The 110616-nt window shown below is 45.4% G+C and overlaps 2 protein-coding genes across 4 annotated transcripts; one reads left to right on the plus strand and one right to left on the minus strand.

The window, feature by feature from the left end:
• Positions 1–27853: 27853 nt before the first annotated feature.
• B3gat1 (beta-1,3-glucuronyltransferase 1) lies at positions 27854–54488 on the plus strand. 2 transcript variants are annotated; one of them, XM_021661058.2, is made up of 7 exons: positions 27854–28173; positions 45147–45257; positions 45386–45532; positions 49330–49838; positions 50468–50764; positions 51332–51432; positions 52371–54488. In XM_021661058.2, the coding sequence occupies exons 3-6, from the start codon at positions 45421–45423 to the stop codon at positions 51416–51418; spliced, it is 1005 nt and encodes a 334-aa protein (XP_021516733.1). In that variant the 5' UTR covers positions 27854–28173; positions 45147–45257; positions 45386–45420; the 3' UTR covers positions 51419–51432; positions 52371–54488. The 2 variants fall into 2 exon arrangements, with proteins under 2 accessions (XP_021516733.1, XP_021516735.1); XM_021661060.2 differs by having other exon boundaries at positions 45147–45241.
• Positions 54489–56944: 2456 nt separating this feature from the next.
• Positions 56945–100764, minus strand: LOC110563849 (beta-galactosidase-1-like protein 2). Of its 2 annotated transcripts, XM_021661062.2 has the most exons (19): positions 100589–100764; positions 90241–90438; positions 88508–88576; positions 87804–87899; positions 85957–86065; positions 75403–75495; positions 72763–72844; positions 67807–67877; positions 64870–64954; positions 63602–63739; positions 62951–63031; positions 62356–62462; positions 61632–61772; positions 61280–61351; positions 60960–61038; positions 59208–59295; positions 58775–58886; positions 58294–58410; positions 56945–58030 (listed from the first exon to the last, which is right to left on the minus strand). In XM_021661062.2, the coding sequence occupies exons 1-19, from the start codon at positions 100672–100674 to the stop codon at positions 57944–57946; spliced, it is 1911 nt and encodes a 636-aa protein (XP_021516737.1). In that variant the 5' UTR covers positions 100675–100764; the 3' UTR covers positions 56945–57943. The 2 variants fall into 2 exon arrangements, with proteins under 2 accessions (XP_021516737.1, XP_021516738.1); XM_021661063.2 differs by lacking the exon at positions 61632–61772 and having other exon boundaries at positions 100589–100746.
• Positions 100765–110616: the final 9852 nt, after the last annotated feature.

Raw genomic sequence — 110616 nt, forward strand, 5'->3', positions numbered from 1 at the left:
GGTCCAGGACAGCTAGCAGTCAGTCCTGAGGACAGAGGATCCCCTTAGCCCAGCAGCTCTGTGATTCCCCCTGTGGCTTCTCAGGGTAGTGCAAGCCCAGCAGGGTGTGACTAGAACTATAGCCAAGGAGGGGCTCTACCAACTCACTATGCCCCAGGGGCCTCTACTTCTGGCCATCAGGGGAGGGTCTATGCCTTCCCCCTGAGGGAGCTCACAGGCTTCCTGCAGTCCAGGCCAGAACTTGCTAAAGTTGGGTATAGATTGAGATTGGGAGATCTGCCTGATGCACCTGAGATTGGCTATCTATCTCTGCCCAGGGGTCATGACATTTACCATCTAAGCTAGCCAATCTCTCTAGCAGCGCACATACCCTCCTCAGTCCTGCCAAATATCTGCTGTGAAAAAGCATAGGAAGAAATCCACTGATATTATTATAATGCATCCCAACATTACTTTTATTGGTGGAAGAAAAGGAAGAACTATTTGAGGCTTTAAATATAATTTCCACTGTTGTAAAATTCTGAATGGCTGTAAAAATGGTTTTAAAACTTTTAACACCTACTCATGTGAACAAGTTCCTAGTCACGAGTATCTACCTGGAATCTGAACAAATGATCACGATGTCTGAGGTGTGAATTACAGTACAGCTCCTTTGAACATAGACACTGACATATATATATATATATAAAAAGAAAGGCTATGCTGGAAAAAGCCAGCTCAGCTTTCTTGCTTAAAAGGGTTTATGGATATCTATACAAGTTTATTTTTTATACAAGTTTATTGTGTGCTACCCTTTATTGTTTGTCTGATATTAGTTCGTCTTTCTTAAAATTGTATATTTTGTAGTTTTTCATAGACGTTAGGCTATGTAAGAGATGCTGTGAACATTTCTGCCCAACCCCATGTTGACAGCCCAAGCCCATCCTTATAAATCATTTGAACGTTTTCATGATGACACGAAAAAGGCACATGAACAAGAACCCTGGAAAAAGACATCAGAGAAAAAGGAGGAAAAGATGCTGCAAGTGAGGGGAACAGTTCAGCAGTCCCCCTACAAAGCACCTTGCATAGGAGCAGCACTCCCACTGGGTACAGCACCATGAACCCCAAAGAAGGCTTGCCAGGCCCATACCCAAGATGTAGCGACAGTTAGATGCAACCCAGCTGGGCTAGCCTTGAGTTGGCATCCCCTGCCTGGGCCTGGGTTGGTGCTCAACTCTAATCCAGTGAACATCTATGTAGCTGAGTACATTTATCTGTCCCTTTTGCCCTGTGAATAACCTTCCCAGACTGCTTCACACACACACACACACACACACACACACACACACACACACACACACCATTGCCATGTTTCACAGGTGTGACAGTTTCCATTGGAGAAATACTCCCTTTTGTTACAGTTTCAGTCACCTGCAGTATTTCTGGCTCTCTTGCCTAAGAGCGGTCACACGTGTGGAGCTTTAAGTCCGTCTACTTGCAGACATTGAGCATAAAGCCAGAAGCCACAGGTAGCAACCACACAATGGGAAGCGCTCCGAATAGAAAGCCATTCTTGGTGGAAGAAGTCTGAATGCTGATACAGATGGTAGCACCCAGAACACCAGAGAAACGCCAGGGAGTCTCCAACTCAGCTCAGAATGGAAGGGAGCATACTAATGCCCTGTTGGAGGTTCACCTCCTGTGGAGAACCTCCAGCTGTTAATACCATTCCTGCCCTCTGGCCATCTTCTTATGGTCAATTTCCACTCAAAACAAATTCTTACATCTCTACTGGCAAGGTTTCTCACCCCATACCTCCAGGAGGCTCCATCTACAGGGTAGCTGATGTGCTCCGTGATCTGGTGGCAAAGTCTATGAATGCTGCACTCAGGGAAGGAAGTCTGAAGAGGAAGGATAGTCTCTATCTTTAAAGACCAGGATGTGGGAATAGGGGCATTGGGGGGGGTGCAGCAAATAACAGCTGTGGAAAAAGAAGCAGGTTCTGACACTGTGCCTCTCCTCACCCCTCATCATGCATTTAGTAACAATACAGGCAACTGTGAATGTCTGTGGCCCGGACGTGCCCTTGCATTAAACACCAAGTATCTTTGCAAGGCCCAGAAAGCAGGTGTGTAATGACTCAGAGCTTTTCCAACCACAGCATCAGAAAAAAAGCAGCCTGATGTTGCTGTCTCTTCTATTGCAGAACTAGGTCAGCCCATCAGAGGCAGCCAGTCACATGCCACCCATCAGCAAAAATCTGGATCCCCATGTCCCTGGCTCAAGCTCTTACAGAGCCTATGGAAAGTGACCAGAGCCCAGGACATGGATCAGCTACTACCCTACCCATGGCGCTGCCTATTTAAATAGACCCAACTCCCTGAAAAGAGGGGCATCTGTCATCTCTTGAGAAACTGTCTCTCGGCTTGCCTTCAAACCCACATTCTCTCCCTTTTCATCACCTCCTGGAAACACAATACACCGCTTAAGTGAAAGCAATTAATCTAGCCATTTACCCAAACCAATACGTGTTTTATTCTACGAAGTACCAGTTAATTATTTAATGGTATAGCAGTGCCAGCTCCCTGCACAGGCGAAGGCTGCAGTGCATAAGCCTCCCCTCAACTAATCTTCCAAGGCAGGAAGGCTCAAGCCTGCTCTGTCCTGCCCTTGTCTTAGATGCCCCAGGGCTAAGTGTACTTTTGGAGAGGTGTGCACTTCCTGCAGTCAGCACCTTGCCCCTGTGACAGCTGAAAAGAGCTACCATCTCTGCAAAAATTCACAGCTAGATTTGTTTCTCCTGTAACATGAATAAGGGAAGAAGCCTTCTTCTTCCTTTGAATTCCGAAGGTGAGAGGCAGAAGACTCCTCCCATTCACATCCTGCCACATATGGAAGGCTTTCATCAGGGAGAGAACAAAGACAGCACATTGTCATGTTGGTGGTCAGTGTCATGTGAATCGGTGTCAGCTTGGTCTGCCCTGTCCACCAGGCAGCACACACATAGGCCAGGGCAGCAAATTCACACTGATTAGACAGACTTCCTCCATCTACAATTGCCATATGCACCTTCGGGGCCAGAGGAAGTTTTGAGTTGAATCTGAATATTCAAAGCTTGCAGACCAGTTGACAAAGCACATCTTATACACATGAGCAGACAGGCATACCATGACGGGACTGCTCACTAACAAGGAGTCACATATAAAGCACTGAATTTACCATTACAAGGACAAAGACATGGAGGCCTAAGGACAATGAGGCCATGGTGTGCCTAGCACAGCAAGATCCAAGAAAAGGACAGCTATATATCCAGGCCGAGCATGGATGTGATATGGCAAGTGGGCGATGGCCACCACCTCCTGACTAGAAGTGACTTCATAGACACCATAAATGTAGACCTTCAGGGCTAGTGAGGATTTTGATGTGCTGCACTAAAAAATCTGTAAAGATGGTTAAGATTTAGCATGACTGACTGCCTAAATGCTTCTTTTTATGTGTCTATAAAAGGGATATCATCAAAGCAGAGCCTTGGGATGATTAATCTGGCTGCAGCCTTCAAGGGATCTAGGCTTATTGCTAAGGCTGGGTGGTACAGCCAGGTGCCTGAGTCACAGGCAGGGAACCAGAAAGGAGGTAAGAATGAGACCCCAGCCACACATAGACATCAAAAAGACCTGGGGGAAGAGAAAGGGACAAAGGAGCTGGAAGGAGATGATTCTTCCTTTGAACATGTTCGCTAGAGGCAGATGCCACGCTGGTTCTCAGGAGAGGCATAGTTTTCCAGCATCTATCTCTTAGCTTGAAAACAAGGGTCATATTTTTCCTTATTGTGAAGTATCATAGCATTTTATGGAAGTGAGGATTAGCTCTGTGGAGATATGTATGACGATATGATAAGAGGTCTTTGGGGCTGCCACCCCTAGAAACCAGGGAGGAAAAGACCAAGGGAAGCCTCACCAGGGAGTGAACCAAACAAAGTTTGCTTCTGCAGCAAGATGCAGCTGCATGAGTGCCTCAGGGGGAAACAAGTTAGTCCACTGTGTCACCTGCTTGGCAGATAACTCTTCTGTCATCAGATGGAAATGAATGAGTGCAATTGTCTTCTCTGGCCCTCCATACCCTGCCCATGTGGGGTAGGAGCTAGAGCCCATGTCCAGTGTTTATCCGCCTCTGGATCCAGCACATTAGACATGTAAAGGATATGGCTGGCCTGTGAAAGCTTATAGCATATGTTTCTTTTTCATCCTTCTTTTTAGCTCCTCTTCAGAGAACCAGAATCCTCTCCTTATTTAGAGAAGGAAGCCAGCATTGGTTCTGAGGGAAACTGGAGGCACAACAGCTCAAAAGGACACAAAAGGCTGCCCTTCCCAACCCTAATTGTAAGAGAAGCCCATAGACACTCACTGGAGAAGACAGATTTCTTCTCTATGCCTACCAAGTCAGTTCACAAGGTTCATCCAGGTTTTCAAGGGCTCCAAGAACAGGAGGGCCATGACCATAATGATCCATTCAGAAAGCTGCCTCCTTCTGCTGGCTCTTGTCCCTGATGGTGAGCTGTATAATAATTTGTCTGGAGTACTGAGATAGAGCAGACATGCAACCTCCCTTCCCCCAGGAATTTTCAAGAACCATTTGAGGTGTCACCTCCATTTTACATCCCCCAGTAAATGGCTCCTTCAATGATCAGACTTGTTTTTGCTGTTGTTTATTTTTATATGGGGATTTAATTTCAACATTTCTCACTCGCTTTCCTCCCTCCAAACACTCCCATATACCCTATCTGCTCTCTGAGCAGACTTCTGCAGGCCCTTGCCATTAGCCATTACTAGTGGGGTTTTAGGAGCACAGTGAAGAGTGGCAGAGCCTTTGCAAAAAAGCAGAGAAGATCTAGATTTTCCTAGATCTGGAGGCTCCAGGCCTTCTTATCCCTGGGTGAAGAAAGAAGATGACAGCTCACATATAGGCAGAACTGTGAACCAACACTGGGCCCACAGCCTAAGGAGAATGAATGTGATGGCTATGGTCATTCCAGACCCTCAATACCCATTCTTCCAACCCAGGGCCCACCCAACTCAGTCCTGACCAACACAGCAGGTCTTTGATTCATCCTCACAATCACAGGTAATACAGAAACTGTAGAATAAAAACATTGCTCCTATGTCTGTGGCTTCCCTGGGACCGGGTTTGTTTTGCCCACCAAGGAGACTGAGGGTTCAGGAACAAACTCATAAGCAAAGCAAGCACCAGCAGAAAAACACTGAAGGCTGCTGAGCCTACCAACATACTTCATTTCACTGGTGAGCAAACAGAAACTGAGAGAGGCTCAAGAGCTTCCAGGACATGAAGGACAAGCCCTGTTCTGTAGCAGGCCAGCATGGTGTTGACATCTACACAGGAAGAGCATAGCTCAGGCACAGGGGAGAGATTCTAAGCAAGGGGTCCTAGAAGAGTTGGTGCTGTCTCAGAGGGCAATGACGGCTGTACAGTTTTATGTACTTTTATGGTCCCTGGTAGGTCATGGAAGGTGAGCCTCCCTCACCATAAGACTTTCCTCCAGAACCAGCCTGTCCCATCTAAAAAAGAAGAGGATCCCTTCCTTATTTTTTGAATGCTTGGAATCTACCCTGACCCCAAATGGTCTTTGCCATGGGCTTTACTGTCCAGGGTGTATATTAAATGCAAGAAATAGAGATGTGGCCTCCTGCTCATCCCTAGACCCCCAGCCAATCCTCTCCTCTGAGTGGCCTTGGATTTATACCCAAATCCTTCACCAGCTGAGTCAAATCCATCATGTAGTGCCTCTGCCTAGAGCTGAAATAGGCTGTGAGGCAGAACCGATCTGGGTTGTGCCTACCTAACCTCTGCCTGTGACCAAGCAAGGCCCTTCTCCAGAAGGCTGGAAGCAGAGGCTTGAAAGATCCACTCTCAACAGACACTATTCTTTCTCTCTGAAAGGTGGGCATGTGCCATAGTCATGATGTTTCAGCAACTTTAAAAATTAATTTTCTCAGTGCTGTGCTCTCCTGCAGTTGTTGGGATCAAAAGACAGCTTTACTGGGGGAGAACAAGAGATAAAAATTATTATGGCAAATGCAGCCAATGGGGCAACAAGGATCTACTGAGCCAGGGTTGTAGGGGGGAGGGGTTTGTTTTGTTTTGTCTTTTTTTTCTTTCTCTTTCTAAGATACAGAGCAGAATTGCTGTGAGGCATGAGCATCTCTGCACAGAAGGGCGGAAGGAACCACATAAGCATCTGGCTGCACTGTGTCTGTGTTAATGGCTGATGCTGGACCTGGGCCCAGAACTCCAAACTCTGCCTCCATGGTGAGTCACAGAGACAAAGGCACTCACAAATGTTAGTGGATCCTAGCCTTCTGAAGAATGTTGGGGTATTCTGAGTGCAGTGTTCCCATTCCTGCCCCAGATGGAAGTGACATACAGGTGGCCAGCCTGGAAGAAGAGATGTGGACATCTGTTCCTGCCACCTGTCTTCACATGACACTAGGGCCTGGATAGATGTTATACTCCCAAGTACAAAAGCTAGTTCTAAGTCAGCAGCCAGACACATCAAGGAACCCTGCCCCAAAGGTGGGAATGGACAGCATTTAAATCTGGCTATTACTAACCACAAAGGAATCTCGAAGAGATAAGAATGCTCCAGAAGGAAGTGTTCTTATAAGCCAATGGATCAAACACCCGCAAATCTGTGACAGATTTTTGACTGGAGAGAGCAATGTTAAGTGATCACATTAATAACAAGTGTAGCAATAAGTATGCTGCAATTCATATTCGTTAAGCACTTGCTCTATGCTTTTTATATTTTAAAAAGTATAGAGGGAAAGCATAATACTGCTAACCTATAACCCATAACACATCCAAAAAGACCTCTAAAACCCCCACCCATTCTCCTGTTTCATTGGCTCCTCACTGAACTGCACCATCCTTTAAACCTTTCTGCTGAACTAGACATCACAAGAGAAGCTAAGAGAAATCAGACAGTTTCTTTTAGGGGATATCGTCTGGGTATAAAAAGAGTGGGCATCCAGAGCAGACTTTTTGAGCTGGGCCCCCTGGAAGTGGAAAGTGAATGGAAAAACTTTCTCAGTAAAGAGAACAGGGTTACAGTCACACATCAGGAGAGTTATAAACACTGCGAGAAACAACTAAAGGGCAAAATGATAAATGCCAGCCAAGCATTTCTGACAGCAAATGGCAGACAAGTGAGAAGAGGCGCCTGTTTGAATTGGGTTGATTGGAAAAAATGTGCAGAGAAGGGTTGTTTTATCAGGCTCTAGAAGACTTGGCAGGCTTCACCTGATCAGCCATAGTAAAGGAGATGGTCACCAAGAGCATCCTTCATCCAAAAATGGGAAGCTTTAAGATGGTTGGTCCATGGAACAAGTAGGAACCCGAAGATGGAGAGCTGGCTAATGCTGGGGGCTCAGGTCAACCACGCCTTGGAGAGGGGCAGGCCATGTGTGCTGGGACTCAGGCTTAGGGGGCACACCCATTGCTTCACTCAAAATGCCACCCTCCCTCCACCCCCTTCAACATCACACCATGTGGGGACACTTTTCATTCAAAGCACTTTTTCTATCAAAAACAAAACAGAAACCTCCAGGTCTCCGGAAAACAGCTTATCTTAAATGGCCATTTTCCACTTGTTCTCTGTGGGTGGCAAGGTCTCCCTTTCTATCCCTCATTGCTCTAGGCAATTTGCTAACACAGTACTGGAACCCAGATGAACTCATTGTGCTTTCTGAGTTTTCACACACCATTGACAGACGGACAGACAGAGCTGAGGGCTCATACTCAGGAACACAAAAGAAAGCAGCCAATCAAAACCCAGGCTTGACCTCACAAGAGGGAGTAAGGTAGGCAGTGAACACCACTAACAACTCCTAACGCCACTGTCTCCACTGATTCTGCTTTTACAGCTTTCGTCCCAACAGGTGGAGGGATTTTCCTGCCCATTGTATACACTGCCCAGGATCTAGACCCATCTCCCTCTTTCACTTTCTCCTCATCTTCCTCCTCTTCCTTCTCCTCTTTCCTTTCTTCTTTTATTTCTTTGTTTGTTTGTTTGTTTCTGTTGCTATTGGCAATGAGGTGACTGGAACCCAGGGCATATACTAGGCAAATGTTCTACCTCTGAACTACACCCCATCTCTCTTCCTTTCCCTTTTTACCTGGATCAAAGTTGGGTACCAACTTTGATAGTTCTAAAATTTGCTGTGTAGATTTTGGCCCCAAAGGTTCACATGTCAGAAGTGTGGTCCCAGAATAGCTATGTTGGGAGGCAGTGGAAAATTTGAAGGGGTCAGCCTAGTGGGAGGTGATTATAGTACTGAAAGTGCTTTCTCTTGTTCTTCCTCTCCTTCTTCCTTCTGTTCACTTTTTTCATTGTCGTTGTTCTTGTTTTTTTTTATGACAGGTTTTTCTCTATATAGTAGCTCTGGCTGTCCTAGACTTCTTTGTAAACTAGGTTGGTCTCAAACTCATAGAGATCTGCCTGCCTCTGCTCCGGAGTGCTGGGATTAAAGGCATGTACCACCATGCCCGGCTGTGGCTGTTGACCTTGTTTTTGTTGTTGTTGTTGTTTTTCTTTTTTTATGATAAGAATCTAACTCAGGGCCCTGTCAGTGTTAGCCAGATGTTCAACCTCTAAGGTCCACCACGAGCCTCAATAAATGCTGCTCCCTTAGAGGAAGTACTCCTGAAAGGGTTGTTATGAAAGCACAACCCTTCTCCCACTTCTCCCTCTGGCTTCCCTTCTCCATATGATCTCCTTTTCAAACATGCTCTCACCATGATTCTACCCAGAGATACTCCCCCACACTAGAGGCCAAACCAAAGAGTTTACTTTCTCTTGGATTTCCAGTCTCCATATGTATGAGGTAATAAACCCAGATCTGGCTGTGTTGTTGTAATAGAAAATGGCTTCACAGGTAAGACTCCTTCCGCCCATCCACCCACAATCCATTCCTTCCCTAAAGACTCCCTTGCTCTTGTATTTATCTTACATTCTCAATCAACAGTATAATGATTTCTTAGTTATGGGATTCCCGTGAGTGTTAAAACTATACCTTGCTTGATGATTGTATCCCCTATGCCTGCTCCCTGTGCCTACTAAATATTCAAAATATATCATTATTCTTTCTTAAATGTTTACTTTTCTTTGTCATACAATGCTTTATTTTAAGGATATACCACAATTTAGCATAATCAATAATACCAATATTCAACAGTAACCATTGAGTAGTCATTTATTGTCTGATTTATTTATTGCATGTCTTTGCCCCACTAAACTGGGGAAAGAAAACTGCTTTCCTACAATACATGAAGAACACAGACTATTGTGGTTTCCACTCACCAATGTGTCCCCAACAACTAATACAGTATTTATAATAACGGACAGAATTAATAGACCTTGACGGTTATTAAATTTTAAAATAAGAGAATTAATGGTCTTGTTAATTGTTTCCAATGTATTGTGATTATCGATAAATCATAAGAGGGTGGAGAAATAGCTCAATGATTGAGTACTTATCAATACAGATTTTGTTCTCAGCACCCACATTAGGTGGATCACAACCACCTTTAACTCCAGTTCCAAGAGATTTGATGCTTTCTGGTCTTTATGAATATCTAAACATGTGTACAAAAATGAAAGAATGCACAAAAATAAACAAATAAACCTTTCAAGTCATCATGATAAACATTCTCATATGACTGTCAAACGCAGCTTACTTGAACATATAGAAATGTTTCTGTTACTTATGTACACAGACCAATTTATCCTTCACCCATCTGTCATCTGAGAAGGCTATTTGTCATGTTCTCTATACACTGCAGCGCAGTAAGAGTGTACCTTCTAAATATTTACCAGTAAGGCAGATGAAAAAAGAGTTTTTGTTTTTGCTAGTTTACATATTTTTACATCAGGGAAGAATTAACAACTTTAACTTATTTGTCATTGATCCAATTGTCTACTTGCAATCTTTGTCCATTTCCCTACTAGAGTCTTCATGATTTTTGTTTCAGTACATATGAGTTATTCAGAACATCCATGCTTTGTCTTTGATAGCTGAGGCATTAGCCTTTTCATTATAGATTCTTTTGGATACATGAAGGTTTTTTTAATAGTCAAATCTGTGGTTATTCACTCCATTATTGTTCTGTCTAGAATATAATTTTTTATTTAGAGGCAAGCAAAAGCTCAAATGTGTTTCTAATCTTAATATCGCTTCATTTTCTTTCATTGATATATATATATACATATATGTATGTATATATATATAAATAATATATACATGTATATATTAAAAAGTGAGGTTTGAAACTTTACATTTTCCCAAACCTGATGCTATCTGCACAGTCACCCAGCCTTCCTGGCCATAAACAGTCCTTGTCAAGGTTACCCCATAAAATAGGGTCCTCTGCTCTTCCATCCTATGCAACAATGCCTGGTGATACATCTTAATGCACGATAAATGAGCCTTCCTACATTCAACATCTTTGTCATTACTCTAGGCTATTTCCAACTATTTGATTTTCAGATGAACTTTAAAATTATTTCCAAGTCTTCCCCTCACCCTGAAAAAAGGCAGACTTTGAGGGAAACAAGTGTGTATTCTATATGAATAGAATCAATTTCTTCCTCAACTAGCCTTTCCTTTGGCTCTTTCTGAAGATCCTGGGTCACTGGGTGGATGTGGTAGGAACCAGAAGGGCCCTGCCCCCATGCAGGCACCTTTCAACTGCAGGCCAAGTAATGCCCCGGCTGTCTCAGGCTCTCAAGATGTGGCATCACTGAGGGAGGTGCTCCTGTGAGATTCATACAGCAATTATTCAGCTAATTTAGAGCCCAAATGAACATTTTGATCTGAAGTTATTTGCTAAATTCAGCCAACATTAAGATGAGATATAAGATTTAGGAAATAGCAATAGCAAGATACAGTTACAGAGGGTGGGAAAGAAGGAGGAAGGGAGAAAGGAGAAGAAGAGGGGGGAAAGGAGGCAGGGGAGAACATGGAAAAGCAGGAGGAAGAGGAGAAAGGGAAGGAGGAGGAACTATGAAACATCGCTCTCTCAGCCTGGCAGGAATCAGACCTGTCTCTCCCTGTCACAGGACTTCAGTTTCTGCATCCGTGGCTAGGGGTGGACTAGTCCATTCTGACAGTCCTTTCCTCCCTGGGTTCTACCAGCCAGTTCACACACTGCCCATGCATGCCTGCTCGCTGATTAGCCAATTTTAAAAGCTCTCATTTACTGGCCCTGCTCCAATTACACAAAATGCAATTTTCCTTTGCATCATAAGCTGTGACTTCAAGGACAAGCCAATATGCCAGATGACTAAAGCAAGGCAGAGGAACAGGGGAGACTGAGAACCCTCCCTCTGCCTACTGGACTTTGAGATTAAGATAGGATATTAATGGCCCTGGCCTAGACTCTGAAGAGAGTGTCGCTGTCTTCCAGGGTATTCCTCCTACTCTGTGAAGTCTGCAGTCCTATCTGCAGTCACTTCAGGGCAAGCCGTTCCCCAGTGCCTCACCAACGCAGAGATGAATTCTGATTCAGAGACAGCCTCCAACCCCAGAGGATAAGGCTTTGCAGAGGACCCACCACATAGAATGCCAGCTAAATGGAGTCACTGTCTCCCTCTGCAAGGCTCAACTGTACAGATCCAGAGTTATATACTGTTTCAATGCACACGGGGAATGACTGAGACGAAAAGCTCAAGGGGACACCCTGGGAAGAGGAAAGACATAGTGAGACAGGTCTGGGGACAATTCTCAGCACTCAGCTCAGCAACTAAGCAACATTGTCCCAACTACTTAACATCTCTGAGCTGCAATTGCTTCACTTAAAAAAACCAGACAATTTTAGCTCGGTGGGTTAATACAAGGAATGTGCTTCCCACATAGAAATAACCGTGTGTTCTTTCTCTCCTCTTCCCACTCCAGACGGGGAGAGATGACCCAGAAAGAAATATATTTTAGAATAACAATAAGTCCCTGATCTCCAGCTATTAGTGAGGCAAGTTAGGTCATCTCACACCTTTCTCCAAATACCAGTTAAACAACAGTAAGAACATGCACAACAAGTATACTAGTGGTTGTGAGCATTCTTCATCAGGCAAAACGTGCCCTGAGGAGGTAAGATGCCAAATTTTACAGAATAGAGGAGAGAGAAGCTGCCTGGTGTGCCCACAGAGCCTGCTGCTGCTAGGTGGTAGTTCAGAGAGCAGGTCAGTGGTAAATAGCCCCTGATTCCCGTCATTATAACAGCTCCTGAAGGCTGCCTGGATCTGGAAAGGGGCCTTCTGTCTGCTGATACTAATGATGATGTTCCTGTGTTAACCTTCCCCTGGGGTGTTCTCCATCACTGGGCATCCAGAAGATGAGTGATTTCCTGGCTTGGCTTTGCCTCACACAGCTGGGCAGCTGCCTTTGGGCTGGAACCAGGGGACTCTTCTAGGGTGATTTCCTTTCACTGGAATGGTATTTTCGAGGAAAACAGGATCACAGGCTTCAGATACACTCCCTGACTCTCTAGAAAAGATCCAGTGCAGGCAGCATGATGTGGGGGCCTTCAGTCCTGGAGTCTGCCATTTCCTGCAAAGCGGGATGCTTTCCTCAGCCCTCTCACGTGGCTCCTTATCCTCTGGTGACCCCAGCACCAGGTGCCTGGCATCCTCTGTCCCCATCACCAGGTCATATGGATTCTGATTACTTTTGCTCCATTTTCTCCAAGCTCCTGGAAAGGCCCATCTCCTGCTTATGCCTTCAACAGAGCTCCTGGTTAAAACAGACTTACTGAGGCCCTGACTGGAGAGTGAGGAGAGCGTTGTGAGACAATGGAGATTGTCACCATGTCATGTGGGACCACCAGCCTTGTTAGAGTTAAGATTGCCTCGGTTTTGATTTCTTCTACCTAAAGTAACTTCCCCCTTTTTTGGATATCTAAAATTAGAAAATGGTGTTCCACTAAAAGAACCCATTTTGTCAGAATAATTACAAATGTGAGAATGCAATAGTATGCTGTAAGCCCAGGACCACCTATGAGCACGGGACTTAGAAAAGGCTTCTGTGGAGTTGTAGGGGATAGTCACCATAACTTCAGAGAGCTTCGGGTTATGGTGTAAAGTGGTGATCTTAAACAAAGCTGGTAAAACACTTTGCAGATTAATGTAATAAACAGTGAGCCCAACACCATTGGGTGGGTCCCTGAGCAGCCCCACACCCAAGAGTGAGGATCACAGAGCGTTATAGAGGTCTGCCAAGAGAAGGAATGTCTTCCCTGTCCCTCAGGTCCTGCCTTAGTGGTTAGACCTAGCATGATCACCTGAAGGACCTCCTTCGGTGACTTCACGAAGCAAGTGAGCTTGACACAGGCCAGGGTGCATAAACAAGACTCACTCAAGACTCTCTTCCCTCCTACCAGGAGAAAAATTAGACTTGCTACCTTCAGAGATGGTCTTCTCTGAGATTTGTTTCTTCATAGAGGATTGAAGAAAAGCATATCCTCAATCTTCTAGCGTTGTTATTAAAGCACCACTTAATCCCATTGTATACAGCTGTGGTTTACTTGGAAGGACGCCAGGAGGCAGGGATTGGGGACCCTGGTGCTAACGTAGACACCACTCAAGAAAATGACCACCAGAGAAGAAAATAGCCACTGGTCCCAGCAGACCCCATGCCTCACCCAGTTGAACTCTCATTTTTCTCAGGAAAGAGAAGGAATCCAGTCCTCCTTCAGAAAATTTGGTCTGCAGTGTACGTGAGGGTTCTCATAGGTGAGGTGCAACTTCACGGGAAGACTACCTGCAGACTGCAGACTCTATCCTCACAGTCGTGCTTGTCTCATCCTGCACAAACCCATGCTTCTTTTCCCAGCTCACCGCCTGCTCCCCTCTAGCTCTGGCACTACCCTGTATTCCCACTCATGTACAGTCCACATTTCAGGCACTGTTGCGCAGCTGTCTGGCCTCCCTGAGAAATGGCAACAAGCATGTGAATGCTCGCCTGCTAGCCTGGTGAGCTAGCCTTTGGTTCTGGCCTTTGGTCCTGTCCCTGTGTTGCTAACTCCAAATAGGACGGGACCAAGACTACTTCCACCATGTACTGTGCAAGCAGAGGGATGCTGCTTCCTTAAGGGACTGCTTGCAGTGTGGGCACCAGCAATTGCAACCACCTGCTGTATTTTGGATCTCCCCCCAACTTTTTGAGCTCTGTTACCCATCTAACTGGCTGCCCCCTGCTCACACCTCCTCTATGGTTGGCCTGTACAATGCGGCGTCCTGATCTCCCCACCCACCCCCGGGGTGCACTCACTGTCTAACTAAGTTCATGTTTGGGGGACAGTGCTCAGTTAGAGCCCACCTGGCTTTCTTTGGACTTTCTTAAACTCATCACCATGCCTGATTTACCTGAAAATCAAGTTCTTCCTCACAATGGAACCACACTGACAAGGCAGGATTGCTAAGAAGTATTGAAATTGAGAGACTGACATGAGTGTAAATTACATACATTTGGAGTTAGAGACTTGTATCTAGCAAGTTTCACCAGCTCATCTCAGTGTTTAAAAGTGTCAATATCAGAAAGTGGAAACAGTTCCTAGTGGTCATACAGCAAGCAATCTCCTAAGGAAGCGATATATATCCCTCTGCAACCTCACAGCATGGTGAAGGTAGCCTTGGTCCTACCTTATTGGGAGACAGAAACAGGACCAAAGGCCAGAGTTCAGCAACAGGAAGATGAAAAGCATTCTTGAGCAGCACAGCTTCTCTTGCCTTTTTGAGGTCTCTATCTAAACCTGAAGCCCTAAAGAGCAAAGGAAGATTCTGAGATATTTCATCTATGCTCCCTGAATCTCAACACTCTGGATTCTCTGTGGATGAGGTAGTTCCCACAAATTCCAGTTAACTGTAATGAGTCAGCTCAGTGTCATCAGCCAAACATAAACTAAGACAAACTGGATAGATCTGGGTGCTTGAATTCCCAAGCACCCTCTAACTGTGGGCCTGGGGACATGTTGGGCTGAGAGAATGTCTTCCTGTAGGCCCCACAACCCCAAGATGCCTGCCTGGCTCTTTGAGAGCTATATTCCCACCAACAGATGAAGGGAAACCAACAGCAGGGGCAGCTGAAGAATACCCTGTGTTTCTGTCCTTTTCCTTGTGGTCTCTGAATCTAGGTAGCTGATATCTGCTCTGTTCTAAATGAAATATGGGATGAGGAGGGCTCTGAAGCCCACGGCAGAAGGAGCCTGCTCAATCTGCAGCTTGTACTGAAGAGCTAAACCGCACGTAATTCAGTTAAAGAAGAAGGAAGCAAACCTCATCACAACAGTTGAAAACACAAGAACAACAAATAAACAGCTGCTTTGAGTCAGAACAAGGAGGCCAATTTGATCCTTACAGGCAGAACAGCAACGTTGCGCATGTGCGTGTGTGCGCGTGAGCGCACATGCAGGGAGGAACATCTCTTCCAGCAGCTGCAGCTGTGAGTACAGCATTAACCAAGTTCCTCGAACAATTTGCTAGATTAGTACGATGCCATTCACAGCATGCAGATTCGGCTATGTCTCAGTACTAACAGGCTGTCCCTGCCATACTTGCATTCCATGTGCTGTCACGGGGCTGCATGGGGGGAAGTATTTCTGCTCTGGGAAGCAAAAGTCCTGCATTTGTAAATGTAAGCCATGCCCACCAGTCACAGGTGAATGGGTAGCAAATTACAGAGCTTGGCCCATTCTCTGTGCAGTAAGCAAACAGGCTGTCCCAGAACTGTAAAGAATTAACTTCCTCTGAACTTAAGTAGACCAGAATCTCCTCAGGTTCTACAAATTGGTGTTTTAACAGGAACCTAGGGTGATTCTCTTGCACGTGAAAATTGAAGTGTAGGTTATATAAACTCCCCCAAAGCATCAGTTCATAACAACTCCACATAACAATAATAGCTCTCGAGATCTCAATGCTATGAAACAATAACCACTTGCTCCCAGAAATCAGTGGTCAACAGAGGCAGCTCACACCCAGCATAGGCCTAGGAGTGCTTATAAGGGTTGGGGTGGGATTCCATCCTCATGTATTTATCCAGGGCCCAGGCTGAGAGTCCACTAACTCTTCACCTAGCTACAAAAGTGGAAGAAGGCAATGCAGAAATCGATGCAGTCCCTTGAGGCCCAGAGTCAGATTCAGTTCTCTGATACTTTCACCCCAAAGGAAGTTACATCACAGGATAAAAAGATGGAAAACACTGCCTACAATGAAGCCACACAGGGATTCATACTGATAGAAGGGTAAAGAATTGTAGCCATCTGGGCCTTATGACTATTTCCTTTAATAAGAGCCTCAATTCTCCTGCCTGTAAAATGGGCAAAGTAATTCATACCCTAATCTGTCTCCTGAAAGTGTTGATAGCATGTAGTGAGAGATTGCATTTGACAGTAATTTCTAAAAAGTATAGGTGATTCAGTATAGGTGAATGTTCATTTGCTGACATTCCCTGTCACAGGATCCTTGCAGGTTGGAAGACCATGGTAGACCAGGTGACCTTATGTTCTATCATGCTCTACTAATTCATATTGTGAGAATAGATTTTACATATGTATGTATACACACACACACACACACACACACACACACACACAAACGCATGCACATTGGTGCTCATCCATGCACCCTCCCTATTCACATGTCTTCAGGGCAGTACAGAGGTCAGAAGAAGGCATCCTAAGGCAAGCACAGGGTTTCTACAGAAAAGAGCTTGAAAAGACTTCTTGGTATCCATCTCAGTTCAAAGAGTTTCTGATAAAGGCTTGTTATAGTCGATGAATTGTTGTGATTGCCATGCATTTTACTTTAAAGTGTTCTGCCTGATACCTTAAAATTAATATCAGGGCCATTAAAAACTGATTCTGTGGTATCTCCATACCAGGACTTTAATCATGACAGCTCAATGGTGTAGAATCATGCCCCAGTTTTTAACCATTACTTGCTCAGAGCTCTGTAATATCCTGGGACCATTGAGAGACACTAACATGTACACGCATGAAAGGGTGTGTGCAAAGGTAATCTCAGGTATCCGAACCATGCCTATTTGTACCAGTCCACCTGGCGTAGACTTGTAGACAGGTCCTAGCCCCAAGCCCTCCATTTTCACTAGTCTGCTCATGAGATTCAGTCCATATGTTCATGTGGACACCCCAGCATCCCTGCATTCCAAGGATGAGTCTTTCCACAAAGCCCAACTTTGCGCAGCTGCCAAGGGAAATGGCATGCTTAGATAAAGGAACCTGTCTCTTTGGGATAGGGAGAGCTGATGAAGATGACATATCTCTGAGCTTCTCCAAAGGCATGCCTGAGTAGGGCATTATCAGTCTCACTTATAAGTTCTGACTTGAGAGATCAAACCAAATGGATGGACTGATGGATGGATAGATAGATAGATAGATAGATAGATAGATAGATAGATAGATAGATAGATAGATAGATCGATCCTGAGCTCATTCTTTTATGGTGATATTTGTCTATCTGTTCACCTTTCCCAAACCTTACAAGCAGTCTCCAAAATCCATCTCCTAAATATCCTATTTCTCCTTTGTATTTTCAACTATTTTTTTATTCTATAATTGAGCTTCTTTCTCCCACAGATCTTTGAAGCTACTAATTTACTTCTCAATCATTGCCATCTCCTTTAATCATCAGCTACCAAATTCTCCAATCTGAAAACAAGAATTTTGGTGCCAGAAAGTATTCATTGTACAGTGGCTGCCTCTTCCCCCAGGCATTAGTTTTATAACTCCTGTAGCTCTGAGTTTTACCCTGTGGTACTAGGCAGGTTACTCAGGTTGCTCTTGCTATGTTTCTCTCACAGCGTTTGCCTTACATGTGTCTTCATTCTCCACAGCTTACCACAGCTGCTGAGTTTCCAAAAGAATGGTAAGCTATCAAGCCTCTACCCATGCTTGGGAGGAAATCACTCGGCTTCTGCCCCTCCCAGTACAAGGTTGAGGCTTCATGGGACTCAAGAAGACCAGCTGACAGCATCTCCCTTGAAATACCTAATATAAATCTCAAACTTAATACCCAGCACAAAACTCTTGGTTTTTCCTAAGAAACTTAGCACCCCACTGTCTACCTCCTTCCTTAATCCACGAACTATGTAAGAGTTACCCTCTATTACATAATTCCCTTCACTGTTTGCAACCAAAGCTATCAAGCCCAATTACCACATTCTCTTAGCAAAATCTGTAATTCTGTCTATAGTAATTGGGTTTTCTCCATTAGGATATATAGTCCTTCATTTTGACGTCTTACTTCTAAATATTTAGTCAGATGTTTATGCAGGCAACAAATACATATTAAGTATCTCCTATATGCAAGGCCTCAGATAAGTGCAGAGCTTGTTCTTTGCGCTGAGATGCTTATTGTATGGAAATGGGAAAGCACAGACAAAAAAAGCAGATGCTGAAGAGAGGCCTAAGTATCATGAAGATAAGGGCTAAGTCCAGTGGGCACAGGACTATGGATGTTTATTTTCTCTGAAATGTGTAAAGGCATCCAATTTCTTCCCTCCTCCACCTTCATTATCTCTTTCTCTTCAATATAAGTTTCTAATGGCTTGTTTTCATTATGTCTCCACTGCATATTTCCTCTGACAGTTGCCTCCTTTTTTGCACACCTCTGGCCGGCTCCAACCCCTATGCCCGGGCAGAAGCTACAATCCCCTGCTATTCATAACCTTCAGGAACATGGCTAGGAGCATCCCATCTCTGTGCCTCTACCCTCCACAGAAGCTAGACACCATATCCTAGTCATTCTTTTATCTTCTCCTCTTCTCAGTATGCAAGCAGTTTCAGAGAAGAGAAACTTAGCTCCCCACATGTAAGTTCTAGGTTCTGCCTGTTTTGTCTCCAGGATTATCAGTGGCTCTCTAGCTATTGTCCCTTTTGTAAAATGAATAAAATTAGACAAGAATCTAATTTCTGCTTTGTGGGAGAAGATTTCACCTAGACCTGATATTCTGTGAACTTCTAAAACCAGTTTACTCTGCACGTAACAGAATCTTATGTCTTTGGTTCTGATGAAGAGAAGTCTAGCTGTGATCATCATCCGATCTAAATGTGAGCACCATCTCATCTAAACATGAACACCATCCCACCTTCACAGAGATGGCCTGTGCTTGAGAGAGCTTGTGATTATTCCAAGGGAACTTCATGGGCAAGGTGCATCCTCATCACTTGAAAAGACAGTACCTTGGGACTCCTGAATCACAATCTACACTTTAATCAGATGCTAGTCAGGAAATTCCTTGGTATTTTAAGTCTGAGGGGCACTGCTTGAGATGACAAATCCCCTAAGGCCTAAGAAAGGCAGTTTTCAGTTTGCCTAGGAAGAGCTTTCTTTTGTAGGAAGCAGACAAGAAAGAGATGAAATGGGATGTGTGGAAGGCCATGGGACCTCTGCAATTGGATAGAAAGAGATGTAGGGCCAGCTTTTTTCAGAGATAAAAGATGGAGAATTCATAGGGATTTGGAAACAAGTCTTTCCCTTCTAATTCTGAGGCAGGAAGCTTCTTTCCATCTACTGCTCTCCATTGCTGTGGCTTCAATTGGGGTGGCAGGAGAGGCAGACTCCATGGCACTGTTGTTCTGATCAGGTTTTGAGATGGTGTTACCAAGTGTGGAGGAAGTGGGAGATGGGGGCAGAGTAAACAGACAGTGAAACAGGGCCTATCCTGACTGTGCAATTCTGGGGAGTCCATGGATTTACTGAGAATCCTGGGAACCTCTTCCCTTGCTGAATGGCACAAGGACCCTTTCTCCCCTCCTGGTCAAGGGCCTGGATTCTCAATTTAGAAGCTAATTCTCATTCAAATTAGTCCATCTCACAGATAGAATTAGAAGCTGGGTGATGATTTGGAAAATACAATCAATTTAGTCCAATTGTTCTTGCATGTCAGCTCTGTCCAATAATGAAAAATTTGTTCCTCAAGCTCTAATGCTGACAAGGAGCCATTATCCATGGGAGTGAGCTCATCTGCTGGGGCACAGGAGATAAGTAGGTGTGGGCATGGTTACAGGCCAGAGCTATGGGGAAGACTGAGGAAAGGAGTCTAGTGATCAGATGCCCATGGGGAAGGGAAACGTGACTCAAGTACAATACATCTCCATGAGGTCAGGCCACAAGACAACATCAATTTCAAGGCAATGTCCTATGTGTCTGTTTCTTTAGATTCATTGAGTATATGATAACACTGAGAAGCCCATCTTAGAGGGACACACTGAAGAGCAAACAACATATGTTAAAAGTCATTCATTCATTTATTTAAAAATATTCACAATATCAGACATTCATTAGACATGTGTCAAACATTTTACTGGGTGAAAGAGCAAGACACAGTCTGCACTTCTGTGGAACTCTTGTGAGCTTATATATCAACTGTAAAAAGAAATGGTGGAGATGATAATAGTGGCATGGTGATGACAATGACAGTGACAATGATAGGCATTTACCCCAGAAGACAGCGATGGCTGACAACTGATTTTAATGTGCAGTGAAGGATTGTTCCTCCATTGCTCTCCTGAGCTATGAGCTAAGAGAGATTAAAATGTTGTTGTAAGACGAAAACAATATACATATTTTATGAAATACATTTCTCTGCCTGTTTAATTGTGGGATCCTCAAAAGAGGAAGAGAGATTTGCTGCTTACCACTGTGATGAATGGTAGGGTTTCTGCTCAGCCCCTGAAGGCTCCTGAACTCTGGTAAGCCCTGTTTTTTCCAAGCCTTCTGGGATCAGTGCCTATTGACGGTCATGGCCATGGCATATGGCTTAGCAGTTTTCTCTCCTTTGGGGGCTTTGGTGAAGCCAATTATAAAATATCTACTTTCACTTATTTTTCACAAATAAATAACATGGAGATCTGCAAGAATGATAGCAGTGTACCAGAGAATAAAAAGAAGGTGCATTAGAAAGATTTGCTATGGCTCTTGCAGCTGCAACCTCACAGGAAAGAGTTGCTAAAAGACACCTGGAGGTAACCCAAAGTGAGTTTCTTGAATTTTGGCATTCTCACGTGCTCACATGTTAGGGTAGCCCCATTCTTATACCTCAGCCTCAGTCCAGAATATAGACATCCCAGACTCTCTTGCCACCCCTAAAATAACATTTACAAGTCCAATGGTGATTCCCAGCTAGGACTTGCTGGGCAGGCCTTTCTCTATGGCACCCAAGGTGTTCAGCTTTCCAAAACCAACGTAGACATTAAATGTGAACTTTGTTACCACACAGGCTGCAATAACAGGCAAAAGCCATTCACTGTTTTATCAGAATGCTTGTGCCCCACAGTGGAGGCCTCACTCTAGGTATCTGCACTTCACTCTTAGAAATCCTCATTCAGGATTTCCATGGGCTTCCCATTTGAAGAAATGATCATAATATGGTCTGAGCAATCCACTTGCCCAGAATGTCATTATAACTTCTCTACCTCAAGAACATGTCACAAAGCCTTGCAAGCACTGTTTTTATCCCACGGTTTTGTTTCCCTTCATGGTAGACTCTAAACAAAGACCTTGCAAGCACTCAGCAAGTGTTGATTAAATAGGTGGGAAAAAATGAAACACTGTTGAATGTGAAGGACCTGAAATCCTCAAAATTAAATGGATCTTAGACATTTAGATAATATCACTCAGTTACTAGAAATGGATACCTCTCTTTGCTCCCTCCCTCTTCCTCTTCCCCTCCTTCCTTCTCCCCCTCCCTCCCTCTGCCCTTCCCTCCCTCTTCCCCTCCTTACCTCTCCATTTCCATCTCCTCCTTCCTCTCCCTCTAACTTTCCCTTGGGCACATGCATATGCACACACAATCACCTAACATTCCAGTACTCAATCAAAGCAAACATCACTAAGCAGTCAAGGTGCTCTGTCCTGCTTAGTCCATGTGTACCTTCAGAACATTTCACAGCATTTCATACATTCACAACCAGTTTACACAATCGCCATGCTTAATAAAATTGATTTGTTATCCTTGACGGGCTGCTTAGATTTATCCTGGCATCCCCTGAATACCCTTTTTCTACTTATAAAGAAGAGCCTATTATTTTCCAAAGACAAAAAAAAAAAAAAAAAAAAAAAAAAAAAAAAAAAAAAAAAACTACCATACCTAGAAGAGGTGTTGTGTAATGTCAGTCTGGCTTCCACACTGTGATGTCCTCCTGCCAAACACAAGCTGAGCCCACAGAGCCTGGACAGTGCTTCAGTCCAGACGTGAGCACACAGGCTCCCTGTGAGTGGCGCTGGCCTTGGTGCTGAAACACAGATCAGTGTGTAAGACTGTGAAACCTACATTATTGAGGATTTAGGGTGTTTGCTTTTCTGAATGGGGGATTAGAGACCAGAAAGCCCAAAATGACCATCCATTTTCAGGAAAAAGAGCTTAAGAGTTAAAACTGTCAGATGTGTGCTCAAACCCAAGGGTCCTGATTAAAGCTCTCCCTAAGTCTGTGGACCCTTTATCCCTCACTGGGATCTGTAAGGATAGATCACCAGCTCCCCACAGAGATTTCAGTGTACTTTCAGGAAGGAAGAAACCAGAGGACAAAATACAGTTTTTCCAGTTCTCAGAATGAGTGAAGATCAGAGGCTTTAGGACAAATTGTCTGGACAGCCCACCCAGGACTGCAAGCTTAGGGATCTCTCAGTGAAGAACTGACTGCTGCATGATTTGTTGAAAATAGTTTCCAAAGATTTCCAAGCAACCTTGCCCGATCATGTCTCCCAGATGTCCATAGAAGAATAAGCTTTGTCCTGACTTCCAACACTTTTTCTGTGCATGCGTAAGTCCATATTTCCTCTTCTTATTCCCTGAAACTCCTGACAGACTTGGACTTGTTCCACAAAGTCATTAAGAGAATGTTCTTCAGTGATTTCAAGTTCCTATCACCTGTGGCTGCCAGAGAGAGGAGCAAATCCCCCACCCCCTACTAGCCATAGTACATACTTCAGGCCATTCAAGGCAGTGCAAAGGGCATCTATGCACTAATTTTTGATCATTCTCTCTACAGCTTCTGTACCCTCTTGGTTCCAGAAAAAGAAATAAGGAAAAATCATGGGCCTGAAGAAGCTGGAGATGTAGGGAAGAGACAGGCTTTCAATGTACAAAATTGCGTCTCAAGCCTTTCACAACAATGATCTTTTTCGAAAGCATACCTAATCAAAATTAATTCTTGAATGTATGAAATTTACTTGCATCTGTTTATAGTTTTCTTTTTCCTCCTTTGCCAGATACACAAAGCTCACTATATACCAAACCTCTAAATGATACAGAAAAAAAAATTGAACAGCTTCCCACTGTTTTCCTCTGTTCCTCTCCCATTTCTGCCTTCTGCAGAATCTACTTCCTGGATCTCCATCTGTCTGACAACCTGCCCTCTGCCTGCCTCTTCCTTCATGCAGAAGAATTCATGGCAGGGCACAAGAGGGAAGAATGGATGGGAAAACTGGGATTTAAAAATGTCAGGCTTGAAAGAACAACTGGCCTGGAAGCAGATGCTAATCTTTAAGTTCTGTGATTCCAGCTCCTATAAAATTCCATAGCTACAGAAGTCCTTGAAGTTAGGAAGGAAAAATGGTTGGATGGATGGATGGATAAACAGATGGAATATTGGAGTTAGAGCACCCATGAGAAATGTCTTCTAACTCTTTTCCTATATTTTCCAAGTCTCAAAAAGAAGTTGTACAGAGCTGTCCCTGCAGAAGCTCTACCTGAGGTCTAAGAGGTTTGTTCATCACCCAAATATGGAGGAGTGTTTAGGCAGGAAATTAAACAACTACATCTATCATATATATTGGACAGATTTTCTCTGCAAGACACTAGTGCAGGATATCAGTCATACTCAAACTCCAGAGAAAAAGAATGTTCTTCTCACTTCATTCTTCTCACTTCATATCTCTCTCTCTCTCTACCCTTCCTCACTACTTTACAGCCTTACTTGCCTTGCTCATTTTCTTTTTCCAGCACTAGTTTTGCTTTTCTAGTCTCTTGGCAGGCCCCAATCACTACTGTTACACTTTGCTGACCCTTCTCAGCTCAAGTGAGACTTTCTTTAAAAGCCTTTCCTTGGTCCCTGCATCCTCCTTGAACTCTGACTCTGTTATTTCCCTCCTATAGCTCATTCTATATCTGTATGTGCCCTGGTTTCTTGCCTTTGATACCTAACCACTCCCAAACTTTTGAGGTACTCTGATGAAGATGAGCTGAGTCTTGGAACTCAAAAACTTGATTCAAAGCCAACTTGGTCACTGCTGAGCAGATGACCTTGATTAAATTATTTAAACACTATGCCCTAGACTGCTGACCTATACAACAGAAATCATGATAGAGCTTTATCATGGTTACTCATAAATAACACCTTATGTCATGAAATCAGTTAATGCACATGAAGACTTAGACCCTTGCCTGGTTTAGAAAACAGCCTTATCAACATTGGCTGTTCTGGTGGCTGTCAATCCCTGTTCTAACTCTGTGAACTGAGGTATGACAGAATATCAATAGAAATTAGGGAAACAAATGAAAGTATGTGCATCTAAATAAAAGCCCCCGCAGGAACCCAAGTAAGTATAGCCGGGATCAGTGGAGAGGTAACTCACACCTGAGATTCTGCAGAGGCTGTGAGAAAGCAATAGCTCAACTGGAAGAGCAGGTAGGAAGGTCATAGGCAACATGGATTCTTCTCACTTTCCCAAGAACACACAGAAGAGTCCTCAACTTGTCACTGAGAGAGCCTCTCCCAGGGCACAGGACTCTGTGCCACTGTCTCTCATCTCCCTCAGCCTCCAAATACAAAGGGCAGTCAGTAAATTATAGAAGTATTCTAAAGCTGTTTGGCTGCAACATGGCCTGTCCATTCATAACAGCAAAATCACTACTGTAGAGTCCCAGTGCAAGAGAAGGAATAGCAGGTGAGTAAAAATAGAGGCCACAGCCATCAGATACCTAAGGGGCTGAGAGGGTGGGACAGGGACCTAGGGCAAGGGCATAGCTCAGTGGTCTTAGTTCCTTGAATAGTTAGCTGAAAAGGAAAGGCTGGACTGAGAAGAAACCACCAGGCCGGGAGCAGAGTAAAGCTCCTGATGAAATCAGGCCAAACAGAGAGGTGATAGGCAAACAATGAACCAGCAAGACTAAACTAATTGCTATTCATATTAAATTTGGGCACAGGTGATCTGTTTCCAGATGTTTTGGGGGGCATTTGCATTGCAGATGATACTTTTATGGGACCCTTCTGAGTTTCGGATTATGGGAACTGGGCCAAAATGAGAGGATGGGGCAGGGCTCCTATCCTGCTTAACTACACAGTAAACATAAAACAGCTTCTCCCAGAAGGCAGACTGAACCTTTTGAGTTTTGCATGCTAAACATTCTGATGCTAGGCTTCGGGAATCCTCTGAGAAGAGGGACTCTTTCCTGCAGAGAAGGGGGGAATAGGAAAGATGAGTCATTCTGGGAGATCTAGATGTTTGGAGCAAGGACCAAGTTGTGGGGATGCAGGAAATCCAGATCTGCCTATCCACAAAGAGCATAGAAAAGTCGTTCCTATGGTTCAGACTCCTGGTGAAGGACTGGTGGGGGTATGCAGGTGGGTGTAGGTAGGTATGTGCACACATTCACACATGCACATGAGGTATATAAGAAACCATTTGGATGCACTCATTTTTCTGTGCTTACTTATGTATCTGTGCCTTTATATATATATATATATTTATATATATATATATGTATATATACATATATATGTAAACACACGTGTATCTGTGGGTCCACACCAGTGGAATTCTGCCAAAATGAATGGCAGACTGTTGTCTCTTCACTGAGCCTTCTCATGTTAATTTTAATATCACATTATTGTTTCAAGTTGGCTTTATAAATTAGTACTAAAAATATACCATAAAAATAGCATAAACAGAGCCTAAGGCTAACTTGCAAGACAGGTTTCCACAATGGGGTTTTATTATTACCATTGTTCTCACAGGAACGGTGAGATAAAACTTGAAACCATTCCTGTTCCGTCTGGTTGAACTCCAAGCTAGAGGGAGAACCACCCCCACAGAACAACCAGAGGACATTCGCTGGCCACAGCCAGTGGGACCAGACAAGAGCCTGACAGCTTACTGAAAGCCTGTCTTATCACTGAAGATATGAGCCTAGAGGGTCATCTTTGGCTAGGTCCCTTGGCTAGTGCCTTCAACCTGTTCATTGCCCAACCCTTGTCCTGAACTCCCTACCTGGGGATTTGACACAGTCCTGAGGGAGAGATAAGGAGTGAGTGTGACCCGACAGATACATGGGTGGTCCTGTCTGTGGGCATCAACTTCCGTGTTGGCAAGAAGCAGCCTCCAATTCATCTCTGCCCTGCCACTTGGTAATTATGAATGGTGTGGTTAACTCGGGGAGATGCACAGGAGCAGCATGCAAGCTCCCTGGTGTGGAGTAGGGAGAAGAGTCTGGAGGAAGTCTCTCCCTAGAGACGGTAATTGTCTTTTGCTAGCATCGATGGAATTAGGTAGAGTGTGGCTCCTGCTTCACCTTAAGGTCTTGAACAAGAGAACTAGAACTGGAACTCCTACCACCACCCACCTTCGCCTAAGAGTAGCACCATGCTTCATCCTCACAGACAGAAGTGAAGGAGAAGACCTGTGGCCACAGCCTCAGCCCACAGCGTAAAGTACACTTTGAACAAGCAATGACTAGCTGTGGATCTTTGGGTTACGGAAGGAGGTGACAGAGCCTGGAGAAAGCACTGACATTGACAAGAAAAGGCCTTTTGGAGTTTTGAAGAGGACACAGTTGGAGGGCCTGACCATAGGTGTCAGTGAGGACTATCAGGAATGTAAATCTGAAGGTACATGGATGGTGTCTGAGGGTCTGACAAGTGGACAAAAGAATTTGGGAACCTCCCACTGCATGGCTGGGTGGCTTCTGCATGAACACACACACACACACACACACACACACACACACACACACAGTAACTTCCCTGCATCCTAGTTCCCCAATACGGAGAAATTCCTGGATGCCCTGCCCACCCACCTTGGCCATTTTTTCACTCCTTTGCACCAGGCAATGCCTCCTGCCTCCTTGTTAGAAGGGCCAGGGCATGGGGCGGGAGAGGAGAGAAGGACACTCAGCAGCTTGGCATGTCCTTAAAGAAAGAAGCAGTGCCCACAGGTGGGGCCGCCCCACTGGCAGGGTCTCCCACCTTCAACCCATACAAACAGCCTTATATCCACTTCGGATTGTCCGAAGCCAAACGGGGGGCCGCACCCTCTTTCGATTGATTCCAGCTCAGTGTCTTAGTCCCGCAGAACCATGCCCCGCCGCCCCCCACCCCCAACCCCCAGCATCCCAGCCCAGAAACAATCGCCCTTTGAGAAAGGCTGCCAAGCCAGGGGCCTAAGCAGCCAGGATGGAGGGATGGAAGCGGGTGAGCTGGGGGGTGCGGGCGGGGAGGGCGAGCTCTCACTCCTCCAGCCAAACTGGGGTGCCTTGGGCCCCGCCCGAGGCCACTCCAGCATCCGAAGCCCCATCCGCCCCAGCGGGATGGCCGCAGCGGGGGAGAGCGGGGAGGTGATACCAAGATAGGGGAGGGGTCCAGCGTCGGCCCCCGCCTCAGCCCGCGAGGTTGGTACGGACCGCGAGTGGCTCCGGTCCCGCCGGCAGCTCGCGCTCGCGGGGGCGGGGTGCGTGGGGGCGGGGCGGGAGGCGCTGTCACAGCCGCGGCCGCGCCGCGCATCCGCCGCCGCCGAGGGCACCACGCGCTGGCCCGCTCGGCTGGGCTCCGGCCGCGCGCCCAGCATCCCCGGCCCGGCCGGCTCGCGCGTCGCCTCTTGGGGCTCCCATCGCTGCCCCGCGCCTCGCCGCCCGCGCCCTCCCGCGCGCTCCGGGGCTCTGGCCGCCGCCTAACTGAGCCCAGAAGCAGCCGGGCCGTGGCAGCGGGCCGGCCGGGGCTGAGGACGAGCGGGCCCACGGCTATGAAGTGGCCCCCGAGGGCACGGAGCCGGAGAACGCCCCGAGAGAGAAGCGCGCACATAGCAGGGAAGCAGCCTCGGGGCACTGTGGCCAGGGCATAGGACTGCTACCCGCTATGGACCGCGCCTGGGACGATACGGACTCGCTGCAGCAGGTCAGTGTCCCGCGCCCTGAGCTCCCACCACCGCGATCGCACAGAGCCCCTTTATGCGTCCCCATCAGTACCCACGCCATGTCCGCCCGCGTGCGCGGGATGTGAGTGTGTGTGTGTGTGTGTGTGTGTGTGTGTGTGTGTGTGTGTGTGTTGCACAAAATGGGGACAGCGGGGGGAAAAGAGCCGGCTGGCAGGGCCTGCACTCGAGGGGCTAGGAAATAAAGCTAGAATGCTGCCTGCCCCGCTCCATCAGGATGAAGGCAAGAACTGGTTCTCGGAGTCTTGTAACAACTGGTCTTTCTCTTAGCTATTCTGTCCCTTGCCACCTCAGCAGGTGGTTTCCGGTAGCCCACAGGATCACAGGAGTAGGGGCCAGCTTTAGCCGCACAGCACCCCTGCTCACCAGCGGGCACCCCAACCGCTCCGCCTCTCCTGGGCATCTACAATTTAATTATTTTCAGGGGAGCCAAGCGCTGTGCATCTTTTCTGTGGGTGCTGAGGAGCTGAGAGATGTCAAAAGTGACAGCGATGAATCCTTGAGTCCTTCAGTGCAGCAAAGAGGAAGGAGGCGGGACCAGGTCCTTACCTTCCTCTGTGCTCTTGATCACACAAGTTCAGAAAAGGAAACTGAGATGGGAGGCAAGAGCGAAAGTAACAGATCCAGCACCTCAGGGAACAAGGGTGTCATTCTCCTACTAAGAAGCTCAGGTCAAGAGCCCACCACACCCACCCCACTCCACCTACCCATAGGGACTTGGTTTTAATGGGTTACCACTTTCTCCGTCAGAGCTAGTCCTGGTGCACTGGCTGGAAAGCATATAGAAGCTGCAGCTGCTACGGCGGCAGATTTCCACTGCACAGGACCCTGAGAAGGGCCTTTTGTTGACAGTGGCTTCTCCAGTACTTCTCTGTGGAGTGCTGTAGCTGGAGTGTCCAGAAGCATCTTGATCTTGGACTGTCTGGCATACAGTTTCCAGTGAATGAGGTGGATAACCATGTGCCTGGCACAGTAATAATGGTGTGTGTGTGTGTGTGTGTGTGTGTGTGTGTGTTATGACAAGTGCACGGCTTCATAAGTGACAGGTGTTGAGGTGGGTATTTAGCCGAGGAGGGCTGTTGCTCTATGTCTTCTGTCCTTACATCTCCCTTTTCCATGGAGAGTCACTACAGAGCATAGGCTCCTTTCAGAACCTGCTCAGTTGGTCACCACTATCGACCTCCCCGAAACCAAACATCAAGCCCTTTCTGTGTTCATGCAAGATAAAGGTGAAACCCTCCCAAAACCTCCCAGTGGGCTCAGTTCACTTCCAGGATTCCCAAAGGGTCCTGGGGGTTGCATTCCATCTCCTCTCTGCACCCTTTCAACAAGAGAAAAATGCTTTCTAGGGGTGATGGGACCAGGGAGATGCATTTGTGCCCCATTTGGCATTGAGGCCATTGTCTTCCTGCTCCCATTTGTGTAGCTGCTCCCTGAGTGTTAAGGGCTAATCCCGTGCCTGTGGGTGTGGTTGGATATGTGCATGTGTTTCAGAAGGAGGTGCTGCTGAATGCTCCACCTACCTGAAAATGGGGGGGGGACAGTTAAATCACTAGAAGGGATCCAACTACTACCTGTATCAGGAGAACAAGCTGCCGAAGGGAAGAAGCCCATTTCTTCTTCTCGAGCTTTTCAATACACTTGGATTTTTCCCATGGATTTTAGGGAGGACCAAGTGCATTCATGATATGGAGCCTGTAGTGGTGAGACTTTGCAAGAATAAGATATGGAAGAGGGTGAGCTGAGCAGGGGGCCAGACTCTGGGCTAGGGATTCTTGGGTGCTCCTCTCCCTGACAACTGTAGGAGAGGCCAGGCCTCAGCAAGAGGAGAAATCAGAGATTGAGAGAGGCAATGAGGAGGCAGAGTGAAGCCTTAGACAAGGTGCAAAGCCTTCTTCCGCAAGTCTACTGCATCCCAGCCTCATCAGTCATCCTCTCCCAGGGAGGCCCCTCACTGGAGCGTGTGGACTGTCTACCCAGAAAGATTCTGCTGGAGTCAGGGTGGCTCACAACAGGGAGAGGTCATGAAATCCAAAGCAAAGTGTTGCAGGACTATTAAGGCGAGCCTGCTGTGGCTTCACCCATTGTTGAGAACTGGTCACCTCCTGGCCTCGGCCAGTCTTACCTGGTCCTGGAATGTAGTGTAATGGGGAAAGAGGGAGAGCATGGGTGAGCCTGACATCTAGGAAAGAGGAAGAGAAGCCTCCTTTAGGCAGCATCTTCCTTGTCAGGGCTCCAGACAACAAGATCTTTGGAAAATCCCCGAAGACCAGCAAGGAGACATGGTCATGGTCCAGAGGTTACATGCCCCTAAATGGGCTTGCTGGGGTCCTACATGTCAGTACCCCTGTCCCTGGCTAAGTGTACTTTGAGGGGAAATGAGTCCTCTGAGGCATGTTTTCCTGACATTCTGTAATTCGGGGAATCTTTGTAGACTGTTAAGGAGAAGGGCCATGAATGTTAATTTCGTCTATCTGTTCAATACATTCTCCTTCCCTTCACTATTCTCCCAGTATCTGGGTCTCCCTCCCACCCTTAACCCATGTAGATATCTAACCTCTGACTTTGAACTGGAACCTACCCCTCCTGATCCAGAAACAAATTACCCCGAACATCTCTCCTCTGAAGAGCAGCAAGAATGGTATTTTCATATCTAGTGATTTTTCATTGTAATCATTCCGTATTACCAGAAAATGGTTGTCTAAATTTTTTTTGAAATTTATAAACACTCTAAATCTATGACCACTTCCTTTCCATGCTGAAAGGTGACTGTGGCCAGAAGTCACCCAGAATTCAGTCCACTTGCATTGACTCTAAGTATCTACTGTGTCCTGGACGCTGCACCTGGTGATGAGGACATATTGCATCAAACAGTCTAAGCCCCGTGTTTTCTGTTTAGCTTTGGGAAGGTTGTGTGGTTTGCCTGCATTTTTCCCCTGCAGCTACAGCAAATTTACTTTTCTAATGAGGTTTAGCTCCGGCCAATATTAAAATGAGTCTGCGCTCCCTGCACACACACCAGCTGACAGCAGCAGAGGAGGCAGGCTCTGCGCCAAGTTCCTGGCAGGGATTAAGGCTTTGCCATCACCAATAAGCCCCAAGGTAGAGAGTCTAAGTCTAGATCAAGAGCTGGATGGGTTGTAGGACTTACCATGCCCAAGGGGTCGGAGGTCTTCTGTTCAATGCGCAGGGCTGTGGGGCAATATTTCTTTCTCCCTACAGGCATCAACTGTGCAGTCCAGTCATGTGCTCCTGTGAAGGAAGTGGGACAGTGATGGAGGGCAGAAAGGTGTGTGTCAGGAGGGACACGGTGCCAGAGACCAGCTCCCCATTATCATAGTGTGGCCTGGATCCTAGCAGTGAGGCTCTGTCATCACTATCCTGCCCACCTTCTTTGTTTCTAGAACAGTGAAAGGATCTGACCACTGTGGCCAGGCTCTCTAGGCTCAGGATTGCTGCTAGATGTATGACTGTGGTTTAGAGTATGAGATAACCCATGTTGAGCGTAGGGTGAGTTGCTTCTGTTTGCACACCAAGCAGTCCCTCACCACTCCAGCCACAGTTCAAGGGTTCAAGAGCCACCTGTGGCCAGCTGCTACCATCCTGGAAAATACATTCAAAAAGCTGCCTCCAGCCCAGAAAGCTCTTAAACAGTTATTGTGACCATGCCTCTGCACAGACAGTTTGGCATAGTGTGTTCATGGGAGCTACAGTCGCTAGACTTGGATCCTACCTCTGCCTCCTCTTAGTTGAATGGCTTTTAGTTAAACACTGCTTACCCTGCTATGCCTCTGATTCTTCATCTCTAAAATGGGAGTAATATTAAGATAGTGAAGAGGAGATGAGTCATTGCAGTTCATCATGCTAATCGCTCAGAATGCACAGTAGCAAGTGCTTTTTGTTTTTTTATTTGAAAATAGAAAGCAATTTGTATTCTTCGTTTATTTGGCAATTCACAGAAGTGCTTGCCGAGCAGCCCACTCTGTGTCAGACTGTGTGCCATCAGCACGTGGCCCTGCCTGCAACACAAACCCCTCCAGGGCCTCTTTTTCCTGACCTGAGATAGAATACAGCCCTGGAGGTAAAATATGACTGGGAATGTGGCCTTACTTTAAATGACTGCTGCCAGATGAAAAGGGGCTGCTTTTGCTGTAACATTTAGTTTCAGCCACAAAGTCAGCCACTGTAGCACCTTGCTGAGTGGGATAAAGGGATATGAGGAGGTTCTTCCTAGGCCTATCACACCCCTGGTCTTATGGATATCAAAGCCAGAAGGTGGTGTCCATGAACTCTGTGGAGGCCAGAAACGAGAAGGCTTCCTGCCAAACAGGAATCAGCTGTCACCCACCCAGCAACTGTGTAAGTGAAAGAGCCAGCTTAGCCCTAAGTTTTGGCCCCAGCTGTGTCAGGAACTCACTTCAATGATGGAACCTGTGAGGTGCCTGTTTCCTCATCTAAAGTCTGAAAAGCATGAACCAAATTACATCTGCCCACTCAGTAAAAAGTCACGTCACATAGATCCTCTGAAGCACATGCCAGGAAACTGGTGTCCCAGAGATGGGAGGCAGCAGGTGAGGACAGAAGACAGGGAGCATGTGAGGGGCTGGTGCATGGATGCACAGCCACCAGGCTTCTCCCAGCAACTGGGCTCTGAGACTCCAGACTGCTTCCTGCACTTCTAGATGAGGGGACAGATGTCACAGTGGCTCCACCCTGGACTAAGTCCATGCATACTTCAGTGTCTTCTCCCACACTGCACTCTAACTTTCCTCACACCCCAATGGCCTGTCTTTGTTGAAAGAGAGGTAGATGAGGGGTTGAGATCCTCCGGCTTAAGACCTGGCTCTGGGGATTCTAACGCCTCATATCCCAGATCTGTAGCATTCCGATTGAGGATCACATTCTTGAGCCTCAGAGACTGGGGAATCATCCTCACCACCCATCATCATCATCATCATCATCATCATCATTGCCTTGGCACCCACTCAGAGCAGAGCTGCTTCCAGGAGCTGTTCCCAGGTGGTAACTTGGGAAGCACAGTGAATGGAGACGTCTGTATATCAAGGAAGATACTGTGCTTCAGAGACATTTCTGTGGCCATCCTAATAGACAATTATTCCTCCTTGGCAGATAGCTCTAGTAGATAGCTCTTCCCCCCTTTTCATCCATTCTACCTGCCCCATCAGTTCACTCCCTCTCTCCCCACCATCCTTTGCCTAAAGGCCTCACAGTAAAAATGGCACTGTTTTCAGAGGCTGAGGGAGTGACCAGCTGGCATTACACACTGCTCAGCCAGAGGCCAGGGACCCTCACTCTGCGGCCTGCTTAGGATGATGAACAGCCTGTAGGCATGTGATTTTCTTTCTCCGTCAGAGTTTCTGAACTTAAGCTGACGTATGACTCTCCTAACTCATCACTTGTCGATATTAACTTCTTCTCCCCCTCATAAATCTCCTTCTGTGTCTCGCTCGGAGCAAGCGGCCGCTGCTCCAGCCTCCTCCCCTGCCAGGCTGCAGACTGCCGCCTACAAATACCCATTATTCTATGGGATGTACCAATAGGTGCGCCCCAAACTGATTTCTTCATAGTGATATTCCTAAGAGACCAACCAGAAAGATACTGAAAAGCTCACCTGTGACCACATAGGACACTAAGCTTCAGGAGAAGCTTTCTGGGCCTACCTCTTGAGAGCTGGGCCTATGGAGATGTCCTTGTTGGCCAGGTCTAAATGAACCATGTGTACAACAAGCTCCTTTTAATTTATTGTGTCAAAAGGAATGGAACATAAAACTTGCCATCTTAGCCATCTTAATTGTACAGCTCAAGGAGTCAAATATAATCACTGTTTCATAAAACCAAACTCCATCTTGCAAATTGGAACCTCTACGTCTGTTAGATACCACCACCCCTGCCCTGTGCTTCCATCCTTCCCTGTGTACATCATATGAGTAATACTCTCATCATTTGTCCTTTTTTGACCCATTTGTTTCTCTTATTATGTCCTCAAAGTTCATCTATGTGGCACATGTCAGAATTTCCTCCTTTTGTAAGGATGAGTGATATCCCACCGTAGGCACATACAACAAACATTTCATTTGAACATTCATTCAGTGAAATGATTCTGTTCTGCCAAACCATGGAGAACAAAATGCTAGATCAATGGTAGTTGGCCCCAATTGCCCTTTCTGATACAGGAAAGTCCCAACAGATACACTGTTACTTGGTGTGAAGTTATATGTCAAATGCCATACCTGTTTGGGCTTCTGTTTGCTCCCTCCAGCCATCCTGCATTTCCTGAGCATCCTCAGGTGCCCAGTTCCCTACATGATCATAGCCTGTCCAGAACTGGGAGCTAAACAACTTAGCAAGTATTGGGACAAACAAAGGAAAGAGTCTTCTACACAAATAAACTGGTCACAGAAGGATGCCAAATGTCTTGTGCCAATACCAATCCTGTTATCTTTCTGGTGCCCTGAAGGTGAAATCTATGTGCCCCTTTAGGATCCTTGTCTGGTCTCAGAGCCCATGGGGCCCTAGAGAGCCCTCTGGGGACATAGCAGGCAAATTGGCCTTACACATGTGCCTTTGCAATATTCAGGCTTCTTTGCAGAGAGGCAATCAGTGATGCATAGCCACCCTGCTGCTTGCCATGTAATATATAGGCCAAGACAAACATAGATAGTGTCAGCATAATCTCCACATGTGGGACTTAGATTTAAGAGGCCCTCAATTCATCACATCCACACCTGCTATGTTTTCAAGGAACAGCACACACAAGCTGGCCGCTCTGGCTAATAATACAGCTATAAGCATGTTCCCCCATCAGCCTTCAGCACATCATATTAACTGTTTCTTATCCTGTCAGTAGGAATAGCTGATGCCGCACAGCATGGACCTTAGGGATAGAACAGGCATCTCTAGAAGGGAGAGCCTAGGGTTGGGAGGTTTGCAAGAATGAAGACCCCAGGAACCTACAAGCCGAGGTAAAAGGACAGGGAAATTATTGCATCCAAGAGTACCTGGTCCTACATCCCCATTGATGTACCTTAGTACCCTGACAGCTTTGGCCATAAAACCCACAGAAATCCATAGTCCCTCTTTAGGTGGGATCTTGGAGGCTGGATGGGGATTCAGGGTTACCCTGTGAAAGAAGAAGGGAAGGGAAGGGAGAAATACTCTCTAACAGGGGTCAGAGCACCAGGGCAGCCACAGTGTCTGACTTTCATCTCCTCTGGCTTTTAGTCCCAAGCCTCTGTTATTCAGCCTCAAAAAGCAGAACCATAGGGAGAGTGCATAGAATGGGGTTTGGGGCATTGTTGAGGAAGCCTGCTGTGAACAAAAGCAGGGTGAACCAGGGCCAGAGTGCCAGCTTCCAGACAACACAACCTTTCCCCACATAGAAAGCCTGCCTGCCCTGGGCCACCTCCACTCATCATGCTATTGCATACCAACCACCTATATTCCCAGGAGCCGAAGTCTCTGCACAGCCCAGCTGTACAGAATATGCCAGAAAAACTGCCCAGCAAGCAGTTGGTACTGACCCCTGGGAAATAACTGAAGTGCTCCCTTCTCTTCGTCTTTTCCAGGTGGTGGCTTCCAACTGAATTTTTGAAAGTTTTTATTACCATATATTAATTGTATGTAGTAATGTGTTTCTGTGATTTTCCTGCACATATAGAATGTTCTTTGATATTGCTGTTACCCTCTCATGTCCCCCTCCCACTCCTACAGCTCTGTTTTTGCAACAAGGTGCTAGTGCTGACTGCCAGTGCTATTATATTTTTCATGATCTAAGTAATTTTAGTGCTAATTGTGAACCAGATGCTTCCAATGGATTCCCTCAACCGACTACAAATAGCCTTGTGAGGGTTACAGTTAAGGCACCTGAGCTGCGGAGACAATGGTGACATTTCTGCTTTGTGTTGGGCTCTGGGCCCCAGGTGGGAATGCACAGGTTTGACCTGGAGGACAAGCATCAGATCCAGCATGTGTGTGGCGGTTTACAAAGCCCCGTATCTGATGACTGGGTTTGGGGAGGGTGAGGCTAGGGAAGGCACAGAGCTCAGGAGCATCTCGCTTTGCCAGCACCGGGGGATGTGAGGCAGAGAATGGCCTGAAACAGCATCAGAGTAAAAAAGGCAGCTCCAGGGAGCAAACTGGTGCCAGCTGAGCCACCCTTCCCTTAGGACAAAAAGCCCTACTATTACCCAAAAGAATCTGCATGCTATTCTAACATACTAAAGGTTCAGACACTTGGCTCCAGGGTGAGCCTCACTCTGGGTGTTCCTTGGCCTGCTTCGTCCCAGTGCACAGGTATAGCAAGGGCAGAGTAGTTATCTGTACCAGGCTCCACCCTGTATATGGACAACGTCACCTCCACTTCATTCAGGCAGCCTAGCCATGGGCTGTCCAGTCTTGAGGGTCTCAGAGAAGATATGCAGTATTTTTCCCAGCCTCAGAGCCAAGGATTCTAGGGGATTGCAGTGCCTCTCAGGTTAAGACCATTCACTGCCAACTGTTGGTGCATGGCAGCCTGGCACAGGGAGAGATGTGGCCTCCTGGCCAGCTGCCCACATGGCTTCTGCTACTGCTGTTTTGGAGCAGCTATAGCTCTACGAGTCCCTGCTGCCTGCCCGGTAGCAAAATAGGCTGAGTCCCTCCTCTGCAAAGCAGGAATCTATTGGTGGTGCTGGCCCAGCGGGTATTCAGTAACTGTGGGGCCATGCCCACAGACGTCCTGAGCAGCCCTCAGGCCTCTCACGGGGCACTAAGCATCGCAGCAGGCTGGGTGGAGAGATTCTTTAAAACCAGCATGGGTAAACACATAATGAAAGAGAATGTTGTCATACCGTGTATAGTCCAAAGGCAAGACAAAGTCCTCCTGGGGTCTCTCTGTGGCATTGTGTGAAGTACACTGCCAGTCCTGTGCCTATCTCCGGGGAGTAAGATGAGGTGGGGAGGGCGAGGATGTGAGAATGCTCCTTTTTGAGGCAAGTCAGACTCACTAGCTCCCAGAGCTCATAACTCAGGAGGGAGAGCCAGCATTTGGATCTGCTCGCATCTGAAGGTTGACATGAAGCCTGAGAGAAGGCCCATGACTTGCTCAGGGAAGCAGAAGAATGAAAAGTGTCCGTCTGTGCTCATCACTCACTCCCACACTCAGCACCTGCACAAAGACATGGTGGACCTGGACCACTGGTGGGACCCAGGTGTTCCACACTCTACCTGTGGCTGACCTGTCGACTCCTGTGAGTGATCACCTCATCACACCTTCAAGCCAGTCCTAGTTTGGATTGAATAACAACAACAAAAGTGTAAGGTCACACCAACCCTACAGAGCCAGAGGCAAGAGAATTTCCCTTTCTCAGTTGCCATTTGAGCATACAGCTACAGTACCCAGCAGGGAACGGCCCTCTGTCACAGGGCTGAGAGGGAAAAATTGCCACTCTCAGGCAGAAGACTATCCCAACAGGAAGCTAACAACATACCTTAGCCAAAAGAGATGTGGTAGATGTGTCCCTGCAACCTGGGACATTTGGGAAAATATAACCCCTTCCTCCCAACCTCTTCTTCTATTAAGAAAAAGAAAGAAAAGCTTTGGGATTATAAGGGTGTAATGACCAAATGAGATATATGGCACAAGAGAACTTGGAAAACACCTCATGAAATTTTTAGAGGTCTGCCTCCTACTCTAGCACTGCAGACAGAGAAAACTGGCATGTTGGCATCATCCCTTTCATAATAATCCCAGGCCAGAGGGTGGCACATGAGATACCCTTTCACCAACAGGAACACAGTCACAACAGTGTCCAAAAGGCCTTAGAAGCAATAACCAAAACTGAGCTGTAAACCCGTGTTCTCCCACAGCTGGCATACTAGACCTCTGCACACATGCTCCAAAACATATGTGTGTCAAGAAGGGAACCCCTGCCATCTGAAGTCCTTCAGGAGGTACACTGTGCTTTGCCATCAGCCTTAATGTGTTGTCAGGGTGGAAAATTTAGAGCCAACCGTTTCCTGATTTAAGTTGTAAGTATCACACCTAGGAAGATGAAGGGCAGGGACCTGAGTCGCTTACTTTGATCAGATGAACCCTTTCTACACCGTCAGCATCTGAGGGCAGTGGGAAGGAGTACTGTGGCTGATCTGATAACAGACTCCCACCTCCCAGGGTCCGTGCAACCACTGGACACTGATGCTCACCCCAGGCACATCAAACAATGACGGAAGCCTGGAAAAAAGAAGCAGGAGTGTGGAGGCCACAGCAGGGAGGCAGATTTACAGCTGAAGAGCCATGGGGTGGAAGAGTCCCTGCTGAGCTTCCTCCCAAAGTATCTGTAGTTCCCTGTCCCTGGGGCTGGCCTTGACACTGACTCTGGACCCTGGCTGCATGTCATGTGGTAAAGCCAAGGTTAGGCCCTGAGAAGAAACTGTCTCTGACTATCCCAGCCCCTCTCTTTCTCCACCTCATTTTTAAAGGAGCCTTAGAAGAGCAGTGGTTTTCTCTGGAAGCAGTCAAACAGAAGCAAGCTGTTTATTGGTACCAGATACACTCTAGATTGTTTATACTAACTAATAACCTACCTGGGGAAACAACACCCTATTCCCATGAGAAAATGGAGGCTCAAAGGAGAAGAGGTCACAAGATGCCTAGGACCCCAGCTCTATGCTACTGAACCATTCTCATGGGCCACTCCTTTCAGGAAGAGGAAAGCAAGGGGGGGGCAGAGAAGTGATAGACAATGACAGTTAGAACATATGACTTGGTTTGTCCTTGTTGTTAGAGTTGGGATCTATGATGGCTGGGCAAGAACTAAGGGGCTCAAAGAAGGAGAGGGTGGCCTGGTGGTTTGTATTAGGCACAGAACCTCTAAGATGGCCCCTGGCCCCTGTGATCTGTTACTCCATGTGTTCACATATCAATATCCTCCTGTTTCTCACTACCATCTGACCAACAGAATGTGTGGGGGGGGGGTTGGATCTGTCACTGCCATAGCTATAGCCCATCCTGTAGGACTTGAAGTAGCTCTGATTCTCTCCTTGCTGACTTTGTACAGTAAGAGGTCAACAGAGGGGAGCTCTATGACAAGGTGTCATGACATAGACAGGCTATAGGAGGTCAGCACCTGTGGACCCTGTGAGTTTTGCCAACAACCTGAGATATCATGGAAGTGGATCCTTCCCCAGCCCAGCCATTCTTTTGGTGAGACTTCAGCACCCAGGCCTAGAGTCCTGATCTCAGACACTGCAGACAGCAAATACATGCTATTTGAAGTGCCTCAGCACATGGTAATTCTTTAGACAGCAACAGCTTATGAACTTGATTCCCTTGTGGATGGTGACATTCCCTCCCTAAAGTTGGCATGTCTTTCAGATCAAGTCCATGGCAAGGAAGAAGACATAACAGGAAGAAAGGTCAAGGAGGTGAGAGAAACTGAAACTCTCCCCCAGATTAGGATGTAGGGTTCTTTGCAGGCAGGGGCTGAAAGGCCCTATGCTATGTAGCCACTGTCCTGTAACTGGCAATTACACACCTTCCCCCATCTAACCAATGAGCACTGACTCCTCCACCTAAGGAGTCATCCGTCACATTTCTGCTGCATGGTGGCTCCTAACTGGTGCTCCTCCATGGCCTGGCTGGCCATTTCCAGCTGTCCTCAGTTCTTCAACAGATCTCCAGTTGTTGTCACCTGTTTGGCTCTGCAGTCCTCAAGAGGCAAGCAGTGAATTGCCTAATAATGTCCTGCCTGTCCATCCCATAGACATGTGATGGCTCCACAGGACAAAACACGGGTGTTTGATCCAGGTCCTCCTATGCATTAGCTCTGTGGAAAACAGGCGTGTCGTGTGTTTTGGTCTACAGACTGCCAGCGTGACCCAGGTAGCTTCAGGAAACCCAGCTGGAACCATTATTTATTCTGTTTAAATTTCTGCCATGGACTAGAAAGGACTTGGACTTCCAGATAACCATGCTAAGCTAAAACCCAGTTTTCATTTTAAACCTAATCGTAATCTAAATCCAATTCAAGGCTGTTTCTAGAAAAGAAAAAAGAATTATCTTGATTTTTTTTTCAACAAACCATGTGGCTTTTGACAGTGTTGGGCTGGAAGAAAAGAAAACCATTCTTTACACCAAATCTGGGGTGATATAATGGCCCCTTCTCCCTGAGTCCTCAGCTTGGAGACAAAGATGACAGGAGATCAGAGTCTCGTGCTGCCTTTCCTATCAACAAGTGCCAGGCAGCAGGGGACAGGCCACAAGGGAAGACATTGACATTTCCTGGGTCTATTCCTTCCTCTCTTCAGGCAGCATAGAAATAGGATGCAGAATACAAGTAGCCTTAGGAACCCTATAGCTTCTTCCTGAGGCAGAAATCTCCAGTGAATGGATCCAAGGGTAGACCAGGAGAGCCAGAAAGCAAGACTCAGAAGAATCCATATAAAGGGGATGGAGTGGACATTGAAGGAAGCAGGAGGCAAGGTTCACAGCCTCCCCTACATTTAACACTGAGACTCTGAGCCTAAGCTCCTATGTCTTCCAATGCAAGGTGGGGACAAGGCCTCCTGCCTACCATGCAGAGCTTTGTGACTATCAAAGAGCTTGGCTTTGCAAAAATGCCATGTATCAAGGCAGGGTTCTGAATGGAACTTCTAGGCGACCCCTTCCTTCTTTTTTTAATATATAATTTATTTAAAGTTATTTTATGTTCATTGGTGTGAGGGTGTCAGACCACCTGGAATTGGAAGTAGACAGTTGTGAGCTGCCATGTGGGTGCTGGGAGTTGAACCTGGGTCCTTTGGAAGAACCAACAATGCTCTTAACCCCTGAGCCATCTCTCTAGCCCTGACCCCTTCCTTTCTTTACCTTCCCTTACTCCCCTATGAATGAAGAACAGGAGGCTCTACAGGCCCCCTATGTGTTCTAGGGGTTGTCATACAGGGAACAGCCAATGTCTGTGTCCTGCACCACAGGAGAGACTGTCGTGAGCTCAAGACAGCAACGCTGTGGCTGAAGGGCTGGGGCTGGGTTAATGAAGTATGGATTGACTAGGCTGCAAGCTGATTAGGTCTGGCATCAGGCTTTTCCTGAGCAATGCCTGCAGAATCAATACTAATCCCTTGATCCCATTAGGGGCTCCTGTAGATCCCTGGGACAAAGTCCTCGCCTCTGTTTCTGTGGAGAGGCCCTGTGTAGGAAAGAGAGATGCTGGGGTCAGGGCCAACACCTTTATATTCTTTAAAATTTCCCCTCATCCTTCTGTTTGCATCCCCCCATGGAGGGCCAAGAACCTCCCCAGTCACCAGGGTCCCCAGTTCAAGCCCCTCCTGAGAAGCTGACTGTGATCCTATAGAAAGATTTAGTCACCTCTGTCAGTTCCCAGGCTCCACAGAAAGGTTCCACATTCCTCTGTATGTCGATGAAAAGTGTTCTATTGGGTGCTTTGTTTGTTTGTTTGTTTGTTTGTTTGTTTGATGATGCTAGAGATTGAGCCTAGGAACTCAGACATACTAGGCAAGAATTATCTCACCGATAACACTGAACCCCACAGTCTAGAAGACTCATCTTTTCTTCATGGGTTTTCTAATTTTAGAAGTTAACTGAGAGAAGTCAAATGTACAGAATTACTGGGCATAAAGGCTTGATGCACAATTAATATTTTTCAAGTGGAGATCAATACGCCCATCTTCAGGTACCAAGGGCATTGTTTAAACATTGTGGGCTCAGGAGAAAGCCTTTCTGTCTCTGTAGACTTGGCCAGCCTTGAGCCCTCCTTACACACCACTCTGGCCCTCTTGGGCTAACAGATCCTGGTCTGTCCACCCTGTTCTTCCAGCCTTGGATGATATAGCTCCTTATTTTGTTCCCCAGACACCGCTAGCCTTCATCTATACCCCACAATACGTTGAAGCCTGCAGAAAAACATCCTGTGGCTAGCTCTCCCCAACTATGCCTATCTCCAAAGGTCTATGGGTTTTCATCATGACTCAGTTTCATAGGGAACTATAAATGGTGGCCCTCTGAAACTGAATCTGGACTGATACACTTGCCTGATGTCTTCATACTCATAGACACCAGTCATCATAGCTTCATGCTGTTAAAACAGCAGAGCTGAAAACTCATTAGAATTATTCCAGTCAACTTCCATGCTTGAAAGTAGAGATCAGGAAGGTGAATAGTGTGAACACAGTCACCCCTGGGGTGGCATGGCCTGTCACTGTCCTAGCTCTTGCTCCTCATCCAATAGGTATTTCTCACTGAGCCTTACCCATCGCACCCACAATATCGCCTTTGTCCCTGTTCACCGGGAACACCAGGGGATTGGAGGCTTCTCATATCCATATGTGCTGGGAAGAGAGGCCAGAAGTCACTGAGGTCAACCAGAAGCATGTGTGTGAGCAATGGCATGAGAAATCATGAACGCAGCAGACCACCAGCACCCACACTTCTCCATACAAACACGTCCTTTCTTGCCACAAAACCCCTTTCAGAAGCTGCTTATTATTTCTCAAACACCCTGTTCTCTCCACCCTGATTCTGCCTTCTCACAGCTTTCTGTTGGTTCTTTTGGCTGCCCCAGCCAAGGCCTCAGAAACCATTATGGTCTGTGCTGTTACCACAAGCAATCACCACATTTCTCCTAATCTTGGCTGAAACCATATTCTGTGTGGGACAAGCCACCTTGGTCTCACAGTCCAGTATAGGGACAGCCTATACCCCTGGCCTCCTGCCCAAAGCCAACCACCATTGCCATTGGACCCATCCCCTGCTGGCCAGATGGTGTTCTCCAAGTCTGGGGGCTCTCTCTGCTCTACTTAATAACCGCCTGGTAATTAGCTCCACGATTTTGCCACTATGCTTATAATAGCCTCCATTAAAGTTATGGGGTTTTCAAGCTGTAATGGCTTCCAGAGTAATTAATGCACAACTGGGTTTATTGCTAAATTTATTTTTAGAGCTTGTTTCTCTGCCTCCCCTCCCTTTTCTTTTATAGATTTTTTTAACCAAAAAAAAAAAAAAAGTAATGGAATCAGACACTCCTAATGGCCCCCTACCTCATGCCCATATCCTTCATATTGTCCCTTCCTGTTCCTTCTTCCTGTTCCAGCATCCAGCAGATATTGGGGTCCACAGTTCAGGTAGCTATGATGGAGGAAGGTGGCTCTTAAGCAAGTGTTATCCAGGCAACAACTTAGAGCCACATGGCCTGGATGTAATTCTGGCTCCATCATTTCCTGTCTCTGACCAGGGGCAAATTGCTTACCCATATTGCTTCAGTGAATCCAGCTGCAAATAGAAATAGAGTGTCTGCCTCTCAGGGTAGCTCTGAGGACAGCACAGAGTAGATGCATAAACACTGTCAGCCATCTTTGTCATCGGTCACCATGAATGCTGTAGGAAAGCCAGTTATGATGAGCAGTGCAACAGTCAGACACAAGGAAGGCTGAGTGCGCCACAGGTCTGAGCAGCTGCCCAGAAGGAGAGGAGTGGCAGCAGGAAAGCACCACACAGGCTGAGGCCAGTGGGTGCTCACCTCCTTTTTTCTGCTTCACTTCACCCAAACCAGGTTCATTTGAGAACTAGACATTTCTGAGGCCCCCGCTAGATCTAACATCCCTGTGCTGGCCCATTCTCTGTCAGCATGTGCTCCCTCCTGGGTGCCCCACTGTTGGCCTATCACGTGGCACTTAACCCACTGCTCTCATTCCCTAAGGAATGAGATGGGGCCAGCTGACACTGATTCTAGAAGCTTCGAGCCGTTCATGAGAAGGGCTGGGCATGGGATGCTGGCTTCCCCAGGGTGATGCTCTTGAGTAGAAAGCATAACTTGGTCTCCCAGCAGACACTAGGACTAGTAGAAAGAAGACCTGAGGAGAAGAAAATTACACACCATTTCCAAAACTGGGTCACAAAATGCCCTAGTTGGCCATAACTCTCACCATTGGCAGAAACCAAGAGCACATGTGGGCTGGATGGGACACAGTATGGCCTGTGGGGTGACCGTCTAACATGTAGTGATGGGCTCTGGCATGATGAGCATATTGAGGGCCAGCCAGAGTGCTAAGTGTTCCTATGAGCCATGGACCCGGCAGCATCTGCACAGGAAGAAGGGGAGGAAGAGAAAGAATGGATGTGATCATCCACAGCAGGGCTATGAGCTGGTTACACTTTCTCTCCTATCATAGGGGAGAGAAAGTTCCCCTAGAAGGGTCTACCAGCAGACCCTCTGCAGGGCCAGGAGTGAATTCCATCAAGTTGTTCTACAGCATGGGGTCTTGCTTGGGGCTCTTCCCACTGCTGTTTTTTGAGAAGTGTCTCCCTACTACCTGGCAGCTCCTTAGACAACAGCTCCTCTCCCCGCAGATGCTCAGCTCTGATCTGAGGCTCATCCTTCGAGAAGGTGGTGCCCTGCAAGCATCCCCTGCAGACACAAACAGAGGAGAGCACTTAGAGCCTCTCCTTGTGGTGTCCAACCCTATCCACCTCTGCTTATCCTTGTGGGGGCCTCCTGAGGATGACGCTGGGCCAGAGCTATGAAGAAACTGCCTGTACTAGTATGAACAACATAGCAGCCAGAGTTTCCAGTACATGTCTGAGTGCTGAGACTTTAACTCACTTAATTCCGAGAACAGCTTTGGAAGGCAGGTGACTGATCAATACTTGAGAAACTAGTGCAAAGTTGATGGAACTGGCCAAAAGCTGCAGCAGATGTCTCTCAAGTCTGTGTCCTTAGGCACTGCATTCTACTGCTCCTGTCTTGTACATGTCTGCATGCCAAGGGAAGGACACAGGATCATTCATCCAGACAGTTATACAGAAAAGGCCCTGGGGAGGTAGAGACTCTTTGAGAACTCCTGGATGCTGCGGCCAGGAGTAGGCCAGTCTCTGCAATCTATCCACATCTCTGGTCCACCCATCAACTGCTCTCTCTTACAGGTATCAACCTCTGAAGGTTCCTGACCCTGCCACGGACTACTGCCCCTTCGCAGACTCCCATCAGGCTGGATTCTGCAAACTTGCTTCCGAAATGGGTGGGTGTGAGCGCTGGTGAGAGTTAGTGGCCAGTGTTCAGCTTCTGCCTCCCTGTGCCTGGCCGGCCGGCCCATGCCTATTCTTTTCTCCCTTGTGCTGCCGGCGCTCCGTGGCCACCCTCCCCTGACCTTGCCACCGCTCAGGTAATGAGGAGCTGTGGGTGCAGCCAGCCTTGGAGATGCCGAAGAGACGGGACATCCTTGCGATCGTCCTCATCGTGCTTCCCTGGACACTGCTCATCACCGTCTGGCACCAGAGCAGCCTCGCGCCTCTGCTTGCTGTGCACAAGGGTGAGCCCACCCCCATCCCTGCCCTGGCCTGGTTCTGGTAATAAAAGCTACCCTGCTATCATTCTTTTTATATCTGGGCCCCGGCCTTACCTTGGGGGGAATTTGGGGCCCTCTAAGACTCCACTGAAAGCCTCCTCCTCTTCCCCTTCCTCTTCCTCTTCCTGACCCCCATCTCCCCTTGCACACATTGTTTTAAGTACCTGGGATTTATTATAATCAAGTGCGACACAATCCAGACAGACACTAAGTCAAGTGGCTTGAAAAAGCAACTTGTTACTCTCAGTTCTCAAGACGATTGGGTTTGTAATGATACAGGAGTCAGCACGGGAGAGCACTGGTCAGGAGGCAGAGGGGGTGAAGCAAGTTAGGACAGAGCCTATAATGTAGTCATTTCAGATAGAGAAAAGCCATAAAAGCAATTAATCAGGCTTAGTAGGAGGTGGTTTGTTTTGGTCCGATTTTCCTTTTTTGAGACAGCTATATTACTATATTACTATATATCTCTAATTGGTATAGTACTCATTATGTAGGCCAGACAGGCTTCAAACTCATGGCCATCCTCCAGCCTCAACCTCTCTGGTGTTATTACCAGCATGCACTACCATGTCTCAAAGGTGGATAGCATGGATAATTTCTATGAGCCTTTGGATTTTGGGATGGTTTCACTTGCCCTGTATTTGGGTCTTGGGTGGTTTAGGCCAGAGGAAGATTGGCTTGGGGAAGGTCTGATGAAGATGCAGGAATGCAGTTGTTCGCTGTTCCTAGGAAACAGGTCCCAGAGAGCAGTCCCTTCTGAAGTCCACAAAGCTCTGAATTGTCAAAGCAGTACCAATGTTTAAAGAATTAAAACAAACAGGATCAGTGTGTACACATGCATACCCAATTCCATAGTGGGCAAGGATGGGCCACTCAGCAGGGGTGGAAAGGAAGGTGCAGAGTCCTGGACTATACTGTGGTTTGAGGGAGTGTTTTTTGGTTTTGCCTTCATTTTGAACTGTTGAGGGGCAACCCAAGGCTTACTGCGTGGTAGGTGAGTGCTATACCTGTAGAACTACACCCTAGCTTGTATTGTGCTGAAAAACCTCTCAAGGACAGTGTGCCCTTTGCCATCAAATTTCCTGCTTAGGAGACTAACTGGGGAAGAGTCTTCCCAAGAGCAAGTGGAAGAGCCGGGATTAGTGTCCTTTTTTTTTTTTTTTCAATGCAGTTTATTCAGGAACCTTGAACAATCATCTGACCCTGGGTAAAGCCAGCCCACTTTAAATAGCCTCTGGGTACCCAACCTCAGCATGCCACGTGGGCAATGCAGATAGGTCCACATACATGGAAGCAAGCCAGATCCTCAGCCTTAGCCAAATGTGGAGTTGTTTGTGACAGAGAGCACTCACCATCGGGAAGGTGGAAGGCGGAAACCAGCTCCATCTTTCAGGCGCGGCATTACGCAGCTCTCTACAGTTCCCCCTTTTTGTTTTGGACGCATCAGGCAAGAGTAGAGGTCTGATCTCTGATATTAGAAATAAATTGGGACTTTGTACTGATGTTCATTTAGGTGTCATCACCCAAAGAGCATCAGACCCGTCTGATACCTTTTTCTCAGAGGCGGGACTGGGGCATCAAATTAGTGTCCTTCTAACTATGGGTCTTGAGGTATCTTTTCTACTCACACCCAAATCTCCACCCTCAGACCTTCCTTGCCTTCCACATCTAGCTACCTCTCATTCAGTCTTCCTAAAGCTACCTTCTGCCCAACCTAGCTGCGACACTCTCAGGCAGGCAGCAGTTCTGCCATCGAAAGGTGCACCATCTTTCCTAGGAACGGGAAAGAGGAAGGTACCCAAGCCATTTCTGTAACAAATCGGTGTCTGGGGAACCGCTATGGTCAGAGACCTCAACTGATTTGGTTACAACAGTATGGAGCTCACAGCCCATGCTGTGCTGTCCACCAAGGAAAGCAGTCAGTCCTTCAACCTCCCTACAGCTCCCCAGTCTTCTTGCTGAAGTCCCCTTGCCCTTGCTGGGTGCTCTGGTACTCTGCATGATGTCACCTCCTGCTCACAACACCAGTGCCTCTCTTTGGGGCTTGTCAGTTTAGAATCATGGTTTTCCTGTGAATACATCATTCCAGAGGAGTTAAAACTACCATCTATAAAATGACATAATGTCTGTTGTCCTCTTGGCAGAGTGAGGGTCAGAGACATCACACCAAGAGCCTTTTAGGATTCAGAGTTGAAAAATCCCTGAGGCCAGGGTGAAGGATAGAGTGCAGGTTGCAGCCAGGCCCTGACCCATGGAGAACTTCCCCAGGAAACAGGCTCCCACCTGTTTCAGATGATCTGGATAGTAGAGGGCTGTGCAAAATGGCTCTAAATCTCCACCCTCAACCCCAGTTTCCAAAATATTATCAGCTACCAGATAAATTAATTCTTACCTGCTGGTCAGAATATCCCTTTTTCCTCAACATCGTTTTTTTTTTTTTTTCACTTTAACCCAAAACTCTCCTCTGATGGCTACATATCTGCCAATCTCCCTGATTCCCCCCCAACACAACACACACACACACACACACACACACACACTCAGAATTTAATCCATGTCCTTGTGACATTACTTTGTAAGCGCTCCCTAGGAGAGAAAAGTGGATCATTTGGGCTCATCTGCATTGGACTTCACACCTTGTGCAACCACCTGTTGTTAATGGTGATGACAGGATAGTAGGTGGAGAGAGAGCAGGGGAGCCATGGCCCAGCATCTTGTGACTGAGTTCCAGCCCTTTAAGGTGGCTTGCTCATATCATCCTCATCATAATAGCTGGAGCCACAAGGAAGCAGGTTAGCTAGTGTCCTACACAGGAGTTGATAGTACTTGTGTGTGCCTAGCTGTGATCCAAGCCCTTGATGTGTGCTATTACCTATACAATAACTTCATCAAACAGATGCTATAAGCTAATATTACTAGCTCCACTTTATGGCCACTGAAACCAAGGCACCCAGAAACTAAGAAACTTATTCTAGATCATGCAGTTAACAGCAGACAGCAGAGTGTGAGCGTAGGTTTCCAAGTCTGCTACTGGCCATTAACACCCCTCCTGAGATATGTGTGAGCTGTGACCACTACACTCTATTTGACTCATGAATCCTTCAAACCCAGAAGCATAACTTGGAAATGAGGGACCTGATGAAAACAAGAATGCCAGTAGCCCTGATTGCTCCTCCCAGTGGGCCTGCCAGCTTCCCCAACCAGGCTAATGTTCCAGATGTGAGAAGTCTTCTGAGCTGTCCAAGTTGGAACTGCTCGCCTAGGCAAGGAGACTAGAGGGCTTCTGGGAAATCTTAAGTTCCTTTTGAGATCCAAATTGTGCTATAGCCACCCACTCCCACCACTTTCCGGCTCCATGGAACCCACACCACAGAACATGGCTGTTCCTCTGTGCTGTGTGAGGTGAGAGTCCGGACACTCTTCATTTAAAACCTGATGTACTGAGCGACTGGAGATAGGTGACTGGAAGGTGGTCAGCTGCATTCAAATAGCTACACGCATGTCAAATATGATGAAGGGGTCATTTCTACGTCATCCCGGAATTCCAAACTGGGAAAATTCTCATGAGAGTTCCAGGACCACAGGTTGGAACCTCTGGTCTAAAGATGGAAGCAAGGAGACAGGCCCTGACATTGGTTCTTCAGGGGGGCAGGAGACAAGACTGTCTTGGAAGGGGGTGGGGTGACTTTGAGCCCTATATCAGAGCCAGGCCAGCGCCCTCGTCCCCTCCCTCCCCGCACCGCCTTCTCCCACCCCTGCAGATGAGGGCAGTGACCCCCGGCATGAGGCACCACCGGGTGCGGACCCTAGGGAGTACTGCATGTCTGACCGCGACATCGTGGAGGTGGTGCGCACAGAGTACGTGTACACGAGGCCGCCACCGTGGTCCGACACGCTGCCCACCATCCATGTGGTGACACCCACCTACAGTAGACCCGTGCAGAAGGCAGAGCTGACGCGTATGGCCAACACACTACTGCATGTGCCCAACCTGCACTGGCTGGTGGTGGAGGATGCTCCACGCAGGACACCGCTGACATCGCGCCTACTGCGTGACACCGGCCTCAACTACACACACCTGCACGTGGAGACGCCACGCAACTACAAGCTGCGAGGCGATGCCCGAGACCCTCGCATCCCGAGAGGAACCATGCAGCGTAACCTGGCCCTGCGCTGGCTGCGGGAGACCTTCCCCCGGAACTCTACTCAGCCAGGTGTAGTGTACTTCGCAGATGATGACAACACATACAGTCTGGAGCTCTTTGAAGAGGTGCGCTGGGGACCAGAGGAGGGAGAGTAGCAGGTGGGGCTCCAGGAGACTGAAGGATGTGGGGGCCCTACCAAGACAGGAGCAGAGAGTAGTCCCCACGTGGGGACGATATGGCCTGTGCAGACACACGCAGGGAGCCTCAGGCTGCGCTCACTTCACTGTACACTGCAGAGAACCAGGAAAGATGTGGGAAAGCCTTTTAAAGGAGCCCCGCCTGTTAAAAGGAAGACTGAGACGTGTAGCTCCCAAGCCCCAGTCTGGGAAAAGAGACCTTTTACATGGGGTCATTTAACACAGCCACCAGAAACCGCTTAGGTGGACAATTTGAGCATCCCTGTTAAGTTTTAAAGAGGGAGGCTCATTTTAAACTTTAAAATGATACTACTGAGAGGAAAGAACATTGGGCCACATTGAGAAGATGGCCAACATCTTGGCTGAGAGTTGTCTTACATGCAGCCTGGGGTACGATTCCTCTAGGGATTCCTCTGGAAATCGGTAGCAGGAGGTCTGGAGGCCGGACTGGGGGGACCCACACACATAACTTCACACAGTCACTAAGTCATCCACCTAGACTTAGCGGCATGGTCATCGTAGACCCAAGTGTCCTGACTCAGGTTCTCACCTTGTAGATGCGCAGCACAAGGAGGGTGTCCGTGTGGCCTGTGGCCTTCGTTGGTGGCCTTCGGTATGAGGCCCCAAGGGTGAATGGAGCAGGGAAGGTGGTTGGCTGGAAGACAGTGTTCGACCCCCACCGGCCGTTCGCGATAGACATGGCCGGATTTGCCGTCAACCTGCGGCTCATCTTGCAGCGAAGCCAGGCCTACTTCAAACTACGTGGCGTGAAGGGAGGCTACCAGGAAAGTAGCCTCCTTCGAGAACTTGTCACACTCAATGACCTGGAGCCCAAGGCAGCAAACTGCACCAAGGTAAGACCCTCTTCAGAACTGATAGCTAGTAATACAAGCACCCACAAACACCTTCAGACCTTATGTAGATCGGTGGGCGGGGACAGAGAAGAGGTCTCAAAATAGCTTTGCTTGTCTACATTTCATACCCAGGATGGTAGCTTACTGTGAATAAGGTGGCCACAGTGACATGGGGAGAGGTTTCCATCAAGAAATCCTAAGGATCACTGACTCTCCATAGGGTGATCTGTGTTCCATGATCCCTCCTGACTACACATATGTGCACACTAATTCAAGTGCACACTTCCATACATGCGTGTATACACGGCACACACATGCACACTTGGGAAGTCTTGAGATGTCTCTATTTTCTAGATTTCTTGCTTCCAGAAGGTATTTTGAATGTGTCACATATACAAACAGAAAAAAATGAGGGGGTGGATAGAAAAAAAAGAACAGTTTTAAAATGGAGTGAAAGTGGAAAGGGACGGGGCAGAAGAAATACTTGCAAGGTAGGGGAGGATGCCAGAGGGTGACCGAATGAGCTGAGGACCCGTACCACTGCATTTTGTGTCTCTGGATATGCAGATCCTGGTCTGGCACACACGGACAGAGAAGCCGGTGCTGGTGAATGAGGGGAAGAAGGGCTTCACTGACCCCTCAGTGGAGATCTGAAACTAAGGATGCAGGTAGGAGAGAAAGCCAGACTGGCCAGAGCACTAGACAAGCAGCATCTCAAAGGATCATCCTCCATCTCTAAGGACTTCTCCTTTTGGTCTTTAATTGTGGGAGAACAGGACCAACATGGGCAGGAGAAGCATGACCAAAGATTGTGTCCCTGACAACTAACTGGCAGCTTGACTCCTTCTGCTAGAATCACTTTCTTCCTATGTTATTGTCACGGGGTGTGGCCTATAGTGAGGGGATGTAGAATAGGCTTGTTCACGTGGTCCTGTGGATTACTTGAGACACACAGCTGTCATAAGGACGCACCATACTGGATCAGTAGTCCTGTGGCTTTCAGTAACAAAAGGTCTCACTAAGCACAAGCCCTGGAGGCCACCGCCATGCCAAGCCACCATTTGTCTTTTTGGCCTAGTGTCATTTCTCTGTTTTTGGCTTTTTCATAAGTGGAATGGGCTGTCAGGGCACTGAAATCCACCTGTGGCACATAGCAAGTCCTTTGCAATATTTCTTATTTTTGATTGTTTACAGCCACTGGGGTAGGCCACTGTTGTCTACCTATACTTTAGAGGTGACAGTGCTGTCAGAAAAGCTAAATGGCTTGCCCAAAGTGACACATTATTAGCCCAACAAATTTATGCTAGGTGAGTGGCCAAGCCAAGTATTTTTGAGGGTTTTGTGTGTGTGTGTTTGTTTGTTTGTTTGTTTTTGTTTGTTTGTGGTTTTTGTTTGTTTTTTTTTTTTGTTTTTTTTTTTTTTTTTTTGCTTTTGGCTCTTGGAAGCACCACCTTCAGGATTGACCACTCCACACCCTACCGCAGATTTGGGAAGCTCGCACCAGACAAATACCTTGATTTTTGTCTCAAGCATTCTGTCCTAGTTGTGGTTCCTACCCCACCTTGCCCCAAGCTGACACCTGTATTGTTCCCACTTTCCCTAACAGGAACCTCCTTCTCAGACCTGATCTTGGCCTTCCATCCTCTCCCATGGCTGATAGTCACTCTGAGGCAGACTCCTGAGGAACGGCATCATCTCTTGTCTATTCTGAGGGCTTCCAAGAGAGCCTGGCTTAATGCCAGGATAAGAGACAGAATTTAAGCACAGAATTCCAGACCTGTTGTTCTCTCCATCAACACAGCCAGGGGCTTAAAAGACCGGAGGGCTCAGCACACCTCCTTGGAAGCTTCCTGCATTGATGGGGCTGTGTGAGCAGGTGACGCTGTTTTGGAGTGATGCTGGGGCAAGGGAGATCAGAAAACCCCAGTCGAGTGAAGCATGGCTCTCCATGGCTCCCTACTCTTGGGCCCAGCATGACTACACAGCATGTGCCCAGAGAGGCATTCTAAAGACCAGAGAGCAGCCCGGGGCATGAAGATGCCCCAACACTCCTCTTTCACACCTGCTCTTCCTCAGAGCTGCTCCCAAATCAGAAATACCTCTGGCTCTCCTCTGGTTCATGTTTACAGGGCATAAGGCTGTCTTGGATCCCACCTGGCACCCAGCCCTGCATCGGGGGGAGCCTAGGCCTACCTACAGCTCCCCCTGTACCTCAGGCTGTGGGAGAACAAAGCCCCTTCCCATGTCCCTCAAGCCTCCTGTGCCAGAATCAGCAAGGTGGTGGGCCTAGAGCCAGCACAGGTCACTGACTGACCTGGATTCAGAACCAAGTCACCCCCAATGTCCACACTGCCTCTCCAATACCCCTGGGCTGTAATGACCCTTGCCGGGCTTGGACTGAGGAGGCAATTGCCCTCTTCCTGGAACCCCTGAGAATCACAGACCTCGGGGCTGGAGGTAACAGTAATAAACAGGCAGAGCTCTTCCTGATAAAGTGTGAGGCCCAGCAAACCCAGCTCTTTCCTGCACAGATTTCTGGGAGAGGTGTATAAGCAGGGGCCTTGAGGACAACACTGAAAGACCTGAGCACACACTGCTTTGGAAATCACTCTATCTTACACAAAACCAGAAAGCTTGCCAAGCCAGCCTGCCTCGTGCCCACTGCCCCTTCTCCACCCCAGACAGAACAGTAACCCCATGCTGTTGCACCCACCCAAGAAAAGCATCTGCCTGGGTCTCCAGCATCGGACAGGCCCCGGGTTCTGGTCGCACGGGGCCCTCTGGTGGTAATCTCACTCCAGCTCCTACAAGTTGGAAGCACAATTTTCCTCCTAAGTGGGAAAAAGGAAAGGGCGCAAGCCCACTGAAGAGGCGTTTTATTTTTTAACTGCTAACAGCTCCCCCACTCCATTAAAACCCATAGGACAAGCCCAAGAGTCATTCAGAACCCACTCTTGGGCAGATGAGACTCAGTCACACATCTAACATTCAAAGAATAGCATCTGCGGCCTATTTTGAAATGGACTTAACTTCCCACAACCTTCAGGAAACCACCTGAATCAGACCCCACAGCCGCCTTGTAGGGCTTTTCCCCCCAACCATTTAAACTTTGGCTATTGCTTTGGAAATTTACCCCTTGGCATCAAAATGAGTTTCATAGGAGAGGGGCACGGGGCCTCTATCTGATGAGTGATTTTATGTCTGGACACTCTACTGCTCATTCATAGAAACTATCAATGAATGCCAAGGTCAAATCGGCTGCTGAGGCTGCCTTCTTAGCCAAAGCCCAGTTTCCTAAAAAGGAAATTGAAAATGGGGAAAAAAACAAAAACAAAAACAAAAAACAGGGATTTTTTTTAATGTTTATTTTTGGCAGATGCTAATTCAGTTTGTTTTCTCCTAATATCCCCTCTTAGCTGCATGTGTATTTATTTATAATTACAACCCTGGTGGACTGCGGCCTTCATCTTTCTTGGAAATGAGTTTGTTGCAAATCAGAACTGGGTCGATGATGATAACGTGTTCTCCAAACCCGGGCTGTTCCCTATGCCCTTGCTGGAAAGCCCCACCACAGAAGAGTCAAGCCAGGGGTTTAGGAGCTCCATGGGCAAAGGCTGGTGTGAGGGTGGAGCCCAAGCTGCTGCACCATCTGGTCTGTTTTAATTTAACTGTATTTAATTTGTTTTCAAAATTAAAAGTCAAATATGGTTTTTAACAGTTGTAATCCTCTTCAGCCCTGCCTTATTTTATTCTCATTTATTAATTTAACCATGCAGCAAATATTTACCAAATGCCTGCTGTGAATAGGCATTCTTCTAGTAACCAGCACATAGCAGTCTTTGTGGAGCTTACCCACCAAATACAAGAGACAGACAATGATAACGATGCAGCATTTCAGGTGTGAGATGCTGAAAGGAGAAGAGCAGAGCTGGTGGGAAGACGGAGGGTAACAACAGAGGTCCTGGGGTTCTACAACGCACATCAATAAAGTCCACCCTCATATGGAAACTTAGAATAGAACAGCAGCATGCCATTGTGCAGCTGAGGCAGACAATCCTGACGAGAGAAATGTCCCCCAACTGCAGAGTGCTTCCCATACCTATAGCTCAGAAAAAAGAAAAGCACAAAAGAGAGAAAAAGAGAGAGAGAGAAAGAGAAAGAAAGAAAGAAAGAAGGAAGGAAAAAAGGAAGAAAGAAAGAAAGAAAGAAAGAAAGAAAGAAAGAAAGAAAGAAAGAAAGAAAGAAAAAGAGAGAGAGAAAGAAGGGTGACTGTGTTGTGCCAGGGAGGGGTAGAGGTGGCATGGGACAAAGAAAGCCTAGAATCATCTGGTCTCTGAAACCAAAACCAAGATAAAGTTTTTGCTTTCTGCTCTAAGTGAAATTATGAGCCAATGATGGAAGTGACCTTCAAGGAGAGCCACTTTGCTTCCCATGCTGAGGACAAATGGGCCACGCTAAGGGCCTGGGGAGGCAGCGCCCACAATAAACCAGGTACAAGATGATGGTGGGTGGGGTGAGAGCACAAGTTGTGGAGCAGAGAGAAGTGGCTGCATTCCAAGCACGCTTAAGAAGGGGTTGGGTGTGGAATGAAGGGACAGAGGCCAAAATAATCTGAGACACAAGACCAGGAGAGGTCAACGAGTGAAAGCTGCAGTTCTGCTTCGGACCTTGCCATGCACAGGCAGCAGACAGTGAGGGTCAGCTCTCCGTGTACCTGAGAACAGACCCTAGAGAGTGTTGGTGTCAGGGTCCCATAGGTGTGACCCCACACAGAGTGCAGACTCTCCGAGCATTTAATGATGGTAAATAAAAGGGGCCTGTAAAGGACTGAGATGGGTCTGGAGGGGCGGAGATCAGGCTACATGGTACATGGATCTGGAAAAACTAGTCAGTTCTGGAGAGCTAAGGCCGGCTGACTCATGCTAGGGAAGCAGAGAAAAATTGTTGCTACAAAAAGACCTTATCTCAATACATACCCAATCTTGTATTCATAACACTAACTCCAAGACTTCTTCACTCCCTTACAAGAAGGATGCTATGTCAGATTCCTTTATATTCCGATTGCCTGTCACACTTCCCAGCACAGCCCTGCTTAATACAGCTTTGCAGAAACCTGCTCTTATGTAATGCAAGACAAAGTGACAATATGACACTGCTCTCTGGCTCTCTGGCTCTCTGGCTCTCTTCAAGTAGCTCTGAACTCAACTGCATCTTAGCTGCATGCTTGATATCCCAAGACATTTCAGAAAGAACAGGAGTGGGTAAAACCAGGGGCTTTGTCTGTCTTGTTTTTTAGGCATCGTCTATAACCTGCACTTCGCACGCTTCCTTTGAGGTCAAGTGGATAGCTCAGTGGGTAAAGGTACTTGCCACCAGCCCTGACAATCTGAGTTTGTTCCCCAGGACCTGATGGAGAACCAGCTCCTGCAGGTTGCCACTTGAATAGTCTCGCTTCATGGCACACATACATCTAACTTCACCAGACATGATACACAAATACTTATCATGTAATTTTATTTTAAAACTTTAAGACAAATAAAGGGCTTTAAATTTTAAAAAAGCCTTCCTTGGAGTTGAGCATGATGGTACAACAGTTTTTGTAATCTCAAAACTTGGAAGCTAAGGCATAACTAAAAGTTCAAGGCCTGTCTAGGCTACATAACATGATCCCATCCTAGAGAGAGGTAGAAAGAGAGAGAGAGAGCAATCTGTTTCTTGAACTCTGTGGGACTTGGGTTGTACCCCCATAACCACCACAAGTAAGTTAGCTGGGCTTACTTACCTAGCTCAGCAGCTCCACACCAACAGCAGCCCTGACTCCAGCGGAAGCCATGTTCTCAGGGAGCCAGCCTGTTGGTGTGTAAGCCTCTCAGTTTACCTACTCTTCCCTAACCCATCTTCACTGGGCTTCTGTGCGGGCACTATGCTCATAGATATACTTTATTTGATCTTCACTATTTCTGAAGATAACCAGCTTAGAGAAGTACTGTTAGGTATAATTTATACCATCTCCAATAGCTAACTTACATATTGTGGTTTGGCTTTCTAGAAGGTTCTTACTCTTAACCACTAGCATGAGATCAGACTGCTCTATTAATGCAACGACATTTCAAGAAAATTGAAAGGTGGTAAGAAGCCAGGGGCATGTGCCAGGTGGTACCAACACAAAGAAGCTTTGCGTCAAATCTATTGCTTTATTGAAATTTAGAATGGCAAAACCAAGACAAGCCATTGCACTTGTTCTGAAGAACAAGAGAATTTAATCTGGACTGAGACAGAAAGCTGCCTTTCCTGTTGTTAGTGAGAAATGAGAAGCAGAGTATTTAAAGAATCAGCTGAGCTGGAAGCAAAGCTAGTGCTAGACCTGTGGACCATAGCTATCCCCAGATTCTACTGTGCTGAGGGCAGCCATGCAGTGCCACTTTGCTGGGCTTCTGCCATTCACTTCCCCAGAGCATGGATGTGAAGTGGTTTCTGCTAAAGTACCCAGCTCCTCCCCTAGTGAGGCTGTTCCTCCTTCAGTGACATTCCTCCTCACTGAGGACAACAGCAAATGCTCTCTTAACTTAGAAAGATAAGTACTGAACATGCCTGTTTCTTGCAGGCTCAGTTTATCAACTGATTATGAAACAGGGTGAAAAGGAAAAGACATGATTCTTCTAGAACTGTCAAGAGGAAAGTTGAAAAATAAAATAAAGTTGACTCAAGTAAGACCCTCTTTCTCTTTGCTCTACAAACAATGACAAACCCACAAGTTCAGGAGCACAAAGTGGCTGTCTAGGGTGTGGCCACACCCCACTGGGAATGTTTGAAAGGCCTGCCTATATCCAGCAGGCTAGCCAAGGAGGCTTTCACTTCCAGAGGAAGGAAGTACCCACACAGCTTCAGCACCTTCTTTGAAGGTGATATAACTACATACTCCACGCTCAGAGACAGCTCTATGGCCTCCCTTAAAAGATTAGGGCAGAATGGGCCCTATTTATAAAACTAGGAGAGACTCCATCTCGTTATGAGTCTGCCCAGACAGTGTTACCCCATCTCCAGTTCCCTCCGGCTTAGGATTTTGGGCTGAGTTGACTATAGCCCTTTGCTCCCTGAGGTTGCTAGTTCTGAAGACTTCTCCTGTAGAGAGGAAGGGAGAAAGCTGCCAACCACAGCAGGAGCTGCTGGGACTGCTGTTCAGTTAACATACTGGTTCCTGCCCAGGTGGGGGACATCAGTAGTCTGTATGATGGCGCCTGCCATTGTCTCCTCAAAAATGATGACCTGTGGGAAACAAGGGCTGGGCTGTAGAGGTGAGAGAGCTATGAGGTGGCAGGATTGAAAGGAAGGAATGGGAAGGAGGTGGTAGGGAGTGAATGCAGAGTCATCACTCACCAAGGAAAAGGGAAGAATGGGATGGCTGAAATACTCACCCTCTCCACTCCCTGGCTGAGCATTTCAGGGCCAGAGAAGCAACTTGATAACATGGAGAGCAGGGATGGGAAGAGAGTTACATGGGAAGGGAAGGAGTCTAGAAGAATTCCCACCTTGTTGAGTCCTTTGTTCAGCCAGACACCTGGGAGGTAGAGAGTCTCCTGAGGTCCTATGTTCCAGTAGCGACCAAGGTTTTGATCATTGACCAATACAACCCCCTTCACCCAGCCCTACAAACAAAACAGGGAAGGTCTTGCATTACCATGGGAGCCTCAAAATACCATGCTCCTGAGAGACCAAAGCGCACCAACATTAGACATCCATGTAGGTAACCCACCCCGCTGCTGAGGTCCCCAGTCAGGGTAATCAACCTCAGACTGCCCACAGGAACCCACACACTGAGAAGTACCACGAAGTGGTTCAGCTTTGAGCCCACTCCTCTGACACAGAGAAGTCTCAGGCTCCCTATCATATGGGGCAATACAGAAAGACAGGGAGGCCTCTGGGTCCAGGTATTACAGAAAACATTCAAGCCAACTTGGCTCAGAGCCCTATGAAAAGGAGAGAGCAGGAAAGGAAAGGGGTCCTACAAACCTCTAACTTCAGAAATGTGTCAGAAGGGTAAACGCCAACTGACAAGGCACCCAAGAAGAAGGCAGGAAAGGTAGGTTCTTTGGGAACGATACTCCACTTGTTCATGTCGAACCTAAAGACAGCATGTAAGCACAAGGAGGGAAGGTCTATCTCACATCTGCTTCCAGACCTGCATCTAATTCCTAAACACATCCTTTCTTCCAACGAGGCCCCAAGCCCACCCACTCCCAAACAGGTTATAAAATGGCAATAAGATATCAGGATAGGCATTTCCCAGTCTGGAAACATGGGTTCCAGTGTTGATCCTACCCCTCACCTTAGGCAGGTAGCTTTGGCCTCTGGGTCTGTGTGATCCTGGCATGGAGGCCAGGATACTCTTGGCTCTTTCTACATGTTAGCTATGACCTCATTTACCAGACTCGCAGGGACCCACCTCTGAAAGAACTGCTTTGTCATATCGAGGCTGTAGATTCTGAAGTCTTTCAGAGCGTTATTATTCAGATAGAGATTTCCGATTAAACCTGGAGAAAGTGGGCAAACAAAGGTAGGCAGGCCCCAGATCAGGAGCCTGGCGACAGAACTGCAGGCAGGGCATGTGTGGATGTTCCAGAAAAGATGAAGCAAGGGTTTTTCCTAAAGCATATGTTGCCTAATTGCTCTGCACTTGGACTAAAGCCTCCTTGGAGATACCAAAATCACGGCCATAGACAAGATCACTGTTTGTCAAGTCCCGGGATTTGTCAGAAAGAACAGCACACCCAAGGACAGTGACAGGACGGAGCTGAGAAGTCACAGCATGAAATATCTGACTTCTGGCTCTTTCTAGGGAAAGCTATATTTAGCTAAGTGGTGACAGAGAGCCTAGCTTTGTGGTATTGTAAGGTTCTAAGAGACCTGCTCACTCAGCCTGAAGCCCTCCATTCAACCTAAGATTAAAGATCGCTTTGAAGAAATCTAAATGGTGAGCAGATAGCAACATCATGGAGGTGTCCCACAGTGAGCAGCTGCCCACCTGGAGGGCAGCTGCCCAGGGTGGAGACAGCTGGGCCCGGAGCAGCTTCTGTGGCAGGAACAAGCATATGAGCACGAGTGTTTCTGGGAGAAGGTCTGTGAACTGCAAACACTGAACCTGCCCAGAGAGCAGGATTCTGCAGATGGTCAAGACACGCTCGGTTAAGATCCCAGGAAAATAAAGACTGGACAGTCTGACAGGTCTTTCTTACTCCAAAATAATGAAAGAGGTAAGATGGGTCCGGAGAAGGATGCCTAAGGGAGGCTGTAAGGCCTGTGGAGAAATACTGGAGAAGTGTTGAGGGTCTAGTATGCCACTCTGATACGTGGCACAGCAAGGATGGTGCTAGACGGTGCTATGGTAACTACTTTGAGGACCTTCTGGAGAGGAAGCCCCAGTGGCTAAGACCATATTACTTTTTGCATTTACCAGAGGTTTTCAGCAGACATCCTGACCAGGTAAGAGGTAAAAGTTTCCTCTACCACAAATGCAGACAGAAGAGAGAGAAATGGAATGTCATCAACCTCCTCACCACAGGAAGAACTTATAAGACCCTTCTTATACTACCCTGAAAACCAACCACATACAAATAGGGGAAGGAAGGGGACTAAAACCATGATTATTCCAAAAGCCAGGGGCACGGGCAAGTGTAGTGAAGGGATACTCCTAGAGGGGCATGACAACAAAATGCAGCCTGTTCATTGCATGTCTGGCTTCCTCCTGAGCACAGAAGCATTTCCTATGAGTCTTCCTGAGAGAGATGAACAGAAATTCAGTATGAAGACCCATAAAGGCAAGGGTCCTATATTATTCCACGGACTATATCATTCTTTGCTCCTTACCCACAACCCTGAAAGCAGAGAGGCCCTCTCCCACCAAAGTAGGTTTCAGTATAAAGACAGACTAAGAAGCTAGCTCAGGGCTAATGGAGGTTCCTCCTGGGGCAGAAGGACCATACAGTTAGGAAGCACTAAAGGGAAATGACCAAACCCTCCTGTCCCATTAACCAGGATTTATATGTAGGTAAACTAGGCACTATCTCCCTTTAATGAGCCTCCATGAACCACCTCCCTGAAAGGGGCCCCAATGGCCTGTTGATATACTCTATGCTTAGCAGACAGGTAAGTCTGGGGAGTGGTAACATCTTTTCTCTTCATCTATACTAAGACCCACCTTTGCGCTGACTGTCAATATTATTTCCATAGTTGACTCGTCCACGATTCTCGACCAAGATCCTCAGTATGGTGTAACCCTGCCATGAACACAGTGGCCAGTTATCACCACCTGATAACTCAGCTACACCCGGGAATCTCTGTGTTCCCCAGTCATCCCTATGCTCTGAGAAAGGGAATGGGAGCCTCTGAATGGTCAGAAAGTTAGGTGTGCCCTTCTCTTCACAATTTTTAACTAAGGAGCTTCGTGGCTTCCTGATTCTCCTCTTTGACTCCTACCAAGTTTCCTAGCTATCACCCCAGATCCCTGGGATAACAAACCTGGGTCAAGGGGATAGTAATCTTCGTTGTTTTATAGTCCAAGAATCCTATGGATACTCTATTCAAAAAGACCTGGCAAAGTAAGCAGATGAAAATCATGGTCATCAGGAGGAAGGTAAGAAGAGCCTGTGCTAGACAACAGAACAGATATCACTGTGGGTACTTATGAAGGTGCTTGGCAGGCATGGAGGAAAAGTGAACACCACAGTTATGAGGGAGAGCTCATGAGAACTCCAATTACTGGAGATAGCCAATTTTATACTGGTAACAACTGATTTGAAGGCAGAAAATAAGGCATGTACTGCCATGTTTGGTCACTACAAAGCCCTGGAGTTCAGAGGGATGCTCCTACCTGTCCTCTGTCACGCACAAGGCCACTGAGGACACCAGATGAGAAGATGGTGGTCTCATACAAAACATACCCAAAGGCCTGCCCATTACCATTGTTTACTGGCAGGTTCTCCATGTTGATGGGTATCTCAGATTTGAATGGCTACATAAGAAGACACAAGAAAGCAGTAGTCAGGCAGCTCCTAACTAAGTTTTCACATGGGCAACAAGGACATCACGGACAGGATGAAAGGGTGCTCTAGCATGTTTTTTTTTTTTTCTATTCTATCTTCTTCTTTCTACCTTAAATTAATGGTTCCTTGGAGTTACAGAAATAAGAATGACAGGAAAAGAGAGATTTCACTAGAGTCTTACAATCTTCTGGAATCCTTAAGCCACCATCATGCCAAGGAGTCCTGAAGGTGGTATCACCACAGAATGAACTGCAACGGGTGTCCTCTTTCCTCTCCACAGCATAAAGATAATCCCTTCCTCTTCTCCTCACCCTATTCATGAGCCAGAGAAAGTCTTACCCCTGAGGCTAGAGGGGAGACACCAAGCTCAAGCTCTCCTATTCCCTCCCAATCCCACTCCAGCACCACTGTATGTCTCTTTACTCAGTTCTCTGGTTGGGTAGAGTCCGCAATGCCACTGAGTGGCTTTGCTCATCCCAGAACCCCATTTGGAAAGTCCCTGGGTTCTGTCTGCTTAGGAACAATCCCCCATGCCCTGCCTGTAGCACTTACCTCATCCAGATACAGGAGAGCATCCCACAGTGATATATAGAAAGATGGACTCATTGGCTCATAGACCATCTTAGCAGTAAGTTCAGGTGGAGGTGGTGGAGGGACACCTGCAACAAGAACCATGGCCCTCCCTTAACCATCCAATCACCACTTCCTCCTCTAGCCTTGTTCCCACAATCCAATGTGCTCCTTTCATCTTGGCACCAATATCAACCACAGGATCTCCTCAGCGCTTAAACTACCCTAGGACATGAGGCCTGGGCAAGAGCAGGGTTTCTTTGTGTCGTCTATATGGCATAAAGAGGCTTAGAATGAGTCAAATACAAGAGGCATCATATGATGAACATAGTATCTCAAACCGTTTTGTCTAGCATGTTGGCTTTATTATTTATTTATATATTTACTTATTTATTTTGGGTAATGGTCATGGTGGAACATGGGGCCTTATGCATGCTGAGATATATTTCCTAGATATCTAAGAAATTTTTGAATTTGGATCAGCTAGAGTTTGGAGAGGAAAGACAGCAGAAACTCTGAGGGCTCACAGCAAAAACATGGGCCTGAGTGTATGTATAAATCTATTGCTTATTTGTACCTGAGAAGGTTCCAAAGAGCTCTCGAAGCTTGTTGTATTTGGCAGTGTAATCTCCAGCCTCTGTCAATACAGCATCATAATCTGCAAAACACCCATGGACCCTTCAGTCTCTCCTGACCCCAGAACAATGAGGAAAACAAAGAAGGAGGAGGAGAAACTGGGATGGGGGAGCAGAGTACTTAGACCAGCAATTTTGAAAAGAAACACCTTTAATATGAACCATTCAGTTAAATTATGGTAGGTACAAAATACTATAAAAGTACCCCTGAGCATGGCAAGATACTAAAATTTTAACTGCAAGTAGATACAATGGGGCATATCTCCTACTCCTTGTGAACTCTCAGTCAGAGGAAGGGCCACGATCACACCTTCTCAAGGGTCCCAGAGGGGGAAAGGCTATCCCCATCCCTCTCATTCTAGATTTGCCTCCCCTCCCTTGGTCCTGCAAGCAGCTGTCTCAGCAGAGCAATCCAGTCACAGTCTTGCTGCAGAAGCTTAGAGGAGATAGTCAGACAAAGACTCTACTTCCCTGGACATTACATAGCCAAAGACATGAAAGGACCCAGAAATTGTCTCTGAAGGATTCTCCATCCAAAGCAGCAGCCCTACAAGCAGTGGAGAGGAACAGGGAGAAACGCTGAGGACACTTGCCGTAGCTGGTGACATCAGCCTTGTAGTCATTAAAATGCATGGCTCCATTTATGAAGCCAAAATTGGTGCCTCCATGGAACATGTACAAGTTGATCGAGGAGCCAGATTTGATGATGTCAGACACTGAGTTCAAGACCTCTTCAAGGAAAAAAAGGAGGAAAGATCTTTAAAGTGAGTCAGAACACAAGCAAAGCCTCAACTAGGCCTCTCGTTCCCTTACATCCCAAACCCCATCAGGTCACTCCATCACTGGTTCATTCAGCTTTCCCTGGACAACCTGCAGCCCATAGACTGTTTCCATCCTACCAGATGTTTCCTTGTAGCTATTCTGTCCCTAGGAAATGCAAGAAAGTTGGGACCCCATTACACAATAGTCCTGGCTATGTCCCTAACACTATTTAAGAAGAGTATTAGTCAACAAAATAAAAGATCAATTAATATATATTTGTGTGATATATCCAAGAAATGTAAACCTAACACTGACTTAGAAAACTGGCAAATTTAAAAAATTATTATTCAGTGCTGATGACTGAAGGAAATGAGTATTCTCATTTCACAATGGTCAGTAGGCTGCTACTGTCTTCCTAAAAGACAGTGATAAACACATACATTAAAACTGCATAAGTGCAGCAACTTATTCTTTATCATAAGGAAATATGTGCCATGTGTACAAAACTTCAAGGATTCTCGCTTAAGTGGTGTTCAGTTAACAAACGACAAAACTAAGCAATAAGTTAGAAACCAGATCACTAAACGGTGGCTTAGTCATCAATACAATGGGGCTCTTCAAATCCTTTAAGACAGTGATGTCTAATTACACCAAGCATTCCTATGTTCACTAGTATAGGATGGTGTGGGGGCAGGGTGTATTGTGTGGGAGGGTGTCTGAAGACTTGATCAATCTGTCTCTAGCTCTATCTGTATTACATAGATGAAAAATACACTAAGAGCTGCCTGCACTGTTAAATACATCAGAATGCTTGATCTAGACTCAGAGACTTCTATTTCTTCTTTAAACTCTCTACATTTCCTAGATATTTACAATAAGCATGTGCTACCTTTCCAATTACAAAACATAGAAAAGCAATGATGAAAGCCCTATTGTTATTTCAAGTGTCAAGTCTCTGAAATACTAAGAGCTGAATATGAATTCAAATGATCCTAGGAACCTAGCATCCTACAACCCCATTACAATGCCAGGGAATGCAAAACATAGTCTTACTTAGGGTCAACATACAAATTAGATGTAGGCAAAGTAAAGTACTTACCAGAGGAATCCAAGATATTGTGGGAGCCACCCCATGAGTCAAACCACCCTGTCCAATACTCCATCACCATCTTCGGTTGAACCCCCTGGGACCAAAATAAGAATTAGGCAGGCAGGCTGATCAAATGGGAAAGATGGGCACCATCTTGAAAGGAACTCCAGTAACAGCATAGATACAGATCAATCACCTATCACTTGTGGCCTCACCACCTGCCAATATAATATGGAAGAGGCTACCAGAGTTGATGCCTTATATGCTTTTGCTGGTGCATATGACAGATGCTAGCAAGGAGACACTTCTGTTCAAACTAAGCTTTCATCAGAATTCATCACCTGACTTGGATGCCCTTTTCTACACTGGTTGAGTTACATAGTGGTTCAAGGCAACCTTTGCCAACCAGGGACGAAAAATGGCTTATTCTGGACAAATGCATCTCAGAGCCACAGCACAGTGGCTCCAGTTACTGCTTCTCTGTATCTCGGAGTCAGCAGGCTTCAGAGTGGGTTTTCTTTAAGTTCTGACTTAAGCAACAATTTACAAAACTAAACCAGAGGGTCAGACCGTGGCAATGGAGCTTCCTGAGGTGCAAGGTCTACAGCTGCACTCTGGATTCACACCTTGCCTAGGATATTGAACAAGTCTTAATTGTTACCTCAGAATACTGAGGTGACATCTGCTCTTTCCAAGCACACAGAGATCATTCTGGGACTATGCTTGGCTCTACCATGTTTTCAAAAGCTGTAAACACCTGGGCATGTGTGAAAGATTCATCTGCTAAGATTTTAGGCTCTGAGCCAGGAAGCATTCTCATTCATTCAGTGACAGCTGATTAAGTATCCTCTATCAGGGCTGGCCTGACATTTAAAACTGCATAAAAGTCAACAGAACATGTTCCAGAAAGATGATGGGGCACACTTAATGGTTCATAGCATAGAAGGTACCAATTGTCCATAGGTAAAAGCCAACATAGCCACAGATTTTTGTTGGGGGGGGGCGTTGTTTTGTTTTAGCAAGCAGGTAGCTTTTTTTTTAAATCAACTATCTACATCCCAAAACATGCCATAATATACACACATTTAGTCACCCAAAAGGGAGAAGCAGAGTCAAAGTACTAAATACTGAAACCTCCAGGGCCAACAAGGGCTTATGTGCTTAAGGGCTTCTGTGGTGTGGGGAGTGGAAAAATGTCCAGCAAGGACTAAGTTGTCTTCCTGGAGAATGTGGTACAACCAATACCAAACTGACCATCTTCTGGGTACCTCCTCCATTTTTTGCCTATCTCCTTGATCACAGATAGCAGGAACAATAGCTAGCACACATGCTCACCAGGATAACTAGATGAAATGATACAGAAAGAATTCTGGTATACAGGACTTACTCAAAAATCTCTAACATGAGTTATCTTCCTCACGAAGCACCTATTTAAGGACTAATGGATACTCAAAATTAACCAGTGCTGGAGTCTATAGTGTCCATTCAATGAAACCCTTTAGACAAAACTACTTCCTTACATTAGGACAGATATCATTAACTATACATGAAAGTATGTCAGCAGTTCCATTCTGCTGATAGGACAGCCAGCCCAATAGCACTGGCATGTCAAGCTGTCTTGGAATCAACAGTAGACACCCCTTCCATCACCAGTACTGTGAGGTGCTTTTCAAACATTGCTTTACTCAAGTCTAGGCTGTCGTTATGCCTACTCAACTAAAGGGAAAACAGAAACACAGAAGAGCCAAACATGTCTCCAAGGTCCCACAACAGAGTAACCAAGAGGGTCCTGAGCAGCTCCCAGCACCTGTACTTCCCTTGGAAGCACTCGACTGCAACTCTGCTTAGGCACTTTGAGACTATATATCATGAGTCTCCCTTCCCAAATGGATTACAGACTCCACAAGGACAGGAGCCCTATGATCTGTCATGAGGTAAGACAGGCCGGGCACCTCTACAGACAGAAAAAACCCTAAGACATACTAGAAGAAAGATGAGAAGAAAGGGTTCCACACACATGCATGCATAATCCCTTCCCTCTGGGAAGTCTACCAGAGATCATGCCTGTCCTCCACCTAGGAGCCTTCCCACCCATTCTGACCACTATCTATACTGCAGGAATAGCCACACCATACAAGCATACTCACCTTACATGCTACCTGTCATGACAGCTTCATGAGTGTATCTGAGGGTATCACCCCTACTTTGAAAGGCCAACAACTGGAACAATCTACTCAGTGGACCACAGGTATGCCCCACACCTTTGGCCCAGTAGCCCCATGGACATCTGTTCATTGTCAATACACTATCAGTTTTCCCTCTAGGTTGAAGACCATAGTAGATAAGCAATTGGTGGGGGCAACCTGGGGACATTCACACCTTTCAGTAAGCTAAAATGAGATGAGCTATCTATTCTACATATGAGTTATATAGCTCAGCCCCAATCATATCTGTCTGTTTAGAAGAGACACACAAACTAGAGACATCAACTGAAATAGGGCTGTGTGTGACTATCAGTCTAAGGAAGCTGAAATATATCCGGAAACTTTTTTTCTTTTCCAGATCTGGAATCAACCAGGCCTCTTATCTTGTGGATAACAGAAACATTTCTAGTGCCAATGAAGTCTTAAAGGTTAAGGAAGGATAGTCCAGGATGGAGAGGTTTCTTTTCTCTCTCAATCTCTCAAAGCAGCTCTGAGGCTTGTGGAGTCCAGAAAAGCCTAAAGCTTCAAAAGCTACCCTTCTCAAAAGAGCACAGCATACTTGGATGGTGTCTGTCTGCAGAGTAGAACTTTAGAGCACAGTTTCTAAGTGGCTTCCTTCCCAGCCATGTGGCAATGTGGCATGAGCCAAGAGGCTGGGAGAGCTGAGAGTCCTTCTCCATCACAGAACTCTGGGAGCAGTGCGGGCACGTGGAATCCATAGCATCCCTTGGGCCAGACCTACCTGCATAGATAAGAGAATGCTGCTGAGTTCTTTCAGCTCCTGTTGTGACTGTAAGTTAATGGTGGCCAGCACTGGGAAGGGAGCAGACAAGGAAACAAAGCACAGTCTTGAAGTCGCAAAGACTTTCTCAATTACTCAAATCTTCAATCTACCAGCATAAAAAAAAAGTTAGTATAGACACTGTCTCCCACCTCCCTTAGAAGTGAGCTTCTGTGATGCCAAAGAGTTGCCTCTATTGTATTCTTAGAAACGCCACCGTTCAATACAGAGCAGAACCAGAAACTCAGCATCTGGTTTTTACTGTAATGTTTTCCACCAGAGTAAAGCCTTCTCTAAATAGTCCTAAGAACCAGAGCCTGAGCTGTACACTGTACCTCAAGTGCAATGATAAATGCCTTTGTACACCAAGGGCAATGATCTCAATGAAGACGCACGCTTCATTTCTTGATAAGGACTCACGCTCTACTCTATTTCATAATATGTTTACTTTAAATTTTTAAATAGTGCTTTATACAACTTTCCTTAAGCAAAATGCATGCTCAAGAAAAAATGCTACTGCTGGCTGGTGGCCATGACCCTGTCACAGCCAGCTGCAGAACTTGATGCCAAAGACCCTTGCCTGCTTACTGTCTATGAGAATGGTCAGTTACAGATGAATGAGCTTAGGGGTAACTAAGATAGGGTGGCCAGCCCCAGCTACCATACAGGATATCTGGCCACAGTAACCAGTGAAGAAAACAAAGCTGAGGCTTAGAAGGTACAGAAACTTCCCTCATGCTCCACAATCTGTAAGCAGCAGAGTAGGGCTGCAAACTCAGGACCCTTCGCACCAAGCCATTATCCTGTGATGTCACTGTCCTCCCGCAACCCACAGGGGAAGACCCTGCAACTAGAACCCTCCCTTTCAGGAGTTAGCCACTCCTTTCAGAAAGCCTGTTTGAAAGTAACCATTAACTAGCAAAGTCAACCCAATGCATGGGGCTAGCTGAACACCCTCAGCTGCCTTGCGTCATCCTAACACTTTGTCAAATTCAAGAAAAGGGATGAGTAAGAATGCAGAAGGGCTGTGAGCAAAGGCAAGGTGCCGAGGGAAACCTGGAAACATGAAAACCATAGAGAGACCGAGGGGGGCTAGGATAGATTGGTTTCTTTCTACCACGTCACGTAAGTCCTTCCTCCACTGTGAGCATCAGGAGGAGGACCACCTCCATCCACAGGCCTTCTCCCACCCCTGTTGTCGAGCTTCCTTTGCACCCTAGCCCATGCCCGCAATAGGGTTCACATGCTCTTAAAAAGCTTCCTGGGAGCATGGGGGTAAGAAGTAGGAGGGAAGGCTGAAGGGAATTCCTGAGCAAGGGGCCTCCTGTGCGTTCCTCACAACTGTTCCTCAAATATCTGTGGAAGAAGCCAGAGGCAGCTTCTCTAGGTGTTTGGAAATGTTATCTCTAGACACTGCCATGTGAGTTTCCTGAAATGAACAGTCCCCATGGCCCCATTACTCCCACAGAGAAGGGCTCCCATCCACCTCCTGTACCCATCTTCAGAGATTCATCTCCCCTCAAAGACTGGGAAGAATAGTACCAGAAGCCATGAAAAGCAGATCTATTAAAAAGGAACCAATAAAATGTTTAAAAACAAAGGAAGCAGGGCTGAGAGATGGCTCAGGGGTTAAGGGCACTGGCTGTTCTTCCAGAGGACCCAGGTTCAATTCCCAGCACCCACACAGCAGCTCACAACTGTCTGAAACTCCAGTTCCAGGAGACCTGACACTCTCATACAGACATATATATAGGCAAAACAGCCAACAAATATATAAAAATAAAAAAGTAAATAAATTTTAAAAAATTAGACAGATAATATAGGATAATCATACTAAAATCTGTACACCTAAGGAAGCTAATCAAGAAGGAGGACGCTGGATAAGATGTTCAATCTTCATTCAGAATGGGAAACGAGATGGACATCAGAAAAGGGAGAAAACAGGGAATAGGACAGGAGCCTAGCACAAATAGTCTCTGAAAGACTCTACCCAGCAGGGTATTAAAACAAATGCTGAGATTCATAGCTAAACTTTGGGCAGAGTGCAGGGAATCTTATGAAAGAAGGGGAAGATAGAAAGATCTGGAGGGAACAGGAGTTCCACAAAGAGAGCAATAGAACCAAAAAATCTAGGCATAGGGATCTCTTCTGAGACTGATACTCCAAACAAGGACCATGCATGGAGATAACCTAGAATCCCTGCACAGATGTAGCCCATGACAGCTCAGTGTCCAAGAGGGTTCCCCAATAATAGGAACAGGAACTGTCTCTGACCTGAACTCGGTGGCCTGTTCTTTGACCACCTCCACCTGAGGGGGGAGCAGCCTTACCAGTCCATAGAGGAAGACAAAGAAGCCAGTCATGATGAGACCAGATAGACTAGGGTCAGATGGAAGGGGAGGAGGACCTCCTCTATCATTAGACTGGGGGAGGAGCATAGGAGAAGAAGAGGGAGGGAGGGAGGGTAAGTTTGGGAGGAATGGAGGAGGCTACAGCTGGGATGCAAAGTGAATAAACTGTAATTAAAAAAAAAAAAACGGAAGCATTAGAATGGGAGCTTGTGAGACCTCCATTAAGACATCTGCTAAGAGAAAGGAGAAAGGCCAAGACTGGGACCGAATTGAGGACTTCCATGTGTGGTGCATGCTTGCAGTCCCATCATCTCATCACTCAGGAGGCTACAGCAGAAGGGTCAGGAGTTTGAGGACAGCCTGAATTACAAAGCAAGAAAAGAGAAGGCGGGGATGGGGAGGAGAGAGAGCTCTGAGATGACAAGAAAGCTAACGGGGTAGTGAGTCTGCTGAGGGTGAGAATTAAGCATTCTGACTGGCCACCTGGTCACATGCTGCAAAGCAGCAAACCCCACCTAGTAGATCTGCGGCCACAATGCACAGCAGCACTGAACTGCACTGGCAGGAAAGGAGAGGTATGTGAGGCCAGGGAAAGCCCAGCCATCCACTGAAACAGGAGGATGGCTTCAGAATCCTAAAGCGATACATAGAGTTGTGCATACAAGTTGTACAGAAACAGGAAGGTGAAAGCTGGAATAAAAGGTTCGAGGCAGCTGTTTTGGGGGAATTGGATCAGGAGAGAGGCACATTTCTTGATAAGTATTTTTTTTTAATTATTTTACTGATAGGCCACATGAATGAATGCGTTGACTTTTTTAATTAAAAATCATTCCAGGCAGCAGTGGCCTCAGGATGGGTAGAAATTAATAGTCTTCTAAGGCCTTCAGAGACTGTCTTGCACTCCACAGCTCCTCCACCAGGGCTCTGCTAGCAAACATGAGTAGATGCTGCCACCTCGTGGAATTTACAGGAATCACTACTGATCTCTGTCGTGCGCTTGCTATAGATAGAGCCTTTCCCTCTCTATCTACCTAATTTCCCAGAAGCAACCAAGCCAGTTACTGTGGAAGGAATATCAAGATAAAAGTCCCCATCTACAAACAGGTCAGTCTAGAAAGGGAAATACAAACTAAACAAAATAGACGCAAGGAGGTGCCATGTCAGAAAGAGACACACTGTAACTGACAGGAGGGCTCTTCAGCTTCCCTCTGCATAGTCTGTGAATGAGCATGTGTTCAAGCACCACAGGTCTGCAGCCCAAGGCCTGCAGAGCTCACTGCTGATGTGAGATTGAGGACCAAGTTAAGCCAGCTATTCCAAAGGCTAAACGGCGAGATGGAGCCAGGAGAGTGGGATGAGCCTTGTGAAGGGCTACACGGTCTAGCAGGGTGCTCAGAGAAAGCCTTGCTGCAAAGAGCACCTCGAAGGCAAGTCTGGCAGACTCCCCAAAGGTGTGTGGAGTCACCGAATCTGAGGGTGTTCCGTGTGCTTGAGAAACAAAACGAGAGCCAGGAAGGTAAAGCACAGCGGAAAAGAGGGAACACCTACAGGTGAGCTCAGCCGGTCGTGTGTGTGTGGAGACTGTGAGACCTGCTGCCAGGGCATATTCGGGGCTATGTGTGGGGTTATGGGAGCAGGCATTGGAGGGGGGCTTAGGGAGGGAGGACTGGGGAGGGGCATGCAGGGGTTGCTCTGTGAGGAGTGGAGGAGGCTCTAGGAGAGGAGACTAGGGAGATTCCGGTGTTGCTGTGTGAGGAGCCCACGTGACCATTCTCAGAGTGTGTGCTTCTCTTTTCTCCCTGGAGCACATGGAGTACAAGCAGTAGAGCAATATGATCTGGGTTGTTTGCTGAGCTGTTTGTTGAAGACAGGGTCTTGCTATGTCATCTTGGCTGGCCTGGAACTACGTGTTTCAGGCTGGCCTCAAACTCATGACCCTCCTGTCTCAGTTTGCATGGTGCTGGGATGACAGGTGTGTCATCCTTTTCCCAATACAGCAACTGGTGCAGGCCTGCGTCCAGGGCACCAGTTGCTGTATTGGGAAAAGGTCGCCGGAGGGATTGGTGAAGTGAGGAGCTGGTGAAAGTCATGCTGCAGCACTGCAGGGGGGAAGGAAGGCTGCCAACCGCTGAGATGGTGAACCACATTTGAGTTCAGATATGTTTTAAGGAGAAAAATAAAGATAAAAGGATGTGCCAATGGCTGGTGTGTCGGGCAGGAGAGGGATAAGACTAACTGCCAGGTTTGGTGTACTTGAGGGGAAATGGGACTGAAATTTCCCAATAAAAGGAAAGCTGCCAATGGGGGCAGCCCCCTGCAACCATGTAAGCTTAGCAAGAACAACGACCAGACACAGCTGGCCAGGTACTTGGGTGTTTGGATGATCTTTGGTAAGGCATTTGCTGAAAAGAAGAGAAAAGGAGCATGGAAGGTGCTATGGACCCTATTTCCCCTGCAGCCCAGAATGCCACTCCCTGTGCTATGAACCGGAGAAACACCTGCGTGTATCTCAGACCATGCCCACAGAATTGCGTAGAAGAGCCAAGCAGTAGCCTCCTTCAGGTACCTCCATCGACCACTCCCTTTTGCAAGCCATCTTTGTTGTCTGAGGTCAGGAGCAGCTCTATGATGCCACGGTCTTCCAAGGCCTGTTTGGGGTAATAAAGGGACATTAAAGTCTGTTCACATTGCTCAGAGCTCCTGCAGGGTCACTGCTGAAGCTGAGGGAGTCTCCAGAGCAAAAGAGAAAAAGTGCTAAAGTGCTAAAGTGCTTCTCTGCGTGTTATCTATGTCCACAGTATTCAACAAAGTTCCAATAAGCGCTTGATTTCCAGGTGTGGCAGAAGACATGGCTGCTGCGCTCTATCAGGCCTTGGCTGCTTCTGTAGGTCAGATCGGTTTGAGGATACACACAGCTTACGCAGAGGCTGGCTTGTGGGGGGGTGGGGGGTGGCAGAGCATGCCATACTAGCACATGGCAACTACTTGCAGAGCTCCAGTTGAGAAGGTCAGGTCGCCAGTGGAACACTATACTTTGCCCTTCGCCCACACCATGAACAAGCAGCCTGTCTCTTCCCCACTCCGAGGCAGTGTGAGCTTGGTCAATGGCAGGAGCAATGATGGCCTGACCATACCTCAGTGGCATGTCCATGGAGTACTGGTCATGCCCAGAAGAACTGAGAAGCACTCCTTTGAGGGCATACATAAAACCCACTGCTTAAGGAGCAACGGGACTGCTGTCACTCAGAATAACTGCTAACATCATAACATTTGCCAGGCATAATGCTGAGCACTTTGACTGCCTCCTACACTCTTCATAGCCAACATCTGAACAGCACAGACAAAGCATCAGAGAGGCTGAATGAAGCATGTTCATTTACAGGGGTCATATGAGAGGTGGGGCTGAACTCAGAACATGTCCACACACACAGGTTTCACTCTGGCACTCTGGACTCAAAAAAATTCTACAAAGGTGATTTTACTATGAGAAGACTATTTCAACCGAATTCTTCTGGCGACGAAGCGGTAGCATCTAACAATAATTCCAGATCCCATATATTCTGAGGATAGAGCAGAAGGGACTCCAAATCTCAGGGATGACAAGAGCTGAAGCATTTAATCCATGAGGAATATTGGTGGGATCTCTATTAAAAGCCCTGGGCCAACCTCCTCCAACTACCCAAATAGTTACTCACTGACACAGAACACTTAATTTTCTATACCCTTAAACTTTAAAGACATTATTTTTTTTACTTAGCCCTTTAAAAACCAATTACTATTTCCTACAAACACAGAGCTCACAGAAGCCTTAGGAAAGGGCATCTTGTGTTGCTTTTGCACATAAAGAGAGTAGGGCTCAGAAAGTAGAGGGGGTCATGCCTAAGGTCATTCGATGCCAGTGGTATGCACATCTTGCCATCACCCCCAGGAGAAGGTGCATAGCAGTTCAGGAAAAGATTCTCCCAAGAGCCTCTGCAGCCTGAGCACTGGGCACCAGGGAAGCATGGCTGTGCAGACAAGGTCCCCGAAGGAACTACTCTCTACTCCTGAAGCTCCTCAGAGCTCTCCTCTGCAGCTGCATCACTGATAAACAACTGCTGGAGATGCACTGGAGCTCAAGGGAGTCTGACAGAGGACTGTATCAAGAAGAGCTCTGGGGTCTATGCTCAGCAATAGGCTTTTCTAAGTGACCCAAGACAAGAGAGTTAGATACGTGCTCTGTCCAGGATATAGACAAGGACTGGCCTTACCCCTTTCCAGTTTGAGGAATGCCACCATTCCATACTGAGAGCTCTCCTCAAGTATGAAGGAAGGGCTGGGAAAGAAGAGACTAGAAATTGGAGCACTTGAGCTTCAGTCTCCAGTCTGTAGGAACAAAAGTAAATCCTAGATAGAAAATTTAATCTGGGGACGACAGCAGTAGATGCCCTGCCCAAACCATCTGAGCCAAAGCCATTGACCTTTAGTCAGACTGGTTCCAAAGACTCCATTTCCTATTTCCTCAGCTCACACCATGGCTAGCTCCCTACAGTTCACTGACACAAATGCCAATGGCTCTATCAACATTTATTGACAACTTACTGTATACCTGGAACAGTAGCATAATGCAAAAGAGGCAGGCACTCCTTTTAGCACACTTTGTAGAAGAGAGAAAAAGGAGCCTTAGGAAAACTGAGACATTTACTCAGAGCCTCAACTATCAAGCAGGAGAAACCAGATCTGAATGCTGGGCCTGTTTGCTGTCACCCCCACCGCCCTTCTCTGCCATGCCATGTGAATTTGCAGATCTCACCTGTCCACTGACTCTACAATCTGCTGTCTACACACCACCATCAGAGCTCTTTGTATTGAAAATCGTATGTAGCTGGCTAGAGTTTTTGTTTTTAACATTTCCTCAATAAAATCTATGTACAACCACAAATCTGGCTTTGTGCTAGACAAGGTGGACAGTCCACAAAGCTTTCACGGCCTCTACGTCCACTTAATAAAGGTAATTGCTTTATTCTTAACTATCACACTAGCTTCAATCAATAAAGAGTAAAAAAAAAAAAAAGAGTGACAACTCATGGAGAAAACTTCACTAATTAGGAAGTGGTGTTGGGAGGCATGGTGTATTTATTTGAGAAATGCATTAGAGCAATGTTGTCACAGTCTGTAATAAATTTCAGAGGAAACAATGTGAAGAAACAAATTATATGACCCTTACCTTCTTGATGTAAGGCATGTATGCCCTGTCTTTGTTATAGGAACCGTATTCATTCTCCAGTTGCACAGCAATGATGGGCCCTCCATGCTTATACTGAGGAAAAGAGATAAACAGAAGCTCAATGAGTAGTAGGAAGCTTAATATCTAAATTTACTCTCATCACAAATTACTAGTAGCATATTACACTGAGAACAAAAGGCTTTGGGTGTAAGTGAGAGTAACATCATCAGACACTGAAGCAAGGAACATCAGCCCCATATCGTCCCATTGAAACATCAAACACCCAGAGACTAACTAGAGTGGTCTGGAAACCATTCCAAGACCTAAACAAACAAGTGTCCTGACCACTGGTGTGATAGCAGGAAGATGTGCCATGTTTATACTCACCCTTGGCCCCAACCCTCCTACATTTAGCATGGTGTGGTTAAGAGGCAGCCTCTCACATTTCACTTCCATACCCCAGGATGGAAGCATAAAGTGAAACTCATTTGCAATGCCTGGTCTGTCTGTGGACTGCCTAGTAAAATGGCTTCCATCTCAGATGACGTGGGACTCAGACAGGAAGTATCAGCCCAGTTTGGACCCAGGCTGGAAGCTGAAGGAGGCAGTGGCAGATGCAGCAGCACGCCAACACTGAAGAAGACTGCAAACTTGTAATTGACTGGAACAATAGAATTATGGGCCCAAAAAATATGGCAAAGATCTAAGAAGAAACTGGAATAAGATGTTTGGTCATGATCACTTGTGAAGAAATTCAGGGTTTGGGTGGGAAGGTGGAAGGTTTAGATAGAATATATGTCCAGAAAATATAAGAGATTGTGTATCTTCATCCTGGGCTGATTTTCCAAGTTCAAAACCCCATCAGTTAGTGAAGGTCTTCTCTGACCATTTGCAGAAACAGGGAAAGAAGGTTGTTTTTTTAATGACTTGTTTAACCAAAAGCCATGGGGCACACACACAAATAACCTCCCATAGAGGTTGGGAACATAAATCTAGTGGAAGATGCCAGAAGTTTCCTAGAATGTGTGAGGTCCCTCAGAACCTCACATTACTAGAATGTGTGAGTTGGACCCTCATAACCACAAACTAAAAAAAAAGAGGAAAAAACATGAAAGGGTGGGCCTTGATTTGATGGAAAGGAGAAGGAGATGAGAGTGCTTTAGGGGGGCTTTGGTCAAAGAACATGTATACATATTTACATGTATGTGAAATACATATTTCATATATGACAGTGTAAGAGAATAAATAAATGAAAAAGTCTTCAGAAGAATCTAAAAAGCACACACACACACATGTACTAGACAAAGTGAACAATAAGTAAACTTGAAAATGATCATTTGAAGTCACCTTAAGGAAAAGAAAAGAAAAATGAATGAAAAAATGTGAACAGGCCCTAATGAACTTAGGTGATACCGTTAATCAAACCAATATACTTATCCTTTGAAATGGAGGAAGACGAGGCAGAGAAGAGGAGGTAGAAAAGGAGGAGGAGATGCCCAACCCCCGGATGAAGAACTATAAGCAATTAGTGGCTATTGAGAGAGGGAGAATCAGTCTTCTCAAGGAACAACACACCCTCCAGTGAAAAAATTAATGAAATCCAGAAATTTTACAGCTGTGCACACACTAAAAGGATGAAACATCTCAAGTTAACCATCTAATTTCATGTCTTAAGACATCAGGAAATGGTCCCATGCACACTTCCAGTGCTGGACATGATAAAGGTAAAGGTGGAAGCGAGTGTTCAGCCCTCAATAGGACGTTATAGCACTTCCTCTATGGCTAGAGGACATAATGAAAGAAAGAACACAAAGTATAAAGCCAAAAGGTAGGGAGAAAGACTTTGAAATGCTCTCTTTAGGGCGTGGAATAACCACTGCAAACATAGCTACAGTTGTCTACATTGGATCTGGATAAGACTGAGCCCACCAACAGCCAATCATTGATAGGGAAGGGAGCTCAGGGGGCCCTACCCCTCCCTGCCTAACTACTAGCAACTAACATTCTAGGGAGGAACAGTCCCCTGTTTTCAGTTGAGTCCAAGGCTCCAATGGATAGTTCCAAACACAGGGCAGACAATCCTGGATAAAATCAGTAAGTAACAAAACAAAATGAAAAGGGGACCTGGAAGGAAGAGGAGGTGTGAAAGGGTAGAAGAGAAATAAGAGACGGTAAGGAATAAAAGTCTGTACAACATACTATATACACACACGAAACTGCCAAAGGAAAAATTTAGTCACTAAAAAGAAAACAGAAAAGGAGAAACAATGGTTTCAGAAGAAATGAAATAAGATAAGGTAAGTCATATAATATTTAAGAGAAAAAATAAATAAATTACAGATCTAAGACCTGATTTTTAAAAAATGAAAATAATAAATACAAACTGAGAAAAACCTTTAGCTAAACTAAACTTAAAAAAAAAAAAAAGAAAGAAAAAAGAAAATGGAAGACACAACTAAAATCAGAAACTAAGCAGTCCGTGACTACGGGTTTTACAGCAGTTATAAAAGTTTGGCACCCTCCTAAATCCTTATCTTTATACCCAGAGCTCTCAGCCCTCAACAAAGAAGTTTATTTTTGCAGTAGGTTGTGGTTGTCAACATGCAGGGAGTAAGTGACTGTCAGATCCTTCGTCATAAATAAGACATCTTCATCACATCCCTTCCCACTATGGCTCAGAGAAATCCCAAAACAGAAGGCAGGAAGAAGTAAGAGCCAGAGTTTGGCCAGTTGCTATCTACTGGTGAAGGGAGACTCGGTTCTCTTTAGGCATACAGTGGCCCCCATCCCAGCTGGTTGTCCATGAACTAATGGATGGCCAAAACATATACATATTCAGGCAGTCCTAATTGAAAGGGGAGGAAATGAGATTTGAAAAGGGATATGGCATGGGTTGCCAAGGGAGGTCCAGGAGAAGTTGAACTGGGGAATGCAAGTGCATATGAAAGAAATTAAATAGCCTGTATGTATGTATGTATGTATGAAATGATCAAAGGATAAATAAAAATATTTTTAAAGATAAATGTAAAAGCTCTACACAAATTTCATAACCTCGATGAAATATATGAATTCCTGGAAATATAGTAAATCACAAGAAAAAGAAGATGTAAACACGGCTGTACTGGTAAGAAGTTTGGGTTCAGTAAACAAGAACCTCCCAATCAAGAAAAGACCAGGACCACAGGCTTTACTGATGAATTTTATTTTGGCTTTTCTTTTTTTTTTTTTCTTTTAAATTTTTCATCAATTACACTTTATTCATTCTGCATCCCCCCATAAGCCCCTCCCTCCTCCCCTCCCAATCCCACCCTCCCTCCTCCCTCTGCTTGCATGCCACTCCCCAAGTCCACTAATAGGGGAGGTTCTCCTCTCCTTTCTGATCTTAGTCTGTCAGTTCACATCAAAAGTGGCTGCATTGTCCTCTACTATGGCCTGGTAAGGCTGCTCCCCCCCAGAGGGAGGTGATCAAAGAGCAGGCTTTTCTTTTAGTTTCTTTTTTTAACAAGTTCTGACTGTATAGCACAGACTACCCAGGACCTAGCTATAGTCTAAACTGGCTTTAAATTTACTCTGTAGCCCAGGATGTCCTTGAACTCTCAATCTCCCTGTTTCTGTCTCCCTAGCATTGCCTGTGGTATATATGCAAGATTAGAGTCTCACAACAGCGTAATGCAGCCATGACCATTCAGGCCTTTAGAGCCATTGAAGCAGGACAGTCTCCCCAAGCATGGTTGGCTACCATAAAAAGCTAAAATGTTACGCTCAGGATGCGAGGCTAAGCACTGCACTCAGGGTCAGCCACTTTGGACCCAGAGAACAGCATGTCTGATTGCATGCGGGTTGATGCCCCAGGTCCCGCCTCTGAGAAAAAGGTATCAGACGGGTCTGATGCTCTTTGGGTGGATGACACCTAAATGAACATCAGTACAAAGTCCCAATTTATTTCTAATATCAGAGATCAGACCTCTACTCTTGCCTGATGCGTCTAAAACAAAAAGGGGGAACTGTAGAGAGCTGCGGAATGCTATGCCTTAAAGATGGAGCTGGTTTCCGCCTTCCACCTTCCCGATGGTGAGTGCTCTCTGTCACAAACAATTCCACATTTGGCTAAGGCTGAGGATCTGGCTTGCTTCCATGTATGTGGACCTATCTGCATTGCACACGTGGCACGCTCGGGTTGGCTACCCAGAGGCTATTTAAGCTGTGGGCTGGCTTTCCCCAGGGTCAGATGATTGTTCAAGGTTCCTGAATAAACTGCATTGAAAAAAAAATTATATTCACTGTCTCTATTAAATACTGACAGAAGAATTAACACTAATTGAAGGTCAGAAACACTCCCTATGTTATTCCATGAGGCCAGTACTACCAAGCTAGAGAACATTATAACTAAACAAACAAAACACCTAGTCACCAGCACCCAGAGGGTAAAGGCAAGCAGATCTCTGTGAGTCTAAGGCCTGGTCTACACAGTGAGTTCCAGGTGAGCCAGGGCTACAAAGTGAGACACTGTCCAAAAACAATCAAGAAACAATACAAACTAATCCTTGATTCTAAAAGATTACAAACAAGAACAAATGGGATTAAATTATGCACTGTAAGGGGGAGTCTATATACAAAAACCAATGTAAACTCATTCTGAAAATAAGGAAAATTTCACACAATTTCTATTTTATACAGAAAAAAACACTAGACAGAATTCAATGGAATAAAAACATTCAACAAACTAAGAACATAACAAAGCCACATATGAGAAGTCCATGGCCTGTTACACCACACTCAGCAGTGAAAGACCAGAAACTTTTCCTTTAGATGCAGACCAAGACAAAGACTCCTTCACTGATTCTGTTCAACATAGTCCCAGCCCTAGCTAAAGATTAGTCAAGAGAAAGCAAGCTTGCACAAATGTTAAACATTAAAATATTGCTGCTTGTACACACATGATCTGAATGTAGAAAATCATCAACAACTCCACAGACACACAACAGTCTGTTACAGTTTATGAACCAACTCAGCGAGCTGACATGACACAAAATCAACAAAAATGAAATCAGTTCTATTTCTATGCACAACCAATGAGCAATTCCAAACAGCATGAAAAAGAATAAAGAATAAATTCAACCAAGGAAATGAAATACTACAAATTGATATTTTTTAAAAAAGTAAAAAAGATACCAATAAAGAAAGAAATTCTGGGTCCACGTGTTGGAAGAGTCACCAATGTTAAGGGCTGGTCAGGGCTGTCCAGTGATTTACAGATGCCACGCAATCCCTATTACAACCCCAGAGTTGTTGCTGAAATAAAAAAGACAATTCATCTGAACTCCAAACGGACCTAAGAGCCAAACAATGTAAAAGGGTAATAAGAAGAGACCTCATGCTTCTGACTTCAAAACTTACTACAAAGCCAGTTATCAAAGCAATGGGATACTGGCATGACGACACTGTCTAATGAAATCGTTTTTTAATACGTTGGCTTTAAACTTTTCTTCACACAATAAATTTTAATCATACTCTTTCCCCTCTTCCAACTCCTCCTAGTTCTTCTCCACCTCCCTACCTACCCAACTCTAATCTTTCTCTCTCACTTGATAAAAAGAAAACCAAAACAAAGATTAAAAAATCAAAGTAAAACAAGCAAACCAAAAGGACAAAAACATACAGTCCACTTTATGTTGTCCAGCTACTCCTAAGCATGGTGCCTGCCCTGGAGTGTGACTGATATACACAGTGTATCTCCATTGGAGAAAATGGCTTTTCCTTCTCCTGGCAATTGCAAGCAGCTTCTTGGTTAAAGGTGAACTCTGTGTCCACTTCCCCTTCTCCATGCTAGGATTCTGTCTGGCTTGAACTTGTGGGGGTGTTGGGCATGCCACCACAGTTTCTGAGGTCATATGTACTCTTATGCATGGAGTCATCCACCACCTCAATCAGATGTAATTTATACAGACATTTTCCCCTTTCGATAGGCTGTCACTTTGGTCCAATGATAGTGTCCTTTGCCATACAGAAGCTGCTTACCTTTGTGAGGTTCCATTTATTAATTGCTGGTCTTTTAAGGACCCCAGTGCTCTTGGATCCCACTAAGAAAGTCTTTTCCTGTGCCAGTGAGTTCAAGTGAATTCTTTACATTCTTTTATATCAGATTCAGGGTATCAGGTTTTATGTTGAAGCCTCTGATCTATTTAGAGTTGAGTTTTGTGTAGAGTGATAGATATGAATCTATTTTCTTTCTTCTATCTCTAGCCATCCAAATTAACCAGCACCATTGTTGAAGATGCTGTCTTTTCCCTAGGGTGTATTTTCTGGTTCTTTGCCGAAAAAGGAAGGTGTCCATAGGTGTGCAGAATTATGTCTGCGTTTCTAATTCTATCCCATTGATCAATGTGTCTGTTTTTATGTCAACATCATGCTGTTTTTATTAGTAAATCTCTGCAATACAACTTGAAATCTGGGATGGTGATACTTCCAACATTTATTTTTCAGGATTGTTTTAGCTATCCTGGGTTTTTATGTTTCTACATAAATTTAAGGGTTTTTTTTTTTTTCAGTAAAGAATTGTGTTGGAATTTTGATGGAAATTGCACTGAATCTGTACATTACTTTCAGTAAAATGGTCATTTTTACTATGTTAATTCTATTGATCCATGAGCATGAGAGATTTTCCATCTTCTGATATCTTCTCCAATGTCTTAAAGTTTCTATTGCACAAGTCTTAAGTTTATTTATTGTGAAAGTTACTATTTCCCTAATGTCTTTCTCAGTATGTTTGTATAGAGTTACTGATTTTTGTATTAATTTTGTATCCAGTGTTTATCAGCTGTAGAAGTTTCCAGATGGAGTTCTTAGTGTCTTTTACATATACTGTAAAAATATCTTTTATTCTCCTGAAGTAATTGCTGTCCTGGAGGTTTATTGCCTCTGTCTGCTAATCTAGGACTAATCATGGAAGCTTCTAACCTCTGTACAATCTAACTTAGGCCTAGAATGTTTCAGCTTCTGAGATTTACTACTTAAGAAGCTCACTCTTGTTCTTTCTGAGCTCAAAGCTGGCTAGTTCAATTCAGCTGTTCTGGCTAAAACTACTTCCCCAGTTGCCTGATTCAGTCTGGCTTCTCTTAATCCCTAAAGTACTCCGCTTGGCTTCAAACTAACTCCAGCAATCTTTTCTAGTGTTCTGGCTCCTTCTCATTCTCTGGCTCATTTTGTTTTCACCCAAGTTCTCTCTCTATTACTGTCCTAGTAAAACTGCCTCCTCTCTCCCTCTGCAATATATAATCATATTGTCTGCAAATATGAATACTGTGACTTCTTCTTTTCCTATTTCTATCACCTTGATTTCTTTCAGTTGTCTTTCTTATTGCTCTAGCTAAGAATTCAAGTGCTATGTTGAAGTTGTAATGTAGAGGGTGTACATCCTTGTCTCCTCCCTGATTTTAGTAGAAATGCTTTGAGTTTTTCTCTATTTAGGATAATGTTGGCCGTGAGCTTTCTGTAAATGCCTGTATTATGTTAAGATATCTTCCTTGTAGCCCTCATCTTGCTCATTTTTAGTGGCTGATAGAATTCCTGATCTTGCACTATACCTGCATTTTCCTGAAGCCCACATCTGCCTCGTAGGGGATTTCAGGTGTTTCTGAAGTTTTGTGTATCAGTTCTGTAGGCGTTCTGGGTCACTTCCCCATTCCAGTGATTCCACTTTTTCCTGAGCTAGAACGTTAGATGCCTGAATTATGTCAAAATCCACATGTTGAAACCATAATCTCAAATGTTATTAAGAGGGTGGTACACGGCACTCGGGAGGCAGAGGCAGGTGGACCTCTGTGACTTTGAGGCCAGCCTGGTCTACAAAGAGAGTCCAGGACAGCCAGGGCTACACAGAGAAACTCTGTCTAGAAAAATCATAAAAAAAGAGAGAGAGATAGAACCTCTAAAAAGTGATTAGATCATGAGGATGAAGCCTTCATGAGTGGTTAGTATCTTTATTAAAAGCAAAACAAAACATGATCTAAAGAGGTGCTTTAGAGAGAAAGTGCTTACCTAGTATAGGTGAGCCATCCAAGGTAGGAGAGAAAGGACAGAGGAGACAGTGCGATAAGGTTGGGATGGGGTTAATTGATTGACTGACTGATTGGTTGGATTTCTGGCTGTCAGAACTTTTCCAGCCTTCCTAATGTCTAAGCTGTCATGCAGTTGTTCCCTTTAGCTCTTGTTTTCAGCCATCATAAACAGCTCTCCCTCAGCAGTTGTTTCCATCATAAAATAGTTTCCTCTTAACTGCTGTTCTTAAACCATCACACAGTAGTGGGCTTGTGCTGCAGGTTTCAACTGCCTATGGCAAACGACAGTATGAAAATATGAACTGGAAAATTCCATGTACAGATCATGAATTTTAAATTGTGCATAAATTCAAAGGGAGAAGGAATCTGATGAAAGCTGGCATCATCCTATCATGTTCAGCCTCACTGCAGATCATCTCTTTGTCCAGGGTGTCCATGCTGTACACCACCTGTCAGTCACTTAGTGGCTACCGCGATTTCAGATGAATTGCAGGACTGCACTGCTTGGGTCTAAGTAGCCCTGACTGTACTTTAAAACAGCCCCAAAGTATAAGATTAGCAATCCTGATGACTTTATTGCAGGGTATTGCTATAACTGTTCTTTTTATGATGCTGTTATTGTTAATGTCTTACTCTATCTTATCCATGTAATCTTCGTAGGGAACCTTGAAGTCAGCTTAAGACACCCCAAGACCATGTTCTCAACACAAAGGAAATTTATTTGCCCCAGAGGGACAGAGGGCAGGGATAAAAGACAAAAAATGGGAGACAGAGGAAGAAGGAGAAGGGGAAGGGAACAAAGGAGGTGGAGAAAAGGGGGCAAGGGAGAGGGGTAGGAGGTGTTTGTCCAGGGGTGGGGAACAAAGAACTGTCTCTGCATAGAGAGAAGACAGACATGTTCCATAGGAAAATGATGGTTTATAAAGGTAAAATAGGAAATCCCATGTTAGGATGATGTGTTTAATTTTAATTAAGCATGTTAATTAGGTTAGCCAAAGGAGGCTTTTGATTGCTGGACCACAATACTTTGATAGCTGGACAATGGTAGTCAGCCTCATGAGGAGAAATTGGCCAAATAAGGGAAGAGACCTTGGGTTAGAAATGTAATCTAATGGTTTTTAGCAAGGCAGAGGGAATTGAGGAAAAGGACAAGGCTTGCCAGAGCGCCACACTGGAGCTGGCCAGAATTCCTTCAAACTTCAGTATGTGTCTATGAATAGGAATATGTAATATGTGTTAGGTTTACGCCTATGTGTGGTCTTAGGCACCCATTAAGGGTCTTGGAATATATCCACTCTAATAAGGAAGATTACTATATATTTAATAATGATTAACTATATACTTGAAAGGGTCCATTTTTTGTTACATACGTTTTACACAATAAAAAAAAAAAAACACATAAAACAACTGTGCTGCAGCCATGAACAAACTTGGCTGTACCAGTCATATGTCTCAGAATGCATTCCCAGCACAACCCTCACTTCTGCTCCCACCACGTGATGTACTGGACCATCTCAGGAACTCCATGTTCCCCGGGAAAACCGAGGCTAAGAGCTTCCATGCTTCCTACTTCTTTCATATCCATTAATGCTTAGTTTAGTAAATAAAAAGGCAGAACACTCAGTTACATTTGATTTACAAGGAGGATTTTTTTTCTATAAATAGGCAGGCAATAGTTTGTAAATATAAACATGACTCAAGTGATACTGAGGTATACATATATAAAAGTTTTTCCTTAGTTATCTGGTTTTCAAACCAACCATGATAGCATGTTTCATTTTACTATTTTGACTTAACGTTGCTATGAATGTTTCAAACCATTAACCCAAGAGTGATATTTTTGGTCAGTGCACTAATTTTTATTGCTGTATTAATTTCCCAATATCATTGTTTGTGGTTTTACATAGCAACTGGGATATATAATCCTATTCCTGTTTGTTATTGCTTGTAATAGTTATATAAGATATTAACATTCTCTATCCCTAAGTTTCATTTCAATATCTTTGTTTTGAAAAGTCGGTGTGAATTGTACAGCACCTTTTGGTGGCATAGGGCAGTAGTTTAAAAAGAAATCAATTAGAGCTTTATACTCACAAGAAACTTTCCTACCCTATCCTGGGCCTAACCTGTGTTCTGTGCTCTCTGTAGCACTGGACCACTGTGTTGCTGGGACTTTGACAGATGCATGCTTCACATCCTATGTCCCCAAGTCCAGTTGAGTGTTTGGTTATAATTTGGCTGCACAGATTAATGGGTGACCTTGTGCCAGCCTGTCATTTCAGCACTGGGTGAGACTACACTCTTTGAAAACACAAGTATTGCAGTCCCTTGGTTCTAAACCCAGGTCTACACAGTCGCAAAGAATGTGTCTGTGTTGTGTTGAGAACTGCAGGACCCTCGTCTGTGGGCTTAGCAAGGATTACCTACTATTTAGAAGATGAGCAGGAGAAGGTCAAAAGCCTTTCTTTTTTTTTTTTTTTTTTTTTTTTTCTTTTACCTGGAGTGGCACCACCCTGGACATCAGGTGGTCAAAGTAAAGGTCCACTGCTTTAGTGAAGCCATGGTAAGTTGTTCTCAGCTTCATACCAGGGTCCTGGAGGAGCCAGCTTGGAGACAAAAGGAAGGGAGAGGAGTATTAGTATCACAGTCTGTGTGTTTGCCTTGGGCAGGGTGGTGAGCAAGGAGAAGGGAGCAGCTTCAGACAGCTCAAGAGTGAGTCTGGAGATCAGTCAGGCCAGGCTAATCACCACCCACCACCTCCAATTAGCGAGGAAGTCAGGAAGCTATGCACACAGTCCAGGGGCAAGCACACCACAGCACCAGCCTGCACGTTGAATGCCTCGGGAAGTTTGGGTTCAAGTTCATGGCTACTGGCACTCTCAACTGTCCACTGGAATGAGAAGAGCAAGTCCTGGTCTTCAAGTATTTATACTAACAGACCAAAGCAGGCACAGTAGAGCACTTTTGGAATCCCAGCACTCAGCTGAGGCAGGAGAATCACAATCTGAAAAGCAGCCTGAGCTAAACAGTGAGTTGGCTGGCCTATGCAATAAGACCCTATCCCAAGACAAGAGGACAGGCAATGTCAAAAGGATTACAAATCACTGGGACTCGCAAAGCCCAGGGTCAACCTTCCCGGATGCCCCAGACAGTGAACCTGACAGAGGTGTGAGATGTTAACAGAGAAACTCGTAAGCCTGGGCCCTGAAGTCTGCCACCAGGGCAGCAGCAGAAGGGCAAGACAGAAGTGTTCCCATGATCTGCTGTGGTCAGATTCCAGCAGAAACTCAGAGGCTGGCTCCAAAGCTAAAGTCAAGGTGTTTCCCATACAAATGAAGTCCTAAGAAACTTGCTTTCTAACAAGAGACTCTCAAGTCTCCCTTCCCCTAATTCAGAAACTCTGAAAAGAAGACAGAAACACATCAAAGAATGCCAGTTGATAGTGAAAGGCTAGAGGAAGTGTCTCCCTTAGCCTGACCTGCATATATGGATGTATCAAACAGGCCTGTTTCTCACTGCACCAACACCCTGCCCTCCTGGGCACCCCATGAATATGCAGGCGTCCCCTCCATGGCAAGGGAGGGCAGATCTGAGAGGGAGAGTACCCATTGCTTCTAATTTAAGACTGTTAAACCCTGTTGTCCTCCTGTCCCCAGCTCCAGCTGGGCCCAAGGAAAATGCTGACAGCGGCACAGGTGTCTAATCCGCGGAGAGGGGCAAGCAGCTTGTCTCTGCCCACAGCTCTGCCTGAGACACTGTGCCAGATCAGACCGGCCCTGGCTGCTGAACAGGAGACAAGCTGTACCCCTGATGGAAAGGCAGGCCATGCTGGAAACAGAGCAGATAAAGCCTGAGCATAGTGTTTGCGCTGTGAGGGGAGTATTCCCCATGCCACTTCCAGAACAGACCCAGGAGAACTGAGGACAAAACCCGCAACACAATACATTGTTCTAAACTACAGCAACGCTTGGGGTTTCAATAAATCACCAACAATATTTCTAAGAAACAGGGCAGTTTTGGTTTGTCTCATTTGTAGTAAGGGCCAGATCAGATAAGTAACTTGCCTGGGTGCCTCTCCATTGTGTCCAGAAGGATGAAAGGCCTCCAGAAAGGTACCCCTCCCACTGCTGCCACCTGACACAACGAAGGACCAAGGGTACTCGACAAGGGCAGTTGGCAGCATTATGCCAATGGCCCAGTGTCAGTGGCACCTGTTCCAAAAAGGAAATCCTGCACAGAATGAAAACTACCTTAGAGACAAAACTAAACCAACACCTCTGAGCCTCATGAATGTGTATCCAGACCCCTCTAGCTACTCTGGAGACCCGCACTGCCCTCTCTCACCTGGGCAAGCCCCCGAGGTCAATCTCACTACAGATGTAGGGCCCTGGTCGCAGAATCACCCACAGCCCAATCTTCGCAGCCAGCTGGATAAAGGCCCTAGGGAGGAGAAAAATAAGTCAGCCCTGGGGATCCAGAATAAAGGCTACAATGCGGCAGGAACCATGGGTACTCTGGGTATCAAAGCTTTCCTGTTCCTCCCTGTGCCTTCTCTCTACCAGGGAACATGGCATAAGGAGGGCTTGGGAGGGGATTCCTGCATAATATAGGATACAGAAGCCCAGGGAGCTGGGTATGCACTGGCTCCTTGCCTCAGGACCATCTGCACAGGCCCACTGGGAGTTTTCAGACAAGGTTCATGGACTTTCTACCCAACAACATCCTTGTTCACCCAGAAGCAGCCCCAATTCTATCCCAGGTGTATGAACCCCAACATAGAGCGTGGTGGAATCTAGGATCTTGGTCCTCTGGACTGTAGTGAAAAGGGGAGTTGGAGCCTGTAGGCTGAGTCCCCTGGGTAATAAGTCACGGTTGGGGAGAACTCGGGCCTTGAGTTCAGAGCCTTTCTCAGCAGCCTAAGAACAAGGCTCCAGACCCAGTCTTCAGTTTCTCAAAGCAGAGCCAAGACACGACATCCTGAGAGCTCTTCATCGACCCCAACTAACTTCCAGTCCCAAAACAGGTACAGAAGCATTAAGACCACATACTCCAGGTCCAGGTTCCCAGAGAAGTCAAATTTGCCTCTTTCTGGCTCATGGAGGTTCCATGGCACATAGCTGTAAGAGACAAGATAATTACAGGTAAGTTGGTTCATCCACATAGGCGTTTTTACTTCTAACACCCATTATGATGGCTGAAGAAACAGTTTTCAATAACTTCATACCTCGGGACCTGACATGGGGACCAGAGAGATTTTAAGGCAAGCCTTAGGAAGAATAGCACATCTCCTTAGGAGGACATAAACTTAGGGGAAGTATGAGATATGTGGGGTAAAAGGTCAGGCTCTATGACCCCAGGTTATAACACACTGCAGCATTCTTAATACTGTTAGGAGTCCTCCGAGAAGTTTTCCACATTACTCTCAACAGCGCTGTGGCTGTCTTTTTAATAACCATCTTCAAAGCCAATTCACAGACCACTCAAGGTAGCCCACTTACCTGATTTATAATTGTATCTCTTTTGCCTGATAATGAAGCATTTCAACCTGTTTGTCCTTTTTTATTTCATAGAGATAGCACCAAATATACGTTAGTGATTTTGAAAACAAATCCATGAAAAGATCAAGAATATTCATAACTGAGCCTGTTTTTTTTTAATTTAATTGATTTTAATTATGTGTATGTGTCTCACAAGTTGTGGGGGGGAGGGCTATGTGCATGAGAGACCAAAGGTGCCTCTGGAGCTGGAGTTACAAGCAGGTTGTGAGAGTTACAAGCAGATTGTGAGGCTGACATGAATGAGGGAACCCAATTCTGGTTGCTCTTAACTGATAAGCCGCCTTCTCCAGCCCCTGAACCTATTTTTTTATTAACTTGCACAGTCTACATTTTACCTTGTGCCTGCCAAGGAACAGCCATTAGGCTAGAAGCAGGGGTGACAGTCACAAGCATCCAAAGATCTTTCCAAAAATAAATGCTGAACTGCTGGCAGGCCGCCACCCTTGAAGAGGAACACACTCGCCCAGCGTACAAATTTGGGAAGTGGAAGTTGTTTGTGAAACAGAAGTTACTGGTCAGTTTAGAAAAGGTGGTACACACCTGCAATCGAAGCATTCAAGACTCTACTCAAGGACAGAGAGTCTGAAGCCACCCTGAGCTGCGCAGCCAACCTTCCTTGAGGAAAGAAAAGTGTTTGTAGCATGTCCTTATGGCAGCAACAAGAAAGAGACACTAACAGTGCACAACCACAGTGGAAACGTCATCCGAAGACACAAGGGAGACGGCAGTTCTCCAGAAGCCACGGAGGCTTCAGGAGAAACCAAACTTAGAGACAGCTTGACCATGACTGGTTAGCCTGCAGAATTGTGAAAAACCCAAGTTCATTTATTCAAGGCGCAGATGAATAAACAAGTCACCTCCCATAACTATGCTCAACACTCCTCTCTCTCTCAACACTCTGTGTCCCTCTGTCTCTGTGTCTCCCTGTCACTCTCTCCCCCTCTCTCTGTCTCTCACTCTGTGTCTCTGTGTCTCTCCACCTCTCTGTCTATCTCTGTGTCTCCTCTCTCTCCTCTCTCTCTCTCTCTCTCTCTCTCTCTCTCTCTCTCTCTCTCTCCCTCTCCCTGGTCCTGACTGCTACCTCATCTGTAGGGAGGTCTGTAGAGCTTGCAAGCCTTAGCAAGTAGCTTAGGCTGACTTCCTCTAATACTTTCCTTCCTGCAAATATCAGTGGCTCCATTTGGTAGCCAAATTTGGTAGAGGAATGAGGAGACTGAACTTACGTGGTAAGGGTATTCAAGCCACAGGCTTTCATTTTGAGCAGGCGGTCCCTCCAGTATTCCCTGGGCACACGGAAATAGTGTATGGATCCCCCAAATATCTGAAAGGTGGAGTCCTCCAGCATGAAGTTTGGACCTTTTGTTCGAAGTCCCAGACGCTGATGTTGGAGCCATATGGGAATCAGAGTGCTCAAGTTCAACCTGGAAAAGCAAAGGCCCTCATGCAGTCTTGGAGTTCCCAAAGTGGTGAGCACCAGGACAGAAACACAAAATGTGTCCTTCTCTCCTTCACAAATCCTCTGTTCTCTCTTTCACCTGCTCCCAGGGTGGCCAGGCAAAGCTCCCACCTTCCCATTTAGCCAAACCTTGGCAGGTGACTTTCTTCAGCACTACCTCCTGGACTGGGCCCCACTTCAGGGGAAGAACAAACTGATGCTGCAGCCAGGAACAAGACAGACACAACGTTCAACATGAAGACACGTGAGCTAAAAGGAGAAAGGATGAGGAAGGGTCATGCTACATGAGGAATTTCTCTCTGGTGTCATGGACACAGGAGCAGCTGCAGCTCACAGGTTCCTAGTATTGCCAGTTGTTCTAAGCCATCAGACAAGACATTAAAGCAGGAACTACTAAAACAGTACCTCAGAGGCCCCTCATGGTCACAGCTGCCCACTTTGGGATTCAGATACCTAGAAAAAGGCATCTGGGTTAAATGCCATTCATTGCCTGACCACAGATGAAATTCTTGATTCTCTTCTGATAATCTAGTATTAACCAAGAGTTAACACAGCATGGCAGGGTCCTGCCCAGGAAGGCTATGGGACAGCTGCTGTCCACAAAATCGTTCTTGTTGATGTCTCAGTGGTTGACTAGCCAAGGAGAGCCTTGTTCCTTATGACTTACACAACTAGAAGTCTTTTTCTTTATCTATACTCTTGAAGGTCAAGAGAAAAAGTCAACAAGAGCAGGTTTAGGAAAGTTGGAGACAGAAAATACAAGCACAAGAATATCTGGTGTAAAAGCAACTTTTTAGTTGCAGCTATTTGTCATTACAGATCCTGAAATGACAGGGCATGTTATCAGGTAGGCTCCTCTGCATAAAACAGTCATCTGAGTACCAACAGCTATGGTCCTGGTGGCCCCAGAATGGGCAGTTTACTAAGACTGTGGACAGTGCATGGGCATCACTGCCTACTTCCAGATTCTCTGGGACCATTCATGAATAATGAAAATCACTTTTGATCTGTTCCGTTTGGCTTCTCACACGTCCAGCTTCCAAACCTACATAGGACTCCATTTCTACTTAATAATCCTTGACATTCTCTCTCTCTCTCCTCTCTCTCTCTCTCTCTCTCTCTCTCTCTCTCTCTCTCTCTCTCTCTCTCAGCTTTATCTTCTAGCAAATGACATCTGAGGATTCGATCACCTTCTTGGGGAATGAAAACAAAAATAGCATTTGGAAGGAAAAGACCCAGATGTGAGTCCCCTGGTAGTTACTCTCACCTTAAATTCATGACTCCAGCTCTGAGTTACTTCTATGGAATGGGGCTGATGCCTGTCACTACCACTCAGAAAGACCACTCAGGGGGTCAGGTAAAAATAAAATATTCTCTGGAGGGTGATGAAGGAGTAGTATCACTATTGGAAAGCAACTCATGTTAGTGAGCTTCTATGGCACAAAGAATAGTCTTGGTGCTAATAACATTAATCTGAAATATTCCCATGGTTGCCATTCCCCCATTTCAGTAGAAAATATTTTTGATGCTAAACTTTGTGTTGGGCTATCTTACAACACTGCCAAAAGTTTAGCACTGAAATATCTGTACAGACAGATCCTAACTCACCAATCCAACCCCCTTTGTCAACATGTAATCTACTCTACCCAGGAGCCAAATCCAGCCTACCACCTGCCAGTGCAAGGCCTGCAGAGTAAAAGTGGTTTTCACATTTCTAAATAGTTGAAAAAGAATCAAAAGTCTAATATTTGGAGATATATTAGAAGAATGGCATGAAGGTTGCATTTCAGTGTTCACAAATAACTTTACTGACATAGCGCCACATCCACCTCTGTAATATGGATGGCTGCTTTGGGGCACAGGTAAATAGCTACTGCAGAGACCTGTAGCTCACACTACTGAGAACAGTTAATATCTGACTGTTGCCAGGTAACCCTGAGATCTCTATCCTGGCTGATAAGCTCTAGATTATTCCAATGAGGCCCTGAGGTCCCCTCTGGGCTCTTAAGTAATTCTTCTCAGCAGGATCCTTTCTTAGGCTATGAGTACTGGACAATTTGGGCTGTTTTCCACTTATGCATCTCCCTTGGTCTGAGAACCCTTCCGCTGAAGAATGCACTCTGCTTCCCTTGTCTGCTCACCTAACCTCCCTACCGGCCCCCTCCCCCACATCCAAATACACGCCTGCTAGACTCGCCAGGCTACTATGAGTAATAACTGGAAGGATAGAGTCTTTTCTTAGGTCTTTTAAAGTCTTAAAAAGGAAGCAGTGGCAATCTGGCTATGAAAATATACATACACACACAATCTCTATTTTCAAAGACATGTATAATACATGGTAGTGATCACTCCATTGGGTTGCAATCCTTGTTCTCTGGACAGAACCTGAAAAGAACCAGCTCTAAATATTGACTGAAGTTCACATCACTGATCCTAACTTCTTACTTTCCCTGGTGAGCACCTAGAGTCTTCTGTTTATAGGTGCAAGGGACTCCTTGTTCTGCTAAGCACAGATATACGGACAGGGTTGGAGGCAGGCTCTGCGTCTCTCATTCCTTGCCGATAGCAAACACATTTATCTGTGCCATTGTTGGTGACCAATGCAGGCTGATTTCTCTCAGTGTTGTCAACAGACAGCAGAGTATTTCCATCGATAGCTTGTTGGAAATGCAGGAATTTGAGAACTACTGAACCAAAACCTGCACTTCAACCAGATTCCCAAGGTTACAGACAAATGCCAGTCTGTCCCTTCTCCTTTAATCTCGTTCTCTCTCTCTCTCTCTCTCTCTCTCTCTCTCTCTCTCTCTGTGTGTGTGTGTGTGTGTGTGTGTGTGTGTGTGTGTGCCTGTCTTCTCTCTCTCACTCACACACATACACACTCTTTCACCCTCTCTCTGTGTCTGTCTGTTTTCTCTGTCTCTCATTCACATTCTCTCTCTCTCTCTCTCTCTCTCTCTCATACACACACTTATCTTTCCTATAATGAAATGAAACAAGGAATCAGTAAGAGAAGTAAAATTACAAAATTCACAAACAGGTAAGAATTGAATAACACTCTTAACCAACAAACGGGTCAAGGAAAAAACAATCACAAAGAAATCAGAAAATGTTTTGAGATAAAACACACACACACACACACACACACACACACATACCAAAGAAAACATACAGCTCATTCCTAACTTTCTTGAACTACAAACACCCATGAGCCAATTAATGACTTAATATCTTTATTGCAATGTATAGCAAGCAGATCAAGAGTGCTCTCCCCCACCCCCATACATCTCCCTTTCTCTCCCCCACCAACAAATTCTAACTTTCACTTGTTTAAGACCAGATGCTGGAGTCATCTTTGACTCCTCTTTCTTTTTCCCCTTTTTTGTCTTTTTATGTCTTATCGTTTTCTAGATTAAAAAAAAAATCTCAGTGCCTCTCAAGAAATACAAAATAAACAAAGAAGTAAACAGCTGTTACCAAATTTCAAATCCTGGAAAATTCTATTTTTTTTTTCTGGGAATTTTCTGGTAGCCTACTAACCGAAACATCAATATCGCAAAAAAAAAAAAGAAAAAAGAAAAAAAAATTGGTGAGAAAAGAATGGTAGATGTTGGGTTTCCCCAGAGAATTCACTGTGAGAAAAAATGAGATGATGCAAGTGAGGTCTTCATGTACCAGAGTACAAAACTCCCTGCAAATAGTTATTAGCACTAATAATGATTATGAGCACTAATGATCATCGTATTCAGAATAACCCCATAATTTCATGAGTAATTAATTCAGTAATATTAGAATATAGGAAATACCAACTTTGTGGTTCTGACTGGCTGGTGTTTAAAGGTCACAGGATTTTATGCCTAAGTTAGACTTGTTACCAAGGAGCTAACCAAACCCTGGGGAACCAGGTGTTTTGCTGTCTTCCTTCACAAGCAGTTCATTCATGATGCCTTCTTTAAGCTGGAAGCTTATATTACCACTTTCTTCTAGAACTTCTGTTGCTTTTATATCTTGGCTTTATTTTAAGGAAGCAATTTAGGCAGAAGAGCTCTGTCCTGCTGCCTTCGGCCTACTCTGCTGAGTCATGTTTTGTTCTTGCACTTAGAAGAAAGGGTAGTCATGATCACAGTCTACATAAGGGTCCTGGACAAAGATATGTGTGTGTGTGTTTGTCTGTGTGTGTGTGTGTGTGTGTGTGTGTGTGTGTGTGTGTGTGTGTGTGTGTGTATACCCTAATGGGCCCCTATGCAACTCATCCTACTAGTAGCAAGTGAAAACACAGTAGTCACTATAGCTATGGAAGGCTATGGACATAGAAAAAGGCTACAGAGAAAAGGATAGAATATAAAGTAAGCCTCGTGAGGACTTCTCATCAGGCTATACCTTGTGAAGAAGCAGGATGAAAGCTGAAGCCTCCTGATCCTTTGCCACTGATCACTGAGGTGGATCCTGAGGTCAGAGAGCGTAGGACAGACTCCAGCTGGCAGTATGTCCCTGCACACAATAAATGTGCTACTGGGTGGGAGCAGGTGACAGGTTGCCACCTCCTTCTGAATAGGCCCATGAATGGATTCAACTGTCAAAGTCAAAAAACTGTCAACAGGATGCTGGGGTAGGAGGAGACCAGATCCTGTGACCTCCTTGAACAATCTCCTTGAATGACACATGCAAATCAGGATGATTTTGGAATGCCTCTCGCCATGCCAGAAGGTCCTCTGTAAATCCTGCAAACACTGATCAATACCAGGCTTTCAGTGGGTCTAGGAAGCTTCACTAGAGACACAGCCACCTCCTTCAAGCATCTGTTCGCCACAGTCTGACCAGACATAGATGGTTCCTTATCCCTGAGAGTGGATGCAATATAGGCATCACCAGGAGCAGCTGAACTCGGTGATTGGAGGCAAAGCCCAGGTAACATGCACCCTGTGGTAGGCTGGGCACCTCTCGAAGCAGTCTAGAATGATAGTCCTTCCATTCTCAGAACTTGCTGATCCCAAGGGTCGATTACATTGGTAATATACATACTAGGTTGTCTGAGATGAGAGCCTACAGGCTCAATTTCCAAAGGCACTGTGAGCTTGCTCGGGCCTCCTGAAACAAAGATGCAGTTCAGGGCATCATACCCACTACCTCCTTCATTCCAGTGGCCAAGCCAGAGACGACAATTTTACATTGCAGGTACATCAAAATGCCCAAAGACCTTATTATACACACATAGAAATTTTCTCCCATCAGCTCCCCTACGGCTCGGCTTATTGGATATATGCCCCTTAGTTGAAGCCCAATGCTTTGGACTCTTCCTTTGCTAAAAGGGTCATCAAACACACCACACAAAGATCTGGATTTCAAACCTGGCAGCCAGTATGTGCTTTCTACAGAGATACAAGGCACTACTGAAACCCTGGTGTCTCTATTTTTCCCCGCAAAAAGAAACTAAACTGCTTCCCAGGCTATACATATCTGTCTTCTTGGCCCTAAGATGGTTTCGTGTTTCAGAAGGCAACATTTTCTAAATACTACAGGAAATATGAACATGAAGAAGTGTTTATCACACCAAAGACCAAGAAGTGAAATAACAAGTCCCTTTCAGAAATGCATCCCCTGACAAAAGCCACAACTACAAGGGTCTTCAGTGATAGTGGACTTTCACTGTAAAAAAAAAAAATCCACTGATAGCCCCATAAAAAAATAATAAATTTGTGTATCTCAGCCTAGAGAGAAGTGAGAACTCAAATAGCTCAGAAAGATTCCTAGTGTTTAATAATAAGCCTATAGGGGTATTCTGGTAGAATAACCTTCTCATACAGGAAAGAGTACAGCTGTGCTGAGTGTTTTAAAGTCTATTTCTTGAGATTATATAAAAAGTATATAATAGACACAATAATTTTGATGGAATCTATACTGTCCTCCATACAAACTAAAAAAGGACTTTCTCTCTTAGCATAGGGAGTTGAGCTCGAAATGTCCTTTATATGACCCAGGAGAAATGAAATATGCTGGTTTGGAAGAATCTACCAAGATTTAAAATTAATATCTGTTATGGTCAGCAATTCTACTTATAGAAATCCACCCATTGTATATTCATTGCAGCTGTTTACTTCAGTAGCTAAAAGATTAAAAACAATCAATGCCATCAACTGAAGAATGCTTAAATAAATTATGTATCTAATGGACCAGTGGGAAAACAATACAGCTCTCTTCTTGTGTATGCATACAATACACCTAAAAGAACCTCTCATCACTAACTGTCTCTGGTAGGAAGGAAAGGCAAGCTAGCTATATAGGAGTTTCTTTTCACTAATTTTCCCATTATACTCTGAATGTTCATTTATTGCCTACCTATAAATTAAACACTTAAAAATATTTTTTTTCTTGAAATGGGAAACACCCAGTATTGTGCTGAATGTCACCAAAGGAGCTGTGAACATCAGCTGAGTCTCCCTCGGGAAAACAAACAGCAGTCTGAAAGTGTTTGCTTCCTTACCATGAGCCTTGAAAACCAACCCTGCCCTTTCATCCCAAGGACAGTCTCACACAGGGGTAACTCTTTTTTTCAGCATGGGCTTTAATATTCAGAGCAATAGATTTAAGCAAACTGTGAGACTGTGTGGAACAGAAAACATCCCCACACCAGAAGGACTGTCCCTTCTGGAGATGACAAGTTAGGTAGGTCAAACTGTCATTTTAACAAAGATTAATCGCATGTATTTTCATCGCCATTACTTGACCCGGGGTGGGAAGAACCCTTCCTTTCCTTCTGATTTATCTAATGCCAATGCTACGCAGTTCTTTGCTCCCTTTAAGAGTGTCAACATTCTAAGAGAATGTTGGTCTCCTTCAGAAATCGACACTGCGGTTCCATAAAAATCCCAGTGCTGATGCCATCCTACCAACACAGAGTAACTCAGATACCTCACCTCTCCCACACTGGGAGCCACTTGCAGGTTGCTTTGCTTCACCCTCTGTATGAGGCCTGCCCGGGGACACTTCCCAGATTCTAAAAACTTTACCACTAAAAGATGAAAGGGACAGCACCCAAAGAGTTTGGACACTCCAAGGCCTGTGACTCAGGCCTCAAACAGACTAGAGTCCTAAAATACATAAAGCTCGTAAAAGCAGTGACTTCACAAGCCCTCAGGAAGAGAGACACTGTTTGTCCACACATTACCTTTGGAAAGGACATTAATTTAAATTAAAAAAAAAAATGTAACCATCAACTTTTAGCAAGGAATAGTTTGAAAGAAAGACACCACCAGGACCTAAAATCTAGATACTAGTGGTACAGAACAGTGAGTATCAAAGAGCTGAGCGAAGAAGTGAACACATCCTCTAGAAACATGAGGCTGACTAACCTCATAAAGCTAGTTCATTCTCTCTCTCTCTCTCTCTCTCTCTCTCTCTCTCTCTCTCTCTCTCTCTCTCTCTGCCTTTTGGCCAGATAAAATCTAAGCCTAAAATATGCAGAGCTGGCTGAATTACTGCTCAGTGAAGTGAACTGAGGAAAAAGGTCATAAAAAGACCATGCTTAGATCATATCAAATAGGCTTTCTTATGTTCAGAGTGGAAGGACCAAAAAAAGGTAAGAGAGCAAACAACTCAAAGATATGGCCCACACTAATAATACACGCTACCACTCTTAAGATGAATGAAAAGAAACCAAGCCAAATGAGAATGCACACCTCAGATAACAAATGGGGGCACACAAACACCCACCAGTGGTTACTGGGTACTACAGAGGAAGAAGTGGGAGGGAAGGGTGACAGTGGGGTACAAAAAACTCAGGGAGAGGAAAATGGCTATTTCCACTACTTTCAATCGTCGTGGTACTTTCCCACCATATCTATATCAAAGCTGACTGATTGATCAAGTACACTTCATTGTATAACAGTCACACTTCTACATATAAAGAAAGCTTTTAATAAAATGATGTGGAACAAAAAAAAAAAAAAAACCCAAATCGAATAAAATCTTCCTTCAGGGTCATGTTGTAGCCCCTCCTATTTCTTAGATATAATATAATCAAACAACTATAAAACTGTGACTCAACCCAAGGAAAAGCCTGGGGTGGAAGGAGCAATCTTTTTAAGCCAAATACCTTACCCCCAGCAACCTCCAAATACCTGCTGCTGAGATCCAGGAAAAGGTCTCCTCACAGCTGGGCTCCAGAGCACTGTAAGCAGAGGAGCCAGTTTCCATGTGACCTATATCCCAGTAGCCACACCAACATTCCCCAACAACAGCTGGGAGAGGCCCCCACCACCCACTCAGTTAATGACCGAGTCAAAGCCGGGGTAAGCCAGGAAAAGAGAGCCTGTTTGTTTTCCTTTGCTCCACGGCTATTAAAGCAGTCACTGGTGGCCAGCACAAGTTTGACAGAAAGAACTGGGCAGGAAGCACCTAGCCAGATGATACAGTCAAAGGGATGCCAAAGAGACTTGTATGCTCAAAGGATCCCAAAAGATGGCCCTGACCCTAGGTCTGAGCCTTCCTTACCTGCTGAAAAGGAAGGGGTCATGAAGCAACTTAGCATTTCAACCTGTTTCCGGGCTTGAGTCACAGCTATAGGTTGTCTACTACTATTCCTGACCCGTTCAGCCCCAGCCTGATTCCTGCTGCGGCCACCTTGCAGGGTGGGGAGTCAGTTAGTCACTTATGAGACAGTAAGGCTGGCTTCCTCACAGTCCAGTCACTTGCGTGACAGCTCATCAGTGTCCTGCCAGGTGACAAATTCCCTGACTCCTTCCCACGCATTTTCCTGGGGACTATTAAAAAATGCTACCTGGCCAGGATTGCCCTCACAGTCACCTGTCTGGGTCACCGGCAGGGAGAGGTGTACCTCCAATCAAAAACAAGCAAATACTTCTCTGGAGCCCCAGCTCCATGATTCCCTGCTCCGTTCAAGAGCTCCTGTTGCCGTGGCCCCAAGTGATTCCTCTGGAGTTACATCAGGCTAGCTCCTGGGGAAAGCTGTGCATGTGACAGAAGCCACGACCAAACTTCAAAGAAAAGGCGGTTAAAATAGATAAGATGAGGAAAGCAGAACAACTAAGGAAATAAAAAGCCTTATGAATTTCTTGGGCCCCAGAACGAGAAAAGATCCATTTTATTCTCCCCAACAATATAGTGACATCCTTTCAGAAACAAAGATGTATAAGTCTTGAAAAAAAAAAGTCAATGTAAAGTTTCCAAGTGAGTTCTCTTGGCAGCAAAAAGCACTGTCTTAAAAAAAAAAAAAATCCGTATTTTCCAGAAGAAGCTCAGATAGGTGAGAAAAGGGAATGAAAAAGGAACCAAAGACAAATCTGAAGATGAAGGCAACCACCAGTTCTCAGGGCTGGGCCTTCACCTCAAGTCTACTGCCAAAACATTCCATGTTGCTGAGGAGCTTCCCAGCAACAGAGATTTTGAATATGTAAAGTGCCAGGCATCGACCTGGAAGATCATCAGGGCTGTAGACTCCTATAAATAGATATGCTTTGTGGAAACTTCTGGAGTGGATCACAGGAAACTTGTTCACGGGCAGTGGGTAAAGTTCACGGGCAGTGGGTAAACCTTTCTTTCAGTGAGCACCACCGACTGCCACAGCAGCAGTCTACAGAAGGGGGACTACAAAAGCAAAGGACTAAGTGGAGAGACACACTTACAAACTGCAGCGTGGTGCAAATAAATCGGGACTGAGAGAGTCTGGGAGAGGCCTGTCACGGGCTGAGTCCTTAGGGCTCGAAATGCACCTTAACCGTGGGCATCAAAAGAACACTAGCTTTGCAGAATAGAGACTCTCAGCTCGGGAGGAAACGTGGGGGACTCTAAGAAAAGCAGGGTGGGCCACATGAAGCAGTGACGGGGGCGTCTGAAGAGGGCTGCGAAAGCCAGTTCAAGTGTGGAGCACCAGGAAACTCGACGCACTGGCCCCTAGGGACTGACAGGGCAGTGTCTGCCTGGTGTCACCCAGAGGCGGCGTGAGAGTGACTGGAGGCTCAAGGGACTTGGCGCTGTCGAAGCGCTCTAAGAAAAGAAGAGATAAGAGTCGCGCTTTCCTAGACTTGTTGCAGAATAAGAACCTGCGGTGTTGGGCTGGAGCCAGGGGAGTCCGGCAGGTGCTGGGCGGGGCTCTCTCTCACCTGCGGAGCACCAGGAAGCTCAAGACCAGCAGCAGCAGGAGTCCGAGTGTGCGGCCCGGCCTCCGCCGCAGGCTCCACTTGGGCATCGCGCGGACGCTGGCAGCGGACACCCGGGATTCTCTCTCCAGCCGCACTCACTCCGCCGCGCGCCAAAGCCCTCGCCCGGCGGGGCGGGGCCGCTCGCTGGTCGCCTAGGCAACCATGCTAAGGCCGGCCCCGCACGCTGGCGCCCATTGGCTGAGGTTTCGGGCTCCACCTCCGTGACCGGAGCCTTGCGCAGATCTGGCGGCCGACCAGGGCAGGCGGGGCCGGGGCGGGGCCGATGCGCTCCCACTCCTGAGCTCCCAGGTCTGAGTCATCTCAAAGTTACTTGCCTGTTTAGGCAGGAATCAGGTACCTAGCAGCTACCAATTTCCCCAGGTCGGCCTGGGTTCCACCCTGAATCGGAGAGGCACCTAAGTTTGGAGTCTTTTCCGCAGGTGTAAAACTATTGGGCCTGGATTGCTGCGTCTTTGAATACTCAAAACTCTGGGAGAAAGCCACTCCCTAGGGTGACATTATGAAGCAATAATTAAGTGTGCATGACAAAAGGCTGGAAAAAGAAAAAAGTCTTTTAAAACAAGTCTAAGTTTTAAAAAGAAAAATGATTTTGAAGTAATAACTTATGCTAGAAGCCAGGGCATTGTAGAATCTCATGAAGACATTTGATGGCTGAGTGTAGCTCAAGTTCCAGTAGCACTTAGTGAAGACCACAATATTCTGATCTTGGTTCAACAGAACTGTTTGGGTCCCCGAATCCCAGCAAATTCAACTTTTATTTTCAAAGGAGTCATACATAACATTTTACATTTGAGCTGGGAGATGGCTCAGCCGTTTAACAATACAGGGCCTGAATTCATTTCCTAGTGTCCACATTGGTGGCTCACAACTGCCTGTACTTCCAGCTCCAGGGACTCCATCTCCATTTTCTGGCTTCCACTGGCACCTGCAATCACATTAAGTGTGGGCACACACATGCGCGCACACATGTGCATACACACACACACAAGCAAACACTACACATAATTAAAAATAAAACAAAAAAAATATTATTACATTTTAGGAACGGCTGAATATAGTTACTCTGGTACAGAATCATGTCCCGGCTACATTATCTGATATTTGGGTGACATTTATTCTAGCATAAGGCAAATTTTTTTCGGAGTGTTGGTTTGTGAAGTATCTCTCCAGCTGCAGGTCTGGATTTTGTATTAATACATAACACTGACAAATGAAAAGAAAATTTTCAGCTCCAAGAACAAAGATAAAACGTTTGGCAGGAAGGCTATTTTTTCCAGGCCTACGAAACACTTGGTAAAGTAGCAAACTGGAGAAGGGGGAAGGCCAAAACAAGCAAATAAACAGGACTAGAGGAACACCTACCAGAATAAGAAAAGATGGACTGGGGCTTTGCATAGAATTCTAATAGTAGGGACAGGAGCATTGCTTTAGAGCCACAGAGGGCCCTCTAAAATCAGTAAACCGGTCTCCCAAAATCTCGCCGTTTTCTCCATTGCTGATACAGAAGATAGCTTAGTGGTTGTTTAGCTTGGATTAAAAACTATCAAATACTCTGCTCATGTGAGCCATGTCCAGTTATGATGGCAAGTGTCAGGGCTCTTGAGGAAAGAAATTTAAGAATATGGAGTAACGTCTGGAAATAAGTTAGGACCAGGTCAATCATAGACAAAAACAAAATAGGAAATAGCAAAATGAAAATTTTAGCCTTAGAAAAAGAAAATAAGCGAGAGGCAGAGAGGCCTCCAAAGTCCAAATAATGTGGTAGTGCCTAGCACTAGAAGCACCCAGTGTACACCTGGGAATGCTCAAAACTGTGTCTGTGGCCTTCTCAATCCAAAACCATGATTCACGGCTTCAGCCTTCGGAGTGCTGGAGAGACCATGGTCTAACTCAATACCATCATATTCATTTAAAAAAAGAAATGCCAACAGGGCTGGGGAAAGCTCATGAGGCCTCAGCCCTACGCAAAGAACTACAGGCAACTAAGGAATGCTGAGAGCAGGAGAGATAGCCTTCTCCACGAATGAGCAAACCAATTGGTCAACCAATATGAAACAGTCAGGTCTGAAAACACATGCATGCAAATATATGTTTTATACACTCACTATACGTTATATAGACTGAGCAGGCTGTAATCTGTGTGTGTGTGTGTGTGTGTGTGTGTGTGTGTGTGTGTGTGTGTAACAACAATGAAAAACGAGTCCAGGATTTTGAAAGAGAACAAGAAGGGGTATATGAAAGGGTTTGGAGCAAGAAAAAGGAGGTAGGAAATGATGTAATTATATTATATTATAAGCTCAGAAAAAATAAAGATAAATAAATGGTAAAATTTTAATAACCACTTGTTAAATGCTGAACACTGCTCCAGATACTCTTGGGTGCTTTGGATATATCAGTAAACACAACAGGTAATGATCCTGTCCCTTTAAAACTCATTATTCTGGCTGGGAAAGAAAACTGACAAAAAATAACAGAGTAAAACAATACACTGTAGAATATATTCAAAAACAACAAACACCAAAACAAAAAAAAAAAGTAGATAACGTGAGGAGGGTGAAGAGTGGGCTCCAGGGGCCTGAAGAGAAGAAAATCCCTGGAAAAATGCTAACTGAGCAAAGACTTGAAGGAGGTAGGAGTTAGCTATTAACTGAGGGACGGCTGCCCAAGCAAAGAAAATACCCAGTACCTGGGCTCTGAGGCAGGACCAGTCCCAGGCATTCTAGATCAAAGAACGTCAAGGAAGCCAGTATGAGAGCAGAAGGGTAATGTCAAAAGGCAGGAAATGAGGTAAAGCAGAGGCCAGCCGATGGAGGATTGAAGAGTGGGGCCTTGGGTCTGAGCAAAGCGGCAGTTGCTTCGGGTTTAGACATGACGTTGATTATGATTTAGGAAGATCATTCTGGCTGTTTTATTTAAAAACCTCAAGAACAGGAAAGATCAGGGAAAAATAGATAATTTGAGATATTGTAATGATCTGTGTGTTACTCAGCCTTCTGTTACTATCACAAAACGTCTTAGATAAATAATTTATAAGACTGAACTCCAGTTCTCTGGAGAAGCCACATCTGTATTCAAGAGCCACAGACTACCACCAGGCCATTGACTAAGCGGAACAATGTGAAAGTTGAAATACGGGATATTACACATGAAGAGCCAAAGTTTTCTTGGATTATGTTTTACCAGCCATTTTTATTATCAACTTGCCTATCTGACCTAATACCCTATGACTATGACTTCAATATAAGTTCATGGAAACTTAACTGTTGTTAAGCTTGTTACTTGTCTAATCTCCATTGACCCAAAAACTAAGAATGCAGTAACATCTCAGGCCTGAGTCTGAGTCTTTTGCAAAGTTCATTATAGTTCATCTACCTGATACAAGCATCAGAATGATATTATCATGAAAACTGATGCTAGCTCAGAAGAGGAAAATGACGATGGCAGTGATGAGCCATGCTGGACTACTGGAAATATTTGGAAAGATAAGGGGATTTTTAAATTTATGCATTATTTGTGGAATGGGATACAGAGGGCTTGAAATGATGCTATCATATTAAGCTTGAAACTGTAAGAACCAGAATAGTAACTGCCTGAGATAGGAAGGCCATAAGAAAAATAAATTTGCTGGGGGACATAAGGAAACAGGCTTCTGCTTACAGAGTTTGAACTGTGTGTGAAAGATATAAAAGTGGTGCCAAATACAAATCTGAGCATCCTGTTAAATATAGAAGCCTGAGGTTGAGAAAGAGTCCGGGATGAAGATCCCAGTTAAGGGTTTTACAGACTAACACTTGGGATGAGATCCCCAGTGAACTAAGCATGACAGATAAAGAGCACTGAGTACAAACTCTGGAACACCTAGTAAGAAAAGAGGAGGAACTCAGGTCACCTAACCAGCAGCCCACGGGGAAAAGAGAGAGGTCAGAATGTGGGGTGTCCTCAAAGACATGAAAACAAAGTGTCCCAGGAGGCAGTGATGAACTATGGTGATGCAGCTGCTGAGAACAAACAGTGTGTCGAATGCATCAGATACTGATGAGCTTAACCAACCTATGTTGACCTGAGATGCACAATGTGTTCAAGGCCAGCCTGGGCAGCTTCAGAATAAAATCATGTAAAGAGCTTGTGGATCTAATGTACTGGTAACACATTTGCCTAGAAAGGGCCTAAGGTTGATCCTAGGTGCTAAGCACTCATAACAAAACCAAAAGTGAATGAAGAAATCACAATGATGCAACAGTGTTGGTTGTCAACTTGACAGATTCTAGAATCACCTAGTAGGCAAGCTTACAGGTACAGCTGTGAGGGACTTTCTTAGTTAGGTTTGCCTCTGTCCATGACAGTGAGGGATTGTCTTAGTTAGGTTAATTGAGAGGGAACCTCCACTCTGAAAATAAAAGGCACCAAACATTCCTTGGGCCATGGTCCTAGACTGCATAAAAAAAGAAAAAAGTGGCTGAGTGCCAACATTCATCCCTCTCTGACTGCAGATGTCATATAACCAGATACCTCAAGTTCCTGCTCCCTTGACTTCACTGACATGATGGACCATTCCCTCAAACTGTGAGCCAGAACAAACCATCTCTCCCCCAAGTTGCTCTTGGCAAAGTATTTTATCACAGCAACAGGAAAATAACAAAGACAGATGGCAAACATAGATGGCTTATTTAAGGGTCTATACCAGAAAGGGGTTCAAATAAAGTCTATTGTGGGTGAGGATGGAAGAGGGAAGTGACTCAAGAGAAGAGCACTTAACATCTCTTTATGTGGGAAAAAAAGCAGCATGCAAGCTGTCTCTTGACCTTGCTCAAAAAGCAGTGAAAATCAGTGAAGAGATAGTGAATATCACACTGTCACACACACACACAGAACAGAGTCATGTTACAGTTGTACTTTTGAGAAAATGAATTAGAGGGAACTGGTCACCACCCAAAGGCAGGGATGTTCAGGGTAGTACATAGGACTGTTTAGGACATCACTGCATGCTGAGTGACAGATACTTAGGTTACTTCAAATGCAGAGTGTAATTGGTCACAACTGAGAAGTAGGCACATCATTGTAATTTGTTGCACTTTCAAACATAAGGGTGCATGGAAGCTAACATAAAGGGAAATATGCAAGTTTTATTGAGAGGCCAGAGTAAAACCAAACAATGGTTTTGGTTGTTATGAAAACTCTTAATGCAGTTATCAGAACAACTACTAATAACAGTTGAACATTCTTGTATTTAAGCACATAAGAAAACAGATGGTCTACTGTGGCTTAAAAATGAAATGTCCACCATAGGCTCATATCTGAACACTTGGTTCTAAGTTGGTGGCATAATCTAAGAAGGTTCTGGGATCTTTAAAAGGCGGTGCCTTTCTGGAGAAAGTGGGTAACAGGTCAGGCCTTAATGATGGTTTGGTTTGGTCTGGTTTGGTTTCTTTTCATTTCGTTTGATTTGGTTTTGTTTGGTTTGAGGCAGGGTCTCCCATCATAGCCTTAACTGATCTGGAACTTACTATGTAGCCAGACTTGAACTTACAGAAATCTACTTGTCTCTGCCTCTAGAATGCTGAAACTAAAGATGTCTGGGCTATACCTGGCAAGCCTTGGGGTTTTATCGCCCTAGTTCTTATTCACTGTCAGCTTTTTTAATGTGGCAGCAATGTGGCCAGCCAACCTCTTGCCCCTGGCATCATGACTTCCCTGCCTGCTTCCATGTCTTTCTTGACATGATAGATTTTATCCATTTGCTATAGGTAATGTCCCAACATTACCTATATGGATGGAGCTGTTGGGAGACACTATGACCTCCAAGACATAAGGTCTGGTGGGATGTCCCTGGGTCTTTGGAGATATGTCATAGTAGAATCATTCTCAAGAAAAGGCTATTAAAACAGCCTGGGCTTTATCTTTGCTACATTCTGGGGTATAATCACTCACTTATAACTATTACACTCTCAGCACTGACACCCACGCCAAAGGGTGGCTACAGAGCCCCAGCTAAGGCTATCTGAACCTCAAGGCTGCAAGCTTAATAAACCTGTTCTTTATAAAGCTGAACACCGTGACATCCCACTGTAGTGATAGAAAGCTGACTAATACGCCATTCATGGTATTAAGCAGAATGTTTGCAGACTGAGTTTCACTCTATTCATGAGACTTCAAGAAATACTTATTTACTTAGGAATTCTTGCTAACTTGTACATGAAAAAAATCTTTAACGTTGTGTGCAGCTATGTCTATGACAAACTGTTCTGTATACACATAGAATAAAGAACAGACCTTGTATGAAAAATATGAAGGCATTAGCCAGAGATCAAACAATCTTATTTCTACCAAGTATGTGTCACAGAAAGATCATTTCCTATGACTTTTAGTTTGTGAAACCTAAGCCGAAAAAAAGTTTATCAGAGAAATTTCTATATTCTGTTATCAAAAAATATTTGCTCCTTAAAGACTTCAAAAATAAAATAACTCTTATAAAATCATTATTAAAATCTTTTTCACTTGGGTCTTAGCCATCAGTCACTCTGCATATCTTTCATGGAAGGTGTTTGGACATGCAGAAGCAAAGTTTATTCTGTAGGGTAGCAGAGCATAGACTGATGATGAATTTCTTCTCCATTCTTTTGTTGTCATAAGTTTTTTTTCATCTAGCACCAGGAACCAACTTTTTCATATGTTTGTTTGCTTTTCTGAAGCGGCATCTTTCTATGTAGCCAAGGCTGGCCTAGGACTAGTGATCCTCCAGCCTCTTCCTCCCATGTACTTCATATACTGGGTTTACAGGGATGAGCTGCCACTCTTTGCAAAAAAATAAATTAATAAGAAATATTAATGAAATGACAACTTGTGAAATAAAGTTATCATGTGTTTGTAGCTGGCAAAGAATAAACATGGCTGAGGTCATAAGTAAGTGTTTAAGGAATTACAAATGTAGGTGTTTCGTTCAGAATCTTCAGCTCCACATCGCAACATGGCTTCCATATAGTTTAAGGTATTTTTTTAACCCAGGAAATATGTAACCTATAACATTCTTTCCCTGTCTTTCACTTTTTGATATTTTAAAGGTAACAAAACAACTAATACATGTTTTTCCAAAAAGCATACTGCCGTGCTGTGCAAAAGATTTCCAAGCAACAAGTGATTTGCTTTGAACTAAGGAAGTAAGCACACAGTCTTGCATTGGGAGGAGAAGTTCCCCAACTGTGGATCCTGAGGAAAGTCAGTATCATTCCATGCAAATGAAACATGGCATACACATGAAGCTTCAGAGGTGCTGCCTTCAGAAAGGATGGCTATCTCAAAACCCATTGCTATCCAACTGCTATGTTTTTAGATTTAATGTGTGTGAAGACAGTATTTTAGGGGTAGTCAAACAGAAACCACAACGAAATGAAATGATATTTTATATCAACTAGGGGCTACAATCACAATCCAAAGTTAGGGGTAATGGTATAATTCAGCGGTAAAGTGCTTGCCTTGCACAGCTGAGGCCTCAATGTGATCCCTACAAATAGAAAATAAAGAGTGGGGCTTATAAAAAAAATAAGTGTGGTGAAAATGTGGAGAAACACAAAACTTCATATACATCAGCGGGATGAATATTGATTCAGACACTTTAGAAACAATATGGGTTTTCCTCAAATGCTTCAGGGCAGAGGTACTGAGAGTATAGCTCACTGACAGACCACTGCTCAAGCATGCGTAATGTCTAGGTTCCATTTCCAAAACTGGGTAAAATTATTACACATGTAATTACCATATAACCAGTATTTCTTCTTCCAGATACATACCCAAGAAAACTAAAAGCATACATTCAGACCAAAATGTGTGCACAAATGGTCATAAAATATTATTTATGTTATCATAATTGGAAGTAATTCATATACCTATGAGATGATGAATACATGAACAACGGGATGTCATTTCACTACAAAAACGATCAAAGTACATCCTACAACACTGATAAAATTTGGCCAGTGAGATGGCACAGTGGGTAAAGGCACCTTTTGTGGAGCCTAATGTGGTAATGTGAATAAGGAACTTCCATTACAGGTTCATGTATTTGAATACCTGATCCTTAGTTGGTGGCACTGTTTGGGAAGGATATGTACCCTACAGGAGGTTCAGCCTTGCTGGAGGAAGTGTGTCATTGTGGGCGGGTTTGAAGGGTTTATAGCCTTACCTCACTTCCTTCTCTCTCTCTCTCTCTCTCTCTCTCTCTCTCTCTCTCTCTCTGTGTGTGTGTGTGTATGTGTGTGTGTGTGTGTGTCTTTCTCTGTCTCTCTGTCTCTCTCTGTCTGCCTCTTTCTCTCTGTCTCTGTCTGTCTCTCTGTGTGTCTCTGTCACTCTCTCTGTCTGTCTCTCTGTCTCTGTCTGTCTTTCTGTGTCTCTGTCACTCTGTCTGTCTCTCTGTCTCTGTCTCTCTGTCTGTGTGTGTCTCTCTTCTCCTATGACAGAAGAAATGTAATCAGCCAGCATTCTGTTCCTTTCATCATGCCTAGCTGCTGCTCTGTCTTCCTCACCATGGTGGATTGTGTTCCTTCTGGAATCACAAATTAAAGCAAATACTTTTATCCTCTAAATTTCTTCTGGCCAAGATATTTCATCACAACAACAGAGAACTACCTAACACACGTGAGGACATGAGTTTGATCCCCAGACCCACATGATAGAAGGAGCACACTTATTCCTGGAAGTTGTCCTTTAACCTAACAACAACAAAAACAACACACACACACACACACACACACACACAAAGAAATGTAAATGATAGAAAGCCAAATGCAAAGGCCCATATATTTTATGATTACATGAACACAAAATTTTCAAAATAATCCATTCCAAAGACGCCAAGAGTTATAAGTAGCTGCCAGAAAATGCTGACAGGGGGAATACTGAGTGACCGCTAGAGACCTGGTATGAGAGAAATATGCTAAAATCAGATGGTGTTTATGATAGGCAGTATTGATTGTCAATACTGACAGGATATGGAATCACTAGTAGATGAACCTATGAGTGTGTCTACAGAAATTTCTAGATTGGATTAACTGGCATGGGAAAACCCACCCTGACGGTGGGTGATGCCGTTCAATGGGCTGGGCTCCTAGACTGAATAAAAGAAAAGAGCAAACGGGGCTCCTTCCCAACTAGGGAGGCAACTTAACCAGCTACCTCATGCCCCTGCCCCCACCATGACACACCCATCATGATGGATGTTATCACCTTCAAACTGTGAGGCAAAACAAACTCTGCCTTTATTAGGTTGCTTTGCTCAAGTATTTTGTCACAACAGTGAGAAAGATAACTGACAAAGTGGTGTTATTTTCAAAACTGTGTTGACAGGTTATACTAAAAACTACTGACTTAAAAGTTTCAAAAGGGTTTATGCTTCATAAACATGTGTGTATATTAATCATATCACAATTTTAAAAGTAGTATGACTTTTCTCAGTGTAAAACATTTCTATTGTTTATTTCTTCCTGTCGAACTGGAAATACGCATTCTGACTACATTTTTTAGGAAATTGAGTTTAATTTTGTTTTCTCATCATTTAACTTTTCTTCACCCTTAGCAACACTTCCCTATAGTTTATGATTGTCGCTCAGAAGGTCAAATACTGGAATCTTTGATCCTCAGTGTGGTGGTAGAAGGCAGTAGAAGTTTTGGTATGTATAGAAAAGATGGGGTGTGTAGAAGGAAGTTACATCATTAAGGGTGCTGCCCTCAAAAGGGACTGATCCACTTCTCAGAGGATCCTAATTATTTATCTTGAAGTGAATTGTTGCTTCAACAGCAAGCCCAGCTCATAGACTCCTCTCACTTTATGACTCATGGCCTGGCCTCTCTCTGTCTCTCTTGAATCCACTGAATCATCACATATGTTGGACAGATGCTATTTCTATGTTCATTCTGTTTCCAGAAATCTGAGATAGATAAGCCTATATTCTTTATAAAGTACCTAACTCAGGATTTTT

Source organism: Meriones unguiculatus, chromosome 1, assembly GCF_030254825.1.
Source record: "Meriones unguiculatus strain TT.TT164.6M chromosome 1, Bangor_MerUng_6.1, whole genome shotgun sequence".
Lineage (NCBI taxonomy): Eukaryota > Metazoa > Chordata > Mammalia > Rodentia > Muridae > Meriones > Meriones unguiculatus.

Bases quoted from the DNA above. Each gene is read 5' to 3' on its own strand.
- B3gat1 (XM_021661060.2), top strand. The intron at 45,533-49,329 runs GTGAGCCCACCC...CCACCCCTGCAG, and splicing joins TCTGCTTGCTGTGCACAAGG to ATGAGGGCAGTGACCCCCGG. The intron at 50,765-51,331 runs GTAAGACCCTCT...CTGGATATGCAG, and splicing joins AGGCAGCAAACTGCACCAAG to ATCCTGGTCTGGCACACACG.
- LOC110563849 (XM_021661062.2), bottom strand. From the start codon at position 100,674: ATGCCCAAGTGGAGCCTGCGGCGGAGGCCGGGCCGCACACTCGGACTC. The intron at 75,496-85,956 runs GTAAAAGAAAAA...TCTTTTCCTCAG, and splicing joins CCAGGGTGGTGCCACTCCAG to TATAAGCATGGAGGGCCCAT. The intron at 61,352-61,631 runs GTAGGAGCATCC...TTACTTTGCCAG, and splicing joins TTGTGCGTGACAGAGGACAG to GTCTTTTTGAATAGAGTATC.